Source organism: Rosa chinensis, chromosome 4 (assembly GCF_002994745.2).
Source record: "Rosa chinensis cultivar Old Blush chromosome 4, RchiOBHm-V2, whole genome shotgun sequence".
In the NCBI taxonomy this organism is placed as follows: Eukaryota; Viridiplantae; Streptophyta; class Magnoliopsida; order Rosales; family Rosaceae; genus Rosa; species Rosa chinensis.
The window spans coordinates 3,017,980-3,155,206 of NC_037091.1; the positions used below are offsets into that span (position 1 = coordinate 3,017,980).

The 137,227-nt window shown below is 40.2% G+C and overlaps 10 protein-coding genes, 2 long non-coding RNA genes and 1 pseudogene across 29 annotated transcripts; 4 read left to right on the forward strand and 9 right to left on the reverse strand.

The window, feature by feature from the left end:
- Nucleotides 1-6,485: 6,485 nt before the first annotated feature.
- Nucleotides 6,486-10,339, reverse strand: LOC112200128. The gene is made up of 7 exons (XR_002936162.2): nucleotides 10,244-10,339; nucleotides 9,907-10,011; nucleotides 9,577-9,637; nucleotides 9,291-9,368; nucleotides 7,630-7,749; nucleotides 7,370-7,454; nucleotides 6,486-6,896 (listed from the first exon to the last, which is right to left on the reverse strand). It is a non-coding gene; the product is annotated as an uncharacterized LOC112200128 (long non-coding RNA).
- Nucleotides 10,340-10,808: 469 nt separating this feature from the next.
- On the forward strand, nucleotides 10,809-22,908 carry LOC112198619. Of its 2 annotated transcripts, none has more exons than XM_024339762.2 (3): nucleotides 10,809-11,179; nucleotides 11,283-11,494; nucleotides 21,533-22,908. In XM_024339762.2, the coding sequence occupies exons 1-3, from the start codon at nucleotides 11,110-11,112 to the stop codon at nucleotides 22,814-22,816; spliced, it is 1,566 nt and encodes a 521-aa protein (XP_024195530.1). In that variant the 5' UTR covers nucleotides 10,809-11,109; the 3' UTR covers nucleotides 22,817-22,908. The 2 variants fall into 2 exon arrangements, with proteins under 2 accessions (XP_024195530.1, XP_040375232.1); XM_040519298.1 differs by having other exon boundaries at nucleotides 11,283-11,461.
- Nucleotides 22,909-26,254: 3,346 nt separating this feature from the next.
- LOC112198620 (nifU-like protein 1, chloroplastic) lies at nucleotides 26,255-27,200 on the forward strand. Its single transcript, XM_024339763.2, has 2 exons — nucleotides 26,255-26,803; nucleotides 26,969-27,200. Exons 1-2 carry the CDS (start codon nucleotides 26,464-26,466, stop codon nucleotides 27,157-27,159), a joined length of 531 nt encoding a protein of 176 aa, XP_024195531.2. The 5' UTR covers nucleotides 26,255-26,463; the 3' UTR covers nucleotides 27,160-27,200.
- A 3,609-nt stretch (nucleotides 27,201-30,809) lies between these two features.
- LOC121052912 lies at nucleotides 30,810-32,983 on the reverse strand. The gene is made up of 2 exons (XR_005810228.1): nucleotides 32,720-32,983; nucleotides 30,810-30,998 (listed from the first exon to the last, which is right to left on the reverse strand). It is a non-coding gene; the product is annotated as an uncharacterized LOC121052912 (long non-coding RNA).
- Nucleotides 32,984-37,882: 4,899 nt separating this feature from the next.
- Nucleotides 37,883-40,957, reverse strand: LOC121052584. 11 transcript variants are annotated; one of them, XR_005809536.1, is made up of 6 exons: nucleotides 40,694-40,957; nucleotides 40,509-40,597; nucleotides 39,780-39,880; nucleotides 39,585-39,627; nucleotides 38,490-38,547; nucleotides 37,883-38,394 (listed from the first exon to the last, which is right to left on the reverse strand). XR_005809536.1 is itself a non-coding variant. In XM_040517917.1 (3 exons), the coding sequence occupies exons 1-3, from the start codon at nucleotides 40,695-40,697 to the stop codon at nucleotides 38,070-38,072; spliced, it is 387 nt and encodes a 128-aa protein (XP_040373851.1). In that variant the 5' UTR covers nucleotides 40,698-40,957; the 3' UTR covers nucleotides 37,883-38,069. The 11 variants fall into 11 exon arrangements, 1 of the variants encoding a protein (XP_040373851.1); XR_005809531.1 differs by adding an exon at nucleotides 39,972-40,025 and having other exon boundaries at nucleotides 37,883-38,547; XR_005809529.1 differs by having other exon boundaries at nucleotides 37,883-38,547.
- A 12,412-nt stretch (nucleotides 40,958-53,369) lies between these two features.
- LOC112200480 lies at nucleotides 53,370-74,467 on the reverse strand (annotated as a pseudogene).
- LOC121052550 lies at nucleotides 63,485-68,203 on the reverse strand. Of its 4 annotated transcripts, XM_040517807.1 has the most exons (7): nucleotides 67,858-68,203; nucleotides 67,442-67,753; nucleotides 67,123-67,195; nucleotides 66,702-66,803; nucleotides 65,370-66,579; nucleotides 65,005-65,085; nucleotides 63,485-64,379 (listed from the first exon to the last, which is right to left on the reverse strand). In XM_040517807.1, the coding sequence occupies exons 5-7, from the start codon at nucleotides 65,412-65,414 to the stop codon at nucleotides 63,648-63,650; spliced, it is 858 nt and encodes a 285-aa protein (XP_040373741.1). In that variant the 5' UTR covers nucleotides 65,415-66,579; nucleotides 66,702-66,803; nucleotides 67,123-67,195; nucleotides 67,442-67,753; nucleotides 67,858-68,203; the 3' UTR covers nucleotides 63,485-63,647. The 4 variants fall into 4 exon arrangements, with proteins under 4 accessions (XP_040373741.1, XP_040373740.1, XP_040373742.1 ...); XM_040517806.1 differs by having other exon boundaries at nucleotides 65,370-66,803; XM_040517808.1 differs by having other exon boundaries at nucleotides 65,370-66,803; nucleotides 67,411-67,753.
- A 2,027-nt stretch (nucleotides 74,468-76,494) lies between the features above and the next one.
- LOC112200046 (anaphase-promoting complex subunit 13) lies at nucleotides 76,495-83,120 on the forward strand. The gene is made up of 4 exons (XM_024341046.2): nucleotides 76,495-76,710; nucleotides 81,907-82,043; nucleotides 82,159-82,212; nucleotides 82,682-83,120. Exons 2-4 carry the CDS (start codon nucleotides 81,968-81,970, stop codon nucleotides 82,741-82,743), a joined length of 192 nt encoding a protein of 63 aa, XP_024196814.1. The 5' UTR covers nucleotides 76,495-76,710; nucleotides 81,907-81,967; the 3' UTR covers nucleotides 82,744-83,120.
- Nucleotides 78,478-79,445, reverse strand: LOC112198621 (probable metal-nicotianamine transporter YSL6). Its single transcript, XM_024339764.2, has 3 exons — nucleotides 79,284-79,445; nucleotides 78,851-78,948; nucleotides 78,478-78,667 (listed from the first exon to the last, which is right to left on the reverse strand). The coding sequence occupies exons 1-3, from the start codon at nucleotides 79,428-79,430 to the stop codon at nucleotides 78,493-78,495; spliced, it is 420 nt and encodes a 139-aa protein (XP_024195532.1). The 5' UTR covers nucleotides 79,431-79,445; the 3' UTR covers nucleotides 78,478-78,492.
- Nucleotides 83,121-83,321: 201 nt separating the features above from the next.
- On the reverse strand, nucleotides 83,322-84,671 carry LOC112198622 (F-box protein At5g07610). Its single transcript, XM_024339765.1, has one exon. It carries the CDS (start codon nucleotides 84,669-84,671, stop codon nucleotides 83,322-83,324), a length of 1,350 nt encoding a protein of 449 aa, XP_024195533.1.
- Nucleotides 84,672-105,430: 20,759 nt separating this feature from the next.
- Nucleotides 105,431-112,468, forward strand: LOC112198182 (disease resistance protein RUN1). Its single transcript, XM_040518055.1, has 10 exons — nucleotides 105,431-106,084; nucleotides 106,177-107,272; nucleotides 107,444-107,737; nucleotides 107,863-109,914; nucleotides 110,373-110,490; nucleotides 110,760-110,885; nucleotides 111,039-111,143; nucleotides 111,461-111,681; nucleotides 111,761-111,937; nucleotides 112,034-112,468. Exons 1-2 carry the CDS (start codon nucleotides 105,564-105,566, stop codon nucleotides 107,192-107,194), a joined length of 1,539 nt encoding a protein of 512 aa, XP_040373989.1. The 5' UTR covers nucleotides 105,431-105,563; the 3' UTR covers nucleotides 107,195-107,272; nucleotides 107,444-107,737; nucleotides 107,863-109,914; nucleotides 110,373-110,490; nucleotides 110,760-110,885; nucleotides 111,039-111,143; nucleotides 111,461-111,681; nucleotides 111,761-111,937; nucleotides 112,034-112,468.
- Nucleotides 112,469-112,790: 322 nt separating this feature from the next.
- LOC121052656 lies at nucleotides 112,791-115,128 on the reverse strand. Of its 4 annotated transcripts, XM_040518058.1 has the most exons (3): nucleotides 115,002-115,128; nucleotides 113,711-113,803; nucleotides 112,791-113,234 (listed from the first exon to the last, which is right to left on the reverse strand). In XM_040518058.1, exons 1-3 carry the CDS (start codon nucleotides 115,062-115,064, stop codon nucleotides 113,088-113,090), a joined length of 303 nt encoding a protein of 100 aa, XP_040373992.1. In that variant the 5' UTR covers nucleotides 115,065-115,128; the 3' UTR covers nucleotides 112,791-113,087. The 4 variants fall into 4 exon arrangements, 1 of the variants encoding a protein (XP_040373992.1); XR_005809719.1 differs by lacking the exons at nucleotides 113,711-113,803; nucleotides 115,002-115,128 and adding an exon at nucleotides 113,318-113,423; XR_005809718.1 differs by lacking the exon at nucleotides 112,791-113,234 and having other exon boundaries at nucleotides 113,435-113,824.
- Nucleotides 115,129-117,289: 2,161 nt separating this feature from the next.
- Nucleotides 117,290-118,624, reverse strand: LOC112198623 (F-box protein At5g07610). The gene has a single exon (XM_024339766.1). It carries the CDS (start codon nucleotides 118,622-118,624, stop codon nucleotides 117,290-117,292), a length of 1,335 nt encoding a protein of 444 aa, XP_024195534.1.
- Nucleotides 118,625-137,227: the final 18,603 nt, after the last annotated feature.

Consider the following 137,227-nt stretch of genomic DNA (forward strand, 5'->3'; position numbering starts at 1 on the left):
AAGGGATCGGTCATTCCGCCGTAAGGTGGCATCTTTGGGGTTTTTGCATATGCCGGTCTAACAGCCTGCAGGATCGCGGCGGAAAAGGGGCCGGGTCTGGAAGTGAATAGCGGGTTCCGAGCTGACGCCGGGACGCCTGTTTCCGCCCTGATCAACCTCTGTTCCAGTTGGTGCATCCTATCCAATAGCTGGGCGGTTGCATCACCGGCGGAATCGGACTGACTGGCCTGCCGAGTTGGCCTTCGCCTAGGTATGGGCGGATCATCCTCAGTCCTTGCCCTGGCATTCGAGCGGTTGTCGTGCGGAAGTGATTCCGCCACCTGCTCTAACACTAGTTGGGGTATGGGCGGCGGCCCCATTCCTGACAACCCTGGTGGGCTAAGCGGTACATGCATTTGTAAGACCGGCCCTGGCGCCATCGTGTCGGTGCTGGGTCGACTACGCCTGGTGCTGCGTGACTGCTCGCTTTGTGCCGGGCGGTTGGTGGCAGCCAAAGTGTTTTTTAGTTCCTCGAAACGTGCCATGAGCGCAGCCATCTGTGCCTGGGCCTCAGCCTTCTCTTTGCGCTCCTCCTCACGCTCCCTGTTTGCCCTATGAAGATCCGCCAGTGCTATCTCGTACATGGTGACGAGATCCCTGCCTGACGGGTGGCTGCTGCCTGGATTTGCCTCGCCGCCGGGGTTGGCTGGGGTTGTGAATAGTGCGCGGTTAACGCCGATCGCGGGGTCGGAGGGTTGGGGAACGGCGGGGAACCTTGCCTGCTCCTCAGCGTTTCCCCCGCTATCGCTAGTCATGGTGATTGTAGCGGGATGACCTTTTGTTCAAAGATTCCCACAGACGGCGCCAATGTTAATGTCTAAAAGTCTAGCGGTAGCTGGACCTTAGTTAACGCTGATCCGATGGGCGGATCGATACTTGTGTTGTTATTGTAGTTCCCGTTACCTGTCAAGTAAAATACAATGGGCGTCAGAGGGAGACCGCGTTGGGCGGTCTTCAACTCTCCGATGCCTAAGTTAGTCGATGTATTTATGTTGACAAAGTAACAGTAGGTAAGTATTGAATGCGTCATTAATGAGGAGAGAGGAGAGAACCTTTTATAGGTGAGGAAGAGACTGATCTTGTCTTTGTTTTCGATGTGGGACTGATATGCTTCAGTTCTCAGTTTCAGAAGCTTCTGACGCTATCTTGGCGTGGCGCGTGGCGGCGCGTCGCCGGCGATCTGGGGATGGTCCAACGCTGAGGTTGTAGCCCTCCTGGCGGTGCGTCTACATGTCATTCCTTTAGTTGGAATTAGTACCTTTGGCGGTACAATGAGCGTGGCTCATTATAGCTAATTATGCTTGCAAATGTACATGTATGTACAGAGTAAAAGTGGGTGTTTCATAATTTTTGGGATAAGAAAAATGCATTATGCTTGAAGGATAAGGGGGTTGAGGAGCATACTTCCAGTCTTCAGAACCACGGCGCAATTCTTTTTCTAGCATGGCAACAACATCGTCTTGGGTGACAAAAGAAGGTGCCTTCTGATTGTCTGATGCTTTTGCAGCAGAGTCCTCATGGGAAACTTTCTGTGGTTGCTCTCCATCATTTGGTTGGTCAAGCTGCTTTGTTGCTGAGATTGAGTTGACCAACTGTTTCATGGTGTCAACCATCTCCTTTTGAGTCCTACCAAAAGTGCTGAGAATGTGTGCCAAGTCTGCAAGAGTGACTTCCTCCTCCTCTTGCCTTTCTTCCTGATCTTGTTGCTCTTCCTGCCTGGAAATAGAATCGACGTGTTCTTCCTCCTCTTGGGAAGGCATACTGCTGTTATTCCTCTTTCTTCGCGGTGGAGCCATCTCACAGGTCACAGCCTAGTCCCCAGCGGAGTCGCCAAAAATGTGAGGGTGACTTTGTGACTTTGACTCTTTGCAGCAAGACCCTCTTAGTTGTGCGAGACTAGGCCCAAAATCGTTCAAAGGTTGACCCAAGAACAACTTCGTTGTGACCTGCTAGATGTAACAGCAGCTATTTAGCTTGACGATAACGGCAGCTACTTGGCTTGATGATAACAGCAGCTACTTGACCCGATGATAACAGCAGCTACTTGGCTTGACTTCGTAAGAACAGGACTTATAGGCGGGCATGGTGTGGGAGCTAGATGCATGAGAGTTTAGCAGAGAGGGAGAATTCCAGCAGTAACATGATTTATGGATTTTGGGTTAAGGTTGGTTGGGAAGAATTTAAGGCTAGGGATTCAGAGATAAAGCTTGATCTCTTGCTTGATGTTTCTGGGCTATTGTGGCTTGGTTTCCTACGGTAACGAACTCGCCCTTTATAGACGGGGAGGATTTCTGCCAAGAACCAGAGGCTTTGAAAGGGTATCCTTAGTTTTGATGGGATCAATCTAAAACCTTCAGCTTTTGTTTTCCCCATGAAATCAAAAGAATGAAGGCTTGCTTTGGCCATGTGGGTAAAGACTGGTGGCGCGGGTATGGGACGGCGATGGGGATCCCAGATTTCGTGCTGCCGTGATTTTTAAGAAATCATAATCCCTTGTTTTGTGCTATCGTAAATTGTGATCACAAATACCTAAGGATTATTGGAAATTGAGGCAGGATTTCGGAGGATGAGAGTTGGGAAGTTTTGCATAGACTTTGGGTTCTTACCAGAAAAGGATGGAGTAGTAATCCCAGCAACAACTTGATGGAACAACGTTCCTGATTTGGGGAAGACGACTCCAACGTCTTTTTGGGCTACGGGTTCTAGTGTAGTGGACTTTGGGTAGGGGAATGACTCTAGTGGGCTCTAAGTCTTGTTTGAGCTTGCTTTCATCTCTCTACTAGCCCATGTTAAGATATTGGCCCTCGAAGCATGAATTTTGGTTCCCAAGTCCAAAATTGCCGACGGGCCTCGTCATAACAATGGGCCTCGCACGATCCGTTACCTTCCACACCACATCCCGCCGTATAAGCCCCAAACGTAGCTTGGGCCTACGCGTATCGCGTAGTAAATAAGCGTGTCGGTCCATTTGGAAATCCCTGTCAATTGTTTGAATATTTAGGCATCTCGTATCACTTGTTTAAATAGAGAATTTCCCTTCGCCGCGAAATGGGCTTGCTTGAAGGCCCAATTAGGTTATGAGGTCGATGACTCGTTCCCTTTGCCTGTCACTTAAATTCGAACTTGTGGAAATTTGGGTATCAACATGATTCAATTATTGACTTTTAGTACGTTTTGATTTTGTAAAAATTTCCTTCACGAAAGTTGTAGAGTGTGTTGATACGAGTTTGTGGACATATGGAACGTGAAAATCGGAGTTCGTATGAAGAAGTTACGATCAACTAAAAAAGTTTTGTTTTTAGTATAAAGCCAAAAAAGTCTGAAAATTGCAAACAAAGAACTGGAATTCAACCCCTGTTCTCTCTCTCTCTCTCTCTCTCTCTCTCTCTCTCTCTCTCTCTCTCTCTCTCTCGCTTCCCAAGCCTGGTTTTTCCTCTTCCTCGTTTTAAGGCAATTTCTCCTTCCTCCGGCCACCATAAGACGTCAAACAACTTGGATTCTCTTCGTCTCACCCTCTTTTAGAGGTTTGTAAATGATTGAAGCAAGATTCGAGCTTTGGAAGGAGCTACATCAGCTGGAATAGACCGCGTGGCGCTGCAAATTGCCTTCTTCGGAACTAGAGATTCCGGCCACCATAGCCGGTGATTCTTGAGGGCTTTTGGAGCCCAGAGGACATACATGCTTTTTCCCACAGTGGCTTGCATCGATTCAAAGTGTGGAGGTTGAATTTTGGAATTGAAATTCTAGAGTTTCACTTGATCTCCTAGCTTTTAAGGTAAACTTCAGCCATATGGCTTTGATTCAGACTTTGTGATAGTTGGGAAAGTTGTTATACATGTTGTGAAGAAATTTTTTGGTTTGGAATTGTGGCCAAATTTTAAGTTTGACGGCGGCGGCTACGCCATCTGTGGCGGTGGTGTCAATGTACAATACATAATTTTTAAAAATCGTATGAGCAAGTTATGATTTTTAGGGTTTTAAGGTGTTCGATTCGTTTCGGTTTACTATCCGTGAGGATCCGGCCATCCAATCGACTTGTAGTTTTGTTATATTGATTGTATAGGTAGCCTGGAGACCTCAGATGGTGTTGGATGAAGTTTAGCCTCGTTTGGCATTACTTTCAGGATTTTAGTGCAAACGGGGGCTCAAAACTTAATCTTTTTTTATTCGTGTACTAAGTTGTGACGTACATTCCTTAGATGATTGACGGAGAGTAGTCGATATCATATCTCTGCTGTAAGAGAAGACGTAGCAGGATTTTGAGGTGAGTAAATCTCACATGGTTCATTTACGAACCGAATTACTTTATTTTGCAATTATTTGCTAATTAAGAAAACTGTGTTATTAAAAATAAATATTTGTATTAAATAATATGAACTTGTTCGACTACGGTTAATTGGACTACGGTTCACAGGTGAGAAAATGAGTTTAAGTATAAAAATGAATTTCTCGGTTTTAATACGTACGAACTATAGTTGGTATTAGTGGTCATTCCTAAGTGAATGACTACGTGTGTGTGTGTGTGTGTGTGTGTGTGTGTGTGTGTGTGTGTGTGTGTATATGTACGTGGAATATATATATTGGATGGTGTGACATTGGGTGAAGTAATGATTGAGAGTTGATTGAATTGTTATTTCAAGCAATTCTCTCATACAATTATCATGATGTGTTGATTATTGTATAAAAGTGTGTTTTGCTTGAGGAAAGTATTTGAGTCAAGTGGACTGTCAAATGTTCGGTCTAAGGACCTTTTATCACATTGATGATCGAGGCAATTAAATTGTTTTCTTGAACTTTGGCCGAGGTGATAGGTTACAATTCAGTTAGAGCTATAGTCTGTCTACCAATGTACTACTTGGGGGATAACATAGCGTTATCGTGTTAGTGAGTACATTGTACTGCTTGGGGGATAACTTTGTGTTATCGTGCTCTTGATTACATGTTTGTAAAAAAGTGTTTCGAGTGTTTCATTGGTTGTCCATGAGGGACTTGAATCATTATTGATTTGTGGTGTTGATTTATATGCCTTGATTCATTCATGATTTGGTGAAATTATTAAGCATGTGGGATTCATGTCTTTTTATTTGAGTTTACTAGTACGAGCTTAAAAAGCTTACCGGGTTTGTTGGTTGCAAGCAGGTGCACTATTTCATGGTGTAGCTGTTGTTCCTGCAGGTCAAGACCACCAGGGCTGAATTCGAGGCGTAGTTGCAGCAATTTAGGTCCATAACATATTTTGTTATTACTGCTGTATGTAGTATTCTCCTAGTGAGCGTTTACATTTGTATTTTCTTCATTTGAGTTTTATAAACACTTGATGATGTAATATTCGACTCGAGGACCTTTATTGAGTCTTTGTTGACATTATGCTTTTGGTTTATTGTTATTGCTTAGCTTAAATTGGAAAAGTTTCTATGCAATTTTGGGAAGTTGGTTATGTTATCACGTTTTAGATTTGAATATCTTTATTCGAAATTCGGGGCGTGACAAAGAGATACATGACTTCTGAGATGCCCTTGGCGTCATCTAGATTTCGAGGCGTTTCTACCTTGGTGTGGTTGTCGGTGGCAGGCGTGCTAGTTGCAGGCAGATCAATGATCGGTGGGTCGGGTGGATGATGGTGGCTGCCGGTGGTGGCAATGGCAAGGTTTCTTGATGAGAAGATGGTGCTGGGCTCTTTGCTGCCCTCACTTTGGGCTTGGTGAACTGGGCCTCTTTGTTGGGCTTGAGTAAATTGGGCTGAGTTTTTGTTTTAAGCTTGCATTATGCTAGTAAATTCGGCTATTTTGATGTATTTGAAGTCTAATGAGTGGATCTAGGTCTATGTATAACTGTATGTACTAACACATCTTCTTGTTTGTCTGTAGATGACAGCAGAAGGGTATGTGATGACCATTCTAACTTGAGATATGAATGATATTACCACCCTTTTAGGTTTGATTAAAAAAACAAAGTTGAGGAAGCCAAGTACTTTTTTTTTTCTTTTTTAATAAATTAGTAGAAATGATTTTGCCCGTGAAAATATAGTCACATGTATGACACGTGATATTTTTTTTTTAAATTTTTTAACAGGAACATTAACGGATGACGGACGGAAGTATTACGCTGATGCAAAATTTTAAATTCAAGTATCACATTGATCATTTTTAATAATCAGGTATTAAATTAACTGGGACGAAAAAGGTGAGATACTGATGATGAATTTAACTCACCGTATTGAGATCTAGTGGAGAACTATGATACAAAAAACGCTGTCAACATCTTTTTATTGTAATAAATTATAAGCACTAGCAGAATAGCCCGCGCTCTGCTGCGGGTTTGTTTGCTTGTTGCGGTGTTCTAATCCAACATTATAATATCTTGTCTGAATTTTCTTATACATATTTCTGAATTCAAGTGTATAATGAAATAGGAACCCCAAAAACAAAAAGAAAAGGAAAAAAGATGGTGTAGAAGCCAAGATACATTATTCCGAAAATTTACATGGAAGTACCTATCCCTATTAAGAAACAAAACAATCAAACCAATCTAAAACAAATCAGAAAACAATATCACCTAAAGTCCAGAAGCAATAAAAAATATGAAGTACAAAAAACTCTGATATAAAAATTTGCAGAGAACCAAATCAGGGGGAGAGAACAATAAGTTGTGAAGTTGAACATATTGACGTCATAACTAACACAATCCAACATTCATAGACAGGGAGATAACAATCACCAAAGTTACAGTAATCAATTCTCTAAACCTTTGCATACTTAAGACTCCATGTGCTGAAATTCCTTGGCTAACGTCATCTGCATGTGCTCACAATCTGAAAATCCCCCACTGAACTAATTCTCTAGCTCTCTACACTGTTCCTGCAATAAATAGAAAGAAAGTTACAGTCTTGGCTTCCTCTACATATTCAATTTCTCAATCAGAGCATGTAGTCTTTTTATATCTAGTACTTCTTTCTTTTACTTAATTTCACAACATCAGCATCAATTTTTTAGAGGTAGGAATTAATCACTGTAAGAGCCTTACTTAACTTTTGATTCATTCATTGATGACTTGTATGCAATAGCAAAATATCACAGCTCCCACAAACCAAAACCAAAACCAAACAGGAGCAATTACTTTATGAACCCAGGAAGCAAGCAAGATAAATAAAAAAATTGAGGAATTTGAGCAGTGATATGAAAATCAAAATGAAAAGTAGCAAGATTGAGAACTCAGTTCCATAATTGCATGATTTGTTACTCAAAGATAACAATATAGTTCAATCTAAAGTAACTTGCAATTACTGTGAAACAAAGAAATGCACAGAAAAAACCTAATAACAGGTAGATACCTTGGGTAGTGGCCAGATCAATGAGAGAACCAACTGTAGCCACTTGAAAGGTTGCAGCCGCCATTAGTAGAGAAACCCTCTTTTTCTGTCCAACAAATAATAACCATCAATACAGACATCACAAAACACATAAGACTGCAGGAAGTTAAAGAAAGAAGCAAAAACAAAAGATTCGAATATAAAGGAGAAGAACAAACTACCAAATTTTTTATAAAACCCAAATGAAAAGTATTAAGCAGTTGGGGAGAGCAAAGTCATACCTCTACTTTCAGCTCACCTACTGCATCAGAGAACTCTACAATATTAGATACACACTGATCCTTTGTTTGAAGACAAACCTTTTGAAATACGCTAAAGAAGTCCACCCCCACAAATGTTCTCTGCAAATTAGTTAAGTATCAAGCAAACATCACCACAGAGTGAAACCAAGTATTTACTTTACAAAATCCTAATTCTGATCACCTACAGATTAGTACACACGAAAGTTCTTGTTTTCAATTTCGGTCTCCATTACTAACATCCATATCTTTACACATAACACATTGCACATATTCATCTTTTATATAGCTATTATTTTCTGGATCTTGCTAAAGAAAATTTAATCCAAACTTAGGCCAACTTTCAATAACAATATTCGGAAGAACATCTAAAAAATTGGAACATCGTAATAATCATAAAAAATGAGAGAAGAAAATCAAAGAAAGATAGGAGATTAGAAGAAGACAGACTTGGTCTTCCCATACTTGTACCATCATTTGTTCAAAGATGCAAGGGTCACACTTAGAATCAAAATCTTTATTTCATTGAATCGTAACCGTATTTTCATATGATTTCCATTTCTGAGATGTACATAAAACATGTTGGATGTTGTATTTATTTTGAAAAACAACAAAGCAAACAGATCAAATCTATACAAACTCATTCCAAAGTCCTAAACCCTAAACAGTTTGAAACAGCTAAACATAAAATCTATCAAATCTATTAGTTTCTATAGTATTTGAAACAGCTATACTCTTTGTTTCAATGCAATCAGTTTGTATAGATTTTATGTTTAGCTGTTTCAGATACTATACAAACTGATTCCAAGTCAAAAACTAAACATGGGTCTGTGACTTTCTGCAAGAAATTACAAACCTTTACATCAATATCAATGAAAAAGTGCAAGCCACAGAAACCCAATTTGAGATCAACCCATTTTCAAAGAGAGGATCAGTAAATTTCGGCAAAAGGGAACAAAGAGTCACAGTTTGAATGCATTGAAACAGCAATACATACCCAGAAATTACTCGAATGAAATAAACGAAGATAGTAAAGGGAACAAACTGATAAACCAGAAATACATAGTACAATATTTTAACTGACTTTACTATTGAAAACTATTGAAATTTCAAAAACAAATCCATAAACCAAACATGTAAGAAACCGCTATTAATGCTTGATAAACATATCCACAATCAAAGACCATGAAGAATATTTTAAGAAATTAAGTACAAATTCCACAAAACTATACACAACCGAAAACAAACAAAAGAAAACCCTGTTTCTTAAAATCAGTTAATAGCTGGCTTTGTTTTGGCAAACTTAACAAACTAAATGATCATGTTGCATGCTGCATATGTCGCAAAGCTAAGTTTTGGCCACTGTTTATATTGTCATCTTTTAATTTGTTAACTTGTCATTAAAATTGTAATGTTAATAGGTTCTCCAAGGCTTTGAAAATCCTATGAAATAATAGAACTATATTGGCATCCTCAATATTCGCTCACTTGAACTACAAAATAACTCAACTTTGGCGTAGAACCTTGTATACAAATCAAAAAGAGATGAACATTTTCATGAAAGCTAAAGAATCCTTGCTATTTAGATAAAATGTTCCGAACAAAGAGAGAGCATGAACATTAAAGATGAAACTGGAGCATACTTGTCATTCAGTCTGTCCCTCCGCATTTTCTCTCTACAGGCTTTAGAACCAAACACATTGCACAATCTGGACCTCGCACTGTGATGGAAATAGTACAGATAATTCAAAATTGCATCATGAAGAAACAGGGGAGATGGATGGAAAAACTACATGGGACATGATGAATACAACTTTTACCTCACATCAATTAAAAAAAAAAACTCAAAAACTGTACATGGGTAGTAATACATCACTTTTTGTTTCACAGGTCAGTAAGAAATAAGAATAGGACTGAAAAGATAGGTACCATTTGTTCAACCCAGTTTCCTTCATAATCCCAGAATTTCCAAATCAGCCATCAATGCCCACTAAGATGATAACAACAACAAAAAATGAGTTCTTCCTTGAAACAAAAATAAGTTTATCTTGGAAAATGAATGCGTGCATGTATCAGAATATACAACAAATAATGTAAATCACCAGATAATACAACAAACACAGTGGAAAACTACGAACAAATTGAAGAAAACCCATCAAAACTATCAACCCTAATCAATAATAGACCTATATATATTATCACACTAAATTAATAGTCGGAAGTTAATCCATACCATAGAAAAAAATAAAAAAATCTCACCCAAGGTGGTGTCCTTTGCCAGGCCTCCAATGAATATCTTTCTGGACAAAAAGAATGATGGAACCCACTTGAAGTTTTCTTCTTGATGATTGGTCCGTCCAAACACTAAATCATTAGTTCACAAAGCAAATGGTAGAATACAATCATTCATAAGTAGATTGCAGAGACCCAACATTCAGAATCAAATCTAATGGTTTAGTGCGAAAACAAAGCAAATAACTTCATCAGTGTCCCAATCCTTACTCCAAGGACAAAAATTTAATTCAATCAGCTGAAACCCAAAGTTATATCCAACATAAAAGACTCGAATTGATAACCAAAGCTATAAAAAACCAACCTTCACACTCAGAGTCTTTGTTTAAGGGCGGTGCTAAAGCCGTCTTGAATTCCTCTGATCAGCGAAGTAGCAAGGACACTAATTCTCCATCAGCGCCTAGGAACAGTAACCCAGCCGAAAAATAAAATCACAGGAGGGCAAAACCGTCACTCCACTGTCCTATGAACAGTACCCCCGGTGAACAGTCTACAGAAAATGGAGGGCAGTACCGTGAATATACTGTTAGTGAACAGTACGCGCTTGAACAGTGAACTCATCTTTGGTATATAGTAAATATGCAATCAGTGATAGAACGGCCCAAGACTCTGGAAGTAACTAAAGAAAGACCACAATGATGAACTTGAATAGTTCTATCCATCACCTTCTTTCTTTCTTTTTCGACGTCTTAATCAACTTTCGTTTATAATAGTTTCTTGTCCAGGTAGTGTCTTGTTGTCTTGTACAGAATAGGACGAGGATTGAGCCACGTTGATTCATACCTGAAGACTTTTATATTGGGAAGAAGACGACGACTTACAACAACGTGCAAAATGAAGTGGGGGATGATTCATATCCTGATCGATCTCCTCGGGTCCTCTGGGACATAGTTGATTGCAGACAACTGATCTGCTATGTATCTCCCCCGCCTATAAAACAACGCATCTTCTCCTCCACCCTCACATTCCACCCTTATCTACTCTCCCAAACGCCCCCACGCACATACTCATATTCAAACTCTTGCATGTGGAGTCATGGAAGTAGGCGCAAACACCTTTTCGAATTTAGCTTGTCGTGTCGATTTATATTGAATGGTTCGCCTGCCTTTCAGGGTACCCGACCAGTACTTAAGCCTTCGACCAGAGCTGTATAAAACATTAAAACTATAAATGTGGAAGTCAGTAGCAAATTGGTTCGCAAGCTACCTCTACTTTTCCAAGGCTACTTTATGCATCCGGGGTACAAATTAATTAGTTAACTAATTCATCTCCGCAAGTTAATTAGAGTCGCGCTTAGCAATATATTTTTGAATTTATTTTGAGAGATTAGTGTTTATCTGTAGGTTTGGTCTTCAGCCATAGCTTCGTAAACCATTTGGTAGTATCTGCCTTGATGGCGTACGTGCAGGATAGTATAAAGAAGGATTCATTTGCTGCTGTAGCTACAAATATTATAAATGGGGTATCATCCATCATGGTTTGTTTCCTTGCTTGTATCTCAAACGCGGTCGGTCCTTTTAAGGTGATTGCCATTACAAATGCTGCCTATTTTCTTGTAAGTACTCTTTAACTCTTTTATGTTAATTAGAATTTAACTAGGGAGCCACCTCTCTTCTTTTTCTAAGTTTGGTAGAGTGTTTTGTGACTCGTAACTAGTTTCGTAGTTTTTTTTTTCTTGATTAAATGGGGGCCAAAAGCCCAGCAAAAGAAAACAATCAGAAACTAGACATGCTCCTAAAACAAGGAGTTTCACACAAATCATCCAACAGAATAGTGATAACTTCTGGAGGAGGCTGTATCATAAAGTGCACTCCAATCTCAAATCCAATCCAATCTTGGACAACACATCAACAACCTTGTTTACTTCCCTATAGAAAACGTGTTGAATCTTAATTACTCAATAGGAAACCCATTTTACTTTGTCGAAGACTTTTATTATTATTATTATTATTATTATTATTATTATTATTATTATTATATATCTAAGTTGATCTTAATTTCTACATACAATGATACAGAGGGATGTGAATCCTCTTCTTGGCAAGGAGCTATCCTAGTTTGTCCTTGGCTTTATGTAATGGTCACAAATATGAAACATCAACAAAAAACCATAAAAACTCATTTACTGTCACTTGTCAATGCCAAACGCCATTACGAATCAAATGGTCAAACCATCTCTTTTCTCATTCTTTGGTATCCGCAACCAGCTGACTAATTCCTCTCTCTCTCTCTCTCAGTTTGAAAGTGAAGTGTGCTATTGATATAAAGAAATTCCAAAAGATACTATGTAAAACAGATTTACTCAATCTTCTATTTAGGCTTCATTTGGTTCATGGAAGAGAAATCAATTCTCTTGTCTTTTCCATGGGGAAGGGAAACTAAAGTTCCTGTTAGGATTCCTTTCATTTGTTTGGTAAAGCAGAGAAAGTATTCAGGAAAGACCATTTGATTTCTCTTCCTGTGTTTGGTTGGTGTAGGAAAGGAAAGAAAACATATATCAATGTTTCAATAATACCCTTGTATTTTAAAATAAAAACAACATCATAAAAATTCAAAAGTACGTCAATTTTTTATGCAAGAGATAATATTGTTGTCCAAAACTTTTGTAATAAATGCTGGGACATGCGAAGGGAAAATCAATCCCATGGGGTCTGAGTGGAATGATTTCCCCCCCCCCCCCCCTCTGTCAGGAAAGTATTTCCGGAGTTTGTGGTTACCAAACAAAGGAAAGTAATCCTTTCCTAAGTCCTCAATTTTGCGAACCAAACGAGGCCTTAAGGTGTTGTGGTGTTGTAACACCAAAAGTGTAATGGAAAAAAGTATAAACAAGAAATAAGAATGTTTAGCCGCTGATCCATTACCATCATTGCTATAGGTGAATTTAGGTGATGATTATATATATATAGGCCCGTTTTAGAGATGATGTCCTTATTTTAAGAATTTGAGGATTTTTACTATTTTACACTAGTATATGACCTACTTCAATGATTTCAACCGTTGATCATTTATATATCTAAGCAAGAATTGTGTACATAAAATTAATGAAATCCATAATCATTTAGTCATTGAAAGTTGTATAAACAAATATAGCAACGAACATCGTGCTAATCAAATGGTTAAACATTTTTAGATTTGGCTAAATTTTTGTAGGATTTATATGTGTGTAGATAACTAGAGAATGAGTGGTTTTGATTATTAAAATACATGCTAAAAATAAAAAATAAAAATCCGCGCCTTTCAAGTTTAAAGAGGTCCTCTCTTGATCCTCCCTATATGGCTTCAACTTTTTTTTTTTTTTCGATAAAAAGAGGTCAATCCATTATATATATTCAGCAAGCAGTACAAAAAGGAAACACCCCTATGAGGTCGAAAGAAAGAATCGTTCCTCAGGGAACCCTACACACCTATTCCATAACAAGAAAAAGCCCCACGCCGCCCCGAGTACACCCACCTTTTAAGGAAAATAACGCACCTTTATTTCAAACAAAGATCAAACATCCTCCGAAGCAAATAGTAAAATGAATCCTCAGAGAATGTGATCTTTGCGACCTAACAAAATTTAAGCAATGATGGAAGTAAAGGGTAAGCCCTCACCCTACACCTCCAATTTTAGACTAGCCCAGGCCCTAGAAAATAGAGTCCAGCCCACTATCCAAAGGTAAACCAAGATGGCCCAAAAGCTGAGATCTGCTATGGGCACCCAACAGCCCTCTCGGCAAGATTCCAGGCCACGTGCACCACCGTCACCAGACCGCGCCGCTGTCAATTGACATCTCAGGCCACTGACGGGGAAGCCACCGTGGCCATCCTTGCCCGCCGACTTGCAAAGGCCAGACACCTCCTTCAACCAAAGCACAGTAACCCGACCATCTTCAACGACCCCCAACACTCTTGGCTTTGTGACCACGCAACCCAGACTGAACGGCGCCGTCAATAGCCTCCCTCCAAACCGACCAAGACTACGATCATCACCAGTAAATCGATCCACCCACGACATTATGAAAATACAAGGACATAATATGATTTTCTGGAAAACGGGGATTGCAGTGCACTGATCAATCCTTACTAGGCAGCAGAAACCAAAATAACAAACTAAACACCAGATTTTGGTTACGCAGTGAAAACCTCAAGTATGAGATTAAAAACACTGCGGGGCTCTTACTCTTGAGAACCCAAAATAAAGATCTTCATATTGAAAAGGATATGTTCTTTTACAAACTTTGAATAGCACTAGCTCGGCTATAAGATTCACACAAAATCTAATACAAAGTTTGTCTTCCTTCTAGAACTCCTTCACTTGAACGATCTTCAAATCTTGTTCTTTTTTCTTCACAGTCTCCCTACTGATCTTGAGAGTATTATGCATATGAAACTATGATCACAAACACTTATACATGGACCAAGTGTTTTGACTCTTTGTGAAGACACAAACTCAAACAACCATGCAAGACTGTATCAAAATTCTTGCCTCCAAAGATCCAGCCTCTGCCGTGCATATTTTCTGAATATATATCAAGCACCAACGGCAAAACATCTCCAGCAAAGATTCTACCCTAATTGTCTTTTAATTAGGAAAGTAACTTTCCATATATGAAATCCAATAAATCTTAAAGAAAATCAATTAGGAATAGACAAGTCCTAAAAACCCTAGGGCATCAACACCACGATTTTAACACTCAGAAAAATCTTTTAAAGACATAAATACATAAAACCTAAAACCTACTTTCCAAAATCGGACTCCACATAAAACTGACAGCTGACTCGGGGATTGCAACACACGTTGCAATCCCATGCATATGCAGATGCATTTACCTGTGACTCTCCGAGATCAGTAAAGGGCTTTGTCATAGTTTTGTATGGGAATGCCAATACGATATGTACAAGAATTGTACCTACACATTACTAGCTTCAGCTATAGTTCCATGACTTCCCTGTGCAACCGCGACCAGACCAACTCAGTAGAATACCAATATGGCAGAGGCCAAACTGGATCTAAAGTCCGCCATCCACCATGAGAAATAGCAGGTGAAGCCCACTCTTCCCCAACAGCAAAACGAAGAGTCCCCTACCCCAGCAAACAACACACCGCCTCCATCCCCAAGCGCGGTACTCACAGAGATTAGGACTAAGCCAACAATAGCGAGATTCATAGGTTTTGAAAGTTTTGTCGAGAACGCAACGTTAACGAGAACCCTAGCAGAGCGGCTGGTTCATTGAGAGACTTTTAAAATTCTGTCTCTATTGTTTGATTGTTTCTCTATATGACTTAGACTTGAAAGGTGAGGATTTTTTTTAAAAAAATTTTAAACTCACTAATTCTCTAGTTATCTACACACGTATAAATCCGATCATAACAAGAAAAGACCCTAGAAACCTAAGCGAATTGGAAATATTGAGATGAACAAAACATTGGGGTAAGTTGCCGCCTCGCTGAAGCCAAGAGATTGAAAAGATCGATGTGTCATATTTGTGACCATTCAATATTTGATTGACGGTTCACAATTAAAGCCAAGGACAAACATGATATTTCTTTACCAAGGAGAGGATCTGGATCATGATATAGAGAATTTCCTAACTGAAGGTCCTAAATGGTCACGGGCACTATCGGATTCTCTCATTAGCTGGACTTCATACTTGGTTATCCTTGATTTTATTTATCGTCCGTCGAATTCAAATCGAAGTTTATAAACGTGTCGACTTCTCAGCATCAAACTCTTAAATGCCCAAAAGTAAGGTTTTCAATACTAACGACGTCTCTATTTCCGTTTGTTTCCGTTATCACTTCATCGTTCTCATAACCTCTAAATCATGAATTGTATGTAGCTAATGTAAAAATAACCCTAAAACAACTTATATGGGACTATGAATTTACCGAAAAACATATCCATCTTAGTTTTCTATTTATTAGATTCAATAGTTGGATAGGGGAGATTGTCCAGCTCGTGGGGAGGTAGCAGACTACAGAGCATCGTGTGATGATGCACTCAACTTGATTTATTTTGTGTTTGTATTTGACTATGTTTTCATAACATAGTTGGAGTCAAATAAAATAAGATTGAGAGTGAATTTTCTGATATCTTATTACACCCATTCTGTGGTGTATATATACGGACTACAATTGTACTACAACTATTGTGTACTACTGTACTACACAACCTATACAAGGTAAGTAATTACAACAATATATTCCCTTATAGTCTATTCCTAATAGGGAACAATGACTCACACTAACACTCCCCCTCAAGTTGGCGCATATACATCAACCATGCCCAACTTGCTTAGTGAGTCATAAAATGCCTTCCTAGAAACCCCTTTGGTGAGTACATCTGCAAGTTGCTCTTCGCTACGAACAAAAGGGAAGCTAATAATTTTGGCATCTAACTTCTCCTTTATAAAGTGACGATCAACCTCCACATGCTTAGTACGATCATGCTGTACTGGATTCTGTGATATGTCGATGGCTGCCTTGTTGTCACAATACAACTGCATGGTATTTTTGAGTTTGAAACCCAGATCACGTAACAGATTTCTCAGCCACAACAACTCACACACTCCGTGAGCCATACCTCTATACTCTGCCTCAGCACTAGAACGTGCCACAACTTTCTGTTTCTTACTCTTCCATGTAACCAAATTACCTCCCACAAAAGTAAAGTAACCTGATGTTGACCTCCTATCTGTGATATTTCCAGCCCAATCTGCATCTGTGAAGCCACAAACCTCAAGAATGTTGTTGTGTTTAGAAAACAGTACTCCCCTTCCTGGAGCTGACTTCAAGTACTTCAGAATTCGCATAACAGCATCCATGTGACTCTCACTCGGATTATGCATGAACTGACTCACCACACTCACTGCATATGCAACATCTGGTCTAGTATGAGCCAAATAAATCAAGCGCCCAACTAACCTCTGATAACGAGCTCGATCAGTAGGTACCTGATCTAGATACTCAGCTAAACAATGGTTCTGCTCAATAGGAGTATCAATAGGTCTGCAATCCAACAAACCTGTCTCTGTCAGCAAGTCAAGGACATACTTCCTTTGGCATAGATAGATTCCTTCTCTCCCCCTGGCTACCTCAATTCCTAAGAAGTACTTAAGTTCTCCCAAGTCCTTCATCTCAAACTCAGAGGCTAGTTGTCCGTGCAGTCTATCCATCTCAACAGTATCATTGCCAGTGATTACCATATCATCCACATAAATAATTAGGGCTGTTACCTTCCCTTGTTGATGCTTGAGGAACAATGTATGGTCTGAGTTGCTCTGTCTGTAACCAACCTTCCGCATGAACTGTGAAAATCTTCCAAACCAAGCACGAGGTGACTGTTTGAGACCATACAGAGACTTTCTCAATTTGCATACAAAATCACCTGGAGAAGCAACTACATATCCAGGTGGAAGGCTCATGTACACTTCTTCGACTAACTCTCCATGAAGGAATGCATTCTTAACATCAAACTGTCGGAGTGGCCAATTTAAACTAGCAGCAAATGAGAGCAGAACTCGAATGGTGTTCATCTTGGCAACAGGAGCAAATGTTTCATCGTAGTCTATACCATACGTCTGAGTAAACCCCTTTGCTACAAGGCGTGCTTTGTACCGATTCACTGATCCATCTGCATTATGTTTCACTGTAAACACCCAACGACAACCTACAGCTTTCTTGCCTAGTGGTGGAGGCACAAGTTGCCAAGTATTGTTCTTCTGCAACGCCTCCATCTCTTCCTCCATTGCCTTCCTCCACTTTGGATCCCCCAACGCATCCTACACTTTGTTAGGTACTGACACAGCAGATATTTGATTCACAAATGATTCATATGACTTAGACAACCTCCTAGTGGACATATAATTGACTACTGGGTATTTGGATTTGGCAGTAAGAGTAGGTTCATATCTTTTGGCTGATTGACCTCGAGTTGTTCTATTTGGTAACACATATTGCCCAACAGTAGACTCACTACTACTAGTACTAGTGGGTGGACATACCTCAAATGAGTGATCTTCAGTACCAGGGAACTGTGGGTCAGGGGTAGAAGAGAAGGCAGGAGGGACAATTGTGTCTTCAGCTTCACTTGAAGAGCTTGAAACTGGTGCCTGGATGTCTGGAGCTTCTGCGTCTGGAGGTGTCTGGTTGACGTACTCAATTGGATCCTTCAAAATACCTTCTGCTTGGGGAACTTCTTCTTCCCCGCCTTGTGATTCCTTTTCCTCTCCATGATATTCCTCTTCCTCTCCATGATACAGCTCTTCAAAATATGAATTCTTCCCCTGAAGGGCTGTATCTGAAGAGGAAAAATAGCTCATGTCCTCAAAGAAGGTAACATCCATGGTGACATAGTACTTTCTGGTAGGTGGATGATAGCACTTGTACCCTTTCTGATAACCTCCGTAGCCCACAAACACACACTTAAGCGCCCGAGCATCCAACTTAGATCTCTGGTTTTTAGGAATATGGACAAAAACGACACAACCAAAGACTCGAGCTGGAAGATTATGAAATGAAGGTAAGGAGACATGAGATGCAAGAACTCAAATGGAATTTTGCCTTGAAGGACACTAGATGGAAGACGATTGATAAGATGAGAGGAAGCATGTATGGCATCACCCCAAAGATACTTAGGCATATGGGCACTAAAGAGAAGTGCACGAGCCATATCAAGTAAATGACGATTTTTTCTTTCAGACACACCATTTTGCTCTGGTGTTTGTGGACATGTGGTTTGATGAACAATCCCATGAGTTTGAAAAAACTCTTGGAAAACATGATTAACATATTCGCCTCCATTATCAGAACGAAGGACTTTAATGGTGCTATGGTATTGTGTTTGAACAAGAGTACGAAAAGTTTGGAAAGCTGGAAAGACTTCATCTTTGGTTTTAAGAAGAGCAACCCATGACAATCTCGTACACTCATCAATAAACAACACAAAATATCTCATACCCGATACAGTAGGCTCTCTAGAAGGTCCCCAAACATCAGAATGAATCAACTCAAAAGGAATAAAACTTTTATTAGAAATACTAGGAGAATAAGTAGCACGATGACTCTTGGCCAAAACACATGTTTCACAATGTAAAGCAGACTCATCCACACCAATAAACAGAGTAGGCATGGTTTTTCTCATAAGACTAAAAGATGGATGCCCTAAACGGCGATGCCACAACCAAAGTTCACTTAGCTGATCAGAATTCGAAGTCAAAGCGGTGCGGGACTGTGCTCCTGGTTTCTCCCCTGCGTATGTCTGATCCAAATGGAACAATCTGCCCCTTAGATACCCCCGACCGATGATCTCCCTAGTGAGAAGATCCTGAAAAATCACATACATAGGATAAAAGGTTACGGAGCATTTAGACTCAGTGTTTAACTGTGGAACAGATTTCAAGTGATGAGACAAGTCAGGCACATATAACACATTATGCAGTTCTAAAGTGGGAGTAATACGCACTGATCCTGACCCTAACACAGGAAAAGCCTCACCATTGGCATTAGTTACATAGAACACAGGTGGATAAGACAACTCAGTAAAGTACGATTTGTCATAAGTCATATGATCGGAGGCACCAGAATCAATAATCCATGTATCAGAACCAACAAAGTTAGAAACCTTTAAAGCCATACCAATCTTACCACGACCAGCTATAGAGGCTGTAGGAGTAGCCCCACTTGTGGTATGATGATCCTGTCCGGCCACGCCATAGAAGTCTGGTTCTTGGATCAACTGAACCGCAACTGCCTTTGCCTTAGGACGATAACCTTTCTTTTTGGGGTACCCATTCAGCTTTCAACAAGTCTCTCGAACATGTCCAAGGTCGTTGCAATACGAGCATTGAGGACGAGGGCGGTTGGTGAAGCCTGGAGGAGGACCTTGCTGATGCAGAGGAGCCGAACTCTGTTGCTGAATGAAGGGTGTTGGTGACTTAGCCTGAATGGTTAGGCTAGACACTTCAACCTGTGCATGCTTTACACTTTCTTGTTGAGACTCATCCTTACGGATGTACGTGAAAGCTGTGTTTAGACTAGGAGGGTCTGTCATTCTGAGTAATTCTCCCTTGGCACTGCTATGCTTCTCATCAAGCCCTCTCAAGAATACATGAACTCTTTCAAGCTCCTTCTCCTTCTGGTACCACACAAGATCTTCCTGATTCTTTATCTTGCAGGGACGCTTCTGATCAATTTCAGCCCATACATTCTTCAGTTTGGTGAAATACACAACTACTGGTTGTCCATTCTGTTGCATATTAGCAGCTTTGCACATCAATTCATGAACCTGTATAAAATCAGACTCATTGGTATACAGATCCCCCAATGTCTTCCATATCATTTCAGCAGTCTCACACTCTTCCACCAACTGTAGCACATCATCAGTTATGGTTCTGAATAAGAGAGCCATCACAGATCCATCATCATCCTCCCACTTAGCATAGGCATCTGCATCTTCCGCACTAGGAGCTTTGGTTGTTCCATTCACATGCCCCATCTTGTGAATGCCACGAAGATGGACAGACATAATTTTCTTCCATGTTCGAAAATTGGTGCCATTGAGTTTTGGACCACCAAAAGAGCCACCATCTGAATTTCGGACAGAAACCTCAATCTTTTGGACCTCATTGATCTTGGAACTCTGTCCTTCATTTGCATCACCACCCATTGTAACAATATACTAGTAAAATCACAAACTCACAGAGTATGCAGCGGAAAAAATAACAGGAATTCTGAAATAATACCAGAACGTGCAGCAATTATATATATATATATATATATATATATATATATTTTTGACCTGTTGCACGGGTAGGACTGGACTAAGGCCGACACCGGCCTGGACTGAAGAAGCGAAACGGACGGTCGATCTGTGATGGACGGATTCGACCCAGATGTTGACTGGGCTAAACCAATCCGGTGGACCTGTGAGCAGCGACGAACTGAAGAACCCGGTCAGTATGTGGGTGAGAAGGAGGCGACGATCTCGAACGACTCGTCTGCGACGGTCTCAGACGAATGGTGAAATCGGTCTGGGCAAGAGGAGTGTCGGCGGTCTTTGGCTGAAGACGAAGCCGGAAAGCGATCGGAGCAAGAGGAGAGCACCAGTGACCTTCGACTGAGGACTAAGCCAGACTCGATCTGGGCAAGACAAGGCCGGAATCGATCTCGGCGGTTTGAGCAAGAGACTAGGACGACTGGGTCTGATGCGCTGGATCTGAACAAGAGGAGAAGATGACGCCGAAGTCAAAGAAGAAGATGTTTGGTCGTTCTTTGACGGAGCGATGCAGACAAACGACGACAATAGCAACGTCGTTATGAGACAAACTCCTCAATTCAGAAAACTGAAACAAACAAAGAGACAAAGTCCTTTCGGATCTTTGCTCTGATACCAAGTCAAATAAAATAAGATTGAGAGTGAATTTTCTGATATCTTATTACACCCATTCTGTGGTGTATATATACGGACTACAATTGTACTACAATTATTGTGTACTACTGTACTACACAACCTATACAAGGTAAGTAATTACAACAATATATTCTCTTATAGTCTATTCCTAATAGGGAACAATGACTCACACTAACAGTTGGCATATATATATGTTGCAGGGACTAATTATATTCTGGGTGTTCGACGAACCCATACTAGTATGTGGAGCTGCGTTACTTGTAGCATTAGGCGAGGCTGGACGGCCAGCTTCTTTGGGTAGATTTCTTGAGTATCAATATTCACGTGAAACTGACGACTTCAAATCACCCGAAAAACAAAACAATCCTGAAGCCGAGAAAGATCATACTTTGACCAGAAAAGAAGAAGATGATCCTTTTCGAAAAGAAGAAAAAGAAGATGATAAGCGAAAATGTGCTTTGTGGAACCATCCCTGGTTTTTAGGTGCAGCTGTAACTCTTGGCTTTATAAAGAGATCTGATGGAACTCAATTACTGCTTTCGACCATCGCCATGGGAGTTGGTTACTCACTGTTCTGGTATGGCGTCTTCTCATATTCCAGAAATAGTCCAGCTGCAGAAGCAACACATAGAGATCAGGGCCTTTTCCAAGCCATCAAAACACTCTCTCCACCAAAAAAAGGAGGGTGGAGATTGGGTTTCAGCCAAAGATCCGAATCTAGAAAACATTATTACAAAGAAATGTTAGTTATGTGCTTAGCTTTCATCGCATACGGTCTGGTCGAGGCAACGGGGAGCACCTTCTTTTTCACCCAAATTACACTAGTGCTGGATAACGGGGAAATCCCAGCTGTCACTTATTTCGTTATCCTCCAATCCTTGTCAAGCTCGATAATCTCATTTTTCTGGAGTTTACTAGCTCCAAATCGGTCAAAACGTGCTACATTGTTCAGGATCGGCTGCGGATTGGTTTGTTCTGTGCTATGTATGGTTGTTGCTTGGCGAGTTGCGATTCATATGAGTAAACCTGGAAATATTTACTTGAGCCTTGTTTGGTTCATTCCACAATTCTGCCTGTTAGGGTGCATGAGAGGGCTTGCCATAGATGGATTGATCGTGTTTTTTGCGGATCGAGTTGATGGCAATGATAAAAGACAGGCTAGGTATTATGGAACATACGCCAGTGAATTAGTCCTTGGTAGTGGAACACTACTGATTGCCGCGAGTATTTTCGGGTTTAGAGGAATCTTGGATAAAGTTGATCAGTACTACAAGTACTACAGGGCGCTAGCATTCATAGGTGGTGCTAACCTTTGCTATTACTTTTGTGTGGCCTTTTACTTTTATACCAAGGAGGATAACGTACAAAGCTATACATCGAACGAGGACAAGTATCAACAAAATGTGTCCTCAGGTGGCGCGGGTTCTGAGGAGAACATGGAAGCCGTGAAATTGAGCTGTGAATGTTGTAATAATTGTTTTTAGTTGTAAATATTATATATATGTGTGATTGTCCACATAAATACTTACTAGTATGTTCTGAACTTCTGATGATGTAAACATCATTAACTTCATTACTTAATTCTGCAAACACTGTCTAGCTTAATTAGTTTTTGTGAAAATTTTACAAACGGTACTCCAAATACAAGTCATTCATCATTTTGGTACATTAATTTTAAAAACTATCATATTGGTACCCCAACATTAAAACTCGAACCAATTTTAGTAATTACCGTCTATAACGGCGTCAACTCTATTGCCACGTAAGCTATTTCATCGGTAATTTCGTTTTTCATTTTCTTAATTTTTCTTTTTCTTTTTTTTCTTTGGCAATAACTCTTTTCTTTTTCCTCTTCTTCCCCTCCTGATCGCAAAACTAACTCTCTCCCAGGTCGTTTTTCTGGAAATAACTCAAAGCCTCTCTGAACTCTGAAACCAAAATGCAAATATATAATAAGGGTGCAACCACAGGAACAGTTTTAAAGAGCTTTTTTAAGTTCTCTTTTCTAGATTTCTATAGACTCCAGTTAATTATACTTATATAGAGAACTGTCTCCCTCCCTCCCTCCCTCCACACCCCCCCCCCCCCCCCCCCCCCCCAATAGACTCCAGTTAATTATACTTATATAGAGAACTGTCTCCCTCCCTCCCTCCCTCCACTCCACCCCCCCCCAATTTCCAAATTTCCATGCCACCAAAAACCAAGAAAGCAGAACACCAATTTCAAACCAAATAAATTTGATTTGGATTGCATTGAATTTAATTGATGAACACAATGTTACGATCCCCGGGATCGTAGCCATGGAACGACATTGCAAAGGAAAGGAACTAAAAGAAAGCTAAAGAAAATAAGATGATAAAAGACTGATTTTTCATTCCTCCCTTCATTCTACAGGAAAGCTAGTACATATAGAACTGTCTAGGACACGTGTTGACCAACCAGTGATGACCCCTACCTAACATACTCCCATCACAAGGACCAAACGGTGCGCACCAACTAAACAAAACGCTGCGTTTCAATTGTAAATAAAATGACTCGTAACATTTCCACCCGCTCAAAGAACAGGCTTGACCTCAAGCCTGAAATGTCTTCCGAAATTTGTCCCTGCTTCATTATCCAAGTCACCAAAAGTTATCTTTGGCATATGAGGCTCCAAAACTGCAGATATTGCCAACAGCAGGAACATTTTATCCCAATACCTGTCAAAAGCATTGAGTGAAGTTCCAATAGCATAATCAACAATGTTGACCAGCTGGAGAGCCATCGTATTGTCAAAAGTAGCCCCCAAATTGTTATAAAAGAAGCAACCATAAATGGAGATAGTAGAGACAAACTCAAGGGTGATATCCCATTGGATAAGATGATGAAATGAGCCTTGAACCAGTCGATTCATATGCGGAACCCATGATACCATAACATTGTTTATATTGAAAATAGCATCATCCGCCCCAGCTCTGTACATTGCACCAACAGAACTCGCCAAATCAAGAACAAGTCTAGCAATACCACAAATATCTTGAGAATCATTGCAGTTTTCATTTGACAATTCTGAAGTTATACTTGTATCTCTATCATATCTGCTAGGTTGCAAATAAGCAGAGAAACTATCCAAATTATCAGGAGCCACATGAATGATCTCACTTATCATGTAGAATAGTGTCTTAATTATGTCACCAAGCAAATCCCTATCTGACATCTTTTCTGAGTCTGTTCCAGTGCTAGAATTATCAACAGCATAAAAAACTCCCACAGTAGGCTGCAGTGTTGTATCAATATTTGCCACTTCTTTGAAACCTGACCACGTCTCAATGATCCAATTAAGAAAGATGGCCAGCTTATTATATGGCATGTAATTCCAGGGAAACTCCATTCTTTGCTTCAAGAGACATATATAATATTTGAAGACACAATTATGCATTAATGCACATAAATGAACGCCAACATGAGAAGTAGCAGAGATTCTCAAGGCTTCTCTATTGGAACCCTGCAGTAGATGGCTCAAAGATGAAAACTCTAAATTGATTTGGAGAAAATCAATAACTTCATCAATAGAGAAACTCCTTGGCTGAGAGATGGCTTTAGTTTGGTCATTTATATCCTCAGAAATGACACCCATGATAAGTGTAATGATCATTGTACTGTGGGTTTGTAACTGGTCTATGTCCTTGCACATTTGAGGAGACCAAAAAGCAGTAGGTAGAGCAGCACAGTTTAAATTGTTGTGGGTCATTCCACCAATAATGAAGATGAGCTTTACATTTGGAATAAGCAAATAAATCACCGCAGTGTCAAACCTCAAAGAAACCATTTGTCCCCAAGTTGTTGGCCGACAAGGGTTTGCCTTCAACAAAATAAAGTCACAAAACTGACTACTGAACACAGTTAAGAAACCATTTTTGTCAGCAGGCAATGCGAGGCAATGAAACCATAATGCCCAATGACATGCAGCTCTGGAGTGAACTGTTTCCAATGCTAGTATCAAATGTCCTTGTGTTGAGTCAAGCATATAAACCTTAGAGCACTCCTTCTCACATTGCGTTTCCATCTCCGGGATAAGAGAAGCTCCAAAGTGGGCATACACATCAACAACAAAGCTCGCAATAGATCCCATTATCCCAAATGTGTCATCAAGAAGCAGATTCACAACATTCTTATTGAAAGGATTATGAATCACAACATAAAGCTTATATAAGTCACACAATACACTATGCCAAAAACTGCATCACACTACACTTTTTAGACAACGAAAAAAAAATTTCCGTTATGTGATCACTGAAACTGCTTCACACAACAGGTTTAATGAGATTGGCGTTGTATAAGGAGGTCGTACATCATTTTTTTTTGGTCCAAGATTATTGTACAACAGTTTTAAGGATTTGTCTGTTGTCTGAATGTAAAAAAAATTTCCCCCCCACCTTGCTCAAATTTGGGTCGAAATTTTGACTCACCTTGCACAACAGTATTGTTGTATATGTTGTATGAGAGTAAGTTGCAAAATAACATACAACGCATTTTTTTGTTTCCGTTGTGCAAGTTTGGAAGAAAATCACATGTACCCCAAAATGTGAGTGAGTAGCCCCAAAAAGGCCAATATTTGAGTGAAATGCTGGTACACGATTTAAGCTCCTACAACAGAATGGCTTATTTGTGTTGTCTGAATGAGAAATGTATGTCCCTAACGTCAAAACTGCTACTTTGATTGCACATAGGCGGGAACTTTCCCTCCTTGCTCCCTTAACTCAGACAACTTAACTTCATACATGCGTTGTGTGAAAAAGTTAAAAAAAAAAAAAAAAAAAAAAAAAAACCGCGGAAAAGACAAAGTTAAAAATTTCAATACGGGGGAACAAAATTTTCATTTCCCACACACTTAGGTCAGTTTTCCCACTCTTTCTGGCAGCCCATTTTCATCCTCACTCACTTTATCTCCGAAAGAACTGGCGACCCATCACTCTGGCTCTTCCCCGAAACCCTAGCCCTCTCATCCTTCCTCTCTCGCTCTCTTTTCACAGTCACCACCGCCTCCCTCTCCTCCGCTCACTCCCGCTACTGTCTCTCCGGCGCCATCGCCTCCGCAGGCAAGCGCTCTCTCTCTAAAACCCTCTCCGTTTGATTTTAATTTGGGTTATTCATGGTTCCTTCTGATTTCTCCTGGTTGCCCAAAACCCCAATTCCTTCTTCTCAAATCCCAGCGAAATCCCATCAATCCCCACAACTTATGCTTGTAAAATGGTGCCGTCTAACTCCTCAAAGAAGAATCTTTCTCTGTTCCGCCATTAGAGCTTCGAACGCAAGCGCTGCCGCCGAGTCTTCTTCTTCTTCTCTGAGAGTCTACTCGGCCAAGCAATTTGAGCTCATAGTTCCCAACATTGACTTGGTTCTCGAGGACGTCGGCCCCTATCTCATCAACGATGGTGGAAACGTCGACGTTGTGTCCGTCGAAGACGGCGTCGTTTCTCTGAAGCTCCAAGGTGGGATTTCATTTCCGTTTCTTTTTTCCCAATTCTGAGTTTTGGGTTCTGTTAATTCCAAATCATACATGTAATTTGATCGTGAAACAAAGTTAATGTTTTAGTTTCAGTTTGTGGTAATGAGAATCTGTAATTTAAAGGAATTGACCTGAAATGTTGAAACAGGGGCTTGTGGAAGCTGTCCTAGCTCAACAACCACCATGAAAATGGGGATTGAAGGAGTGCTTAAAGAAAAGTTTGGAGATGCACTCAAGGATATTCAACAAGTCTTTGATGAAGAAAACAGAGAGACCATAGTTGAGGTGAGAGCTTTTGATTTCTCGACATGTTTATACAGTGTCGATGGATTTTCGTGATGAGTGAGTTTATGATTGTAAGTGCAGGCAGTCTCGACACATTGAGGCCGGCGAAGAATTTTGAACTATTGATGCTATATGGTAGCATGTTGCCAATTGCAATACATGCAGTTTTTCTAACTCAAATAGGTACTGGAACCTTTTTGTTCCAAAAGTTCAGTATTTTTACTATTTTGTAAAGTATTGGTGTAATTATTCCATTTTGTAGTTGTATACCCTGATAGTATAATGCCAATTTATACCATTTTTCTATAAACTGGAGTGACATTTGGTCTACGTTTTGTGTATTCTTTTAAATGGTTGCAGATTTCAGAGGCCTACTAGAGCAATTCCTTCTTCAATGCTGGGATTGGAGTCTCTGACAAGAGACTTATTTCAGTCCTAAAAATTACATGAATGGTAAGAACAGTTTTCACGAACCAACTTGTGAACAACAATTAAAGAAAAGCCAATGTTATATTGTTGTTACTTTGATAGTTGATTTTTCTATCTATAAACAATTGTTTTCTTTCATAATTACCAGATATTAGACTCTCCCAAACATTTCTTTGTAGAAGAAAAATCAATTGGAATTGTCTTGTAACTCTTTTGCCTAAGTAGGTAATTAAGCGTTCAAGCTTTTGTCTAACAATCACAATTCCTTGTGTTACATTCTTGATATCAATGAATTCTCCCTTGTAAATCTAAGTTTGCAGAAGTGCTTATGTTAAGTTCGGTATATATATCATTGAATTCTTCCCTTGTAAATACAAGTTAGCATGGAAGTCAATCATTTGTAGTAAGCTCAAATGAGTTAGAAATAGTTGCAAAAGGACTATAGTCTGATGTACTTTCTTCTCCCCATCTCCAACTTTCTCTAAAAGGCCATTCTGACGTACTTTATCAAGCTTTAAAATTTCAAAACTACATATAAGGATATATAACTATAAGACATCATAGATTTGTATAAACTGCTTGTTAAGAGGACGTCATTTCTGTAGCTCTTACTTTTATGTCATCACACAATATACATATTATTAAAATGCAAACTAAGAGAATAGGTAGAAATCTGTCAAGCACATATTGGTTATTGCTATTCTAGTTCCTCTGCATGTCTTATTTGAGATTATTGTTCAGTCTGCAGGCTTATATCAGAAATTGGAAGTATCTTCTCAGAGAAAGCACATAAACTCCACTCAAAGGTATGTTCTGTCCATACTTTTGTTATGCTTACTAATTATTATCTTTGTTTTTGCTATGCGAAGAGGGGAAGGGAGAAGATGGTGAGTATTTAAAATACTTAGCTTATACAATCATTAGTTAACTTATCTATGTTTGTCTTCTTGCAGTAATGGATATAGGGCTTCAAATTCAAGTGGAGATTAGTTGTATGACCTCTTCATTTATACTTGCTGCTTATGAAAAATGCTTGATATTTTACTTGGGTCTGGGCATTGTGTGAATGTCTTCGATTGCAGTTAAACACTCATATTGGATAAAGAAGGCGAATCCAGAGAACCTATTGAAGAAATTACGAAAAGCTTTTTAAGTTTCAAGTCATTACAAGTACTTTTTATTTGTTCTTCTTGTCGTGATTGAAGAAGCATTCCTTAGCTTCTTCTTCTTATTTATTTATTTTTTTGCTTGGTCTGAGCTTCTTTGAATCTGAATATGTCTCTAGTCCTTGTGCTGCTAGATCAAACTTCTATAGGCTTCAATAGGCTAATAGTTATATATATATATATATATATATATATATATCTTATTATGCTAGTTACTTGTTACTGCAATAGTTGAAGGATACCAGTTATAAATTTATTATACTCTTCTTATCTATTAACATGTCTTATGGTTTTTGATGACTATAAACATATATTTTGTACTGGCCATAAAATGTCTTTGCTGAACACTCTAAACCAAGGTTATGGTGCTAGAGAATGATCAATTACCCAAAAATATCATATGTACATGAGTGCCCTAAATAAAGTGTTAGGCTTATACTGCTAGAGAATGATCAATTACCCAAATTATCTTATACTGTTTTATGATAATTAGGCTTTCTTGATTTATGTACTGAATAAAGTGTTATTAATATCAAGTACTACTTTGTAGCCTTCAAAGCTCTAAGGAAGCTGATCCTTGAAGTTGGGTTTATGGTGGCATTTCACAGTGATAGATATGGTAGATAAGGTGTTATAGCTTTTCCTATAGTGGATCAGAACTGTAATGACTTTTAGGTCCCATTCTATAAACCGTTGCCAGCATTTTTCTGCATAGGCAATTTCTGCCTAGACAAGAAAGAGAGGTAAGTACAGTTGTGTTTACATTCCGTGGCTGATTACTTTAGTACTCATAAGGTTTGTTAAGTCTTGATATCAATTACTCTACTGGACTTGAAACAACATAGAATGTAACATTTTATTTTAGGTAACATTTTGTTTTAGGTAATAGAGTTGCATAACTGAATATTGTTGCTTTGTCTGAATTATAGGTTTGGTACTTCATATGGTATTGCTGGTAGAAGTGAGAAGGGGGAGTAGGCTTTGGAAAGATGACGAAGCGTCTCTGTTGGGAGAGCAGTTAAGAGCACCAGATGATTTGGTATTTTCAGATGTGGAATGAGTGGGCTAATTTTGTCGTCAATACATATATCTTGGAGCTATTACAATGATTTTGTGTGTTTTAATGTATGGATGATTGGGAAATACGTTCTTTATAGTACATTTGATTCTTTAATGTATGAACTGGCGTACTTCAATTGATAAATTGGATTCACATTTCTTTCTAATATTGATCAGTACCATTAATTATTTAGGTAATAATGGAGCATTAATTTTGCCCAATTTTGATCACACAATGATTAGTGGTTTGCAATGTTTATATTTGGTATGTAAATGGATCAAATGCACAATTTAATTCAGGAATGGGATATGTTCAAATAATCAGACAACAGAACAGATATAATGATAACTGCCTGTTGTCTGGATGGCCAAAAATGGGGACAAATCACACTGCAATCATTCATATCACACATCAGTTTTTAACAAATCACTGTCTTCTAATCTACACACGCACAACAGAAGTAATTAAACTCTGTTGTCGCAAAGTTAATCAGACAACAGAAGAAATTGAATTATGTTGTCCCAAAGTTGATCATACAACAGATATAGTCCAAGCACTGAAGTTTGAGGATCAATCAGACAACACACAAACTAAAAGTCTGTTGTCTGATATGCTTAACATACAACAGCTTGAAACCAAGCACTGTTGTCTGAAGGCAGAGCTTCAACTGCTGTGTAGCTGCGCATGGCATCTGCCGAGCCATCTGTCGAGCCATCACACAACAGTTATAACACATACCGGTTGCCTGTTTGTTTCTCAGACAACTGTGTTCCACCGTTGTCTGAATTTTCAACAGACAACGGCTCGCTCTACAACGGTGGCACTCCAAATCACACAACAGTTTTTGTCTGTCGTCTGATAAGTTTTTTGGCATAGTGATACCTCATAAAAATCTGCTCGAAAATATTGAGGACCAGAAATAATGGTAGTGAATACCCTCGTGTCACATCCAAAATTTTTTTTTTTTTTTTTTAGATGCGACTTATATTCCAATCATGGAAATAAATTTCCAAAATCGAAATACGAATAATTGGAAAAGAACGATACTAGACAAGTTTTCGAAATTGAAACACAACCTTTATTACAAGAGGGTTTTACAACAACATTTACAACAAAAGGTCAACTAAAATCCAAGTTCTTGTCTAGGACCCAAACATGATTAACAAAAACACACATGTATATTACATTATTAAAAACACCCTTGCAGTAAAATAACTTCAAACTTATTTATTTGTCACCTGCAAAATGATAAAAAGGGGTGAGCATACGTTGCCCAGTAGGAGAATGAAACCTCTGTGAAGATCATAGTTAAAATAGCAATAATGAATGGATGCAACTATTATCTATTCCCGATAATCCACATTGTAAAATAAACTGAACCTACATGTCCCATACCATGTATTTTACCACGAAGGTGACTCAGAGTATTCAACAATGTGAACTAACCCCCACCCAAAATCAAACCCCCCTAACCCTCTTTTGCTAGTCATCTTGTCTATTCCCCTTTCGCCAGTCCCGAATTACCCTTTCAATATCCTATACTAAGTGCACATTCATAAGTGGGCATACCTGGGATCTGGTACCTGCTGAGGTTATAGACTCAACTACGCAAAAGATAAACCACATACTCATTCCAATAGCATATTTACATTACCATCACCACCCTTATACTTCATGTCTTATTGATGCACAAATACTTTGAATATGTAAATGTATTCATTATTCAGCCATACCAACAAACAGAAACACAGAGGACATAAATGCATATAATTCTGAACACAATCATCCAATACAATCATGTAAACAACCATTCATTGCAAACATAGAGGCTCCCCAAGTTTTTCCCCTACCTCGATTGATTTTCACGTTAAGTATCCGGATGAAAACAAGTTCCTATTGCAAGAATAGAATTTATTAGTTCCACACATAAAGAATTAAAGCAAAACTCAGCTAACATACTAAGAAAATCTTAGCAGTGAGTTAATTTGACCAAAACAGGTTTTTACTTGACAAACTGAAATACTGCAGTTTTCTGACCCAGTCACCTTAATGTTAAAAACTGTACAAATCTGTTTAAAATCTGCTTCCAAGGTCTTCTAACGATTTGTAGCTGATATCCTAAAGAAACTTTCGGAATTTGAATCACCTGAAAACAATTTTCCTAGAATTAGTTATGAATTTTTAAAGTTCAGCTACAGTCCCACGTTTTTCTGCAGAAACTGCTACTGTGTGCTAACCTCTTCAGTTTTAATGTACTTTCCACAACTCCAATTTGTGTAAAACTTTCAATACTGAAAATAGACTTTCTAAAGTGTTAAATAAAAGAAATCACACTTTCAACAAGGCTTTAAAGGATGAGTGAAGGCTTTCTAAATTCAACTTTAAAACTGCATATGTTTCCTACTTGGTTCTTGACTCTTCTCAATTCAGATTCTTTTAATCTATGTCTTCCAAAAATTCTAATGACTAAAGGAAACAACAAACCAGATACAAAGTGATTTCAAATTCTAATTTAGATCAATTCAATGACAAAAGATATAAACTATTTTCCAGAAAACTAGTGAAATCAAATAGAAGATGAGAAAATAATTAGTTCTAGTTGTTCCAGTAACAACAACTTTATTCCTAACTGAACTTCATCTCTGTTGTAACTTCTTCTATCATCAAGAATCCCCAAGTCTTATAATAACCTATGAACATAACTCAATTTCCAAATTGCATTAACCATCAGAACCACAAAGAACTCATCAAATCAAAAATTAAAAGAATCACACCTGACTTTTTACTCCTCCACTCCTAAGATACCAAAACCCTCTTTTTCTCTCTCTCCCTTGTTTATCTATGTATCTAGCAACTCAAGGAACTGTATGGAAAGCATAGTTGGTTTAGCCTATTTATAGTGTCTGGAAAGGAGGTGAAAACGTAGAAAGCAAGATAGATATTCTAATTGAAATCTTACCCATATAGGTACTAGACTTGCCACCTCCAGATTTCTAGAGTTCCAGCTCCTGATTCTAGGGTTCCAGCTCTATCTTCATAGCTTTGGGGAATCACCAAATTTGAAACTTGATTTCCAAGGCTGTTGACACCTCCTACTTACCCATAGCGGCGGCTCTGTCCTTTGTACTTTCCTAAGGCGGTGGCTGGTGTATCAGATGGAGGAGAATATGGGGGTGAGGAAGACGATGAAGAGACGGGACAATGCTTTGAGTTTAGGCGTTGTTTGATTTGGTTTTGTCGTGGAGTTTTATTCTATCAGCTGTTAAGCTAGTTGGGTTTGAGTTTTGGGCCAAATCTTTTGGGCTAAACTCTAATTACTTAAACCCAAATAAATAAAATTCAACTCTATACTATATATATATATATATATATATATCTATATATATAAAAACAATATTTAAACAAATAGTTTAGCACAATAAAATTAAACTTATTATTTTTTTCAGAAAATGTTTAAAAATTTTAGGTCGTCACACTCTCCCCTTCTTTAAGAAATTTCGTCCTCGAAATTTAGAACATACCACAATCCGTAAATAACTCTGGATACTTTTTCTGCATTTCTGTTTCCAATTCCCACGTAGCTTCTTCCACATTTGCATGTTGCCAAAGAACTTTGACTATCGGAATATTCTTTGTTCGCAGTACCTTTTCTTTCCGATCTAATATTTGGATTGGTCTATCCTCGAAAGATAATTGGTTGTCCACATCAAGATCTGTCCAATCTAAAATATGTGTCGGGTCTGGTTCATATTTTCGAAGCATTGACACATGAAAAACATCATGGATACCCGAAAGCTGTGGTGGTAGAGCTAACTTGTATGCTACTTCACCTTTCCGTTCTAGGATCTCAAAAGGACCAATAAATCTTGGAGCTAATTTCCCAGTTTTTCCAAACCTTTGAATTCCTTTTCGAGGTGATACTTTCAGAAACACATGATCTCCCACATTAAATTTTAGTGGACGTGTCCTTTGATCGGCATAACTCTTTTGTCGACTTTGTGCTGTTAGCAGTCGTTGCTTGATTATCTTTATTTTCTCAGTAGTCTCCTGTATAAAATCAGGTCCAACTATGGTAGTCTCACCTACTTCTGTCCAGCATAATGGTGATCTGCAAGGTCTACCATATAGAGCCTCATATGGTGCCATTCCGATGCTAGATTGGAAACTATTGTTATATGCAAACTCTGCTAATGACAAATAATCTTCCCAACTTCCATGGAAATCCAAAACACATGCTCTCAACATATCTTCCAAAATTTGAATTGTTCTTTCTGACTGACCATCAGTTTGGGGATGAAAGGCAGTACTAAAATTTAACTTTGTACCGAGAGATTTTTGTAAACTTTCCCAAAATTTAGAAGTGAACTTGGAATCTCTGTCTGATACAATTGAGAGAGGAATTCCATGTAATCTAACCACCTCTTGAACATATAACTTGCCAAGTGTTTCTGCAGAATCTGTAGTTTTCACTGGTAAAAAATGAGCTGATTTAGTTAAACGATCCACAATAACCCATATTGCATCTTTACCTCGAGGTGAACGTGGTAAACCAGTTACAAAATCCATGGTAATATAATCCCATTTCCATTCAGCTATTGGCAACGGTTGAAGTTTTCCTGCTGGCTTTTTATGCTCCGCTTTGACTTGTTGGCAAGTAAGACATCTTGCTACACATAGTGCAATATCTTTCTTCATTCCATCCCACCAAAATTGACGACGCAGATCATAGTACATTTTTGTACTTCCAGGGTGAATGGTGTATGATGAGTAATGTGCTTCACGTAAAATTTCATTTCTAAGCTCTGGAATCTCAGGTACATATAACCTTCCAAAATATCTCAAACCATTCCTTTGATCGAAGATCCAACCCTCAAGTTGATTTCCAGACATCAATCTGTCTTGAATTGATTTGGATAGAGTATCCTCCTGTTGTTTCTCAATAACCTCTTCCATCAAAATTGGTCGCGTGGCTAAGTTACAAATACGAGCCATATTGTTGTGTATATCAACATGTAGATCATATTCACAAAGAGACTCCATCATCTTCCATTTCTGAACATGTAAGCTTGCCACAAACCTTTCTGATTTTCTACTTAAAGCATCTGCAACTGTATTTGCCTTTCCAGGATGGTAATGCAATCCAAAATCATAGTCTTCTAAAAATTCCATCCAACGTCGTTGCCTCATGTTAAGCTCCTTTTGAGTAAATATATATTTCAAACTTTTATGATCAGAATATAGCTCAAATCGCTCACCATATAAGTAATGTCTCCAAGTCTTAAGAGCATGAACAATTGCAGCTAATTCTAAATCATGCGTTGGATAATTTCTTTCATGTGTTTTCAATTGTCGAGAGGCATATGCGACCACTCTATCTGATTGCATTAACACACATCCCAATCCGCGTAAAGAAGCATCTGTGTACACCACGTAACCTTCTCCTCGCTCAGGAATAATCAACACCGGAGCAGTAGTTAAGCGTGTCTTCAATTCTTGGAATGAATTTTCACATTCTCTACTCCAGATAAATTTGACTTCTTTTCGGGTTAACCTGGTCAGGGGTGTGGCTAATCGAGAAAAATCTTTTATAAATCTTCGATAATAACCAGCCAATCCAAGAAAACTTCGAATTTCTGAAATATTCTTTGGCTGACTCCAATTTAATACTGCTTCTACCTTGGAAGAATCAACTGCAATGCCTTCGTTAGAGATCACATGTCCCAAAAATTTTATTTCAGTCAACCAAAATTCACATTTGCTAAACTTAGCAAATAGCTGATGTTCTCTCAAGGTCTGTAACGTAATGGACAAGTGTCTCTCATGATCTTCCTGTGATTTTGAGTAAATGAGGATGTCATCAATGAAGACAATTACAAACTGATCCAAGTAGGGTCGAAAAACACGGTTCATTAAGTCCATAAATGCTGCTGGGGCATTTGTCAAACCAAAAGGCATAACCAAAAATTCATAATGTCCGTATCGAGTCCTAAAAGCTGTTTTCGGCACATCTTCAGGTTTGACTCGGAGTTGATGATAACCGGAACGGAGATCAATTTTCGAAAAGAAACAAGAACCCCTTAACTGATCGAACAAATCGTCAATTCTTGGTATTGGATATTTATTCTTCACAGTTACTCTATTCAATTGACGATAATCGACGCACATCCGAAGAGATCCATCTTTCTTTTTCACAAAAATGGCTGGTGCTCCCCACGGTGAAGTACTAGGACGAATATAACCTTTGCCTTCTAATTCCTGAATTTGTGCCTTGAGTTCTTTCAATTCTGCTGGTGCCATACGGTAAGGGGATATCGAAATAGGTGATGTACCCGGATATACTTCAATTACGAATTCTATCTCACGCACAGGAGGCAATCCGAATAAATCTTCCGGAAACACATCAGTAAATTCCTTTACCACAGGAATCGTTTCTAACTTCATTTTATTCTCCCCTTCGGCCACAATATGGGCAATTAAATTCAAATAATTGCACTTGATGTCAAATGATACTTCTGATTTATAAGTGCTCTTATCCCCGTAAAAACTAAAAGTTTCACCTTCCGGAGTACTGATAGTTATCTTCTTTTTACCACAGTCCATGATAGCATCATAACGACTAAGCCAATCCATACCCAAGATGATATCGTGCTCTGACATTTCCAGCATTATCAAATCAAAGTAGAATTTATGATTTGATATTTCTATCACACATAGCCTACACACTCTATTAACTCTTACACCCTTACTCAAAGGAGACCCAATAATTAATGAAGTCTTCATAATCTCAGGTTTCAATTCAAGTATAGATGCAAAGGATGATGATATAAAAGAATGTGTTGAACCAGGATCAAATAATATTCTAGCTGCCGTATTAGATATTAGAAATGTACCTTCTACCACTTGAGATCCATTTTGTTCCTCCATGTCATTCAGAGCATACAGTCGACCCTGTGTTGGACGTCGTGCGCCAATGGGTGCTCTAGGCCTAATAAGATTTCCTGGTCGTTGTATCTGTTGAGGAACATTTGGCCTCTGCCAATTCTGCTGTGGTTGAAAAGGTGCCCGATACTGTTGTTGTGGTGCATAACCCTGCTGCTGCTGAGGACGAAACTGGAGTTGTGGAGCACGAAACTGAGGTTGCTGATTTGGACGAAATTGTGCATATGGAACTTGGTTTGATTGTATGAGTGGACAATCCCTCTGAAGATGTCCCGGTCCTCTGCAGTAGTAACAGAATTTTGTATATGGAGATGTCCCAAAAGATTTGTATGATCTCTGGAAATTATTTCTGGAAGGTCCAAAATTCTGACGTTTGAACTGTCCACTAGTACTCCCAGAATTCCAAACCCTTTTTGTTTCTTGAATACTACGTTCAGCAATAAGTGCTCGGTCTACCACTTCTGAATATTTCAATAACTTTAGAATTGATACTTTCTCCCTAATCTCAGGATTAAGTCCTTCCTCAAATTTCTTTGCTTTGGTAGCCTCATTGGGAATAATACCTGGAGCAAACCGCATAAGTTCCTCAAATCTACCTTGGTATTCAGCTACTGTCATTTCCCCTTTAGATAGAAACATAAACTCTTTTGCCTTGGCTTGCTTTACTGTGTCTGGGAAATATTTCTCAAGAAAAATAACTTCAAATACATCCCAGGTTGTAATTTCAGTGTCTGGAGTAGCAAGAACTGATTCCCACCAGTGATAAGCTGCACCTTCCAAGTACGTACATGAGATAATTACTTTCAAATCTTCCGGCACTTTTTGATTATTCAGAGTCCTCTTCATTTGTCTCAACCATTCTTCAGCTATCATGGGATCTAAGGTACCCTTGAATATAGGAGGTCGGGCCTTACGAAATTCACCTTGTATTCTCATAACTCGTTCTTCATTACCTTCTTGATGATTACCATTGCGATTTTCCCTTATTGCACTTGCCATATCTTGAATAGCAGCTATGACTTCCATGTTACTACTAACCTCACCCTTATGTTGTTCTTCTGCCATTCTTTTGGTTTAAAACAAAACAATCATATAATTTTCATTATGCGTTTATAAAATTTAATTAATCTAACATGTAGTAAACAAAACTTTCAAGTATGAGACAAAGATTAAACACATAAGAGAGAGAAGGATAAACATAACATATATTACATTAAAACTTTACAAAGTTTTGAAAGTAAAAACACGTATCTACAGACTATATTTTACAAAACTTTAAACAACAGTAGCACACCTTTATACAAAAGCTAATAAACACACCCATGGTTATTTATTCTACACCATAGAACATAATCACTCAGCATAGCATTTTAAACTTCCTCTTCCTCATAAGGTTCTGGGGAGCTAACAACTAGAATAGCCTCAAGATAGTCCCCCATCGAGCTACTCCCATCATCAGTACTATCATTATTATCATTACTACTCTCACTCATATTAGACTCTGATGATGATGGTGGTATTATCATAGGATTTTCAGGTGAACTTCCAAGATGCCATAGAGCTACTACTTGGTCCCTTAACATATTATAGTAATAGTCATTAGCAGTAGCAGCTATCCCAAGGTTGACAGTGCGAAGTTGGCTCCTAAGGTTATACTTGACCATATTCCGCTGCAATTGGTAAGAGTATGTAGATCTGAAAAATATGGTCTTTCTAATCAGTTGTCTCACGAGTCTTTCGGCACGAAAATCCAATTGTAGTTCATAGGTGTCGGGATTTAACGGTCGAACCTCATTTCTGGTGGCTTCAAAGGGTCCAAGGCTATCGGATGAGTAGACTCTATCCATCCTATAACACAACATAAAGGAATCAGTTTACAGTCTCTAAAAGCAAAAGGAATAAAGAGAATACAAATTTCTATCCAATGTCAACAATCCTAAAGGATACTAATTAAACCTATTGCTCTGATACCAATTTGTCACATCCAAAATTTTTTTTTTTTTTTTTTAGATGCGACTTATATTCCAATCATGGAAATAAATTTCCAAAATCGAAATACGAATAATTGGAAAAGAACGATACTAGACAAGTTTTCGAAATTGAAACACAACCTTTATTACAAGAGGGTTTTACAACAACATTTACAACAAAAGGTCAACTAAAATCCAAGTTCTTGTCTAGGACCCAAACATGATTAACAAAAACACACATGTATATTACATTATTAAAAACACCCTTGCAGTAAAATAACTTCAAACTTATTTATTTGTCACCTGCAAAATGATAAAAAGGGGTGAGCATACGTTGCCCAGTAGGAGAATGAAACCTCTGTGAAGATCATAGTTAAAATAGCAATAATGAATGGATGCAACTATTATCTATTCCCGATAATCCACATTGTAAAATAAACTGAACCTACATGTCCCATACCATGTATTTTACCACGAAGGTGACTTAGAGTATTCAACAATGTGAACTAACCCCCACCCAAAATCAAACCCCCCTAACCCTCTTTTGCTAGTCATCTTGTCTATTCCCCTTTCGCCAGTCCCGAATTACCCTTTCAATATCCTATACTAAGTGCACATTCATAAGTGGGCATACCTGGGATCTGGTACCTGCTGAGGTTATAGACTCAACTACGCAAAAGATAAACCACATACTCATTCCAATAGCATATTTACATTACCATCACCACCCTTATACTTCATGTCTTATTGATGCACAAATACTTTGAATATGTAAATGTATTCATTATTCAGCCATACCAACAAACAGAAACACAGAGGACATAAATGCATATAATTCTGAACACAATCATCCAATACAATCATGTAAACAACCATTCATTGCAAACATAGAGGCTCCCCAAGTTTTTCCCCTACCTCGATTGATTTTCACGTTAAGTATCCGGATGAAAACAAGTTCCTATTGCAAGAATAGAATTTATTAGTTCCACACATAAAGAATTAAAGCAAAACTCAGCTAACATACTAAGAAAATCTTAGCAGTGAGTTAATTTGACCAAAACAGGTTTTTACTTGACAAACTGAAATACTGCAGTTTTCTGACCCAGTCACCTTAATGTTAAAAACTGTACAAATCTGTTTAAAATCTGCTTCCAAGGTCTTCTAACGATTTGTAGCTGATATCCTAAAGAAACTTTCGGAATTTGAATCACCTGAAAACAATTTTCCTAGAATTAGTTATGAATTTTTAAAGTTCAGCTACAGTCCCACGTTTTTCTGCAGAAACTGCTACTGTGTGCTAACCTCTTCAGTTTTAATGTACTTTCCACAACTCCAATTTGTGTAAAACTTTCAATACTGAAAATAGACTTTCTAAAGTGTTAAATAAAAGAAATCACACTTTCAACAAGGCTTTAAAGGATGAGTGAAGGCTTTCTAAATTCAACTTTAAAACTGCATATGTTTCCTACTTGGTTCTTGACTCTTCTCAATTCAGATTCTTTTAATCTATGTCTTCCAAAAATTCTAATGACTAAAGGAAACAACAAACCAGATACAAAGTGATTTCAAATTCTAATTTAGATCAATTCAATGACAAAAGATATAAACTATTTTCCAGAAAACTAGTGAAATCAAATAGAAGATGAGAAAATAATTAGTTCTAGTTGTTCCAGTAACAACAACTTTATTCCTAACTGAACTTCATCTCTGTTGTAACTTCTTCTATCATCAAGAATCCCCAAGTCTTATAATAACCTATGAACATAACTCAATTTCCAAATTGCATTAACCATCAGAACCACAAAGAACTCATCAAATCAAAAATTAAAAGAATCACACCTGACTTTTTACTCCTCCACTCCTAAGATACCAAAACCCTCTTTTTCTCTCTCTCCCTTGTTTATCTATGTATCTAGCAACTCAAGGAACTGTATGGAAAGCATAGTTGGTTTAGCCTATTTATAGTGTCTGGAAAGGAGGTGAAAACGTAGAAAGCAAGATAGATATTCTAATTGAAATCTTACCCATATAGGTACTAGACTTGCCACCTCCAGATTTCTAGAGTTCCAGCTCCTGATTCTAGGGTTCCAGCTCTATCTTCATAGCTTTGGGGAATCACCAAATTTGAAACTTGATTTCCAAGGCTGTTGACACCTCCTACTTACCCATAGCGGCGGCTCTGTCCTTTGTACTTTCCTAAGGCGGTGGCTGGTGTATCAGATGGAGGAGAATATGGGGGTGAGGAAGACGATGAAGAGACGGGACAATGCTTTGAGTTTAGGCGTTGTTTGATTTGGTTTTGTCGTGGAGTTTTATTCTATCAGCTGTTAAGCTAGTTGGGTTTGAGTTTTGGGCCAAATCTTTTGGGCTAAACTCTAATTACTTAAACCCAAATAAATAAAATTCAACTCTATACTATATATATATATATATATATATATATATATATATATATATATCTATATATATAAAAACAATATTTAAACAAATAGTTTAGCACAATAAAATTAAACTTATTATTTTTTCAGAAAATGTTTAAAAATTTTAGGTCGTCACACCTCGAGACTAAGGTTTGGATTAGTCTGCAAGAGAGTGGTGGCTCCTTTGTTGTCTCAAAATTACAAAGTTCAAAGCAAAGAGCGAACCACTGCAATAAATGTGATCGAGATTGGTAGTCAGTGTAGCATACTACTGATAGGAGCATTTTAATGCGACGTTTTACTTGCTTTTCCCTACATTTCTTGCGTTATTTCCTTATTAAAACCCTGTTTAGGAAAGTTTTCATTCTTTGATTGGGAAAGTTCATATTTGTAGAAAGTTTATATTTTTGTAGTTTCTATTTATCATTTTTAGTAAGTTTCCATTTTCAGTTTAGGAAAGTTGCCATTTTTCAGTTTAGGAAAGTTTCTATTTTTCTTATTAGTTTCTATTTTCAGGACCTCCGAGCTAAAAAGTGGAAATGAACTCATAAATGGAAAGAGGAGCTTGCGAACACCAAGGGGAGCAAAGATGAAGGTACATTGGAGTAGATGAAAATGGAAATGCACTAAAAGATCAATTTTACACATATTCCTACTCCGGCTAGGAGAAACCAAGCCAAGCAAAGAAGAAGGAGCGGACGCCTGACCAAATGAACTTCAAATGAGCTGAAACCTTCCAGATCCATTCTAGACACCCAAAGGATCATTTCTTATGAAGAGTGCCAGAGCACAATATGAGTGGAAGGCCTTCAAACAATCAGCCCAATTTTCTACAAAAGCAAAACCGGAAAACTGGACCTGTAAGAGGTCCAGCAGCATTTCCGGCCCAACCACATGGATTGAAGCTCTGAAAATTTTTCAGGATGATCTACACTCATAGTGGAACATTTCATATGAAGAAGTCGAAGGCATATAATGAAGTCTTGTTGGAGAAATAATTGAAGGAATAAAGGGGAAGAAACTGACCTGAAAACAGCTCAACACCACATATTCATGTTTCCCACCCACATGAAGAAAGCTAGATGCTTTTCTCTTTTTCCTTGGATATATTTTTTCTACAATCTCTTTAATAGATCATCATCACTTCCATGTTGCTGCACCTTCATGCTTTGCTTTCATTTCATCATTTCTCTTTCTTTTCCATATTCTACAAATCACTTTCATACTCCACTTTCATTATTTTTCTTCCACTCATCATTTCACTCTTCTTTTTCTTCCCTATTTAAACACCTTCTCCTCTCACTCTCAATCATATATTCCTTCATCCATTCCATCTTCTTTGTCTCTCCATTTCCTTTCCATTTTCCTAGACACATTCCTTCATCCATTCCATCTCCTTGTCTCTCCATTTCCTCTCCATATTTCTTTTCCATTCTCTAGTTTTCTTGTTCTTCATTTTCAAGCCAAGAGAAAGAGAAGCCATGCAATACATCAATTTCCCAACCGCCATCCACCCTTGTGTCGTCCCTAGAAGATTGCTTGCTTTCAAGGATCTTCAAGTTCTTCGTCTCAAGGCTTTATCATTCATCTTTCAAGGTGTATTATATCCTTTCTCTTGTTTTCTTTGTTTGATTTTGTAAAACTATGAATTCTAGTTAACAAATAATGTTAAGGGCAAAGTTTAAAGCCCGTTTATATGTTTTGAGATAAAGTTGTGATTTCTATATGTTGATTTTTATGTTGCTTATGTGGGTTTGTTTAATTAAATTTGCATGATAGAAAACTTTTGTATTTTAATCTTATGTGGTTGCAAACACTTAGGGTTTTGATATAATTGGTGCTAGGTTTAAGAACATGAAATCGACTTTTCGTTTTGTGTAAACTTGAATCAAAGTAGTAAATGTTTTGTGCAAAGACCGAATTTAATTAAAGAGGATTGCAATTAGGTGGACTTTTCCATACTAAGTTGTACACTTGAGTTGATAGCCTTTCTCTATGTCTAATGCGTTGAACATATCATGATTGACTAGCTTTCTAGGGCTTGATTGCATGTTTGATAGGATTAATCTAGGTGCTTTCGCTTAGGTTAATTAGCATTGAAAAGTAAAATATGGGAAATCATTTGCTTTCGAATGTTTCACATGATCAACTCCTCTCTCATGACATTTAAAATCAACTATATGAATTGTAATTGGATTTCTTGCATATGGATGTGGTTTTGATCCACCCTTGTATATATGTTTTTACATTTTCTTTATTTTATTTATCTTAATTTTCAATTCTATAATTCTTAAACCCCCCTCCCTTTTTATTTTGTTACTTGTATATATTTCTATTCTTTATTTTATTTTTGTAAATAATACTTTATTATTTTAATTCTTTATTTGTTTATACAATTGTATATATTTATATTCTTTATTTTATTTTTGTAAATAATACTTTTCTTTATTTGTTTCACAATTACAAGTGTACCCTCAATCCCCGGATAGAACGATCCCTATTTGCTTATACTACTAACGATATTTCAGGGTTAAATTATGCGCTTGCTTTAAGCGCATCAACTACCAAAGCCAAAGAAGCAGAATGTTGTGGTGTGAAGTTCTTAAATGCAACAGGTATACTCGGACTAACAGTAATAGAAAGAGACAATAAAGGCAAGGTAAACAACTGCAGGACAACACCATTCTGAAGTACAGTTTCAAGAAGACTTGCAACCTTGCTCACACAACCAGGAAGTAATAGTTCAGCATATCCTACTAAAGAATCAGAAGATGGTTCAATCCCCTGCTCCAAACTATCCATTTTGGATGACTCCCTATAATCTGTCATGACTATATTCCTCTCTTCTCCATCAGCTTCTATGGGGACATGAGTAGAAGAAGACAAAACTGCAGTTGACGTGAGAGAAGCATCAACCCTGTGTCCAATATTTGAGATGGCATTTAAAATCTCAATTAACATATCCACATCAGGACCATGTAATGAGGAAGCATGAAACATTAATTCACCCAGTTTATCATTTGTTAGAGCACGCAAATATTTTCTTGAATTAAATACCTCAACCAAGCACCTCAAAGCATCTTTCACAGCCTGAAAACCATTATTATTTAAACACAGGGCATACAGACATTGTGGGATGCAAGTAATGGCCTCTATTGAGCAAAGGACACCATCCATTATAGCATCCATGAAGTTAGAAGGAAGACTTGCTTCATCTAAAACCTTCCTCATTGTCACTACAGTTTTCTCAAGCTCGTCAATCACTTGCTCCTCGTTTTTCTTGAAATCAAATGGTGCTTCTCCTTCACCATGACCTTTCTTCAAAAATTTCTTACCATCTCGCAGCTTCCCAATCGATTTTACTGTAACAACAGCCCCTTCAGCACTTTGAATCTCATACTCCTTATTTCCTGTACTAGCACCCATGCTATTACTCACAATATTCAATTTTTCAGCCATTCCAACAGCAATATTATCCTCATTACTACTTTCTGAGACCACCACAACAGAAATATCATTATGCAAATCCAACGTTACTTCATGAGGGTTAGTAGTAGATAATGTGGAAATAGCAGATGCCACAAGTTCAGTACCCACTTCACTAGCTAGTGAATCCAAATATAACTTCATGGTGAGATAAATTTAACTCAGTATTAAGAGAAGTTATTATCAGATTACCATTAGAAGACGATACGAGTGACGAAGAAACCTCAATAGTAGCTGGAATAATGTTGTGTGTTGACGATGGCAGAGAGCCAAACTTCCGTGGATTATCAACTTCGCCCGCCGGAGTTAGCTTCGAACCCCATAACCACCGCAGCTCTTCCCTGAATTCAGACATGAAGGTATCCATCGAGCTCTTAAAAGATTCTTGCATCTCACATAGCTTAGCATCTGTGTGATCTTTGTGACCTTGCAATTCAAAATCCTTGTGTGAAAATTCGCCGGAACCTCGTGGTGGTGACGGTGGTTTCTCATCCCCCTTAAGCTTGACCGTATCAATAATTGGGACTTCCCAATTGGAATAACGCACCAGGTCAGGTACCATTGGAATTGGACAAAGCTGAAGGTCAGTTTCCACCTGCTTTAGATTTGAAATAGGACGTGGTTGCTCATGAGTAGAAGGTGGAGGAAGAAACTGGTTTGTGGGGGTGAAATGACCTACCCAATGGTGATAGACCTCACTTGGATGAGGGTGAATTGGGGTTAGAGGTGATTGGGGTTTGGTGGTGAGAAACTCAGTGCAGGAGTAATTGTGTGGTGAATGTGCAACAGTGTTCAACTGAATGTGATTTGCTGAAAGGTGTGGAAATTGGTGAGGAAAAACATGCCCATTGATGATTGTTGGAGAAGGTGGTGGTGGGTAGCTTGGTTGCGATGGAAACTGAGGAGGAGGTGGTGGGTAGCTTGGTTGCAGTAGATATTGAAGTGGTGGTGGTGGGTAGCTGGGGCTCCCATAAGGATGATAAGAATGAGTGCTGTAACATCCGCCGAAGATCCCACCGCTGTACACCGCCGGACTCACCGGAAACAGGCCCAGTTGCGGGCTCTGATAACAGTTGTTACGATCCCTGGGATCGTAGCCATGGAACGACATTGCAAAGGAAAGGAACTAAAAGAAAGCTAAAGAAAATAAGATGATAAAAGACTGATTTTTCATTCCTCCCTTCATTCTACAAGAAAGCTAGTACATATAGAACTGTCTAGGACACGTGTTGACCAACCAGTGATGACCCCTACCTAACATACTCCCATCACAAGGACCAAACGGTGCGCACCAACTAAACAAAACGCTGCGTTTCAATTGTAAATAAAATGACTCGTAACGAATTTGGATTTTTTGGGGTTAAAGTTGATGGAATTATGTAGAAGAGAATTGGGTACTAGGTGGTGGTGCTGCGTCTCAGAAGAATGCCGCGGGCATGGATGGGTCGGAGACAATTAATGACGGAGCAGGAGTCGGCGTTCTCGGCGTTGGTGACTTCGACAATGGCGCTGCCGCGGAGCACCTTGGCATGGTCGACATTGAGGCTGTAGGGATCGATTCTTCTTGACACAGGTGTGGTTGAAGATTAAGAAGAGGATTTTTGGGACTCGGGTGGAGAATTGAGGGGTTTGATTTTTTTTGAGAAAAATGTTAGTTTTTGAGTTGAAGGAAAAAAAATCAAGTAAATATATGGAGAGACGAAAATATCCTTCGAGAAATAGAGATTTGACCAAAGTGATGAATCAGATACAAGTTAGGTACCGTATGTAAAATTTTCTCTTAGTTTTTCTTTGAATTCCATTAAAGGGAAAATGACAATTTACCCAAAATTGAACTATATTAACCTCACTTACCCAAATATCTTATAAGATTTCCCACTTACTCAACAAATTACATATTTTTTGCCCTAATACCCAATTAAGTATTCTTTTATTATTTTTTGTATATTATTGAGACAATTTTGCCCTCCCTTCCATTGTCACTTAGAGAGAAGTCAAAGAAGACTTGACCGGAGTCCCGTCACCGGTCGCCGGAGTCCCGTCACCCATCATTGGAGTCCCCACTTGCAATTTGAAGTAAATAAATGAATCATGAGCTTTGGGTAGTTTATATTTTATTCCAGCATATGTACCCTAAAAACTTGCAAGAAGTCTATACAGAAAAATGAATCTATCTTCAAAGTAGACCTCCATTCTATTGTACTTATCAATGTTGAATAGGTGCTAAATGCTAACTAAAATGCTATAAACACATAAGAACTAATCCCATTATTTTTGCACAACAAATAATTTTTATTTATCTTAACAAAGCACAATAAATTAGGCCTCATCAAAAAAGCCCACGGATCAAGTGGGCCGATGGAGACCCGCCGGCCCTGAGGGCTAAAAGCCCAGCCCGGCCCGATAAAAAGCCCGCAAAAGCTCGCCTCCGTGGGTAGTGGGCCGGCCCGCCAAAGGCCCGCTAGGCCCGGCCCGTAAAAGCCCGTAAAATATTATATTTATATATATATATGTGTGTGTGTGTGTGTGTTTATATATATATATATATATATATATATATATATGTAGATATGTGTGTGTGTTTATAAATATATATATATAATATATATACACATATAGATATATATTTGTGTGTGTGTTTATATATGTGTGTGTGTTATATATACATATATATAACACACACACACACATATATATATATCTATATCTATATTTGTATATAGATATAAATATATACACACACACATATAGATATATATTTGTGTGTGTGTTGTGTTATATATATATATATATATATATATATATATATATATGACTATATGTGTGTGTGTGTGTGGAAATTCTTATACTTCTATATAAAATATGTGCTAATGTGCATATATATATATTCTACATATCGGTTGACCAATCCGATCGGATTCGAAAATATGGTGAAATTGGCTAAATTTTTTACCACACTCATAATTTATTGTAATAAACTCATCTAACGGTCGGTTTTTCCATTTTCTTTGAATTGATAGGGGTTGCTCTTTGGAGTGTATGATATATAAATATAGGTTTATAAGAGTAACTACGTTTGACCTAGTTGATCGAATTCGAAACGAGAACCAAATTGGCTGGATTTTCTACAACCACCATAAAACATTACAATCTCTCCATCGAGCGGTTGGTTTCTCCGAATTCATTTTCCACTTCATGGTTGCTTTAGAATGAACCTAAACAATTTAAATGCAATGTATAAGTCATACAATTTTAGGAATAAAATTGGTATAGACCAATGTGTTTGTAATTAAAATTAATTTTTTTTATCTTATGTCCACACACATCCATTGATGGAATATATACAAACGTGATGTGAAAAAATAAGCATGTTTCGCGGTTGTCACGGCATCGGTCAACCAATAAAACATATAAATGTCTACGGTTGACCAATCCGATCGGATTAGAAAATATGGTGAAATTGGCTAAATTTTTTACCACACTCATAATTTATTGTAATAAACTCATCCAACGGTCAGTTTTTCCATTTTCTTTGAATTGATAGGGGTTACTCTTTGGAGTGTATGATATATAAATATAGGTTTATAAGAGTAACTACGTTTGACCTAGTTGATCAAATTTGAAACGAGAACCAAATTGGTTGGATTTTCTACAATCACTATAAAACATTACAATCTCTCCATCAAGCGGTTGGTTTCTCCGAATTCATTTTCCACTTCATGGTTGCTTTAGAATGAACCTAAACAATTTAAATGCAATGTATAAGTCATATAACTTTAGGAATAAAATTGGTATAGTCCAATGTGTTTGTAATTAAAATTAATTTTTTTTTTATCTTATGTCCACGCACATCCATCGATGGAATATATACAAATGTGATGTGAAAAAATAAGCACGTTTCGCGGTTGCCACGCCATCGGTCAACCAATAAAACATATAAGTGACTACGGTTGACCAATCCGATCGGATTCGAAAATATGGTAAAATTGGCTAAATTTTTTACCACACTAATAATTTATTGTAATAAACTCATCCAACGGTCGATTTCTCATTTTCTTTGAATTGCCTATATGTAGCTCTTTGGAGTGTATGATGTATAAATATAGATTTATAAAAAATTAATGTCTTTAAAAATTTATTTATCAATAAATTAGTATCTATATATAAATATAGATTTTTTTGGGTACAATATAGTTATATAGATATTTTATGTTTGGTTGTATTTGATCATTATCCATTGAATTTCCAAAGCTTGATTAAAAAAAAAAAAACTTGTGTCTTTAAATATTTATTTATAAATAAAGCCCGCAAGGCCTGGCCCAAAAAAGCCCGCAAGGCCAAGCCCGGCCCGGCCCGAAAAAGCCCGCAAGGCCCGCTTTATATGGACGGGCTTGGATCTTTTGATTTTTAATAAAGCCCGGCCCGCAATTATTTAAAAATATAGCAAAGCCCGGCCCGTTGACCCCTACAACAAATACTTTTTATTTATTTTAACAAAGTAAGGGATTACATAACAACTGCAACAGTGTCCTGTACTTTGCATATCATTACAAACTTCATACCAAACCGCTGACGAGATTATTGAATACTGTGACTCTACATGTTATAATTGAAGCAGGATATTAAAACATACCTCCACATCCTCCAAGCCTTGACTGCCCAGTTTAACCTTTGGGATTTCAATATCAGATTTGTGCTCCATTTTCAGCAAAACCAGATGAGTGAAGCTTGAGATTTGTTCTTCAGTGAAAAAAATATCTCGAGTGTTCAGGTAAGCAACCGTGAGCTTTGAGCCTCACATCTCTATTTAATCATCTCTTGCATATAAAAAGATACATTCATTTTTTCTTTTATCATGAAAAGTCATTAGGTAGCCATTTTTATTTTTCTCCTCATATTTTTGAAAAGTCATTAGGTTAACCTTATGCATTATTTGCCGTATGTATTCCACTCTTGTTCAAATTTTACTATTTAAGAAGCCTATCCTTGCTATTCCATGTCAGTCCATAATAAAATAGGGAAATGATCATTTACCCAATTTTGGGGTTAATTAACCCCACTTACCCAAACACTTTAAGAGTTTGTCCACTTACCCAAACACTCTAAGAGATCATTTCTCTAATACCCAATTTAGTTTTTTTTTTTTTATAATTCTTTTTTATTTATTTTTGGGACATTTTTGCCCTCTCCTTCTTTGTTACTTAGAGAGAGAAGTCATCGGAGACATTGCCAGACTTCAGTGACTAGTGGCCGGCCGCGGACTCTGGTGACCAGTGACCGATAACTTGAATCTGCAACCGGTCACCAGAATCCCGAATCCGGCTACCGGACTGGTGACCAAATTCTGGTGTCTGATTTTATTGCCCCCTAATAATACCTTGTAATCATATTATTGCCCCAATACTCATATTATTGCCCTGCAATAGACATGTATAACTACTCAATAATTTTTTTTTTTCATTCTTCTTTCTTCTTTCCTTATAAGCCTTCTGCCAAATTTACCAAAAAAAAAACAAAACGACGGCGTCCAACAGAGTGACGTCGTCCGAGCCCTGCCAGCGAAGCCCAAACCCGAACTTGGAGCGTGGAGCTTCGGAGCTTCCTGGACCTCTGACGAACAAAACCGGCGTTGCCTCTGTCCAGATCGGCTCTGACGAAATGCCCTGTGCATATACTAACCTCCGCCGTTCTATGTCTTCTGCACTGCAATCCAAAACTGAACACAGTAGTCGCAATAGTTGCCTTGATCTTGGAGATGCAAGATTTGTTGGGGGTCTTGGAGGCCACTAGAAATGGAGGAATTGTAGAGAGAGGTTGGGCAATTTAGGGTTTGTAGTTTGGGATATGAGTACGAAGCAGAGAGAGAGAGAGAGAGAGAGAGAGAGAGAGAGAGAGAGAGAGAGAGCATGAGGGCAATACTGCCAAACACAGTTGGATTAGGTAAATGGGGTTAAAAAACTCTTTGTGGAGTAAGTGGACAATTTTGAGGCTAAAATTGGGTAAGTGGTCACGACCCCTTAAAGGGAAAATGATGACAATTTACCCAAAATTGAACTACATTAACCTCACTTACCCAAACATCTTATAAGATTTCCCACTTACCCAACAAATTACATATTTTTTTCCCTAATACCCAATTAAGTATTCTTTTATTATTTTTTGTATATTATTGAGACAATTTTGCCCTCCCTTCCATTGTCACTTAGAGAGAAGTCAAAGAAGACTTGACCGGAGTCCCGTCACCGGTCGCCGGAGTCCCATCACCGATCGCTGGAGTCCCCACTTGCAATTCGAAGTAAATAAATGAATCATGAGCTTTGGGTAGTTTATATTTTATTCCAGCATGTGTACCCTGAAAACTTGCAAGAAGTCTATACAGAAAAATGAATCTATCTTCAAAGTAGACCTCCATTCTATTGTACTTTATCAATTTTTAATAGGTGCTAAATGCTAACTAAAATGCTATAAACACATAAGAACTAATCCCATTATTTTTGCACAACAAATAATTTTTATTTATCTTAACAAAGCACAACAAATACTTTTTATTTATTTTAACAAAGTAAGGGATTACATAACAACTACAACAGTGTCGCTGTACTTTGCATATCATTACAAACTTCATACCAAACTGCTGAAGAGATTATTGAATATTACATACCAACTGTGACTCTACATGTTATAATTGAAGCAGGATATTAAAACATTACAGTATTTTCTTTATTAATTGGCTCAAGTGAAACTATAGCAACCTGATTGATGATAATTTGATGCTCACCAATTAACTCTGATGTAGGAAGAGATTTTAGCCAATTTCAACCAAAAATCTCGAAAAGAAAGAAGCATCTTCACATTAAGAAGAATAATTTGAATATTGGAAATTGGTATTCAAATAGGTTTCTTAATGATGGAATTAATCGTAAATTACTCTTTTGGATATATCCGGATTCTCGAGCAAAATCTTGATTGGGATTCCAAGGGTAATATTCTTTAGTATCTAGGATTCTATTTCCGATTTTTATTTAATCAAGTTTAATTAAGTTTCCTAGTTTTAGTCTACAATAAATTGTTCTTTATGTTTTCTAATTGTATTAGGTTTATGATATGTGCCATATATAAGACACCTCTTAGATTGTAATTTTCTTTCATGTTATCAATAAAAAACCAAATATTAGAGAAGTTTCTCTATCTTTCTTACGGCTGTGCTTGTAATTGCTAGTGGATTCTAGCTCATCTCATATGGCTTTCGACGCTTGACGGAGCCTCATACTATCGTGTTCACGCTTCCTGCATCATTTGGTATCAGAGTGGGTATCGCCCTCTTCTTAGCAGACGACGATCCAAGGAAGAAGTTCACTACCACCAACCTCAATGACGCTGGTCGTAGAGTATCTATCAAAGAAAGTTTTCATTGAAGAGGAGCATGCCAAGGGATTCGCCCTAGGACAACCTCATCAATCCAAAAAAAAAAAAATGGAACGTTGGATATTCACAACGCCGGATTACGACGACTTCCGAACTACATATGTCATCAAAGACAAGGTATGCTCTGTAATAATTGACAATGGTCTACGAGAGAACTTTGTAGCAAACAAAGTTGTGGATTATTTTCAATTACCAACAGTGAAGCTGAGTGATCCATACTGGATTCCATTTGGAGATGATGAATATGCACAAGTAACAGAGGTTTGTAAAGTTCCTGTCCCTATGGGAAAATTTTATAAAGAAGAGATTACTTGTCATGTGATTGACATGGACGACACTGATGTGCTTTTTGGAAGACTATGGCATGAAAGAGTCAAAGGTGGTTATTGCAAAGACAACACATATTTATTTAGGTGGGAGTCGCACAAAATTAAAATCAATCCTAGAAGGAAGAACATCAAGAATGACCACCCTGAGGAGTGTGAAAAGGAACATGAAGAAGCAACTTTGAAGATTGAAGAGAAACTCATTAAGGATAAGGAAACTGATTCATTTATCACATCGATATCGATATCATGCATGCCTAATTGTGTTCAAGATCAACCCAAGGAGAAGTCATTGCCTATTCCTTTTCAAGTGGAGGAGTTCAAGTTTCAAGATGCTTATCCTAAACTTGTCTACGATATTGGATTCATGTTGATACCTTTTAATTTCGAGAATATTGAAGTTGATGGCTTATCATGTTTTATTCCTACTAATGATCGAGCTGCATTCAAGAGGAACTCGAGGTCGAGTTCTTTTCAAGTGGAGGAGACTGATGTAGGAAGAGATTTTAGCCAATTTCAACCAAAAATCTCGAAAAGAAAGAAGCATCTTCACATTAAGAAGAATAATTTGAATATTGGAAATTGGTATTCAAATAAGCTTTTTAATGATGGAATTAATCGTAAATTACTCTTTTGGATATATCCGGATTCTCGAGGAAAATCTTGATTGGGATTCCAAGCGTAATATTCTTTAGTATCTAGAATTCTATTTCCGGTTTTTATTTAATCAGGTTTAATTAAGTTTCCTAGTTTTAGTCTACAGTAAATTGTTCTTTATGTTTTCTAATTGTATTAGGTTTATGCTATGTGCCATATATAAGGCACCTCTTAGATTGTAATTTTCATTCAAGTTATCAATAAAAAACCAAATATTAGAGAAGTTTCTCTATCTTTCTTACGGCTGTGCCTGTAATTGCTAGTGGATTCTAGCTCATCTCATATGGCTTTCGACGCTTGACGAGTTGACGGAGCCTCATACTATCATGTTCACGCTTCCCGCATCAAACTCTGTACACAAAACGAAACAGACAGCACCCTTGCAATTACTTTAACGGGGTATTTGCATTATTCCACTTGAATTTTGACAGAACTTCAACTTCAAGGTCGCCTTCAACTTCAATAACGGGAACAGCATCACAAATCTCAGTCAAGTCCTCTTTCGTAAGCTTCACATGCATTCAATGCTCCAATATTGATACAAAGGCTCTTAACTTTAGTAGTTCCTGCATATGTACGTAGTCTGAGATTACTGTTTGTGCCCAAAAGTAACTTTGGCAAAATCCTTTAGTGGGTTCGAGCCAGCGGGCCGATACCTGGGCCCAAAAATAAAATTACTCGGGTTTGGGTTATAGCTCCGCCCATTCCGTGTTTCATAAGGAGACGAAACCTTATTGAAATCGAGTAGTAGAGATTGAACATGAAACTTTAATTAAGAATCCTTCTAAGGCAAAGAGCAGTCGAAACCCTAGGGTATAAATACAGGGTTAAGCGGCGAAATCAAGGACCTCTCTCTCGAATCAATCAATCCCAGCGATTACAAAGCCTCCCCGGAGCAAAACCTTCAACCTCGTTGAAACCCGGTGACCGCCCGCCAGTCCTAGTCTCCTCGCGAGCCGACTGTCAGCCTCACCAGATCAACCCGACGACTGTACTTCTAGTCCCAGTCTCCCCAGGAGCCGACTGCTAGCACAACCGCCACTGTTACTTCCAGCGAAGCAAGGGTAACGCCCTCGCAACCCAGCGAAGCTAAAGTCACGCTTTAGCAAACCCGTGCTTCTCTCAACTTCCCAGTGATTGCTCTGCTTAGTCTACAACACTAAGTATCGATTCGGTGAACGCAAGAGACCACTACCAAAGCCCTTACCCAGTAAGGCAAAAAGTCCTTTCCCGAAAGACAAGAGAAGAACCCTGTGACGAGGTTGGTGCTCTCCTCGTCCACAGCGCTTGAAGAAGAAGTCAGGTCAAGGGACTACCCCAAAGACTGCACCCCGTGGTGCTGGCACGCCTGCGCAACCATACGCTCAAAAGAGACTGTTTGCACACCAGCTGGTTTTGGAGCCAAACATTTTGGCACGCCCAGTGGGACCATCTAGTGTTTCTTTGTGAACGCAACCATTGGGAAGTCTAGCGATAACCCTTATCAAAAAGGCTACGCTAACTGCTCAAAACATAAGACCTCCAGTTACAGACCGCATTCTCGTGCGGACTGTCGTGGTCTTTCTGAAGAACAAGTGACGCAATGATTCTCTCATCAGCCCCAATCACCCGCTATGTCAACTGCACAAGATGAGAATCGCTCGACCGTTACTGAGGGTCAGAGCGTTAATGTTAATCAGGCCAGCGAGCCTGTCATCCCCGCCACTGTTGACACTGCAGTGGAAAGTGGAGAAGAAGAGGCTTTTGTTCCAAAGGCTATCTCGGAGGGAGCGACCGCTGAGGTCAAGTTTGCGATCATCATGGAGAATGTCGAGAACCATCGCAAGAAGATGGACTCTGATTTTGCCCGAGAAACCGCAAAATCGGAAAAGCTTCTCCGCGAAATTGAGCAGCTGATGACTTTACATATGGAGAGTACCCGGCAGTAGATCGCACAGTCAGAAAGTGCTATGAAGGCACACGCTGCTGGTATCGCTAGAGGGCAGGATCAGCGTCATAAGGCAATTTTGGACTGTATAGCGGATCACACCAAGCAGACCGCGTCGAATATAGTAGATCTTCGCAAGGACGGGGCCAACCTGGCAACTGAGGTGGCTATGCAGAGAGCCGAATTGAACCAGGCGAGGGATGTACTGAACAAAGCCTTAGGGGATCCTAACGCTATCCTTGGCTCTCTTGGCCAGCCATCCGGTTCAGGCAAGTACGTGCGGCCAAATCAGCGCGAGAAGACTAATCAAAATGCTGTTTCTTCCTCAGCTACTGTTGCTACTGCTCCATCGAAGAACAAAGAACAAGCCTTGGTTATTAGTGGCAGCAAAGAAAAGACTGCTTCATCAAGCGGACACGCCACCAAGAAACACTAAGTCTCGAAGGGCGCAGGAACTGCGTCGGAACCTGTGACCTTCGTCCAGTACGACAGCGACGGAGCAGAGATGGTGTATCAAGAATTGCCGGGAAGTTATTATGCGCTCGACCAGACTGGCGCCCCGATCAAGATAACAGCTCTGTCGAAGGAAGAGGTTACGCCTGCGGTAACTCTCCAGCAACAAGCTACTACCCGCATTGTGCATATCGGGGAAGGATCAACAATGGTGAACCAGGCAGCCCCTGGGAAAACTACTCACCGAAATGCGGTGGCACCTCCTCCGCCTCCGGGCCCAGAATATGTGAGACGTGACGAGGTAGAGGAGATGAGCAGATTGGCAAACCCTAGAGCCCAGCCGGATGGGGTTTATGAGGGACCTTTCCCGCCACATATCATGCTCGCACCTTTCCCTCGAGGTTATAAGAATATCATCTTTTCTACTTTTTCAGGAGAGGACACTGAAGATGCGGCGACACACCTGGCCAGGTTTAGGGTACAATGTGGCCAATACCAGAATGATGATGTCCTCAAGTGCAGGATCTTTGGCACTTCGCTGTCGGGCGCTGCCTTCAGATGGTTCTCTAAACTTAGACCAGGGACAGTGGCGGATTGGCCGGCAATGGAACTACCTTTCCGTGAGACATTTGGAAATATTGAACCTGAAGTAGACCTAGCCTCTCTCACTCAGATGGCCCAACAGCCTACAGAATCGGCGGTCGCATATCTTCAGCGCTTTCAAATCTAGAAAGCCAAATTGAATGTCATCCTACCCGAGAAGGAGTTAGTCAAGTTGGCGGTCAAGGGTTTGGAGCCCCGACAGCGAAAGAAGCAACACAGCAGCATGATTCAGTCGATGGGAGAACTCATCACGGAGGTGGGCAGTTTTGAACATCTCCTCAGAGAGACAGACGCAAGGAAGAATGCTTCCAGAGGGACGTACGTGCCAGGAAAACACCGTACTGTAGCAGCCCTGAGCTACCAGCCGGCCACTTACGACCCTTATTACCATCACAACACTGGAGAAGTGGTCCAGGACGACTAAGAGGACGAGGATAACGATGTAGCAGCCTACGAGCTAACCGGGAAGAAGAACCCGTCCTTGAAGCAGTTGAAGATTTCCAAGGAGCCTGTTAAGCTCAAATCGATGGCCTTCACCAAACCGGAGTTCGCGACATATACTTATGATGCCAACAAAGCTCACGAAATCCTCGACGAGATGATTGCTGCGAAGATGGTGAAGACTGATTTTGGGCCTTTTCCAAGGCCAGAGCAGTTGAAGGGAAAGAAATACTGCAAGTTCCATAATCTGTGGAACCACAACACCGCGGACTGTGTAAAGCTCAAAGACCAGATTCAGGTATGGCTTAATAACGGTAGTTTGCAGGTAGAAGCTCCAGTCACAGCGGCTGCACTAGTCGACGTGGACCCCTTCCCTGACACCGGGATCAATATGGTCAATGTGGATTGGAACAAACAGCAGCGACGGAAACCAACTCTGGATTTGGTTCCGAGCAAACAGAGTGATAGGTCCATCGCGGATGAAGCGCCAGCCAATGATAGAATTAGGTCAACCAACCAGGCCTCACCCATGATTCTGTGCTCGCGATGTAAAGAGGAATGCGGTATCCAAATACTGCATGAGGAAGTCGAACAGACATTTCACTTTGGTTCCCTACCACCAATCAAGTGGGCCTCGTCGTTGCGGAACTATCAGCCTTCCAGTCCAAGAGAACGGGAGAAGACGGTATCACCACCATCCCCCAGAGACTCCAACTTATTCATGAAGCTAAAAGCAGCCGCAGGTAGTCCGAAACAAGAACAGACCAAGAGCGACGGCAAAGATATTCTGACTAAGCCCTATATACCGCCTGCTTCAGTTAACCCTATCAAGGAGGGCATATGGTACACCAGGGAAAAGGGCAAGGCAGTGGAGATCAGCCCGTCTCGGAAAAGGAAGTTACAGCGCAGGTTTGGAGAAGCCAAGCGCGCTCTAGAGGCTTTAGATCAGGGCCTGATCAAACCTTCCCAACTGGTCAAGTCGCCCGAACAATACCAGAAAGAGATGGAAGTGCTGGTCGCTAAACCATTGAGACCTCCCCGTGGTTTTAACAAACAAACAGATTCACTAACAGGGGCTTCAAAGCCCAGTGTGTTTTGCTGGATTACTAAGGAGCGCTCACCACATCTTACTCGAATGGAAAACTCGCCAACTCGGCGCCCGCATGTCAGGCGCAGGCTCTCCCATGAAGCATCAATGGTCAAGGCTTCGGTCTTTGATAGGCTGGGGGGCAACGACAGAGTTAGTAACACTTTGCAGTGGCGACCCAAGAAAATCCAAAGTGTGGTCATCTCTGCCTCAGAGGAGCACAGGGAACCGGAGAACCCTAAGCCTGTTGTTGTGGAGCAGGAACTTGAGCCACAAGAGCTTGAACATTGCCAGGTAAAAGGCCTCACGGAAGGGTCGTTGGTAGATTGTTTGGCTAGGCAGTTCCAAACTGATATCCCGGTCGAGGAGCCCAAGCTCGAATTGGACGATGACATGGAGGGGACTGAGACAGCTGACGTTTCTTGCACCATGGTTTATGTACTCCCCGCGAGATATGCATTGCCAGTCGCTGCTCAGGATTGCGTGGAGGCAGAAGAAGAGAGTGTATAACCATTGCAGGTCACTTCAACAGCCGCGACACCTGTAGAAGACAGGGTCTCGCCGGAACCAGAAGAGGTTCCAAACAAGGGGTCACTCATGAACTTCTCCAAGCCAACGCCAGCCATGGTCTAGCACATGCGACCGCTATACATTACGGCAGACATCAGCGGTATCAAAGTCAGCAAAATCATGATTGACACCGGAGAGGCTGTTAATGTTGTCACTACTAGGACCATGCACTTGCTTGGGATCAAGCGGGAGAAAATCCAGTCCACGTCTCTTGCACTCAAAAATTTCGCGGGCACTGTAACAAAAACCTTAGGGTTATTGTTCCTGCGTATTAAGGTCGGACCAGCAGAGGGGGTTTATGCCTTCTTTGCGGATTGCTATGCGGCCTACAGTGCCATTTTGGGCAGAGACTGGATTCACCGGAGTTACTGTGTGCCCTCGACGCTTCATCAAGAGCTAGTTATGTGGAATAAGGAGACAGATACGGCGGAGGTGGTCAAAGCAGATCCTCGTCCATTCCCGGTCTCCGCAAATTATGTAGATGCCAGATACTATCTGGAGCCTATCACTCCATTGCAGGTTAGTGGCATCAATGATAAGGGCTGCCCCACAGGGGTGACGGCCTCTGAACTGGCACAGTGGGGGCTCACGCTCGCAAAAGAAGGCTTGGAAAGGCCTGGCCACGCTGTGCCCAAACCTTTAACCGATTAATGGATTACAACCTCTCGGAGGAGGGGATAGAGGCCTTCCACTCAATACATGAACGGCTGTCATCATACATGGTGGAAAAAGAGGCTTATGATCGCATCGCGACCTTAGAGGTCGTTAATGAAGAACTTTCTGACCCGGAGGAAGAAGATGAAGTCACTATTCAACTTGCCCCGGCCGCGCTGGACGATACACCTCCTAAAGTTAGAGACCCTACTGAGAAGGTTAATCTGGGCACAGTGGACGAGCCTATGGAGGTATCTATCAGCGCTTACCTAGAGCCTAGCGAGAAACAGAGGCTCACTGAATTACTATTAGCGTTTAAAGACTGCTTTGCAGAGAAATATGAAGACATGCCCGGCCTGTCACCAGATTGGTATGTCATCAACTACCAATTCTTCCTGACAAGAGGCCCGTCAAGCAGGAACCTCGACGAATGAATTAGGAGACCCAGATTCTCGTGAAGGAGGAGGTAGAAAAAATGCACAAGTCGGGTATTATAAGGGTTGCCAAGTATAATAAGTGGCTATCTAATATAGTGCCTGTCTGAAAAAAGAATGGCAAGATGAGAGTCTGCGTTGATTATAGAGATTTGAATCTCGCTACACCTAAGGATGTGTACCCCATACCGGTCGCGGATATGTTGGTAGACGCTGTGGCAGGACATGAGTTGTTGTCCTTCATGGACGGTACTGCAGGATATCACCAGATTCCAGTCGCTGAAGAAGACAGACACAAGACCGCTTTCCGCTGCCCTGGCTTCGCGGGAGTTTTTGAATATGTGGTCATACCGTTTGGCCTGAAGAACACTGGTGCGACGTATCAGAGAGCCATGAACTCGATCTTCCACGACATACTGGGAAAGGTTTTAGAGGTGTACATTGATGACGTAGTCGTCAAGTCTCAGAAGAAGGGGGACCACATCGCAGATCTCAGGAAAGTATTTGAGCGCATGCGCAGACATAGACTCAAGATGAACCCGGCCAAGTGTGTGTTTGGGGTCCAGGTAGGAGACTTTCTGGGGTTTATAGTTCATCAGCGAGGAGTTGAGGTCCCCGAAGACAAGGCAAGCGCAGTCATTAACGCATCTCCCCCGCGGACGAAAAAGGAATTACAGCGTCTGTTGGGTAAGATTAATTTTCTAAGGCGTTTCATCTCTAACTCTGCAGGAAAAATCCAACCGTTCTCACCCTTGCTAAGGTTACAAGGGCAGAATGAGTTTGTGTGGGAACCCAAACATCAAGAGGCTTTCGACAGTATCAAGGCCTATTTGGCAAGCCCACCAGTCCTGGTTCCACCCAGAGCCGGGATCCCATTGAAACTATACATTTCAGCAGCTGAGGCTTCCATTGGCAGCCTGCTCGCTCAGGACGATGAGGGAGGTGTCAAGCATGCTATATTTTATCTCAGCCGCACATTGACAGATTGCGAGACAAGGTACAACCCTATGGAGAAGCTGTGCCTAACTCTGTACTTTTCAGCGTGCAAGTTACGACACTACATGCTATCCTTTACTACTTTCATCATCGCGCAGACCAACCTGGTCAAATACATGTTATCACGGCCTATCTTGAGAGGCCGCATTGGCAAATGGGTATTAGCTCTCTCAGAGTTTTCGCTCCAATATGTGCCTCAGAAAGCTGTCAAGGGGCAGGCCATCGCAGACTTTCTCGCACATCATCCTACGTTAGAGATACCCACACTGAAGGAGTTAGAGATAGCCTCCACCACTACAACTCAACCAGATTTGGCGTGCATCCCTGAGTACGCGGTTTGGTACCAAGCTACGGTCTCTCTGCAGCCTTGGGTATTATTCTTTGATGGCTCAAGAACTGACACACTGGCTGGGGCAGGGATTGTTTTGGAAAACCCAGCCGGTGACCGCTTCTCTTATTCATTCCAGCTAGAATTCCAGTGTACTAATAATCAGGCTGAATATGAAGCTCTTATCATTGGACTCGAAATCTTACTGGAAATGGGAGTACGGGACGTTCAGATTCGCGGCGATTCTCAGCTCGTTATAAACCAGCTCCAGGAAAAATATCGCTGTGCGAGTTGGTTGCTCGTACCATACCTGAATCGCGCCATTAAGCTTCTGGACCAATTTACCGATGTCGATCTGGAACATATACCACGCGAGCGTAACTTTGCAGCTAATGAGCTCGCTCAGTTGGCCACTGGCATTACATTGAAGTATGGAGTGCGCGAGAGCATTTTGAAAGTTGAGCGTCGCACATTACCCTCATGGCTTGCACGACCTGATCCACCAGACGATCCCGTAGTCGTGGCGCTAGACCCTATTGAAGTGGATTGGCGAATCCCGTTGATTGAGTACCTCAAACAACCAGACCCCAGAGCTGACAGGAGGATTCATTTCGTCGCGCTAAATTACTTCCTTAGAGGTGACGAGTTGCGACGACGTGGGGAGGATGGTATAGACTTTCATTGTGTCTATGGCCGTGAGCTAAACGTTTGATGCGCGAAGTTGACATGGGAATATGTGGGGCCCATCAGGCGGGACCTAAGATGCGCTGGCTTCTGCGACGTCACGGTTATTATTGGCCCAGCATTTTAAAGGATTGTATCGCATTTGCCAAAGGTTGTGAGGACTGTCAAGCGCATGGTCCAGTCCAGCATGTTCCTAACATTCCTATGCAGCCTATCATTAAACCTTGGCCTGCGCGAGGCTGGGCACTAGACTTGATTGGGATGATCCATCCTCATTCTTCCCTTCAACACAAGTTTATCATCATCGCCACTGACTACTTCACTAAATGGGTCGAGGCAGAGCCTTTGAAAGAAGCTTCAGATGCCACCATTCGCCAGTTTATTTTCCGTAACATTCTCTGCAGGTTTGGTATCCCTGAGGTGCTGGTTTCGGACAGGGGGGCAGCATTCATGGGAGGCCCGGTCGAGGAACTGGTCAATGATTTTGGTATTCAATTCATCCATAGCACTCCGTATTATGCTCAATCTAATGGTCAAGCAGAAGCTAGTAACAAGACCATCATCACCTTGCTAAAGAAGATGTTGGTGGAGAACCCTCGACAATGGCATGACACTTTATATGAGACACTTTGGGCCTATCGCACTTCTAAACGGAATCCCACCGCAACAACGCCGTACGCCCTGATGTTTGGTCATGACGCTGTCTTACCGTTAGAAATTAACGTCCATTCCCTTCGCGTGCAAGAACAACATCATTTGCTCGGTGAAGATTACGTTCAAGCTATGTGGCAGGAACACGAAGATTTAAGCGAGCAGCGCTTGGCGGCGTTGGACAATTTGGTGATGGAAAAACAGCGTATCGCACGAGCCTATGATAAGAGGACGCGTGATCGTAGTTACAAAGAAAGCGACCTCGTTTGGAAGGCCATCTTACCCCTGGGTGAAAAATTAACCGGTCGTGGTAAGTGGACGCCGCGATGGGAGGGACCCTTTGTTATCCACCGGATCTTGGAGTGCGGGGCTTTTCACCTCAGAGATATCGATGGCGACATCCATCGCAACCCCATTAACGGCCGTTTCCTGAAGAAATATTACCCAAGTGTCTGGGAGTTCGAAGATCCACCTGATCCTGTTCTTGCCCAGGCTGGGGGGCAACCTTAATCTTCATCGGCTCGCATCATTTCTCTATGATTATTCGGCCTTTTCTCTATGGCCTATAGTTTTTGTCTCTGCTTCCCCGATGAACATTGGGGGGCAACCCCATATCTAGTTAGGCCTTCTTGAGGCTCTATTATATAACAGCCTATACAATAGGCTTTGTTTGTACTCATAATCCAAATTTCTGTTTAAAGCAAGAATTTTATTCATAAAGTGGCTTTGCGGCCAAAAGCATACAACAGAATAGAGCAATACAATTTCACATGCAATTACAAAGGCGGCTTTGACAGGAGCGTAAAAGTTTAAAAGTGACTGGTTATGGTTGCGGGGAAAGGATCTGGGCGCTACCACCTCAGAGCATTCTTCCTCTCTTCACTCAGATCCTCCTCCGATCTGAGTCGCCATTACTGTCATCGGTACCGGAGGAAGAGGGAAAGGAATAACCCTTCATACCCCTTCCTTGGGCCTTTCCTCCCCTCAGGAGTTGGGGTCCGGAGTGAGCGCGACTCACAACCACATCTACCTCCTAGGGAAAAACAGAAACCTCGTACCCAGGCCCCAGAGGTAGACCGCGGAGGCAGAACAGTAGACCTCAGAGTGGCCTTCCGCCCTTCCTCCACTCGCTCCTCGCGGGCAGTCTGAAAAGTTGGACTCCTCAGAATGTTGTTCTGCCGCGTTAGGAGCACGGCATGTTCTTCGGTTTAACTGAGACTGGCAAGTTCATCCAGGTTTTCAGAAACCAAAGACATGTCGCCGGACCTGAGATTAGGCCATGAGGCCTACCCAGTCTTGAGATTAAGCCATGAAGCCTAAGAATTTGTGGCTAAGGGTGAAATCATGGTGGGAAGATTTTAGAAACTGAAGAAAGAGCAACAGGTCTTGCGAGGTTATCTTTGGGAAAGACATGGTGGTTTGGTTATCGCTTTTCCCTGGATACCGGTATTTATAGGACCAATTGTGTACCGCGCGATAAGCAGTTAAGGCATTTGCAACGCCATCAATAAGAGAATCAATGCAGTTAAATGTTATGATCTCGAAAATGGAAGATATTGAAAACGCGTGGGAAGCAGGACAGTCTCCAAGGAAGTAACCGCCCAAATTGGGATTATCTTTTCAACGGTTTTGTTTTTCATTAATTGTCAGAGTCTAAAATGATATTTGGGCCGAACAAAGTGGGCTAAATATTAAATATTAATGTTGTTCATACAAAGCAAAGTGGGCCTGAAGTAAGAGGCCTAAAGTTTACGACCCGCATGGGTCAAGCGAAGTAAGTGTTCATCTAGACGAAAGCTAGCGTCAGCAGCAGCTCGCTCTGCTTGTCGGACTGCTTCACGTGCCTGAGCCAAGTTCTGAGACATAGCCTCGAAGGCTGCTAAGGGGCTGCTCTATCTGAAGTTCCTCTTGCTCAAGTTGGGCCGTCACCACCACCAACTGGGCCTTTGCTTCGATTAGTTGGGCTTGGAGGTCCTGAATATGGGTCCGAAGGTGGTTCTGCGAGATTCGCAGGTCCCTGACGCGAATAGCTAGATCGCCTAAGGAGTCACGAGATGGCTCCGCTTGTTGTGCAAGGCCGCGATAGACATGCCTAGCATGCGCGGTCGCGGTTGTTCTCTCACCAATCCGTGCAGGGAGGTTTTGCAAAAGCTCATATATCTCGACAAATTCAGCTTCAGTGATAGTGCGTTCGCGGCGAAGCACCATCAAATATTCTTGAGCTCTGGCAGGCGCACCCGGCAGTAAAATGTCAGGACCAAGGAGTCGTTGCAGACCGTCCCTCGCTTCGTCTATAACTCCTGGAGGAGCCACTTCGAGTACGCGAACCAGCCTTTCCAGCCTATTAGGAGGCTCGGGAGGAGGAACGTTAGCAATAGCATTAGCGTCAGCAGCAGCCGCAGCAGGAACTTCCTGAGGCTCGACGATGGGGGCTGCGACCGGTTTCGGTGCTGCATTCATATCAGCTCCTACTTCTAGAACCTGGGGGGCAGGTTCTTGAGCCACCACGCCCTCACCAGCGGGCTTAACAGGATCAACGACAGCAACCTCTTCAGCAAGGACATCATTCTGCAGTTGAGGAAAGTTTATCAGGATATACAGAAACAATCAGGAGATGAGGCATGGATTTTGGAATGGGGATTACACTACCAGAAAAAAGGTCTTTTACGGCCCACAATGTGCGCCGTAAATGACATTTTACAGCCCATAAATGTAGGCCGTAAATGGACATGCCGTAAAAGACAATTATTATTTAGGGCACACATGATATGCGCTGTAAATGAATCACAATGTGCGTCGTAAATGAGTCAAAAGTGTGCCGTAAAAGATGAGTACATTTACAGCACACATATCGTGCACGCCGTAAATGAGTCAAATGTGTGCCGTAAAAGATGTTACATTTACAGCACACATACCATGCACGCCGTAAATGAGGGTTGAAAAAATTTAAAAAAAAAAACAAAAACAAAAAACAAAAATCCACAATTATATATTATTTCATATTTCTATATTTTTGTTAGTAAATAAATTTCATTTATATAATTATTTTACATCATATAAAATTTGCTTACAAGCAAAGAAAAATAACCTTCACTACTACTTTACATCCATTTTCTACACTACTTTACATTCATTCGCTCATCCACTCTGCAAGATAAGTATATACTATTCCAGCTGAAGTTATTTGAATTACCCTCTTCCCACCGAATAACTTGTGTCTTGCAGTCAACAATACCAATGGGAGCTGGCAAAAGATGCTCCAAGTCCAGCATTCCTTAAGACCCAAAAAAAAAACATATTTGATCCCCGTTAATTATCAACTTCATTGATAGAGCTCAACATATTTGTGGAATATCACATAACAGTACTCCTCCTATCATTCTGTATAACAGCTACAAAAAATCCTATTAAAGACTTATGAATTGCATATCCAATATCAATTTTCAAAATAGAATGCAAACCAACTTCTAAGCTTCAAAAAAACTAATTCAAAGGCTATAAAGAATAGTGATAAGAAAGCAAGCAAATTGAATTTGTAATACAGGGAAGTAGACTAACTTGTAACCTAAGCTGTGATTGGGCTATAATTGGCACAATTGCCATTGCAGGTTCAACACTCTGTGAGAATTTGCTTTCTATTCGGGTCTAATGTGCAGAACCACCATTCTAAGATGCTTCACTTGCATTGGGATACAAAATTCTTGGTAAAAATATCTGAATCCAAAGTCACAGCTACTATGCTTATTGACATTGGTTGAGCCAACAGCCCTTGCATTACTGTCAGTTTGGAGAACTTCCTAGACGTCATTCATGTTTTTCACATGTGCCTCAACAAGTCCTGGAACATGATGTCTCCCTTCTCCAGCTTGTCTAATTTCAAGCCTACAAGACACTGCAGTATTGTTAAATACCATTATCTTGGAATTCACCTCACTTGTATCCTTCATAGCATTGAAAGACATGGCTCGTCAAGAGTACCCAACATATTGGTGAATTGTTAGAAATGAAAATATAGCAACAAGTACGGAGAAAACATGGATATCACATATAACTCTATCTTCACATTTTAAAAGGAGAGTTATATCAAAGTAACAGAAAAGATTTCAACTTTGAGATACAGAAATGAGAGGCCATGGTGCTATTCTAACTGCCAGCTAAACAAGTGGGAATTCATGAATTGATTATGCAATGTCTGAATAGGTAAATGACTTTCCATCTAAACAAGGAGATAAGAGAACCCATATATCAAGAAACATACAAGATTATAACCATATAGTAAGATACAAGCAAGATCATATAGAACTTTCAACATATTCATGAAGGGGAAAAAATATGACAAATGTTTAAGGATCTCTTGGACTTTTTGGCAGCTGCTCCCGGCTGATTTCCTGGAACAAGTAGATCCTGTATTTGCTCGTTGTACACTTCTACAACACTAACAGACACATCATATCTATGCAACTTTTCTCGCTATTTTATTATACGAAACAGTTGCTCAAGAGTCCTAAAATTGACTCCCCGACCTTCTTCCGTTCCCTCCATTGTAAAGGTTTTTCCACTTTTAGTCTGCCCGTAAGCAAATATGCAGACATTGTTCACCAATTCCTATAACAACAAGCAATCCCCTATAGACATTGAAGATAAGTTTATTAGCATTGCTAAAAAAAAAAGAATCAACTTTAAGTGAGAAACTGAAAAGAGTGGAAAACAGAGGCATTTGGGAGTAGTTGCAGTTGCTCATCAAAATGGTGGTAGCTCAAATCAACTCCTGAATCAGGTGGAGGCAAGCTTGTAATAACTTGTCAATAGTGAATATAGAGGTGTAATTGATTCCATCATAACATAATGAGTAAAGGACTACATCTATATGAAGATAAACATGAAACAAACCTTAGCCCTCAAAATATGACCAAGACGTTGTGCTTCTTGACATCTTGAATCACATTTGAATAATCACACAGCCGCAGGAATGTCAATAGAATTATCTCCCACCTAAAATTAACATAGCATGAATCATACATCATTATGAGATTAGGTCTTCACCTTCACATAATATTTCAAAATGTAAGAGCATAAAGTTTCCACTTGTCAATGATATCACAATATATGATTAATTCTAGTTATCAAAAGTAAACTGTAAATCATTTCGAAGGCTGCAAATAAGCAACAATTTAAAGTCTTGAGCACTTCCAGATAAGTAATAAAAAAAGTGTTTGCATCCAGTAAAAACTTCAAAATAAAAAGGAATCCATTTCACTTCTCAAAATTATCAAAGATAAAAACGACAAGGATGACCACATCAACTAAGTACCTTTGACAAGAATGCAGTATTTACGTCCTGACTTGTTTTGAAGGCTTCTAAGATCTTTGTCCTCTCAACATGGCTGAAATTACAAAACCAAAGGGTATTAGATTAACACGGAAGAAGCAAAAGTACTTAATAGATACAAACCCTGCCCATGAACAACCTGGAAGCTCCATTAATCATTGCTTTCCAAACGATAACTTAACATCAAATCCCAATCTTTCGATACAAAACAATAACTTTGGGCAATCAAAAGATCTAGTTATATAAAAGAAATAGAGTAAACCCATCTACCCAAGTAGAGTGCCAAATAATCTACAAACACCTTCCGGGCTTTTTTCTGAGGCATTTTTACAAACACCTTTCGTGCATTCTTCAAGTTTCTCCACCAGCTTCTACCTCTTCCCAGAGATCCAGCTTGTACTCAAGATTCAAATCCAACTGCGAAACTGGCTTCTTGGGGAACAAATCCGGTGCAAGTGCCTACACCCTCTTCTTTGCCGACAACAAATAGGTAGTGATGGCGAAGGTGGCGGGAGTTGGGTTAGGGAGAATGGGCTGGTCCCTAGTTTCCTTTCTCTTCTTCGCCAGAAGAATTGGCAAAACGACGTCATCGTCGTGGTGGCGGTGCTGGTTGCTGCATGATTTTGAATCTCTTAAGAGGAGGTAGGCCATGGAATTGGGCATCCCTAAACTAAAAACCCTTAAAATTTTAATTGAAATTAAATTAGGGACGTTTACCTTTCGGGAGAGAATTAGCTTTGGAGCTGGACTGCTGCGATGGGTTCTTCGTCATCCGTGTTAGGCACCAACTAAATCCTCTTCACCCATTCATGGGTCAAAGGAGCTCGAGCTTCAGGTTCTTCTGCTCTTATGTAGAGAGGCCGCCATGGATTATGTGAGAGAGAGAGAGAGAGAGGACTCGAAGAATTGGAGAAGAGAGGGTTTTCAATCTAGGGCTCTCTCTGGCCTGTTCTAATTTTTGTGATACTGGCTCTTTGTCACTTGAGCTCCCTTCTGATTTAGTCTTCAAAGAGTTCTGGCGTGGGAAAAGAAAAAAAAAGTGGGAAGTTCAATTTTAGGATGAAATTTGGGCGCCTTATGAAACGTCATTTACGGCGCACTACGAGATAGGCCATAAAAGATTCCAGACAAGTCAATCACAGCGTGCAAAATATGCGCGCCTTAAATGTATAGCAACATTTACGGCGTATACCAAATGTTGGCCGTGAATGACCGAAATCATATATTTTTTAATGCGCATATCAAAGTGCGCCGTTAATGATTGTCAATTACAGCGCGCATCTAATGCACGCCGTAAATTGTGCGACGTGAAAGAGTAATTTTCTGGTAGTGTTACCTGTGCAACTGGAGAATCGTCTGCAGTTGGTATTGTTGCAGGTTCTTCAACTGTCTCACCAGGATTGGGATTAGGCGATACATGCGGTGAAGGTTGTACAGCAATTGGCTCCTCAGGTGGTGCATCCGGAAGGGGTGCATTTTCTTCCGGCTCAGGTGAACTGTCCTCTATGATCTGCACAGGAATGGAGGCTGAATCGCCAACGGTGCTGATAGGAGGTGGAAGGTTTTCAGGGTCCACGGGCGCTGGCGCTTATGAAGCAGTTGTTCCTTGGCTAGCGACTGAAGAGCCTTCCCCAGCATGTTCAGATGGCCTGCGACGAACCTGCGAAGGAAAAGGTTATGAAGTTTGGACAGAGGTGTGGATAATTCCCAATATGAGCTCCTTGCTTCTTACCAATCGGTCAGCCAGTGGTTCATCTCCCTCCTAGGGGTCAGCGCGATCATCCGAGCGGCTGCACTTGCGAGCTATAGCAGCTGCGACCTGTCAGAATCAAGAGGTTAGAATTTAACCCACAAAGTATGATCCTGAGGATAGAGGATTCTTACGGTTTGTGGATCGTCGTCATCAGAAGAAGAAGAATCTTCGGCTGCAGATTCAGCGAGTACTGCCTTCTGTTTCCCAGATTGTCCAGCGGCCGGGGAAGCACTGGTTGTGCGGTGGCCAGGGCGCGGCGCACTCCCCTAGTACAAATAAGTATGAGTAAAAGGGGTAAACAATGAAGGAATTGCAGAGGTTAAAGTTATGGTACTTACTTCTGGAGGAGGTTCATGAATTACGATGCCAGCCTGGGCTGGGCGAGGAGCTCGAGCCGGTTGGACCACTTGAAGAGGCCGGGGGCTAGTAGGGTCTTCAGAAAAGTGAGCAAGCATGTCAATATCGGCAGGATAAGGATTCCTCAGCTCGCCAAAGAGAGTTGCGAATAGTTCGTCGTCTGGTTGGGTCCAGCAATTGACGGAAACTTCTTTCCACCAAATCTCATATCCCTCTTCAGTTCCGTCTACAGCGTCAAGGGTCTGGGCCCAATCAGGGAGATCAACTAGCGCGAGCATGCTCTGTGCCTGCGGGGGTCCGGAGGGGGGCTCGAATCTACTCCAGGAAGTGTTGTAGTTCCAGGTGTCGTACAGAGGGACTGGTACCAATTGGACAAGGCCGAATTGGCGGGCAAAGTGATTGGGAGCATAGAACTCATAGCTGAGTTCTTGGGCGGCGATTCTGATGTTTGAACAGGAGATCGCGTGGCGAAAAGCCAGGCGAGCGTGGTTGGGGTAGCGAGGATCGCCAGGAAGAAAACCATATTCGAACACAGATGGGAATCTTCTGCCCAGAATTATGTCACAGTACGGCATCTCATCTAGCAAGTACAAATAAGAAAAACATTCAGAATAAGGGGGAGACGAGTACTTGTCCTCGCGGCAGAACCATCGACCTAAGAGTTGATCGGCCGGTGGAAGTAGCGGGATATCTTCGCGGCGGAAGAATTGAAAGTAAGTCTGGATCCAAAAGTCCAAAATCCAGAAAGGGCCGGATATGTTGGTCTCAAATGGATGCATCGTCGCTTGGTACAGCATGCGATAGAGGGCCCCCAGTATCGGTTGTCTGAGCCCGATGTGGCGGTCGTTGTAGAGGGCCGTTGCTAAGTAGGTCCAGGTGCTGGTGGGCTTGCAGGAAAAGGTGCAGAATATGAATTTACACATCCAGTACTCAAGGAAAGCAATTCCACCAGTCGCATTATGTTCCCGGCTATAATATGCCAACCATCTCGGGTATGAACCACTATGGGCGCTGCGACTTTGCTGGGCCATGGTCAAAGTAAAGTTGATAGAGTCAAATTGGCCATGCACATAAGGTTCGCCATCGATGGGCAGGCCAGTGATGGCGAGGATATCCAACAGAGTGACACTCATTTGACCAAATCTAAAGTCAAATGTGTTGGTGGCGGTATTCCAGAAACAGAGGAAAGCAGCGAGCGGCGAGCGATTGCCACCGCGAGGAAGATTGAAACACAGGTCAATGGTATGAGTGATGCCTGCAACGTTCCAGCGACCTAGATCTCGTGCCCGCGTCTCGCGATACCAGGAGATATCCGAAACACTGATGGAGGATGGCCAATTCCCTATTTTGGCTCGGTGGTTTTGGGCACCCCAACCGTTAAAGTCTCCAGGAGTCCTTCGGAGGACTGGAATGGGCCGGCGAATAGGAAGACCGTATATGGTGATGGCGTCGTCTGGGATAACGCCTTGTGGTGCTGGGCCCAACTCGGTATGATGGTCGGAGAAACGAAGGAGCAGGGGTCGGTGAATAGAGGTCTCTAGATGAATGCGAGCACCGATGCTGGTGCCCCAAGTCCGAGCAGCCGTTTCGTTTAATTCTTCTTCCTGATCGATGATGATTTTCTTAGGGGGAGCCATTTCTGGATTGTTTACAGAGAAGAGGTTGGCAGAAATGGGTTTTTCTAGGTTTAAGAGACTGGAGGGGTTTCTGATGTGACAAGGTTGCGGCTGTGAGTTTAAATAAAGGATTTTGTGAGGGAAACGATGCGACATAAAGCGTTTCGCAAACGAAGGGACGCAACCTTCATTAATGGCATCATTTCAAGCGATCGGCACGTCTTTCCAAGTCCCCTTCAATCAGTTACGTCCCAGCGGGCCTGATTTTGCGGCCTGGGGGGAAATGTTTGAGCCCAAAAGTAACATTGGCAAAATCCTTTAGTGGGTTCGAGCCAGCGGGCCGATACCTGCGGCCCAAAAATAAAATTACTCAGGTTTGGGTTATAGCTTCGCCCATTCCATGTTTCATAAGGAGACGAAACCTTATTGAAATCGAGTAGTAGAGATTGAACAGGAAACTTCAATTAAGAATCCTTCTAAGGCAAGGAGCAGTCGAAACCCTAGGGTATAAATACAGGGTTAAGCGGCGAAATCAAGGACCTCTCTCTCGAATCAATCAATCCCAGCGATTACAAAGCCTCCCCGGAGCAAAACCTTCAACCTCGTTGAAACCTGGTGACCGCTCGCCAGTCCTAGTCTCCTCGCGAGCCGACTGTCACCCTCACCAGATCAACCCGGCGACCGTACTTCTAGTCCCAATCTCCCCAGGAGCCGACTGCTAGCACAACCGCCACTGTTACTTCCAGCGAAGCAAGGGTAACGCCCTCGCAACCCAGCGAAGCTAAAGTCACGCTTTAGCAAACCCGTGCTTCTCTCAACTTCCCAGTGATTGCTCTGCTTAGTCTACAACACTAAGTATCGATTCGGTGAACGCAAGAGACCACTACCAAAGCCCTTACCCAGTAAGGCAAAAAGGCCTTTCCCGAAAGGCAAGAAAAGAACCCTGTGACGAGGTTGGTGCTCTCCTCGTCCACAGCGCTTGAAGAAGAAGTCAGGTCAAGGGACTACCCCAACGACTGCACCCCGCGGTGCTGGCACGCCTGCGCAACCACACGCTCAAAAGAGACTGTTTGCACACCAGCTGATTTTAGAGCCAAACAATTACAAATATATGTACCATTTGACTGTTCAAAACCTTGGTCATTAACCAAGATTCAAGAATGTAAACAACAGAACACAGGTTATGAGAGCATTATTTGGTAGATTTGGAAAGAGTCGAATGTACCTGGGGAAGTATGTCATTTATTCCCCTGATAAGAAGCCACGCCAGAGCTAACTAAGAGGCAGTGCATGAATGTTTTGCGGCAAGGTTGGCAAGTTTGTTATAGAAAAGTTTGATCTTTTCCAAATTCTCACCATTGAACCTTGGATGAATAGACTGGGGAAAAAACAAGAATATTAAATGCAAGTTTATTAGTGTGATTGCACTAACCAAATAATGAACAAGACAATTATGTTTCTATTCATACCAACAAACTTTCTGCAGGCAAGCTCTCTAAAATTGCCTTCCCACCGAAGAAGCGATGACCGAGTGGACTATATGACACTATCCCAATTCCAAGTTTCCTGTAAATGTGGATGCATGGTTACGTATCCAAGTCTTAGAATTAATAAAGTAGGAGGAATTTGATATTGTAGAATTCAGAGGTGAAAATTTTACAAGCCGGCAAAGTGAAATTATCTCATTTTCGATTTCACGAGTCCAAAGAGAATAGTCCATTTGCACAGAAGTAATGGGATGAACAGCATGAGCTCTAGTTATTGTGTCTATACTAGCTTCTGAAAGGCCAATGTATCTTATCTTTCCTTCATTCACTAGCTCCCCAATCTTCCTCACCAAACAGAACAAACATTTAGACATATGATAGTACTTAAAAGTACAATTGAAATAGTGAATGAAAGAATGATGCATAAATGGTGAAAATCTCTCAACTCTTACCGTATCCTCAATTGGCACTGAAACATTGACACGGTGCTGCTAGTATAAATCAATGTAGTCGACATCCAGCCTCTTCAGACTAGTTTCACAGCATGCTCGATCTTACGTACTCCGGGGTCCCATTTACACTGAATTCAAAGCTCTCTGACTGGAAAATGCCAAATTTTGTAGCCAATTGAACATTTTCTCGAGGAAGTTGTTTCAAAGCCTGAAAATACAAGAAAGCTATGAAAACGTTCTACCAAAAGTCTTCTGGGTAAAGCTATGGTATGTTAACATTTCTCATACATCAACTATTTTTACCACTTTAAGGACTCATGTTACCACTTTGAGGACTAATATTACTATTTTGAGGACTTATATGGTAAACTAAGAAAATTTACCACTTTAATGACTCATGTTACCACTTTGAGGACTAATATTACTATTTTGATGACTCATGTGGTAACTAAGAAAATTTACCATTTTAAGGACTCATGTTACCACTTTGAGAACTAATATTATATTTTGAGGACTCATTTTACTACTTTTAAGGCAATTGTATGCATGTCATATGTTAACACATTGTAGAATTTTCCAAGTCTTCTATAGATAGATTGTCTAATAAAAGTGTCTGGTCCCATTAAGTGTTCATTATTTACCTTGCCGACCAAGATTTCACTATCGTGATCCTGACCATAAGCATCTGCAGTATCATAGAAGGTGATGCCCCTATTGAATGCTTCCTTTATCACTGAACATCCAGCTTCGTGAGAGAGAGGAGCATTGTATATCCCAGATAATCCCCCACATATCCAAAACCCAATCTAGACACCTACAGACCAGAAAAGTAAAAGCCAAAGTACCAACCAAACAAAATTAACCAATTAAGTTATGTGTACATCATTACTTACAACTATAAAACTCAAATTTCCAGAAACGACAGGAAACCAAGGAAACTTTTTTCTTTTTTGATCTCGAAGATAAGTTGTTAAATGACAAAAACATCATTTAGGTCACTCTGTGATAGCTAGATTAGTGTTATAGTCCCTCAAGGAAACCGAAAACCGAAAACCAAACTTAGTACAAACATCATAGTTGATTTGCAAATTTTGATGATTGAAAACATCAACCTTATACCATATATATAGATTTGCTATTCAATCAAAAACTATTACAGTGAACTGACAAGATAATGACTAAACAGTGTTTTAGAAACGAAAAATTCTACAATGTGTTAACTTATGACATGCATACAATTGCCTTAAAAGTACGTGGTAAAATGAGTCCTCAAAATAATAATATTAGTCCTCAGAGTGGTAACATAAATCCTTAAAGTGGTAAATTTTCTTAGTTACTACATAAGTCCTTAAGTGGTAAACTGAGTCCTTAAAGTAGTAAAATGACTCCTCAAAGTGGTAAAAATAGTTGATATATGAGAAATGTTAACATATTATACCCTTACCCTTTAGAAACTGAAATCTCGGCTTTATGGAATGATATTGATAAACTGTAACAGATTCTGCTCTTAATTTGTTTTACATTGTTCTAATTAATTGATTAGCATAGTTCCAGTTGACTTCCACAGATATACAGACCAAAGTGTGAGAAAAGTAAACTTACCTCCAAGCCTTGACTGCCCAGTTTAACCTTTGGGATTTCAATATCAGATTTGTGCTCCATATTCAGCAAAACCAGATGAGTGAAGCTTGAGATTTGTTCTTCAGTGAAAAAAATATCTCAAGTGTTCAGGTAGGCAACTTTGAGCTTTGAGCCTCACATCTCTATTTAATCATCTCTTGCATATAAAAAGACACATTCATTTTTTCTTTTATCATGAAAAGTCATTAGGTAGCCATTTTTTATTTTTCTCCTCATATTTTTGAAAAGTCATTAGGTTAACCTTATGCATTATTTGCCGTATGTATTCCACTCTTTGTTCAAATTTTACTATTTAAGAAGCCTATCCTTGCTATTCCATGTCAGTCCATAATAAAATAGGGAAATGATCATTTACCCAATTTTGGGGTTAATTAACCCCACTTACCCAAACACTCTAAGAGTCTGTCCACTTACCCAAACACTCTAAGAGATCATTTCTCTAATACCTAATTTAGTTTTTTTTTTTAATTCTTTTTTATTTATTTTTGGGACATTTTTGCCCTCTCATTCTTTGTTACTTAGAGAGAGAAGTCATCGGAGACATTGCCGGACTTCAGTGACTAGTGGCCGGCCGCGGACTCTGGTGACCAGTGACCGATAACCGATATCTGCAACCGGTCACCAGAATCCCGAATCCGGCTACCGGACTGGTGACCGAATTCTGGTGTCTGATTTTATTGCCCCCCAATAATACCCTGTAATCATATTATTGCCCCAATACTCATATTATTATTGCCCCAATACTCATATTATTGCCCCAATACTCATATTATTGCCCTGCAATAGACATGTATAACTACTCAATAATTTTTTTTTTTCATTCTTCTTTCCTTATAAGCCTTCTGCCAAATTTACCAAAAAAAAAAAAAAAACGACGGCGTCCAACAAAATGACGTCGTCCGAGCCCTGCCAGCGAAACCCAAACCCGAACTTGGAGCGTGGAGCTTCGGAGCTTCCCGGACCTCTGACGAACAAAACCGGCGTTGCTTCTGTCCAGATCGGCTCTGAAGAAATGCCTTGTGCATATACTAACCTCCGCCGTTCTATGTCTTCTGCACTGCGATCCAAAACCGAACACAGTAGTTGCCTTGATCTTGGAGATGCAAGATTTGTTGGGGGTCTTGGAGGCCACTAGAAATGGAGGAATTGTAGAGAGAGGTTGGGCAATTTAGGGTTTGTAGTTTGGGATATGAGTACGAAGCAGTGAGAGAGAGAGAGAGAGAGAGAGAGAGAGAGAGAGAGAGAGAGAGAGAGAGAGAGAGAGAGAGAGAGAGAGAGAGAGAGAGAGAGAGAGCATGAGGGCAATACTGTTAAACACCGTTAGATTAGGTAAATGGGGTTAAAAAAACTCTTTGTGGAGTATGTGGACAATTTTGAGGCTAAAATTGGGTAAGTGGTCACGACCCCTAAAGTCTTGCAATTTCTATCATATATTGCTATTTCAAGTCTGTTTCCCTTAAAAAAAGTAGGGGATCCAGATTACTTAGCAACTATGAGTCTATGACTCTACCCTGCATACCATGATTTTTTTTACCAAACTCCTACTATAATTATTGAAATAGGATATTAAAGCATTTATAATATTTTCCTGCTTCTAGCTAGTTCATAGAAATTAAGGCACTAAACAAGTAATACATATCACATATATACCGGTACTCACAGTTTGCACTAAACAAAGCTGGAAACTGAATTTACAGACACATGCCTTGCACTTCACTTAGCAACACATAAGAATGACCTCACAAATATCCCAAAAATAATGAAAACATACTAAAATTAGGAAGGAACTCAGAAACGAGACAAGCAGCGGAGGATGCAAGGCCCCTTTTCTGTCTTGAAACAGTCGTGACTTAGCAAAGAATCATGAAGATGGGATTTGCAGATTTGAAATAAACTGTCAAATTATAGCCAAATTCAAGGGACATATATTGACAAATAATATAGGTTTAAATCCACCTCAAAGGATTAGTCTACTTTTTGCTCTTCTAATTTTGTTTTTGGTCTGAGATTTAAAGCCCAAACAAAGGCAAGAAAAGAGAGGCCCAAATACCAGAGGAAGCTGATTCTTTGCCGTCATCTCCCTTTAACCCTTTTCATTATTTCAAGTTTTGAACTCTGAAATACAAAAGACGTCTTCTTTTGAGCTTCAGATGGTCAGAACTCAGAACTGTCCTCTTCCCTTGTCTGTTTAATTTCACAAGAAGCAGCGGGACTAATTCAGATACGAGGGTGGGTCAAGGTTACTTGAGCCTTCTTAATCTCAGGTTTTGCTCTTTCTCCACATTTACAATTTTATGAGATTCTTACTTTATTGTGTAATCTCAACCTGTTTTACTAATAAAGCATGAATCTTGGTCCTTTTCTCTCTGAAAATGAACTGATATACCTCTATGGAGTGCAAGGCCATTAAGAGCATCTCCAATGGGTTTGTTATTTGGCTTTGGTCAAATTTGAATTTGACATATGAGGTGGCAAATTTGACATAGCAACATGAAGACTTGTTTTAACTCCAATAGAGATGTCAAATTTGAATATTATTTAACATATAAAATTCTATTTTAAGAGTTGTTTTCCTTTCTTTCTTTTTGTATCTTGTAAATCAAAGACCATACAAGGCAAATGGTTCCAGTGCTAGTTTCTGCTGCTCTTCTTCTTCATCATAAATATCACCCAATTATCCCAAAAATACAAGCAATACAAATATACGATGGCAAGCCACCATCAAACACCAAAGCGAAGGAAGCATCACAAACTTGGCAGCACAGAAGATAGGAAAAGACGAGCAAAAAGACTCAAACAACAGTAGAGCTTCAGAAAGTAGGAAACTATTTCATATGATTCGTTCTTCATATTAGTAGCATCAAATTCATCAAAGACAAAATATCCCAGACAAATTCAAATACCCAGCAAGCAATCATCAAACATGGTCACAAATGAATCCATACTGCATATCAAGCTGAAAGTCACACCAAGGCTATATATATTTTGGGCTCAAGGAGCCTGTTCATACATCTAAAAAATGATGATACATCAAAAATATATTTTGCACTGTAAATTACAAATCAAGGATTTGGAATCCATGACTTGTGTTTCCTTTTACTGTCAAATTCTTACACAAATAGTTGGGCAAATCTACCCAACAAAATCTTCATATACAACACAATTGAAAGAATCAGAAAGAAATACCCAAACAACAATCTCCCAAATATCACACTCTATCCAAAATGTGCTAGAGAACTAAAAAGCAGTCTCAACTACAAGACTCAAGGAGTCTGTTCATACAAACTAAAAAATCATATAGCAACCAGCAGCATCTACTAATGACATCAAACTTGTACTGAAAGTAAATAGCCACAGAGAAAGCAACACAATCTGCAGTTTCAGAACACAACCTGCAGTTTCAGAACACACATGTATTCTTTTATTACCATCAAGTTAATAAACTGCATTTCATCAACTTTCTGTTCCATTTTGCATACAGCTTAAGCAATATAAACCTATTTAATGCACAACAACTATTGAATCCATTTTGCACACAGAGAAAGTAAAAGAAACATGCTTTAAATCACATTGGACTGTCGTTTCCATTTTGCTAACAGACAAAGCAATAGAAACTGATTTAATGCACAACCAAACAGCTTTATTTTCCATTTTGCTAACAGAGAAAGCTGAAACCTATTTAATGCACAACAACAAACTGTTCCATTTTATGAACAGAGAAAGCACTCAAAAGGCTTCCATATCTCTTAAGTACATTTCATTTACATTTGGTAGCTAACTCTATTAACTCTTTTGCATTTATTAACACAAGTAGCATTTATCAGTCTGCACAACAGAAAATAACACAAAATCTTAAAAATCAAAACAAAAAAATGCATTTAACTCATATGCATAATTCCTGCCGTAATATATGGGAAGGAAAGCCAGAACACAAATCTCATTTCACATTCTAACAACTCAATTTCTCACAACCAAACAGCTGGAAGTGGAAGCAATTTGAGTAATTTCTCACCTAATCGGACTGTTAACAACAACCAAACAGCTGCTCACAACAAAATGAAGGAACCAAACTTCACCATAAAAGTGTTCTTAAAAAGTGTCAATTCAAGGCTAGGAAATTTGTCAAACCCACATGAATCTCCAATACCACTGAAGAACCACTTAAAGCAACTCCAAATTAAACTCATGCTTAGATACTTTCCAAGACATTGCACTTGCTTCCTGCAATAAAAAGAGTACATATATATTCAGTGCAAAAAAAGTGATTAAAAAAAAAGATTCATTTTGAACTCAGGCCTCTATTTGAATGAAAGGGCTTAGGATATTAAATCTTTTTTTTTTTAAACGGGAAAGAATGACCAGTTTCAGTGGTGGCATTTCATGAAGTTGAGACATAGAGTTTACCCGGCAAGCTCTGCACCACTTTTAGTGTGAAAGCTATTGATCAACATTGCTGTGGCAGTCCCACTGGGGTATGTAAGTTTGTAATCCATAACCATAACCTGATTTCAGAAGCATATACAAGTGAGGATGCTTTCAACTACAACGAATGCCAATCATGGTGGCCAACAGGCATGTCAAACTTTAAGAGTCTTAAAAATGGCGCGGCCAATGCCTTACAAAATAAGAGACAACAGTTCCTCTGAAAGGTTAACATAATTACTTAGGTATATAAATTGAACAGCCACATCTATCGCAAACTAAAAAAAGACATTGCAAAAAGTAGAACCATGGAAGCTAACAAGCAACTAATAGGAACACAACAACTACAACATAGAAGAACAAAACACCCAAAACATTGTTGGAAGATTGAACAAACCACAGTGGAAGTAGTTACCTTGCGAAGCGGAACAAGACTAAAAAGTCCAAGGAAGCTGACAATAACCAGGAAACCAGTCATCCAGCACAAGCTCGGATTAATAACATCTTCTGCCCTGTTACCAGGGTAATCCTCCCCGATGAGTTTATATGTTCTCTCATCCATTGCAACCAAATACGAACCGAATCCCCATGTCATCAAAATTTCCCAAGTTTAATTTTTTCCGGTATTAAAAAAGATGCAACCAAATTTAATTACACACAGATTAAAAGAGCTAATGATTTGAGGGTTATACAGCTAAAGGCGAGGCTATAGCAAGAAGCGACGCAAGTTTGGATGACAGTGTTCTCTTGCCTGGTGAAGGGCTTCACCTGAAACCCAAATTGGGCCAAGAACCCGATCCAGGACTTGACGAAGAAGAACCCGAGCAGACCGGCTGCCACATTCAAGGACGGGATGATCCCCACCGTCAGATTCAGCTTGTGACCAGGAATTGAGCCCCAGCGTCTTCTTCTCCTCTTCTCTTGTAGAGCTTCAATCTGTAGATTCATCAAGTCTTCGTCTGATGATGAATTGGCAAGATCACAAAATTCCTCATCTGCACCATCTGAAGATGAAGCTGAATTATTTTGATCCATGATCCTAAGAAGAGAAAAGAATCTTGAGAAGAGGAAGATTGAAGCTTGAAGTTCTGGGTGATCTTTTAGTGGAAGCTTGAAGTTCTGGGTGAGAGGAGAGGAAGAAAGCCGTGAAAGGGAAAGAGAGTGAGAGAAAGAAACAATAAAAAATTAAAAGACAACTTCAATGGTTTCTGTCATTTTTGACAGAGGAGAGGCGGATGTCAAATCCACGTGTAAAAAACACATCTGTTGGAGAATGGTTTGGTCGGTCAAAAATACCCGTTGGGTGTCCAGATGGCAAAAGACCCATCTGTTGGAGATGGTCTAAGGGCTGTTGTGGAATCAAAAGCTCATTGCACATAGCAGCCCTTGTGTGTTTAAGCTATGAACTCTTCAGCTCTGTAAAAAATCTCTAATTGAGTGTTTTGAGTAGCAAATAGCAGTCATTTATGGGCATTGGGTGCTTGAGTTCCATTTCATTGAAGTAGGACATACCATGATACTTTTATGTTCTGTTCAGGCCAGGGGCGGATCCAGGATTGAAACTTTGGACGGGCTGGGATTTGTTAAACAAAATATATATATATATATATATATTATAGAGAATCTCGACGGTGCGAGAGAATTTTATTAATTTAAGAAAAATATACACCTAGTCAAGGGGGGACGTAGTGAGCCTTATCCCTCAAATGCATATCTATACAAAACTAAAAAACAAAATCAATAACAAAATAAACGTGCAATGCAATACAAGAACCTAAACTAACTAAATCTAACTCTACGAGTTCCACAAGCTTCAAACTCTTTGATCACCGATTCATTGTCAATAGATTCAGCATATTCCTTCTCAATATGAAGGACCATACAATCACCAAGAAACTCATCTTGCATCTTGTTTCTAAGTCTATTCTTAATGATGTTCATAGCTGAAAATGCTCTTTCAGTGGTCGCCGTAGAAACAGGAATAGTCAGAACTAGACAAATCAATCTATAAAACAAGACAACAAGTGCAGCTAAAAAAAGCAGCAAATAGGTTGGTTCAATGAAACCGCTTGACAGTTAATCAACTTAATCAAACATTCAAACCTACTTAATCAATTAATCTCCAGTCGGATCATCCACTTAATCTCCAGTCGGATCATCCACTAAATCAATTAATCAAACATTCAAACCCACTTAATCAATTAATCAAACATTCAAACCCACTTACCCACATCACATTTAACCCACAGTTCACAACAATTAAACACTAAAATGATAAATTGCAGATTTGAGATTTGCATACCAGATTTTCAGAATTCCAGAAGATGAGACGAATATGAGTTCAATCCATGAAATCTTCACCAGAATACAACCTAGGAACATGAATTTCACATCAATCCTTAAACCCTATAAATTGGCCCAAATTGGATTGATTCAATTAATTAAACAAAATCTTACATTGAATCATTGCCCCAAATTGATATTGATGTCTTGGAGAAGCCGAGAATGCCAGAGGCCAAAGGCCAGAGCTACAGATTTGCAGAAGTTTTGAAGAGGAGGAGGACTGGAGGAGTCGACAGCCGAGGCCCGAGGGTCGGATTAGACGAAGTGACGAACTGGGGTTGGAGCGCAGTCGAAGAATCGAACTCCCAAAGGCCAGAGTTGCAAATTTGCAGAAGTTTAGAGGAGGAGGACCGAGGACTGGAGGAGTGAGGACTGAGGACTGACGAAGTGATGAACTGGGGTCGGAGGCTGGGAGCGTAATCGAAGTCTCGAAGAATCGAAGTCGAGTTAGTCGACTAGTAGAGTGAACGGGCTTGGGCTGGAGTTATAGGCAATACCCAACTAAAAAATATATATATACATCTATATTTTTTTTTTTACCCAAAATCTTCGGAGGGGCTTGAGCCCGCCCCACTTACATACTGGATCCGCCCCTGGTTCAGGCCCGCTTTGTTAATACCATAGTCTATAGCATAAACCATTATAGCCAAGTCCCAAATCAAAAAAAAACTTGAACACGATGTGTTGCTTTCCAGATACAAACTGTAAACTTCAAATTGAGGAGAATTCTTGATTGGATTTTGGCTTAAAGCGACTATGGCCGAATTAAACCTGGGTATACTTATAGATGTTGTGGATGAAGAATGGATGAAAGACACTCTTCCAGATGATGGTATCATTTTTACTTCTCCTTTTGATATGTACCCCAGTACCTGCAAATGTGTTAAATCGAAAAAAGTTTTCATCATGTTTTAGTTCAATAGTTGAAAGTATTGTGTGCGTTGCAGATCTTCCCCTGCCGCCAATGCTGGTTATAAGGACTGATGACACCGAGGATTCGAGTATGTCTTCTAATCACAATGCTTTCTGTCTAAAACGATACCATTACCATCTGAAGAAACATGACTTCACATTGCATATATTTTAACATGCTGGCCCAGTGTCCTTGTATCCTTTGGAAGCTTGATTAGCTAAAGTATCTCTTTTTAACTATATCCAATACTATATGATGTGAGGATATTCTAGTGTTCAGGAACTATTAGGGGAATCACTTTTGGTTTGCTGATTTGAAATGTTTGGGAGGAAAATGAATTATAAGAATAGTTTGATTATCATTCTTTCTATTGCCTTGCCCAGTGCAACAATGTTGGTTTATCTCCCACTACAAGAAAACAAACGCTGGGCCAAAACTAAATGATTGAGAGGGATTTAGGACTTTGAGCACTATGGTTTAATATGTTATTGGCACTTTGGAAAAGATTCAGCCTTTTTACTTATTTCTGTTTCCATTTTTTTTTCTCAAATGTTCAGATCAGGAGACCCGAAAAGTTGAGGGAGATAGTTGGCATGATCTTGCATTAGGTTCTCAATAAATTCTCTGGTAAAAGAAAGTGTTTATGGTGGTGGTTCGTTCAAAGTAATTGAACAGTTGCTGTATGGATATGTATGTTTTTTAATCGGGTCATGAATGTTGACTTGAGGTTTTGGAGGCTATGTACGTTCCTTACCAGAAGTTGATTGTGTAACACTAATTCTCTAAATTTATGAGCTGGTGGTAACTGGTTTTGTATGTTTATCATTTTTACTTCAAAACTGGACTTTAGTGCCCCTAATTTGGAATCTATAGTGCCAGAAAATATTCAGTGTTACTCCGGTTGATAATTCTTAACAATACCAAAGCTTATTATGAACAAATCTGGTAGATGGTGTAATCCTAGTAGAAAACGCTGGTAACCTGTTTTGCATAACATCTTTTCAGTTTTTGGGGTTTCGATTCATATTGCTCTTGGGATTTCAATGGAATTTCACAATTTTTGAAGTGAATTATTTGTTCTGCTATTTTAAGTTTTGCTAACAGTTGGCTTTTAATGGTCACAATGCATTAGATCGATAGACATTGCATTTAAGGGGATGCACTCTTCTATTAGTTCTATCAATTGTATGCATCTTTTCAGTGTGCTATTATAAAATTTAGTGAAGATTGGCTAAACTTTGATGGATTTTCACCGGCAATAGTCAAGTAACTGCTAATTTCATATGTAAATCTGTGACCGCAAATAAGAACATACTGATTACACAATACCACTATAATTGTATCAGCATAATCTAAGGTCTTATTCCTTAGATTATAAGACATGACTTTGCCAGGCATATGCAACCAAAGGTTACATGAAGAATCCTCCTCCTCCGCATCCTTTTCCTCCTCTGGAGAGAGGCACAAGACAACAAAAGAACTTGTGTTAGGAAGAGCTGCGAATACCAGATTCAGATCAACGTGATGCTTGATAAACCAGCAAGAGTAGTCCCTCTCCATCTCCATGATGTCAAATTGGGGGTCATAATGCTTGTAAAACTCAATCAAATACAAATGGCCGCCAGACTCGCCAAAATATCTATCAGCTCTTACAGCCACAGGAACAGGAGTAGCAGCAGCGACGAGTCGCAAACTTTGTTCATCTATGTCAAAGTAGTGTAACACGTCACCTTCATCTCTTATGAATCTACCATCGCGGAACTGCCACCATGAGTCATAGCCAAATCTGTCGGTTAGGCGTCTTATCCAATGAATCTTGCCATTACAGTATACTGCCCCTTCCGTGCTCCTGTGGTTAAAGTGCATGGGATAGCTGGGGAAGAAAGGAACCCTGAGAAGCTCCTTCCACTCTTGAGTCTCAGAGGAATAGATGTCTATGTGGTGGGACTGCTCCCGAAACGAGTAGTTAGTCACGCAGACCACCTTGTAAAAAGGTGATATGGAAGGGTCAAAAGCCAGAGCATAACGTACTAAAAAACTAGAACGTTTTTTATTTTTCTTAACGCTTGGAGAATAAAGAGCCAAGAATTTGTTGGTTGTGGGATTCACAACATATGCGGGATGATCTTTGACACCATATGATTGACGCAAAAGAGAAATATCCCTAGAGTAGCGAAGGCAAAGGAAGAGGCCGTTGCAGGATTGAATAATCTTCAACCTGGAGCCATCACCGAAGGAATCATTTATAGTTTTGAAGGGATTCCCAGATGGGATTTCGCGGTCACTAAAAGCAATGGACTTGAAGGACTCGTCTTCGGTTTGGCTAGAAAAGAAGCCGGAGATCTTCGACTTTTGATGTAAGTGGCGGCGAAAAAATCCGGGGTCGGAGATGAGAGTGAGCCAGTGCCTGGAGACGCACTTGAAACGGATCAGAGATAAGGCTGGAGCCAATACAAGTATCTGAGACAGAAGCTCTTCGATATTGGCCACCGTTTCTGCTGCTGATGAGGAATCGCAGCGAATTCTCCTTTCGTTTCTTTGCGCCATTGGGTTAGGGTTTTCAATATCAAGCTTTTCAACTCAAAGTAAAGTACACCGTGTGATATAGTTACTCTCCTTCTTCTCGTAGGAAAGGTTAGTTGGTGATTACGAATTTGGAGTTTTTCTTTTATTTTGTTAAGTTTTCGCCTTCATTGGGTCTCTGCCTTAATCGTATTTTTCATTATTACATAACATGCTTATTCTCAATTCCTAAAATGGTGCGGATATTGGCACCCTACAATTTTCTTTGTTCACCCTACTTGCTTATCACACCCTACATTTTAATTTTAATTATTAAATTTACTTATTTAACCCATGTCTCTTTTCAAGAATATCCTTATATGACATATTCAATTAGAAAATAAATATTTTTAATGAAAATCTCTAATTTAATTTATACTCATAAAAAAATTAAAATTTATTAAAGTTTCCTAATAAAATCATAATTGTTGTAGAGAAACTGAATTTGAGAGGAATTTGCTGTGTATTCTCATTGATAATAGGGGCCTCTTTATATAGAGGATTACAATGCATAGAATCTCAATCATACAAGGAAAGTAATTCTACATTGATTAGGATTCTAGATCCTTCTAATTAAATCCTATTACCACTAGGTCAAGTAACCTAGAGTTTGGGCTAAACACAAATTAGGTTTTCCTTCAACACTCCCCCTTGTGTTGCCCAAACGCGGTGCTTCTCTTGTTGCCTCATTAAAAACCTTGCCGAGTAACAAAAACCCAGTGGGACAAAAATAACCTCGGTCGAAGGGGAAAAATAGCACAACACACCCTTCACGATTCGAGACGAACATGTAGACATCTCCCCCTGATGTCTGCACCTCCCCCTGATGACTACGATCATGGGAGTTCAGATAATTTCCGCAAGTCAATTCTTGCCACATGTTTCTCGAACGTGGTATTGGGCAATGACTTAGTAAACAAGTCTGCCTCACTATCCTCAGATCGAACCTAGTTCACTTTGATCTCAAGGAGTGTCTGTTGTTGCTGATTATGCTTGGTGTTGTCGCTGTTGATGTAGTCTTGCCTCATTTGTTCAAAACAAGTAGCATTATCCTAAATGCTCGTAGGCTCATCTGTGGTAGACTTCAAACCACAATTGTCCGAACATGCGTAATTATGGATCCAATCCATATACATTCACGAACCACTTCGTGAAGAGCAATGATCTCTGCATTGTTCGAAGATATAGCGACTAGGGTCTAATATGTAGATCTCCAAGATGTCACGGTCTTTTCCCATGGTGAACACTTAACCGGATTGGGAATGACCATTGTGTGGGTCAGACAGATACCCAACATCAGCAAAACCTTCCAAAACACATGTCGTTTTGGAATGGGGATAGAGAACGCAGGCCAGCGTTGGCGGCATTTCTGGTGTGTGATGGGTCCGAATCCATCATCTCATCGTAGGGATAGAACAAGCCCATATCAATCGTACATCTCAAGTATCGAAAGATTTTTTTTTTTTACACCAATCCAATGGCGTCGCGTTGGCGCAGAGCTATATCTAGCTAACAAGTTCACAACATATGAGATGTCCGGTCTTGTGCATTGAGATAAGTACAATAATGCGCCTATTGTACTAAGTAAGACACTTTTGCCTCTAGCACATCTTCGTCATCATCCTTTGACGAAGAGGATCCTTTTCAGGATCAAGACTACGGACAATCATGGGGGTGCTTGAAGGCTTGACCTTGTCAAAATGCCTAAGCATCTATCGACACGATGCTCAAGTTCCAAACCGAGACATAATCGTGTTCTCCCAAAATCCTTCATCTCAAAACTCGGATTTCAAGTGTTCAAAGGTTTCCCTTAACTCTTTAAGGGCTTCTAATGAAGATCATGTCCAACATGAACTGCGATAGAATCCGAAACTTGTCATAGAAACGCGTGGGCATATCCCTTCCCAATCAAGTAGTCACTTTAGTGAGCGTTTCAACCTCTTTGTAAACGCGCTCCATGGTCTAGAGCCACTTGACTTGGGTAAATGAAGTTCGCCATGAACCTTCATGTATATTCCGTATCTAGATCCCTATAGAGATACGTAGTGACCATATTTGTAGGCTGCATGTTCAGTTATTCGGAAACTACCAAACTGACAGGGTAGTGGAATGCAATGACATCCATTACGAGAGAATATGTCTCATCGTAGTCGATTCCAGGGCGTTTTGTGAGAAGCCTTGCGCCATAAGGCGAGATTACCATCTCTTTTTCTCATCACGCTTTCTGACGAAGACCCATTAGTCAACAGGTTTTATGTTAGGAGGTGTTGGCATCTCTAGCTCGAAAACCTTCCTCTTCGTTAGAGAATCCATCTTAACCTGGATCGCATCTTTCCATTTAGGCCAAAAACTCTCTACGTTGGCATTCATTCATTCATCAACGGAGCGTGGTTCGATATCATCGGACTCAGCAAACTCATGCGTAACAAAATGCGTAACTACATCATCAATTATGATGGAGTTTCTATCCCACGTCTCATGTACACTAGTGTAAGTTTCATAGAGCTCTATATTCTCAGGACTAGGGTTTGACGTTGAGGCGTCCCCCAACGATAACCATAACCCGAAAGATACTCATGAGACGGATTTTGAGTCTTGATGATTAAAGGATTGGAATGTGCCAAAGTATCCTTCGAACCCACGGGCCTCCCACGCATCCTAGCTGGGGCTATCGCCTGTAACGCCAGAGTGCCACTTTCTTTGGCATTGGCGCCATGCCTACCTCCGTGTAGGGTGGCGCTTACGTCCTCTCGTAGAGACGTCCTTCCTTGCAGGCATGTTTGCATCATAATTGTGTGATCTCGTCACTTTAATAGGGATCAAGATGAGACATAGTGGGGACAGACTACGACAATTCCTGTCGTTCCTGTTGAACATTCGTGTTCTTATCTCCCCCTAACGACGGGAAGACTGTCTCATCAAAGTGACATCCGCAAATCTAGCGGTAAGGAGATCGCCTAGCAAGGGCATTTAAGTGGCGGACGATTGTTGGAAGCTCAAATCCAACGTAGTTGCCCATTCGTCTTGTAAGGACCTATCATAGAGCGTTGTGGCTGCGCAATTGGCACATAAATGGCTCACTCAAATGTGCGTAAGTACAAAAGACGTGTACCCAGTCACTAGCTGTAACGCAGAGGTACATTGAGTGGCGATAGGTCGTAGACGAATTAGTATAGCTGCATGCGATATTGCATCACCCCAAGCGGATGTAAGAAGATTGGTGCGCATTACCAATGTTCGGACTACCATCGTAGTCATTTCCGCGAGACCAATTGGGTGTGTACATGGGAATGTGTGTCCAACATCAAACCCATTGCAATATCCATCGAAAGTCTTTCGATGTAAACTCTCTAGCATAGTCAAATCCAATTGACTGAATAGGATGATTCAGGGAGTGAGCCCGTTGGTACATGATATGTGCTAGGAGTGTAGCATAAGTAGCATTTATAGGTGGACAATGGCACAACACGTGACCGACGTGTTTGCGTGTCAACCAACATCATGAAATATTTAAGCGTCCGCAAGTTAGTTGAATCAATCCACAAAATCCCTACGGATTCTTTGTAAGAACAGAATGAGTATTGTCATATCCTTTGCATAGGACGGTCTCAGTCCTAATTTCCCTAAGGAACGGGCTTAGTAAAACGAGCGAGAGGCCTTAGAAGTAACCAATGTGGATTTGGTTAGGCCTAAGCGTCTGTAGCGCTATTAGAAGCAAAATGTGTGACTACATCTCCCAACATGGCGTGGGAGCCATGGAAATTAGCATGTATGGCGTCATGGCCACAAGGAGGAACAACCATGGCGTTATGCCCATGGTTGGCGCCTTTGATGGCGGCATCTTGCTTCATGTTGCTCAAAAGAAATGATGTCCATGTGAAGTCTTTTGTAGACGGATCATCATATCATGACTAGGATGATCTATCCTGTCGTGACAAAGCCAATATGTGTCTAAATCCAAGAGATCTTCTCTCATAAGTTTATTGGATTTAAGAGCTCGAATAGTGACATAAAGTCCACTAGAGAGACACATAAACGTCTCTAAGATGCGTCTTTGTTCGCAATCATTAGAGGTAATGCAAAGGAACTCATTTCCGTTCTCTACATGCATTTTCGCATGGAATTCGTTGGCTATTCATAGGGTACTATTTTCCCTAAGAGCGTAGAGAGTTTCTGTGACAACTGTAATCAAGGTGCCATTTGGCAAGTGGAACTTGGGCTATTCCATGTCCTTGAATTAATACCGATGGTATAGCCATCGTAGTCACAAAGTCATATGCTCAGAATCAAAATTGAGTCATAATGAAAAGAACTCGAAATTTTATTCATAAGCCAACGAAATACATCATTGTTTCTATGATCAAAGAAAATCTAATCCAATAAAAAGGAATATGGCAATCGCCTACATCTCTTGGAAATAAAAAGACTTAATCAAAATCGCCAATTTCTGGGTCTTGATCCTTGTAGTCTTCCACCCTTAGATCTAGATCACCATCTTGATCATCTTGTGCCATGTAATTTGCTTCCCTTGCTTCACGATACGTCTTGTATGCGTTTGCAACATTCTGGGGTGCGGTACATGTTTTGGCCCAATGTTCAGTTGATCCACATCGAAAACAAACATCATTATGGTCAGGCTCCCTTGATCGAGGCGCCATTGGGGCGCGGTTTGGACGACCTATCCTCTTGGTGGCGTTACCACCATGGTCGGAGGCTCCGCCTCTCTCTCTCTTCACACGTTGACCTCTACGGTTCCGTGCACGCCTCTCTTGGCGATTTCCTTCCTCTTTAGGGCGAATATATGGACCAGAACGTCCAGAATTGTCCCTATCCTTAGGGTTTCGCTCCTTGTGTCCTCCAATGGGGGCGCGACTATAGTTAGACTCCGGAATAGGCTTAGTTCCCACGGGTCTAGCATTATAGTTCTTCACAAGGATATTATCGTGCTTTTCAGCTACGTTCATGGCGCCAATGAGCTCATGAAACCTTGTGATACGTCCTGCATTTACATCAATCCGATAATTCTTTGAAATCATCAATGTAGAGACGGGGAAGGTAGAGAGAGTCTTCTCGATCAACATCGTATCAGTTATGGCTTGGCCACAATACTCCATCAGAGACTTGATACGAAGAGCTTCCGAGTTATAATCAAACACAGACTTGAAATCACAAAAGCGGAGGCTATGCCATCGCACTTCTAAATCAGGAAGCAGGGAGTCACGAACGTTGCCAAATCGCTGCTCTAGTTCTACCCATAGCTTTCTTGGGTCTTCCTCATTGAGGTATTCATTTTGGAGCGCGTCATTCATGTGCCTTGTCATGAGAATTATGGCTTTAGCTTGTTTTGCTTCAAAAGCAGTAGCTTGCTCGATTGAGAGCACGTTCTGACCAGGCTCTTGGATGGTTTCCAGAATTCCATCAGCCTTAAGATGTTGGCGCACATCTCGGACCCACCTATGGTATCCTGCGCCACTTGTCTCGAGTGGGACAAAACTCAACTTGTTCAGGTAACTCATCCTGAAAAACAACACAAGATTAGGGTTAGTTTCGGAGCGAAAGGCTACCACGAAAAACTATTAAATTTCTGAGCGTAGTCGCTTCCAAGAAATTAGGAATTTTCTGAGCGTAGTCGCTTCCAAGAAAATCCGATTCCAAGAGGGGTTTTGGATTAGATCGAAATAACGATGTATGTGGTCGATCGTTTTCTTCTCAACAAACTCTAAGTTTGGAGGACTCTACAAGCTCCAAGCTTGGAGTGAGCGCGAACCCCCACAGTTCGGCTTTTGGTCTCCCCTATGTAGAGAAAGGGGGGTAGAAGAAGGGATTTTGGAAGTCCCCGAGAAAAGAAGAAGAAATTGAAAGAAAAACTTCAAAAACTGGAACTTTTAGAAAAGTTTACCTTAAAAAATAGCCGGGGAAAAATGTCACCGAAAAGTACTGTAGCAAGTCACTGTAGCACGTAAAGCAAGTCATTGTAGCAACAGGAAGTTACTGTAGCTGACCGAAAAGTTGTCCAGAAAGTTGCCGGAAGTGGCCGGAAAAATCGCCGGAAAATGGCCGGATAAATGTTGACAGGAGAGTTGACCGGTCGTTGACCGGGTGCTGACGTGGCACGTTGCTGATGTGGCAGATGAGTTTGGCGGCTTGGCGGCTAGGCGGCTTGGCTTGGCGGCTTGGGGCCTACTGCAAGTGGGCTCAATTTTTTTTTTCTTCTTGTCACGTTCAGCTCCTTCCTCTCCTTCTCTTCTATTTTCTCCTTCTTTCTTCTCTTCTTTCTTTGACTGGAGTGTGGGCCACGGGCCCCTCTTCTTTTTTTTCTTTTTCTTTCTTCTAGGCCGCTCCTTCTCTTTGTTTTTGGGTGGCTCCTTCCCCCTTTTTTTTTCTTCTCTTGCTGGTAGAGATGCGGCTGCTGCAAGGTAGGGAGAAGGCCGGGCTGTTGCACGGACGAATTTTTTTTTTTTTTTCAAAGCTAGGGCTAGAGACTCGTGCTGATAACGTGTTGTAGAGAAACTGAATTTGAGAGGAATTTGCTGTGTATTCTCATTGATAATAGGGGCCTCTTTATATAGATGATTACAATGCATAGAATCTCAATCATACAAGGAAAGTAATTCTACATTGATTAGGATTCTAGATCCTTCTAATTAAATCCTATTACCACTAGGTCAAGTAACCTAGAGTTTGGGCTAAACACAAATTAGGTTTTCCTTCAACAATAATCTCATTTACTCCCATTTTTTAATTTTTTTCTTTCAATTTCAAATTTTTTTTTTTTGGGTTTTTGTCCATTTACACCATTTTTAGAGATTGTTTTCCCACTTACCCCATTAAGTTTTTTTAATTCTCTCTTACCTAGAACACTCTAAAGGAGGTCTTCCCTAATACCTAATTAAGATTTAATTTTTGTTTTTTAATTTTTTTAATACCATTTTACCCTCACCCATTTGTTACTTAGAGAGAGAGAGAGAGAGAGAGAGAGAGAGAAACCGTGAGAGACTTCGCCGGAGCCCGGTCACAGGCCGCAGGATTCCGGTCAACTTTCGCCGAATTTCTGTCACCCGCTAGTCCGCTACCGCCCACCAGAATTTGCTGAAAATCTCACCGGAAAGTTTTTTTGCCCCCCAATAGACGACTATCAGCCATGTATTGCCCCCCAATAGATGACAATCAGCCATGCATTGCCCCCTAATAGAAGGGTCTATTGCCCCCAATAGAATTTTCGATAGTCGGAATGGGAACTAACCTCTCTAAATTTAGACAAATAAACTTTGATTACAGAAAAAAAAAAAAAAAAAAACGAGGTGATTACAACAATTCAAAACATATATTGCCCCCAATAGACGTCTATTGCCCCTCAATAGACATTTCAACTGCCGGAATAGTTACTAATCCTCCTAAAATTAGACAAATAGAACTTTGAATAAGGAAAAAAAAAAAGATTACACCAATTCAAGACGTATATTGCCCTGTCTATTGCCTCCCAATAGACGTCTATTATCCTCGATGAAACTTTTTTTCTTTGCTTCTTCACCTTTTGCCCCCTATTTTACCAAAAAGTAAAAAAAAAAAAAAAAAGATGAGGCCGGATTGTAGCTCAATCATACAATAGATAATTGAAGAAAAAGAAAAAGCAAAGGAGACAAAAAAAAAAGAAAAAAGAAGCAAGCCATTAGAAATCAAATTTCAAAACACAGTTTGCCAAAAAAAAAAAAATCAACTCCACTTCCGATTGCGGCCGGAGAGTGCGGCGAGTGAGGCCAGCAACCGTCTTTGCCGTTTGCGTCATCGAACAACAGGGGCACGGCTTCTCTGACGGCGTCGTTGTTCACATCCCCATCGTCGACAACTGGGCTCCATTCTGAAGCTCGAAGAGTCGAAGGCCCTCGGCCGGTCTTTACTGCGGCATTGACACCGGCGGGGACAAGGACGGGAGAGAGAGGGGACGAAGACGACACCACATGAAACCGGAAATGAAGCCGGTATATTCCTCCGATCTCCGAGTTACTGCGTCATCGCCGGAGCTAGAGGAGAGAGGGAGATGGCATGGGTCGAACGTTGGAGCTGGAGGGGAGAGAGAGAGAGGGCTGGGTCGATCGCAGGAGCCGGAGGAGAGAGAGGGCTGGGTCGATCGCCGGAGCCGGAGGAGAGAGAGCTGGAGGTCAGTTGGGAGAGCTGGGGGAGAGAGGAGAGAGGAGAGAGAGAGTCAGAGAGATTGATATTGAGTGGCGACGCTGTAATTTCTTAATTGTGTTTAGGGCAAAATAGTCATTTGTTGTTAAATTGTGTAGGTGGGAAGAAAAAACTATTATTGGGGTAAGTGAGATAATTTTTTGTTATTTTGGTGCTTTTGGTCAAGGACCTTTTTTTTTATCAGGAATTTCATTGTTCTCTATTTCAATCTATGTAAAAAGATTAGTAAATTTCCCTTCAAAAAAAAAAAAGATTAGTAAATTTACAACTATGATCAATGAAGAAGAGATTGATTTTTTTTCTTCGTGTTTTAAATTTTTACTTTCGGTGTTCACAAAGAATATTGCAAAGATTTTGATGAAGTTAAAGGTAATGGTTTTGTGAATTGAATAATGAATTAACGATAAGAAGACATAAAAAAGACAAAGAAATAGTAATAAATTCAAATTTGGGTTGAGAAGATAAAGATTAATGTTGTCCAATGAGAAATTAAGTAGTTTTATATTTAATTAATTACTTATATATTTATTTTTCTTACATATTTGGATTTTAGAAAATTAGTGTACTTATTAGTCATTTTGCATTTGGGTAATATAGTCTTTCAATAATTCAAATGTTTGTAGGGTGAACTAAGAAAATAGTAGGGTGGCAATAGCCGCTTAGGAAACATCTTCTTAGCATCATAGGTAGTATTTAACAAATATTTTTTTGTGTTTTTTTGGTGGTGGTGGGGGATCAATGGTGTGGATTAATTATGCTCTGCCGTATGGGATACCTTAGGCAAAAATAGAAACATTAGCAATCAAAATAGTGACGTGGGATGATCTCTACTATCTGATTCAATCTAACAGTGTGTATTTTTAAAGGGTTAATGCTCATACACCCTGTTTTTGATAAAATACTTCCCAAAAACCCCACTAAACTACTTTTGTTCCTCTCCACCCAGACTTCTGTCCCTTTCATTCCTTCTCACCCAACTCTTCCTTTTTCTCTTCCTTTAGTACCCTTTTGTTTATGCATAACATATTATGTTCTTTTAAAATTTTTGATGAAACGTGGTGGGCCCATTTTCTTATTTGTTTAATTAGAAAGCATGATAAGTATTCATCCTCTATCTCGAAGGTAAACGGTATACCTTATTATTCATAATTTCGATCGTTGACAGACTCGAATTAGTTGCCATCTGTAAAAATACAAGCAAAGAACTGCAAAAAGAAAGAGAAAAATTGAGAAAGCTGAAAGCCTATAGAGATAATCTTGATAGAGAGTCACTTAACTATTGGGATATCATTTATAGACTACAGACTAGAATCTATAAAATAGAACAAGAGGTTGATAATCTCTTATATATTCTTGAAGAGGAACAAACACCTCTGAATTATTTGAGCATTGGTTAGATCCGCAATTCACTGGTATCAGAGCTTGTAAAATAGCTCAAAGGAGAACCCCTCCTTAATGGGGACAATGTCAGAATTGTTATTAGAAAAAATAAATTCTCTACTGAAGACTTCTGATGAGAAATATCAGAAGCTGTTACTAGAATTATCTAGATGTCAAAATCATCTAAAAAAACTACCTGCTATAATCCACCAATTGGAAAGATTGGAAAACAAACTGGATTATATCAAGGAACTTCCAAAAACGGAAGAAGAAAAACTAACAAGTGTTAGTAGAAAAATCAAAGAACAGCAAAAAACGCTGGATTCTATACTGAAGGACAAGAAATTGCCTACAGTAAAAAAGAAGACTAATGGATTCAAACCATTAGAGAAACCAGACACAAATCGTGTTCCAAACATGATTTTTCTGGAATCATCTACTAGTCAGACTAGTATCCGGTATGAAAACCCAGAGAAAAGAGAAATGAAGATGTTAAGCATCTTTGGAAAAAGGAAAGGAGTTCAACTCCTAAATGCTGAAGAATTTGAGTTCAATGAGATTGAACAAGAAGTAAAAAATTCCTCAATCCCAAAGTTAGATTTCAAGCAGATCTACAAAAGAGGAAAGTTTGATTTAATGGACAGCCATTATTTTAAACTACTGGAGATTACAACCCCAGCAACAGCAGGTGGAGAGACTGATCTTCTACTGATCACTCCAGCAGAAGTTGCCAGAGCTCAAGCAAAAAAATACCAATTTATGCATATTGGAGCAGTCCAAGTAGGCATAAATCTGCTTGCTCGTGAAGGTATAAACTGTTCAGTCCTATGTGTTATACAGGACAACAGGTTAACGGACTTCCAAGCTAGTCTGTTGGGAACACTAGAAGCATCCCTATGCGATCAAGTGGCTTATTTCAACTGATTCCCCAACTTCACCACCAGCTTGAAAGATGCAGCTCACTGCCTCAGACTGAGAGTCAAGACAGATGGCATATTCATGAAAGAAGATATGCAAGAACTCGCAATAGTATACATGATATACTATAAATTGATGAGTACTACAGTAGCCCCCAAGACAAGGATAACAAATATCCCAGGTCTTACTACTGGATTCCTCACCAATTAGAAGAACCATTCACAGCAGATCCATAAAGTTACTTGGAATGAAGTAACATTTCCTATTGAATGGAAATTATCTGGTCCAAAAAAGCAACCGAAAAGAGCAAAAGCGAAGATCTACGAGAGTAGAAAAACTGGAGAAATCAGCCTCAACTTCGACAATCACAGGAGAAGTGATGTCTGTCCTGAGAACCTCAGGATAAACAGCAGTCTTCTGAGAAGAAGCTACAGCACTAGAGAAGCTAGTGTCAGTGGTACAAAACCCACTATTGAGGAGCCAATAATAGAAGAAGATCTGGAAGCTGATCTGAACAGACCAGTTCATATGCTCAGAGCTGAGAGGCTCTATCATCTTTATAAAGAAGCTGAGAATTGTGAAAATCCTGAACGATTAGAAAAACTAATCGAAGAAATGAAAGAATTCAAATTCAGAGAGACAAGAAAAGTCTTTCCTTATCAAGATATTGAAATGGAAGATGGAGAAAGCTCCAGAACTTTCATAAAGAAAGAAACAAGGGAAACAAAACTCCCAGTCCAGAAAGCCCCTACGGGTAAAAAAAGAGAAAGAAATTCCCAAAGATTTGTCCCAGAGGACAATCTGCCAAGAGTTCCTATCACGAACTACGGCATCTGGCTGAACCTAGACAAGAGTCTAGACAAAAGAAAAACCATTGACCAATGGGTAGATAGCCTGATGATGGCTTCTGCACTTACCCTTGGAAAATTTGAAGCACCAGATTTGCAGGTGTACTATGAAACTACTCTTACTGGAGTGGCAAAAAAGTACTACCTATCCTTCAAAGAAACTGCCAGAGGAAGAGACTAGCTAGAAGAAATCAAAAATTCAAAGTCTCCGTATGATTTTGCAGTACCCCTGTACGATCAATTCTGTGGAGATCTCTCAAATTTGAGTGAGAAAGCCAAAGAAACGGCAAAGTCGAATATCTATGCTCTCAAAATCTGTGACATGAGATATTTCGAAGAATACCTGAATGAGTTTCAGGAATATTACTGTACAATTGGTGAACTAGAGAATACTGATCTAGTTAATCTGTTGCACAGAAAGCTCCCTGAACCATGGAGAACAGCTGTGAGAGAAAGCATAGCTGAGAAACCAATTGAAAGATTTTCAGTTGCAGGAATTGCCGACAGAATACGGCAATTACTGAAGGAGCAATGCAAAGCCAATCTTAGAGCTAAGATGGCCAAGAAGCAACTCAAAGGAGTTGAAAATTTCTGTTACGGAATACTGGATATGCCCACAAACTTGGGATGTCATGAATCCAAATTCCACAGAAAGAAGAAAAAAGAAAAATATTACTCTAAAAAATTCAAAAAGAGTAACCAGAAGAAGAATTGGAAATTCAAGAGAAGTTCTAATTACAAGAAGCAACAGGAAGAAGATCCAAAAAAGAAATTCTTCAAGAAAAAGAAGAATACTTCTCAGCATAAACAACCTAGCAAGAAAGCTTGCAGATGTTGGTTGTGCAAAGCTGAAGGACACTATGTAAATGAATGCCCAGAAAAGGGTAAAAGATCTACTAAAGCTCTCTTTGAAGAATATGAGCAAATAGTAGAAGTAGCAAACATGAAAGGCTACGAAATAGCCTATTCTGATGATGAAGATGACAACAGGTCAGTTTACTCTGCCTGGTCTGAAGAAACGTCATCAGAAGAGTCTGAGATTGATTCTGAAGTAGAGTACTTCGAATCTAGACAAATGAATGTTTTAAAAATCAAAAACTGGGAAGAAAGCAAGACAGAATCCTTCATGTCTTCTTATCAGGTGAACCCTGGTACATTCGTTTGTGACTACTGCTTTTGTCATGAAAAGAATGGTCTCCCAATGTTTTGTGAAGAGTCTAAAAAGACATATCATAAAGAATGCTTCATAGCTGAAGCAAGAAGAAAAACCAAGAATAGTCTTGTCAACCAATTGGTAGAACAAGAATATGAAGAGTATTTCGCTGAGAAAAAAGCGAAAGAAGAAGAAATTATGTTCCAGGAAACCATGGAACAACCATCTTCCTCAGGAATAAAGGAAGAAATCATCGGTGAAGAGACAATCGATGAAGATATTGAACTGGTTGAAATACCAGAAAATGTAGAACTGGTGAAACCACCAGAAACTGTTCATCTCCTCGAACGACAGGAAGTTACTGACACATGGGATCTACTTGGCCAACCATCTGGCAAGTTTGATTATAAAGTCAGATATGACCTTCCGTCGCAGTTCAATAATCCAGAGATCAACGAGATAATTCCTACAGACTGGGATGATACAAAATCAGCTAATTTTGCTGAAACGCCCACTCAGAAAAATGTTCCAAAAGAATGTAAACCGTTTGAAGAATGTAAACCGTTCATTCCAAAGGAACAACCTCAAGAAAATGAGCTTCTTTAATCGAAAGTCGTCTCTACAAGTAGGTACAACAACTACATAGAGATTGGACTCAAGTTCCTTGATCACAGGAAATATCATCTACATGCTTTTGTAGATAATGGATCAGGTTTCACTGTTGCAAAGAAATTTGCAATTCCAGAAGAACTCTGGAAAGAAGATAAGAAAAAGTCAGTTACTGGTGTTACATTTGATGGAAGCCATCTCACCATGAAGAAAGTAGCAAAAAATGTTCATATCACCATTGGTGGAGGAACATTTATCATCCAGAATGTTTGGCAATCTGAAGGCCAAGGATCTTATTTCTTGTTGGGAAATGATTTTATTCTCCAACAACGATTCATTCATGATGAAGAAGCGATAGGCTTCAGGAAAGGAGAACGGGTGTTCTGGGCAGACCGAATCACACAAGCAAAAAGTGTGGTAGGCACCGGTTTTACTACTCAGTATCAGAGATCGCAACAGAATAGTGGTGATCTTACCCCCTACAAACCCAAATTTGAACCCATACTCCAAATCAAACAACAACAAGAACTGCTTGTTGAAGAATCTGAATCTTCAGAAGAAGAAGAAGGAGGAACTAGTGAAGATGAAGAGGCTAGTTTCATCCATGAGCACAACCTCAAGCACTTTCAGAACAAGCTTGAGTCTCAGCAAATTCCCACTCTTGAAAAAATCAAGAAACTACTAGAGCATAATGTGGATACCAATCCTCAGAAGTTTTGGGAGAAAGACCCAGTGGTCTGTGAATTGAGATTACATGACGTGAATGCCATCTGTCATGTCAAAGCCATTCCTCAATACAAAGAGGAAGATCAAAAAGAATTCAGAAGTGATATTGAAGATCTCCTGAAAAAGAGATTAATCCAACCTTCCACTAGCCCTCATCATGCTCCAGCATTCTATGTAAGAAATCATGCAGAGAATCTACGAGGCAAAGCTAGAATGGTGATTGACTATAGAGATGTCAACAAGAAAACTGTCAAAGACGGTTATCAGATTGCTCAAGTAAGAGTACTGATCAACCAGCTCAGAGGAGCCAAAGTCTTTTCGAAATTCGATGCAAAGTCGGGTTTCTGGCAGGTCAAGATGCATCCAGAGAGCGTACCTCTTACTGCATTTGGAACACCACAAGGTCATTACGAGTGGCTGGTAATTCCTTTTGGTCTAAAGCAAGCTCCCTCAATCTTCCAAAGAAAGATGGACAACATCTTCAAGCATGTAGCAGAGTTCTGCGTCGTCTACATAGATGACATCCTAGTCTTCTCCAAAAATAGAGAAGAACACATGAAACACCTCCATGAGGTAGTAAAGCTGATAATTCAGCATGGAATTATCCTAGGTGAGAAGAAAATCTTCTTTATCCTTGATGAAGTTGATTTCCTAGGAATAAATATCAAGAATGGAGTCATAAAGCTTCAATCCCATATTCTTGAAAAGATTTGGAAGTTCCCAGACAGAATTCCTGATGCTAAGAGTCTAGAGAGATTCCTTGGTGTCATAAATTATGGGAGAGATTTCATCCCTAAAATCTCAGGGTTAACAGCAATGTTATCTCCCAAGACAAGTTCCAAAAGAAAATGGAACTTCACAGAAGATGATGAAAAGATTGTGAAGGAGATAAAAAATCTCTGCAAAAACCTCCCTCCACTTCAACAACCAGAAGAGAATGATGAAATTATCCTCCAGACAGATGCGAGTGATAATTACTAGTCCGGTGTTGTTCTGGCGAAAGTGCCTGGAACCAACATTGAAAAGATCTGCAAATTTTGTAGTGGCAAATTCAGCCCTGCAGAACTAAATTATCCCACAGGGGAAAAAGAAATTTTAGCTGTCAAGAAAACGATTTTAAATTCTCCAGCTTTTCTCGGAAAACCCTTTACTGTCCGCACCGATTGTGCTAGAGTAAAGAATTTTAAAAATTTTAAACTTGACAAAGCTGCTGATAGAGGAAAATTAGCAAATTGGCAATTGTTTCTTAACCAATATGATTATACTGTTGAATTAATTGCAGGAAACAAGAACTATCTTCCAGACGCATTGACCAGAGAAATGGCAATGTTCAGCCAAAGGAAAGACGAAGAAGGTCGTAATCCCAGAAGCAGGAGGACTGGGAAAGAACAGGAACCTGAAGAGGATCCTAAAGAAACCAAAGAAAAAATTCTTAAAAGGTTTCTGCTAAGTCCAAAAGGCTTGGCTTCAACTGATCAATCCCAGGGTAAAGGATTGGCTAGCCCGTCTCAAACGGCAGACGGTAAAGGCACCTCAAGACCGTTGATGGCTGCTGCTTTGCCAAAAAGCAGACCAACTCCAAGTGGAGTTATAAATGTTTTTAATTATGATTAAGAACTTTTGATACTCCTGTGTTCAGAACTGGCAGGAGACTAGCTTATCACCAGAAGGCAATCCTGGATAATCTCTTATTTGCCTTTCAAGAAAAAAGCAGTGGTTTGATGTTCCCAGCTCTTTTTGCATTAGCTGAAGAACTCTACGAAAATGGTAGACCACAAGGTGAAGAACTTCATACACAGCAGAGTGCTGTAAGAAAAGAAAAAATTTCCTTCATTGAAAGTCCAGAAAGTGCTAGGGTCCCTATCATGGCACTAAATGAATCAGACTGGCATGAATTCCATAGTCTGATAGGAAGGCATAATCCCAAAAACCTAGTTCCTCCAACTCTTTTCATTGTTGCAGGACCTTATGTTGGAAGATACCTGGTAAATGTTCAGAGTGAACATCCCCAAGAACACAAGCTTTGGCTTGTTGAAAATGGTTTTGTCCATAATCTGTGGACCAAAACAAATGATGATCTAAAGGGTTTGCCACCCATTATTGTCAACACAGTCAAAAACATTAGAAAAAATGACTGTATACTTCGTCTGAAGTTCAGATCCACTCCTCCAGAATGGAGTCAGAAGGCAAACAGTGAAGTTGAATATATTCCCCCATATCATTATGTTAGAATCATTCAAAGGAAATATCTTCAACCAGCCTGTGTAGCATACAATGGTCAACCAAATTCAAGCATTCCTTGGATGAAGGCTATGGCTCTGGAATACATAAAGAAGATCATCTCTGAAGACATCAGCAATACTTTCCTGGCAGCAGGAGAAAAAATAATTATCACTGCATACGATCATCCTGACGTAGTCAACAGTGATCTATTCCTATCTCTCACCAGAAAAGAGATAGATTCAACTATGGCATGCATGCGCTGGGTGGAAAAGCTTGAAACTGACAACCACTATAAAATGTATGTCGATACTGATGTTGAAGATAATGCTACCACTGTTAGAATGGCCCAGGCAGACAACAGCTCCTTTGTCTTTGGCTATCGATCAGAAACAGACGAGAATATGTAGCATCACGGGTGAAGCTACAGGTGATTTTTCCAACCAAATAACTGTAGCATTTTTGACTTTTTAAAGTTAAAGGCTACTTTTTCTTTCAAAAAAGAAGTGATGGAAACATATCACCTACCAGAAGAAACATTTCACCTATGCTTTTGTTTTTCTCCATCCGACCTCCACCAGCAGGAGCACTCAGAAAAGCAAAAGTTCACGGAGCTATCCTGTACATTTTATGTTTTGAATTCTAGTTTGAATTCCGCTCTCTATATAAAGAGCTTTAGGTTCCATTTGTAAGGCATCAGAAAATTGAGTAGAAGAGTCTTCTCTCAAGAAGTAAGAAAGCTATAGTAAGCAGTGTGCTTTTCCTACCTATTCAGTGTGCAGTAGTGTGCTTTCATTACAAGTAAGTTTTCGTTCTCATTCTCATGGGTAACTAAACAGCCTTTTGCTGTTTACCCGAGGATGAGGCTCTGGATTCCTAGCATGTATTTCTGTTGAATAAATAAAGGAATACCCACCCATGTTTGTCATTAATTTTATCTATCACTATCCAGTTTACATTATAGTTTGCATTATATCTATCAACCCTGTCTTCCATCCATCACCATCCACTTCCTACATGCATCTGAAGTTTGAAAAGCTTTGTTCACCAGAAAAAATCAGTTTTAAAACCAAGATTAAGACAAGCAGCAGTGATTCCACCTGTTAAAGTATCTGCTAGGCAGGAAGCCGTTAAGAGAAAAACTTGGGTATGTTGAAGGCTAGTCTTGTTTTCAAACTTGCTTTAAAATAAAGTTTCTAAGGTAGACAAGAGCTCTAAAAACATAAGAGAACACATAGGAACAACCCTTTTTAGTCTTTTCCTGAGCAAATAGTAAGATACGAAAAGTTTGGTGCATTTGGGAACAATACATAGGATTTTTGGGCAAAAGGGAATTATCCCATTTTTAAATCAAAGTACAAAAAAAAAAAAAAAACACTGAAAGAAACGTCAACGGCTAAATGGTGAAGTACGAGATCTTTGCTCGTGATCAAATGGAGTGATGGTGTAGCTTCCCTCTTAAGAGGCTGCTGCAGGGCGGCTACGTACAGTATCATGCTTAACCAAGTACCAAAACCGATTGGTATGCATCTATTTGTAATCATCTTAGAATAAAGGGAGAATTCTACAAATGGTCACTCAACTATGACTCATTCGACACTTTAGTCACTCAAGTTTCAAATATATCACTTTGGTCACTCAAGTATTACACTGTCATTCACAAAAGTCACCCAAGGGGCATTTTTTCTCACAACAAAGTGACTTTTGTGAATGACAGTGTAATACTTGAGTGACCAAAGTGATATATTTGAAACTTGAGTGACCAAAGTGTCGAATGAATCATAATTGAGTGACCAAAGTGACTATTCTCCCTAGAATAAATTACCTGTATTGTTCTCTTTTCATTGTTTTTGTAACTTAAGGAATAGGAAATCTATTAACATGATGTTGGTGTTATTGTATGCTGAACTTTCAGAATAACAGCGCTTATTTTTTTAATTTTATTTTTTTGAAGTGGGGTTGGTGCGGCTGCCCTCAAGTCCTGAGTAATGAAATTGTATAATACATGGAGGGGGGAACGTAGAGCCTGAACCCCAAATAATAATAAGCATAAAGAGAACATCTTGAAATAATACTGTGAAATCTATGTATTTTAACAAGCACCAATTAGCAAAGAGTGCACAAATGGCTACTTCATTTGCTTTGACATAGAGGTGACATACTTGAGAGATAATTGTATAATGAAGAAGCATCATTATAAATAGCGTAGTTTTCCCACTATGTTGCCGCATGGAAATAAATCCGGTGGCACTCAATTTCATTCTGCCACTAGGACGTTGCGACCATTTGATTAACCAAACAGCTCACCGCCTCTGTTTGAGCCCAAAAGTAATTTTGGCAAAACCCTTTAGTGGGTTCGAGCCAGCGGGCCGATACCTGCGGCCCAAAAATAAAACTACTCGGGTTTGGGTTATAGCTTCGCCCATTCCGTGGTTCATAAGGAGACGAAACCTTATTGAAATCGAGTATTAGAGATTAAACAGGAAACTTCAATTAAGAATCCTTCTAAGGCAAGGAGCAGTCGAAACCCTAGGGTATAAATACAGGGTTAAGCGGCGAAATCAAGGATCTCTCTCAAATCAATCAATTCCAGCGATTACAAAGCCTCCCTGGAGCAAACCTTCAACCTCGTTGAAACCCGGTGACAGCCCGTCAGTCCTAGTCTCCTCGCGAGCCGACTGTCAGCCTCACCAGATCAACTCGGCGACCTTACTTCCAGTCCCAGTCTCCTCACGAGCCGACTGGCAGTACTACTGCCACCGATACACCCAGTGAAGCAAGGGTAACGCTCTCGCACCTAGCGAAGCTAAAGTCACGCTTTAGCAAAACTCGTGCTTTCTCACAACTTCCCAGTGATTGCTCTGCTTAGTCTACAACACTAAGTATCGATACGGTGAACGCGAAGAGATCACAACCGAAGTCCTTATTCGTAAGGCAAAAGTCCTTTCCCGAAAGGCAAGAGAAGAACCCTGTGACGAGGTTGGTGCTCTCTTCGTCCACAGCGCTTGAAGAAGAAGTCAGGTCAAGGGACTACCCCAACGACTGCACCCCACGGTGCTGGCACGCCTGCGCAACCACACGCTCAAAAGAGACTGTTTGCACACCAGCTGGTTTTGGAGCCAAACAGCCTCGATAAGCCAAACAATGCACACAGAGTGTGCACACAAGGACCAACCCCACATCTCCCTACCATAAAGTGATAAGGGCTTATTTCTGGCATATATAAAGCCACATTTTATTAAAATTAAAAAAACAATAACACATAAAGGAAAGATAGTTTGAGTCCAGAGCCCAAGCCCTTGTACAGGCCCAGGACCAATAAACACCAAACCCAAGCCAAGAGTGCAGTCTACTGTGATCATCGCGCCACCATCTCGCAAGCCAAACCCTTGCCGTCCCACCACCGGCGGTGTACCCGCCGCTCGGAGCAAGTGCTAGCCATCCCACCATCCATCCATCATCCCCATCACGTCGATGAGCACCACCACCCTTTCCAATCACCCAAATTGGGGCACACCCAAACCAGATCGGAGATCTCATATCAGATCCGAGCACACCCAAATAAGAACCCATCCTCGCCGCCACTAACAAGTCACCTTCAGGCTACCTCCCCTCCCTCACGCCGTCCGGCCTCCGATCCTGGTGAGATGGACACCAGACCCACCGGCTAGCCACCTAATCAGCGCTGCACATCCCCGATGAAGGCCCCTCGCGATCTGGACAACAAAACCACCATCACACATCCTTTACTCCAACTGGGTTGAATCATGCATCCTCCACCGCTGGTCACATCCACTTTGGCCCGTCCGACGACGCTGCCACGGAGGGGTGCCGTCAAACAGGGCATGAGCCACGACTGGAACCAACGCCTTTTAGGTCAGAGACGGAGTTTTCCTTCAAAAATAAAAAAGATACGACAAAATAGAACTTATAAATACAACATTATCCAGCGCTTGTTAAGGTTCATTATATTATTCAATCCAAAACCCGTTTAATATAGAAAAGAAATTTAAAAGAATAGCCTTGCTCATTTTATAGGGTCCGAAGAACTGTTTCTTCCTCTGAAAATTTAAAATTAGCTGGAAGGATTGAACACCCTCAACTTAATTAAATACCAATAAATTAATATCTAGAATCTCAATTAATCTTTCTACATGTTGAAGTCCTGGTTCGTGTCTGCTACTCTGTTTCAATCAAATCTCAACCGTTTTTTCACTGTAATGCTTGTCTGAGATGTCCGCATAAGAATTTCATACCATGGATATTATGTACAGTAAGACTACTTGAAAAATTATCAACCAAGCTAACATACTGATACTTCATAATTAAACAAATCAATTGGCGATGAGTATAAGACACAATTGAGAGTTACATTGCCGTATGCTATTAGCTAGTTGGTAAGTAACATTTCTTTTGGTCAAGGAATTTGAAGAAAAATTAACCTTTTCTTTTTCTTTTCAGATTGGGTAAAATACCGACATGAAAATCAACAAAGTGACCCCTTAAGATTGCCGTACGATTTTAAATGCAATCTCCTCCATAGAAAATACATTGAACCCAAACATCAACTGATCAAAGTACGATTTTCCAAGTCCTCTAAGTCATTACCACTGAAAAGAGAAAAAGAAAAAGAAAAAAAAAAAGTGAAAGCTGGAAACAAATCAACAATCATGCAGGTGAGTGAAAGCTGCTTGGCAATTAGTGCGCCTGCTTGGCAATTTAGTCATTTTCAACCTCACATTCACATTGCAGCAGGCACTGAGAATCTACTTGAGAGTTGAGATCTCGGAAGGCAACTTTCAACAGACCGAGCAAAGCAAAGCAAAGCAAAATATGGCTTCTCTGACCGCTGAAGCAGCAGCCAGTTCTTCATCTTCTTCTCTCCCACATTATTCTACTGACCAAAATCATTACACATACGAGGTGTTCCTGAGTTTTCGAGGCGAGGATACGCGCTTTAATTTTACAGATCATTTGCACACTGCTTTGTGTCAGAGGGGAATTGAGACCTTCAGAGATGATGGGCTCAGAAGAGGAGAAGAAATATCATCGGCTCTTATCAAAGCAATTAGGGAGTCCAGAGTTTCAATTATTGTCTTCTCTCACAATTATGCTTCCTCAAGGTGGTGCTTAGATGAACTGGTCGAGATACTTGAATGCAGAAAATCCAAAGGACAGGAGGTTAGAGCAGTGTTCTACAAGGTGGATCCCTCAGATGTACGACACCAAAGAGGTGCCTTCGGTGACGCATTTGCTACACTTGACCAATGCAAATACAAGGATAGCATGGACAAATGGAAGGCAGCTCTCAAGGAAGCAGCAGACTTGTCTGGATGGCCTTTCAAGGATGGCAAGTATGTCTTTAGCCCCTCCACTAAGTACTAACTATAAAATCAAACATATTTTTTAAAAATTTGATTCCGTATATATGCTTTTAAATTCGTAGGTACGAGTCTAAATTTATCAACGACATTGTTGGTGAGTTATCTGCCCAAGTGGTAAACCCTTCATGTGACTTGCAAGTAGCTACACATCCTATTGGAATAGAGTCTTGTAGACAAGATGTCATCAGACTTCTACATGCCGAGGAAAATATTGTTTGCACGGTAGGCATATGGGGTCCTGGTGGAATAGGAAAGACCACAATTGCGAAAGATGTGTTTAATTCAATTCGCTGTAAGTTTGCATATAGTTGTTTCTTGGCGGATGTTAGATCAAATGCCCTAGTCCAAATGCAAGAGACACTTTTATTTGATATTTTAAGAGACTCAACTTTGAAGGTGAACAATGTTGATAAAGGAGTGGGTTTGATAAAGACAAGGATGCAAAATAAAAAAGTTCTCTTAATCCTTGATGATGTGAGTCATTCTAGCCAATTACAGAACTTAGTTCCATCCCCTGATTGTTTTGGGCCTAGCAGTAGAATTCTCATAACAACAAGAGATAAACGTTGGCTAATTGCTTATCAAGTTGATGAGGTATATGAGGTCAAGTTGTTAGATTATGATCAAGCTTTGGAGTTGTTTAGCTTAAATGCATTCAAAAGAAATGGACCTCCAGACAATTATTTGGAACTTGCACAACGTGCTGTACTCTATGCCCAGGGTCTTCCATTAGGTTTAATAGTTTTAGGATCTCATCTATTTCGTAGAAGTAGAGAGGAGTGGGAAGCTACATTAGATAGTTGTAGGGGAGAAGATCCTCACAGAGAGATAAGAGATGTGCTCAAAATAAGTTATGATGCATTGGGAGTAGATTTAAAAGGATATTTTCTTGATATCGCTTGTTTCTTTAAAGGTGAGTATGTAGACCGTGTGAAACCAATACTAGAAGCTTGCTATGACCTCAAATCAGTGACTGGTATTGCACAACTCCAAGAAAAAGCCTTGATAAGAATTGATGACGGGGATAAGATTTGGATGCATGACTTGATAGAAGAAATGGGTAAAGACATAGTGTATTAAGAGTCACCTGGTGAGCCCGGGGAACGGAGCAGACTGTGGAGCAAAGAAGATGTCGACCACGTTCTAACAAATAATACAGTAAGTATATTAATTGTGCTTTGTCCTTTTCAGAAAATCTTGAAGAAGATTGTATTGAAACAATGTGCTTACAATATAAATTGCTATGTTTTTTTTGTTTTGTTTTGGTCTGAATAGAAATTGCAACTATAAATGTTACTAAGTTAGTATGATTGCTTTCTTTTAATGTAGGGAACAGATAAAGTTACAGGCATCCAGATCCCGGTCTCTTGGCAAACTTTTAATATATTTTTGAATGCTGAAAGCTTCTCAGGGATGAAGAATCTTAGATATATTTCTATGGACGGAAGATTGGAATATGAATGCTTTTCTGGAGAAATTGATTATCTCTCCAACCAGTTGAGGTGGCTTAATTGGCCTGAATGTCCGTTGCAATCTTTTCCATCTAATTTTCATGCAAACAAACTTGTAAAGCTCAATATTCCTGATAGCCACGGAATCACACGACTATGGGAGGGACGTAAGGTACTTTTATCTAATAATCCGTTTTATTTCAATACTTTTTTAATTAAAAAATAAATAATAAATTACTATGCTGTAAATTATTGGCTCCACTTGGTTGATCTTCTCCTTTTTGTTTTGCCATACAGAATTTTTCAAGACTAACATATATGAATTTAAGTAGTTGTACATCCCTAAAGGAACTCCCAAACTTGAGTGCAGTCCCCAACTTGAAAGAGTTGGATCTATATGAATGTCGCAGTTTAGTTGAGGTTCCTGATTCCGTTGGATTCCTTCGAAACCTTTTTACCTTGAATGTTGACGGCTGCTCTAACCTTACTATGTATCCAAGAAAAATCACCTGGAAATATGTAGAAGCTATTTCTATCCACTCTTGCAAGCTTGAGGAATTTTCAGAAGTTGGGAAAGAGATGGGTTCCTTGAGAATTTTGGATTTATCAGACACTTGCATTAAAGAATTGGGTCCGTCCATTACAAATCTCACTGGGCTCGAAGAGTTGATCCTAAGGAACTGTCAAAATCTTACAACTCTGCCGCGTAGCATTTATGAGCTGCGCAATCTACGAGTTCTTGATGCGAGGCAGTGCCCAAAACTTGCTGCATTTCCAGAAATTCCAATAAAGATGGATTTCTTGAGAGAAGTTTATTTAGGAGGCGGTGCCATCAGAGAATTGGATGAGTCAATTGGAAATCTCATTGGGCTTCAAACGTTGGATCTTACGAATTGCAAAAATCTTACAACTCTACCGTGCAGCATTTATGGGTTGCAAAATCTGAAGCAGCTTGAGCTTGGTAACTGCTCGAAACTTGTCAGATTTCCAACAAATACCAACATGTTGAATGTCGGTCCATCACTTCCCAAGCTACGGAGGTTGGATATCCGAGGATGCACTGGTTTATCAGATTGTGATTTCCTCATGACTCTTGATTGCTGGGAAACATTACAGTACCTTTTTCTGTCAGAAAACAATTTTGTTAGTCTTCCTGCTTGCATCACCAGATATGTCAACTTATGGCGGCTTGACTTGTACGGTTGCAAGAGACTCCGAGAAATTCCGGAGATCCCACCAGAGGTTTACCTACACATAAGTGGTTGTGAAGCACTGGAGAGATTCCCAAGAACTATAAATGTGATAGGGGCGGAGTCGCTTTTGTGTTCCGAAACTCCAGCGGAAGAGTTTTCTACGGTTAACTGGCCTCCCAGCGCTCAACTAAGACCCAGACCCAGACCCAGACCCAGACCCAGGTTCACATGTCTTCTTCTTAGTATCCTTTTCTTTTCCAACTTTTCTAACTTCTGAATGTTGCTGCTGTTGTACTGTATGCGACGTTGTTTAAGAATAACAGTGTGTGCTAAAAGTTCATATTTCAGAACACCGTTTAGTAAAATCAATACAACAATGAAAAATAGCTCACTCTAATAGGGTCCTCTCGAAAACCGATTCTTCCTCTAAAGTTTTAGAAAGAGGTTGGAAGGACAGGATACCCTCATTTTGAATACCTGTGCATTGATGTCTCTGAGTATCTCAACTCTGCGACTCCAGCATTGTCTTGATTACATTGAGAATAATCTCTGTTGCATCCAATTGCATGAAGAAATTTTCTGATCCATGTCTGCTGCCAATTGAATCGCAACCATTGTTTTACCCTGCATAATGCCTAGGCTGCTTTTAGAGCAGACGGGCAGATCTATCTAGTTTGTTACTGCATTAGAATTTGATAATCTTTTACCATGTATATTATGTACAATTAACTCTGGCCTATTTTGAGGTGCATTAAGGTCAAGTTTCACATTTTCAGCCTAGCAACTGTTACAGAAACAATGAACGAATCTTTGTGAATCCTTAAGAATGCAGCGATACTAGCAAATGGTATGAGCAAATGCAGATGCATATGATCATGAATATTCATTCGAGCTAACTATGGCTGTTACTAACTAACCTTACCTGTGCACTGTCTACAAATTTCTGTGACAAAAACATTTCCATAATATAATAGTTAGCAAAACCTAAAGGCCTTTCATCAATTGCTTTGTATTTATTGTGGACAGGTGGAATCAATGAAGGATGATGGGGAATGGTATCAAAACTGTTTGTACTTGTCCTCATTGTTGATCCTCAATTGATTCCAGTTGTAGCAGAATATCGGTGGTATCAGCTAGCTAGGAAATGCAAATTAAGGTAGTCCATACAAATTGGTTGATATGATCCCATTATTAATATTTGGTTTCCGGTTCATTCTCTTTGCTTTCACTTTCGTACTATGTTGCTTGTTGATTGATATCATGCATTTTGATTGCTTTTCCATTTGCAGTGGGTAAATGCTATGTTCCCATAGTTGTATTGCACTCTTGCCTATACTCTTTTCCTAGTACTTTTATGCTCTAGTGCCTGTATGTTACTGTTTACAATTTTATTGAAATATATTATGTTTAAAGAGCATGATGTTGCATATGTTATCCATATGGTCCATGGATTAAGCACATGGAATATGAAATTTATTACTTTAAGCAAAATCTTCCTAGCACATCCACAACCATATGTAATTTCATTCTACAGATTACAACTTGGAAATTCATAAATAAGTATGGCCAAAGATTTGTCAAACTCATATACATCAATTTTTTTTCTTTTGGAAGTTGTAGCCTGGATTTGGCTAAATATCTTGCTTCAAGGTGATGCGGCAGGCATGTGCTGACCTTCTTGAGGAAGAAGGAATTGGTTTTCATTGTTTCTAAGGATGGAGTTGATCTTACGGTTAGTTACCCCTTCTTGGAGTTTGCCTCTGTTGTACATTCATGCCAGTAAACATTAATTACTTGCTTCAATTAAGCAGCATATATTCAGTAGCTAACATAATCTGGATTACAATTAAATAGGTCTAGTGGCACTTTAAGAAAGAGGAGAAACTACTTCTACTTAATACTTACATTATGAAAGAACTGATCTTAATATCCATTAATTGATGGCAATTTTGACTTCTAATGCGTTCTTGAAAAAGTCTGATTGCCTGTATTGCATTGCAGTGATCCTATGTGGTGGTTGATGAGAGTTTTCTAATTCATTAGAAACTGGCATGAATCTCTTTAGAGGTTGCTGCAGGATCAGGCTTTCTCCGGAAAGCATTCCTATTCGTCAAAACTTATCAATAAGTAGGTGTATATATGTAATCCTCTTAGAATAAATAGTTAAATAGGCACAGCAGTTAAGGTAGTGCAAACAACTGATCTAGTATTAATTTTTGGTTTATACTTCATTTCTGGGTGATTAATGTTATACATAGTGATTGTTGCTTCCATATGCAGTGGGAACTACAAACTTTCACTTGGAATGGTAGCAGATTTGGGCAAAGTGGGGTACATACTGATCTAACTGAATTTGAGACGACTGCAAATAAATTAGAAGTAAAGGTACGTATGTGCTATTTCCCTTGGTCATACTTGTTCCCATATACTTTTCCTAGTACTTCTATGCTCAAGTGCCTTTATCTCATTGTTTGCAATTTGTTGAAACACATAATCACGTTTAAGTGACACGCTGTTGCATTGTCCACATGGTCATTGTGTTAGGCAAATGGAATGTGAAACTATGACTTCAAGTAAATCTTCCTGCCACATATACATGCCAGAGGCAGTTTAAGTTGTCATACATAGATTACAACCTCTAAATTTATAAACAATTTGGGCAATGATTTGATTGGATCATATATATCATTTTTTGGTATCAGCTAAAAGTTCTAGTCTGGCATTAGGCGATGTGGCAGGCAAGTGCTGACCTTCTTGAGGACGTAAAAGTTGGTATTCTTTTTTTCCAAGGACGCAATTGATGCTATGAGTATTGCTTCTTCGAGTTTGCATACGTTGTAGATTCATGCAAGCAAGTTGGTGCTGCAATATCCAATGAACCCCACCGAGATTTATCCACTGATGGATTTTACCTATTTCAAAGGTATGTCTCTGGTCAAGTAGTTTAAACTAAACATGATTGGCTCTTAACCTTTTAGTATAATGTTCCTTTGCCTGTGTAGTTGGAAGGTTACCACTTACCAGCAAACATACGGTGGTATACCTTGAGAGTGGTGGGACTCTTATGATGGTCAGAGCAAGCAATGAGCGTGATTCCCCTACTATACACCAATTTATATTCTGTTCATTTTTCCTCCAACAACCTTTGTACCAAAATAAGATATGGTTCATATGATATGGTGAGTACTTCTGGCACATTAGAAAAGAGGATGATAGCAATTTTTGTTTCTCATCTGTTCTTGAAAAACTCTGACATTATGTCTTTTTCATTGTAGTCGTCTAATGGGATGGTTGCTCAAGAGTTCGCAGCAGATGTAGCCATAGGCAAGTGGCATGATACTAGTGTCTCCCTGATTCGAGGCTCCAAATATTATCAGGCCGATATCTAAGGCTTAATTGAGTTCCAAAGACCAATATATATGCAAGTATTTGCAATCATCTAAGAATATAAGCCTGTATCTTGCTTTGTATTTCCTTGCTTTTGTGACGCAGACTCTCACAGGAAGTAGTAAAACTATAACTAGTTCATCAGAGCTGGTGTTATATGCTGAGGTTGTTTCATAAATAGAAGTCGCTATGAAGATTAGCTTAGTAAAATCAATAGATATACAAACGTTAGATTATTTTGTAGGGTCCTTATACTGATTCTTCCTCCAAAGAGTTTATTGAAATACCTCAGTTTGAATAACAATACATTAATATCTTGATTATCACAGTTCTGCATGTAGAAATACTGATTTATGTCTGCATCAATTGAGAAAGATCAATCTACAAAATCCCCAGTATAGAATGTGATGATACCCCTGTGCCGGCATTCATGTCAATCATGTGCAGATATCTAAGTAGACCACCCAGAAGACTGGTATTCATGCTTCTGTCACCATGCATTCAGATTGTTCGAGATAAAAACAGATTCCATTTCTTTAATCAGGGTTTTTGTTATTTGTAATAGAATTATTAATGCTGGGCCAATATGCAAAATCCAATCTTTTCCATTGCGGTAGTTATTTACATTTGGTTCTGGCACAATGGTATAGCTTGCATCAATTAATCAGCGCAGATGGATAGCATCAATCTGGGGTTACCATCCATAAAGGGTACAGGCATCTTAGGAAAGGGGAGCAAGTACTTCAAGGTATAATAGGAAACAAATTTGATTTTAGGACTGATGGAAATTTTGATTTGTAATGTCTTCTTTAATTCCATTGCCGCGATCGGGGGGTGCGGTTGATGTTATCTGCTCTCTACAGATAAGTGGTATGATACGATAAGGCTATACAATAAGGTGGAAAATAAAACAATTCAAACTTAAAAATAATATTTTCCAACTCATACACAACGAACGACAATCTTGATGAAATGCCAAAATGTCTTCACATGCATCAAAGCTTCCTTTATCACTGGACATCCAGCTGCATGAGAGGGAGGAGCGCTGTACATTCTCTCTATTCCCACATCCAAACTCAATCTTGAAACCTGCAAACCAGAAAAGTATAAGCCAAAATTCAATGAAGTATGCGCCAAACAAAATTAACAGAAGTATTGTGTCGATTATTTACCTACATATATGAGACTTAAATTCTCAAAAACCACCAACATTTAACTTATATCTCTTTTGAACTTGAAGACGTCCAGCGAATAAACATCATATACATCAGATCAGTGTCGTAGCCATAAGGAACCGAAAATCAACTTTTGTACATATATTAGTTAATTTGCAATTCTGATTTGATACACAAACTATCATACCTATGCTGGATTTGCTATTTATGTACCAAACTATTACAGCGAACTAATCAGATAGTAACTTCATAGTGTTTTACAGACTGAAATTTCAGCTTGATAGGAATGAAGCTAGATACACTGTAACACATTCTGCTCTTCCTTTATTTTAGATTGTTCTAAATTGATCAACTTAGTTTAGTTGACATTTCAAACAAGTGTAAACTTACCTCCAAGCCCTGACTTGGCTGTACAGCATTTGGGATTTGAATCTGAGATTCATCCTCCATCGTCAGCAAAATCAGAGGGTAGCTTAGATTGTTCTACCGTGAACAATAATATAACTGCCGTTAGCAAAACACAAAAGGTCATGTTTAATATGTCATTGCACATTTGCACCTAGTGATCTGAAACCTGTAAGATTTAATCATAATTTTGTCCTAATAATCTGACATTCTTTGTTACCTATAACATACGAAATGTCAGTGAGTGTCAATAATGCTCTGCAACTACAAAAATTTGATTTTCAACAAGCACCTACATAAGAAGGCATGAATTAACTAAGCACATAGGATGAGAATCACCAGGTGCTGAATCGATTGATCACTTCCTGCAGGAATCTTTACAAAAACAAAGACCTGATCAAATCAGTACTCTTTTCCTTTATACGAAATATAAATGACCATAAATCCATGACTCCAATCAACCGAAAATTAAACCAAAAGAAGTACTGTTAGCTGCATTTCTATCTCTGTTTATTACATGTGTGGCCCGTGTCCGTATTGTATTGAGTTGGGGGACGGGCGGTGGGTTCCCAGAGTGGGGCAGACCCTTCACCTTCGGGTTTGAGTGTGGGACAAGTGCCCTGCATTGTCTGTCTCCGAGGAACTAATATCGCCTAATCCCTTTCTCCTTAAAAAAAAAAAAAAGTATTGTATATTAATTACTAGCACAATTTCTGGATTCCTGTAACTAGGTGCATACTGAACAAACAATTTGAAGATGACAAAAAGCAACTGAACAGCAACGCACTTTTCGAAACTATTCTGGACTAAAGGGTCGACATTTTATTATTTCTAGATACTCACGCAACGAGTGTAGAGGACTACAATTGATTTTCATGGAGTGCTGACAGCATTTCTTAAAATCAAATGTTTGGTGTATATGAAAGCAAGTGTTCATGTCATGTTAATGATCCAGAATCATTAGTGTTAAAGATTAATCTCCTTTTCCTAGACACGTACGTTTTGCATTATGAGTTAATGACTACGAATTTGGGAGTACATATGCCTGAAAGCACACCCTTAATCATAAAACGCAGCCTCTGTTTGAGGGAGGTCTAGATGAATGCCATATGGCCTAGCATCTGTTTGGGTTGATACCCAATGTAGGGTTACTTCTATCTTCTGAATTATCCATGAAATCAAACAATTAGATATAGAGATATTTCAAATTGTACATTTACATGATGATTTGAACGAAGGATATATAAATGGTAGGGGAGAAGCTCTGAAATCTTACAGTATCCTCAAGTGGCACTGAAGCAGACACAGTGCTGATAGTAAAGATGAATGTAGTAGACATCCAGCCGCTTTACACTAGCTTCGCAGCATAGTCTTACATATCCTGGAGTCCCATTTATATCAAACTAAAGGAGTAAGAATTTCGTACCAAAACTTTCCCACTAATAAATAAATGTATAATCAAAGGGTTTATTCCCCATTCTTCGTACAACTAACTGCTCATGCAATCTGAGAGCTTGGATGCAACGTTGAGCGAAAAAAAAAAAACAAGAAACAAAGCTTTTACCAGAGTTGCAAATCTTTCTGATCGAAGCTACAAACATTATAAAGTATACATTCTGATTTTGCCTTATTCAATCAAACAAGTACACTGAACTAATCAGATAGTAACTTAACAGTTTTTTTGAAACTGAAATTTCAGCTTGATAGGAACGAATGTAGATAAATTGTAAGAGATTGTTCTAAATTGAACAATTGATCAGCTAGTGTAGTTGGCTTTCACAGATATACAGCCCGAAGTGTGAGAAAAATGAACTTACCTCCAAGTCCCAACTTCCCACTTTAACCTTTGCAATTTTCATCTGAGATTCGCCTTCATCAAAACCAGTGTAGAAAAATTAGCTTATATGTTCCGGTAGGCAACATGTCTAGTTCTCACCATCTTCGTTGTTGTGCAGATACTGACTTCAAGTTTTGTTTTCTCATTCTATTGGAACCAACTTGCAGTCCAAAATGGAGAAATCAATCATGACAGCATACTCGCAAGAAGAAACATGCGAATTTGTCTACTGAGATTCATTTTTTATCATCCAAGTAGTAATTTTGACAATTTATTATGTTTAATCCATGGTGCCTGGAACTTACTTGGAACCCATACTACAAGCTATTTAGTACCAGAAATAATATAATTTTTTTTTGTCCGCCCTATAAGAATTCATTAAATGTAGAAAAACAAAGTAGGCGTACGACTTCCCATGCCTAATGTGGTCAGTTAACAAAGTAGGCCTTGAAGTAGTTCTGCTTCCTGTATTCTTTCTGTTTTCAGTCTTGATGACTCTGTTGCCACAATGCCTACTACCAAATTGCATCTTACTTTTGGAAGCAGGACATGATTACATCATTATCAACACTAATCACTAGAGCCTAAAACCTTCTGGCATACAGCACCAAATACAAAAGCACTTCAAGTTTAGATACAAAATTGAGGTCATGCCATTTCTGACATACATTGCTACCAGTCTGTTTCACTTGACAAAGTAAAGGATTACAGAGCATTTAAGACACTAAAAGGCATATCATTACAAACTTTACACCAAACTACTTTCATCAAAACAGGATATTTGAACATTCTAGTATTTTGTTGCTTTAGTATCTTAAAAAGGCCTTGCACTAGCATTCCTCTTGCATCTGCTATGCCACCTTCAGTTGTCTGATATGTGCATCCAAGAATAACAACATATAAGGGTGCACACATGTATATGAACCAATGAAAATAAAAGGAAGGTGGAGACGTGTGATATGGAAACTGTGTTCTTCTGATATGCTCAAGTAGTTGGATCTAACTCAAGTAATTTTATGGTCTAGGAAGTGAAACTGTTTTGGAACATGACCAGAAAGAAGTGGCCAAAAAGACTTTTAGTGCAATATTCAAGAAAAAGTACCGGGGTTAAGTTCCTACACTCTGAAGTTGTATTAAGAAAATACAGTATTGCATCTGCCAATCCATCATTCTATTTGAATTTCAGTTACAGCTTTTCCATTTAAGGACAATGGCAAACAAAAATGCATTTGATTGTGATGTTTCCCGACAAGCTAGCAAAGGAAAGTGTCCCAAATGTTCTTGAGGCATCAAACTTGTCAAAAACTGCCCACTGATAAAAGCTGGGGACTGCTAATGCACCATAAGTGGCAGAATAGAGTTTCTGACAGTCAAAAATGGGAATTCAAGAACATTTAAATTTTCATATGCTATTTCAAATACAGTAAAGAATGGCTAAATTTTACTGGATTTCTACCAGCACCTTCATATGAAGGTCTGGAAAAACAAGTTCCACACATCAAGAATCAGAATCTACACAATCTAGCTTGTTGATGCTAACTTCATCTAAATCATTTCTTTTATCTTCTTGAGCTGTATTTGATTATGACAAACCACAAGTAACTAGTAATCCAACAGGTTGAAAGAAATAACACCATTGTAATAGGTAACTAGATATGTCTCATACAAAGCATAACTTACATGGCAACAACAACATAGCATGTATGGGATACATATAGATTCCGTTCTTACACACAAGCTAAAGTCTCCATGTAAGGATAGTTATCACCCTCATATTCATCATCATCTAATGCTAGAAAAAGTTCCCTATTGGCTAACTCAACAGATGTCTTGAAGCTCTTAGTCCTGAGATTATAAGACACGACCTTACCAGGCATATGCAACCAAAGATCAGTTGAAGAATCCTCACCATCTGTTTCCACATCTCGTGAAAGGAACAAGACAACAAAAGCATTAGGGTCCTGTCCAGGACGAGGTGCGACCACCGGACTAAGATCAACATGGTACTTAACAAACCAGCCAGAGTAGTCCCTCTCCATCTCCATCACCTCAAATTGAGTCCTACAATGCTCAAAAACCTCAATCAAATACAAACAGCCACCACCTGACTCGCCAAAGTATCTATCAATCAAATGGGGAAACTCAGTAGGAAAGTTTTGTTCTTTCTCCAACGGAATGTTTTTCACAACCAAAGGAACTGGAGGAGTAGCAGCAGCGAGCCGCAGACTTTCTTCACCTATGTCATAGTAGTGCAACACATCCAATTTACTTCTTTCGAATCCAACTGTTTCGACCACACCATCTGTCTCCGAGCAGAATGGCAGGCTCGCTTCCCATCTGTTTCTTATCCAATGAATTGCGCCGTTGCAATACACTGCCCCTTCCCTGCTCCTCTCATCAAAATGCATAGGCATTCTGCGAGTATCAATGTGCCTGCCCTCGTCGGAAGGGCTAGGGAAGAAAAGAGCCTTGAAACGCTTCACCCAAGTTCCGGTCTCCGACGAATATATCTCTATGCTGTGGCGCTTGCCACGGAGAATGTCGTGACTGACACACACCACAGTGTAATGAGGCGATTTCGAAGGGTCGAAAGCCAAACCATACCTCACAAACATATACACTTCCTCCTTCTTCGCAAGGCTTGGAGCAGAGAGAGCGCGGAATTTGTTGGTGGTGGGATTGACGACATATACAGGAGGATAGTTTCTTTCTTCTTCTTCTCCGGGGAATTCGACATAGCAGAGGAAGAGGCCATTGCAGGACTGAAGAATCCTCAACGCGGAGGCGGAATTGGCGAGAGTTTTGAAGGGATTACCGGCTGGGCTGCCGAGAGTGATGGAGTTGATGGTGGTGTCTTCATTGGTTTGGGAAGAGAAGAAAGCTGAGATTTTGGGGTTAGGGTTTCGGAGAGTGTGGCGGCGACAGAAGTCGGGGTCGGAAATGAGAGAGAGCCAGTGCTTGGAGACGCACTTGAAGCGGATCAGAGATGGAGCTGGAACCGATATGAGGATCTGCTTAAGGAGCCCTTCGATGTTCGCTACCGTTTCTGCTGAAGATGACATTCTGAGCTCTCAATTCTCCCTCCAGGGTGTAGCGTTTTGCTTTCAATTCCCAAACTTGCTGTGCTCTCAGCTCAGCACAGTGTTTGCAGAGAGACGAACAGTGATCGAGTCTGTTATATAAAGGAAAACGAACCAAAAAAACAGGCCCAAAAGCACCAAAAGATATTCTTTAGCCCAAAGCCCATAATGACATTATGTGGTAAAAGTTGGTCGAGCAGCGTAACATGGAGTTCATATGTCTGTTTGAGTCATAAAGCCCATCACCCTTAGATTTAGCATGATTTGTTAATTTCCTAAGATTTTTAAAATTAGCTAATTTACTACCTTGTGTCAAATTAACTCATTTTCATCCATTCTTTGCGTACCGTAGACACAACGAACAACAATCTTGGTTAAAGAATTTTTAGCCTTTTTTGCTTCAGAGGTTGCGCATGTGTTAATGGTTGGACAGAGAAATTGACAAAAAGATCAACATGCCTTCACATCCTAGCTGCTTGAGGTACATTGAGCTAGTACACATTTGAACACCATATCCATTCATGAAATATATACATCACTACACATTGATAATGAATTCAGCCTTTGAGAATATTTCTTCTTCATCCTGGCCAAAAAAATAATTCAACTCCATGTACGTCCATGTATTTATAAGCAACACCAACATAATCCAAGAAAACTTTTGGAATCTGCACTTTTTTTTAGCTTCACTAATCGGCTCGGCAATAATTATTACCTTTCTGTTGTCAATCTGTTTGAATAACGTGATACATTCCAATTCCAATTCCTACCCCAGGCATTCAAAGTTCATGCTAAACTCAGATAGCTCGATCAGGGGCAACAGGAACCAAAATAGTTAAACCATTAACTGCAATCATCAAAAGAAACATATAGCAGACAGAAAACACAAAGGTCGTGTTTAAAATTTAGTCATATATATTTGCAGGTACCTAATGATCTGATATGCCCTTGATACCTATTAGATTAATCATATATTCATACCTAATGATTTGGAATCCCCTCAAGGCCTCAAATAAGTGGGATCGAGAGTCAATAATACTTTAACTGCAACCAAAATATTTAATTAACAACAGCAACCAATGTAAGTTTTTCATCCTTAAAGCACTAAATAGTACTTATCTGGATTCTGGACACAGGACATCCAGCAGTAGAATAAATTCCATTACTATCAAGATCCTGGCAAAGTATTACGGACCTGAATCATAGTGGTTGCTGTCAATACCAACCCCCTTGGGCTTACAATCTTCTTACATACGAACTCCGATAGCAAAAGCACTTCAAGTTGAGATGATATACATTGTGCCTTCAGTGATCTATTTCACTTAACAAAGTGGAGGATTACAGAGCAACTATGACTCTACTTTGCATTTCATTAAAACTATATACCAAATGATGTAGAACAGATGGCGGTCCAATTTCAAGAACAATTGGATCGTGCTAAAGGTGGAAACCGAAAAGTGACTAGTAGACGTGAACTGGGCCTCCGGAGTCCGATTGGGACGCACTTTAGCTTTTCGGAAAGGGAATCGCGCCAGAAACCAAACTCGTTGCTATGCCACGACGTGTGACCTTTTTCGGGCTTTCGGGGTCGTTTAGAGCCTCAAAACTGCATTTTTCTATTTTACCCGTTTTTGGTTTTCTTAGTTAATTTTGGATTGTTTTCGTTTTTATCCATGGGCCTTAGGGTTTCGTTGTTAGTCGCCCTAGGGTACTTTTCTCTTATTTATGCAGCCGCAAGCGGCTGCAGAACGTATCTTTCATCTTTTATCAATTAAATTGAGATTATTCTCTTTTATCTCTGGTGGACTCCAGAATCTTTTGCTTAGGTTTATTGCTGGTAAACCTAGTTATCAATCCGACTGCGTCAGGTGGTATCAAAGCAGGTCTTCCCTGTCTCTTTTATTTACCTTCGTAGCAATGGGTGAAGTCACGAAATCAGATATTGAAGCCCTTACAGCAGCGTTTACCGCTGCCATCAATTCCATGAATAATCAGATCGGAGAAATTCGTGGATTGTTGGGTGAGAGGAACAACAACAACCACAACAACAATAATCAGCGTAGAGATGGGGAAGGAGGCCAGCGAGTTAGGGCTCCACGTGGTGAAGTTGTTGATAATACATCAGAATCTGAACCTGAAGAAGAAATTTTACAACATGAACAACATGGACAAGCTGACCAGGATTACAAAGTCAAGGCCGAAATTCCTTTCTTTTCGGGCAATTTGGGTGTAGAAGATTATTTAGATTGGCAGCTTCAGGTGGACAGGTTCTTTGAGATTATGGAAGTGCCTGAACACAAGCAAGTTAAGCATGTAGCCTGGAGATTGAAGAGTACTGCAGCAGTATGGTGGGATAAGTTGCAGAACACTCGAAGGAAGCAGAGGAAGCAGGGTGTTAGAACATGGCGAAGAATGAAGCAGTTGATGATGGAAAGGTTCTTGCCAGATGATTATGAGCAGATTCTATATAGGCTGTATATTGAATGTGTCCAGGGAACTAGGACGGTGGCTGATTATACGGCTGAGTTCTTACGCTATTCAGAGCGTAACGAGTTAGGAGAAACTGAAGGCCAGAAGGTGGCTCGCTATATCAGTGGGTTGAAGCCTTCCATTCAGGAGAGAATTGGGTTACAAACTGTTCATACTATGGCCGAAGTTACAAACCTAGCATTGAAAGCAGAGTTGTTGGAGAAACCTTCACGAGCTTCTTCTTTCCAAAGGTATAACTACCAAAGGAGTGCAGATTTGGTTAATGCCTCAACTGCCAAGGGTACAACTACGCTGCAGAGAGCAGAAAACGCCTTTAAAGCTTCTAATCCCCCTTTTAAAGGCGCGGGCAGTTCTAACAATTCTAGTGGTGCTCAAAATAGAGCCCCGAATCAGAGGTTTAATAATCCTTATGCTAGACCTACAGGAGATGTCTGTTATAGATGCAACAAGCCTGGGCATAGATCTAATGTGTGTCCTGAGAGGAGACAAACTGCCCTTATAGATGATTATGATGAGGATGAAGAAGAAGTTGGAAGAGATGGCGATTATGATGGGGCTGAGTTTGCGGAGGAGGAATCTCCTGAGAAGATTAATATTGTGTTGCAGCGGGTTCTACTATGTCCTAAAGATGAAGGGCAGCGGCGCAATATTTTCAGGTCACTTTGTTCCATTAATAACAAAGTGTGCAATTTAATTGTGGATAATGGAAGCTGCGAAAATTTTGTGGCCAAGAAACTGGTGGATTATTTGCAGTTACCTACGCAACCTCATGAGACACCTTATTCCCTCGGGTGGGTCAAGAAAGGTCCACAAGTTCGAGTTGTTGAATCCTGCAAAGTACCGGTAACCATTGGTAAGCATTATAAAGATGAAGTTTTATGCGACATTATTGATATGGATGCTTGTCATATTTTGTTTGGACGACCTTGGCAATTTGATGTGGATGTGACTTATAAAGGCAGGGACAATGTGATGTTGTTTATGTGGAATAACCATAAAATTGCTATGGCTCCTGTGTGTCAATTTGAGAAGTCTGGTGTGAAGAAAGTGGAGAGTTTCCTGACCTTGTCTAGCAGTGAACTTGAGATGGAGAGGGCCTTTAAAGAATCTGAGGTTTTCTGTCCAGTGGTGATAAAAGGATTGTTGTCTGCAGAAAAGGAAGAAGTGGTGATTCCCAAGGAAGTGCAGAACATATTGGGGGCATTTAAAGAGCTGATCTCGGATGAGTTACCCAATGAGCTGCCACCTATGAGAGACATTCAACATCAGATTGATTTGGTGCCTGGAGCTAGCTTGCCCAATCTGCCACATTACCGAATGAGTCCCAAGGAGAATGAGATTTTGAGAGAGCAGATTGAAGATTTGTTGAAAAAGGGGTTCATTCGAGAAAGTATGAGTCCTTGTGCAGTTCCAGTCCTCCTTGTTCCTAAGAAGGGCAATCAATGGCGGATGTGTGTTGATAGCAGGGCCATTAATAAGATAACTGTGAAGTACAGGTTCCCTATTCCTCGTTTGGAAGACATGCTTGATGAGCTAGAGGGTTCCAAAGTGTTTACCAAGATAGACCTTCGAAGTGGATATCACCAGATTCGAATCAAGCCAGGAGATGAATGGAAGACAGCTTTTAAGAGCAAGGATGGCTTGTACGAGTGGATGGTTATGCCATTCGGATTGTCTAATGCACCCAGCACTTTTATGAGGCTTATGAACCAGGTTCTTCGCCCTTTTATAGGTTCCTTTGTAGTAGTGTATTTTGATGATATACTGATATATAGCAGGACCAAAGAAGAACATTTGGTGCACTTGAAGCAGGTGTTGGTAGCTTTACAGGAGAATAAACTGTACATCAACCTAAAAAAATGTACATTCTGCACCAGCAAGTTATTATTTCTGGGATTTGTGGTTGGAGAAGAAGGCATTCAGGTTGATGAAGAGAAGGTACGGGCTATAAGAGAATGGCCAGCTCCAAAGACAGCTTCTGAGGTGCGGAGCTTTCATGGTTTAGCTACCTTCTACAGGAGGTTTGTGAAGAATTTCAGTACCATTACTGCCCCTATTACTGAATGTTTGAAGAAAGGCAAATTCCAGTGGGGAGAGGAACAAGAGAAGAGTTTTGCCTTGATCAAAGAAAAGCTTTGTACTGCACCCGTTCTCGCTCTTCCTAATTTTGATAAGGTTTTTGAGGTTGAATGTGATGCTAGTGGCGTGGGAGTAGGTGCTGTGTTGTCACAAGAGAAGAAACCAGTAGCATTCTTTAGTGAAAAGCTGAGTGACGCTCGCCAGAAGTGGAGTACTTATGATCAAGAATTTTATGCAGTGTTCCGAGCATTGAGACAATGGGAGCACTACCTGATTCAGAGAGAATTTGTACTGTTCACGGATCATCAAGCCTTGAAGTACCTTAATAGTCAGAAAACTGTGAATAAGATGCATGCCAGGTGGGTGAGTTTTCTGCAGAAATTTCCTTTTGTGATTCAACATAAATCTGGTACTCTTAATAGGGTGGCAGATGCTTTGAGTAGGAGGGCTTCCTTGCTGGTCACCTTAGCTCAGGAGATTGTGGGGTTTGAGCTCTTGAAGGAGTTGTATGGGGAAGATACTGATTTTAAGGAGATCTGGACCAAATGCAGTAGCAATAATGCAGTTGCAGATTTTTATGTGAATGAAGGGTATTTATTCAAAGGCAATCGGTTATGTATCCCTAGTTCTTCATTGCGAGAAAAACTGATTCGAGATCTGCATGGAGGGGGTTTGAGTGGGCACTTGGGCCGAGACAAAACTATTGCTAGCCTTGAGGAGAGGTATTTCTGGCCACAGTTGAAGAAGGACGCAGGAACTATCGTAAGGAAGTGCTACACCTGCCAGGTTTCTAAGGGTCAGTCTCAAAACACAGGTCTTTATCTACCTTTACCTGTTCCTGATGATATTTGGCAGGACCTTGCTATGGATTTTGTGTTGGGACTACCCCGTACCCAAAGGGGAGTGGATTCAGTGTTTGTGGTAGTTGACAGGTTCTCTAAGATGGTGCATTTCATCGCATGTAAGAAGACTGCTGATGCCTCTAATATAGCTAAACTGTTCTTCAGAGAAGTGGTTCGTTTGCATGGAGTACCCAAGTCCATTACATCTGACCGAGACACCAAGTTCCTTAGCCATTTCTGGATTACCTTGTGGAGGATGTTTGGAACAACTTTGAACCGTAGCAGTACAGCTCATCCTCAAACTGATGGACAGACAGAGGTTACTAATAGAACCTTGGGTAACATGGTTCGGAGCGTTTGTGGAGATAGGCCCAAACAATGGGATTATGCTTTACCACAGGTGGAGTTTGCTTATAACAGTGCTGTACATAGTGCAACAGGGAAGTCCCCATTCTCCTTAGTTTATACGGCTGTTCCTCAACATGTGGTGGATTTGGTAAAGCTTCCTAAAGTTCCTGGTGTTAGTGTTGCTGCTGAAAGCCTGGCCAAGGATGTGCAGTTTGTTCGAGAATCAACTAAGGCCAAATTGGAACAAACTAATGCCAAATATAAAGCTGCAGCTGACAAGCATCGGCGAGTTAAAGTGTTCCAGGAAGGTGATGACGTGATGGTGTTCCTGAGGAAGGAGAGATTCCCTGTTGGTACCTATAACAAGTTGAAGCCCAGAAAGTATGGTCCTTTTAAGGTGGTGAAGAAGATCAATGATAATGCATATGTTGTTGCACTTCCAGATTCAATGGGCATCTCTAACACTTTCAATGTTGCTGATCTGCATGAGTTTCGTGAAGATGAGGCTCTTTATCCTGAAGAGAACTCGGGGTCGAGTTCTTCGGAGGTGGAGGAGACTGATGTAGAACAGATGGCGGTCCAATTTCAAGAACAATTGGATCGTGCTAAAGGTGGAAACCGAAAAGTGACTAGTAGACGTGAACTGGGCCTCCGGAGTCCGATTGGGACGCACTTTAGCTTTTCGGAAAGGGAATCGCGCCAGAAACCAAACTCGTTGCTATGCCACGACGTGTGACCTTTTTCGGGCTTTCGGGGTCGTTTAGAGCCTCAAAACTGCATTTTTCTATTTTACCCGTTTTTGGTTTTCTTAGTTAATTTTGGATTGTTTTCGTTTTTATCCATGGGCCTTAGGGTTTCGTTGTTAGTCGCCCTAGGGTACTTTTCTCTTATTTATGCAGCCGCAAGCGGCTGCAGAACGTATCTTTCATCTTTTATCAATTAAATTGAGATTATTCTCTTTTATCTCTGGTGGACTCCAGAATCTTTTGCTTAGGTTTATTGCTGGTAAACCTAGTTATCAATCCGACTGCGTCACCAAATTGCTTACAATGAAGAGAAAATTAAGACTAAACAGCACTGTTTTCCGGCCTTTAGTATCATAATTAAAATGGCCTAGCACCAACTTTGTTTTGTATCTGCAATGTCACATACTATCTTAAATGTACATTTGTATCATGATTAATGACGAACAAAATATATAGATGCACCCTAACCCAAAAAATTGCCAAAAGCTCACAAATGTGCTGAACTACAGGGGCCAATAAAGAAAATAAGAAAGATGGAGATGTAGTAGAACATAAAATCTGTGTTCTTCTGATTTGTTACCTATGTTCTAGGATCAATGGATCGAGGAGAAAATTTTAGTGTAAAAGATAAATTTCGCAGTTCGAGTACTGCAGCTAATCTCAAATAAATGGAAATGCATTAGCCAAAAAGGCTTCTAGTGGAATATTATTCAATAAAATGTAACATGTTTAACTTCCTTTATATTAAATCCATAACAATATTGTATCAGCATTTTTTCTTTTTTCTTTTTTTGGTTGAGGGGCATTGTATCTGTTAATCAATATTATATTCGAGTTTCAATACTAATTTTGATGTTTAAGACAACGAGGGAATTAAAAATGCTTATTTGTGAAGTTTAATTACAAGATGAGTAAATTGAAGATCTAAAGTGTGCCAAATGTTCTTGTCAAAAATCGGCCACAGATAACCAACGGGGAATGCTAATGAACTATTACGGGCAAAATCAAGTTTCCGTTAAGTCATAAATAGGTAGACCATTCCCTATAGTTAGTTTTACTAATTTACATTTTTCATATGCTGTTTTGACATACAGTAAAGATTGGCTAAATTTTGCTAGATTTCCAGTAGCAATGAACACCTGGGAGAACAAGTTCTACGGACCAAGACCTTAGGAATGTACACAATCCCAAATGCTAAGTTTATCTAGCTAAATCTTTTGTAAATTCCTTGTGCTAATTTGATTATGACAAACCACAATAACTAATAATTTAGAAAGAACCACTGCAATTAGTATATAGAACTTTCTAATACAAAGCATAATTTGATTACGACAAACCATGGATAACTAATAATCTCGAAAGAACCATTGTAATAAATAGATAGGTATTTCTAATAGAAAGCATTACTTTAGATGGAAATAGCAGCATAATATGCATGGGATACATATAGATTCCATCCTCACAAACAAGCTGAAGTCTCCATGTAAGGAAAAATAACATCCTCTCGAATACGATGATTATCACGTAAAGCTAGCAAAAGTTCCTTATTGGCCAACTCGATCAACAGATGTCTTGAAGCTCTTATTCCTAATATTATAAGATATGACCTTACCAGGCATGTGCAATAAAAGATCAGTTGAAGAATCCTTTTGAGAAAGGCACAAGACAACAAGCGCATTCCACTGCCGTCCGGGAAGAGCTGTGGCTAGCTTATTAAGATCAACATGATACTTGAGAAGCCAGTCAGAGTAGTCCCTCTCCATCTCCATGACGTCAAATTTAGTGTTGCAATACCTATAAGTCTCAATCAAGCACAAACAGCCACCACACTCCCCAAAATATCTCTTAGCCAATAACGGCCACTTAGTAGGAAACTTGCTGCCAAAATCATTAACTTCAGCGCAATGTTCTTGACAACCAAGGGGACAGGAGGGGTAGCTGAAGCGACCAGCAAACGCTCTTGGCCTATGTCGAAGTAGTGCAGCACATCAGTTTCCTCTCTTTTGAATTCAAACCTACCATCTGGGAATGAGCAGAATGGCAAGTTTGCTTCCCCTCTCTCCCTCTTATCCAATGAACTGCGCCGTTGCAGTATATGGCGCCTTCCCTGCTCCTGTAGTCAAAGTGCCTGCCCTCGTCGGAGGGGCTGGGGAAGAAATCGAGACGCTTCCACTCTCCGGTCTCAGACGAATATATGTCTATTTTGTGCTGCCCCCCATCATAAATTATGGGGGTTGTTAGTCACGCAAACCACCTTGTAATGAGGCGACTTGGAAGGATCAAAAGCCAAAGCATAGCGCACAAATAAAGAATCACTACTATGTCTGACAACTGGAAAAGAAAGAGCCCGGAATTCGTTGGTTGTGGGATTGACAACATATACGGGATGATTTTTTGTTTCAAGTCCAGATCTAGGAATATGGCAGAGAAAGAGGCCATTGCAGGACTGAAGAATCCTCAACTCGGATACATCAGGGACGGAATCGGAATTCTTAAGGGTTTTGAAGGGATTCCACCCAGGTGGGATTTCATGGTTACCAAGAAGGATGGACTTGAAGGAAGCTGAGATTTTGGAGTTAGGGTTTCGGAGGGTGTGGCGGCGACGGAACTCGGGGTCGGAGATGAGAGAGAGCCATTGCTTGGAGACACACATGAAACGGATCAGAGATAGAGCTGGAAACCATATAACTATATAAGGATCTGCTTAATCAGCTCTTCAATATTCGCGACGGCTTCTGCTGAAGATGACATATTTCATTCGTCAATTTCCCACCAAAGGGTTTAGGGTTTTTACCTTCGATTCCCAAACTTGATTCCGAAGTCTCAACTCAGTACAGCAACGGATATGAGGAGGGATCCAATTATATATATAGGCAGTGAAATGTAAACCCAAATGGCCAAATGGATAACAGTCTCTTCTGAGATGGCCCAAAACACCTAAAGATATTGCCAAAGGCCTAGCCCACACATACAGGCTCAAAAGTTAATGGTTCTACGGTTCTACCCAAGGTTCTAAAAATTATTAGGCGGTAGTCGGGCGGTGAGCAAAGGAGTAGCGCCCTCCCTCCTAGGCGGCGCCTAGGTGGTTTTCTAATTTTTAATTTTTATAACATATATAATTATATAAATAAGTGCTTAAGGATATCTCTATTTGTGTTTGATCCAAACTCTAGGTTACTTGACCTAGTGGTAATAGGGTTCAATTAGAAGAATCTAAAGATTATCTTTCCTTGTATGATTCAGATTAGGGGTCATCATTTGGCCCGTGGGCCTAAAATCCCATGGGCGCCCGCCCGGCCCCGCCCGCAGCAAAGCCCATCTTGGCCCTGCCCATTGGGCACGAGGCAGGGCCAGGGCGGAGGGTTCAAAGCCCAGGCCCGGCCCGCAGCCCGGCCCGTTATATGCCCATTAAAGCCCGCCCGAAAGCCGATTCAATTTTTGTATTAATATATTTTTATGTACTTATATTGAACTAATTATTGCATTAGGCCATATGTTTTTTTAATTTTGTATTTTATTTTGTTCAATCATTAACATATCATCATTTTTTCATAGCTTTTTGTATTTTTTTAACAAAATAATACGACATATAAATATAATGGGCTCGGCCCTGCCCACCCAAAAAAGCCCGGCGACGCGGGGCCCTAAAAAGCCCGTAAGGCCCTGGGCCCATGGGCGGCCCTGGGCCTTGATTTTTAAGAAAAGCCCGGCCCTGCCCGGCCCGAAAAATAAATAAAAAATGTTTTGGCCCTGCCCGGTCCGGCCCGAGCCCATTGACGACCCCTAATTCAGACTCTATGCATTATAATCCTCTATATAAAGAGGTCCCTATTATCAATGAGAATACACAGCAAATTTCTCTCAATTTCTGATTCCCTAAAACACGTTATCAGCACGAAGCACTAACCCTGAAACCTAATATTCGTAGCCTTCAAACCACAGAAACCTCCGCCGCCCACCTTGACGCTCTCACCTCCAGAAGCCCAGAACCGGCGGCGCTGTCCCCAGAACCGGCCGGCAAATACCCGAACCGGCCCCAGGAAATACCGATATCCTCTCTGCCAGGTTCTAAGCTTTCCTCCCTGCCTACTGCTACCAAACTCCACCAGCAGCTGCAGCCGGACCCCAGATCATAGGAGCTGAAAAATCACCACCGGAACCGGCCTAGAACCACACGAACCGGCCGCCTGAAGCAACTGAACCACCGAACCGCCGCCTGCATCATCTGCCTCTGCTTCAGTCAACCAAGCCCATATCTGGTCAACCCTAGGCCCAGAACTCAGCCCAAGGCCCAGAAGCAGAAGCAGATCCGCCAAGCCCAGAAGCAGATCCACCAAGCCCAGAAGCAGGCCCATTGACGTCAGCGTCCAGTCAGCCCTCTGACGTCAGCATCTAGACTGTCACATCAGCGTCCACGCAGGTGTCCAGTCAACCTGCCACGTCAACATCCAGACTGCCACGTCAACAACCGATGCCACGTCAGCATCTTCGGTCAACCTTTTTCCGGCCACTTTCCGGTGACTTTTTCCTGCCTTTTTCGGGCGACTTTTCCGGCCATCTACAGTAACTTTTCGTGTCAAGAATTTTCGACCACTTTTTAAGGTAAATCTTTTCTAAAAATTCCTGTTTTTGAAGTTTTTTTTTCAATTTCTTCTTCTTTTCTCGGGGACTTCCAACATCTCTTCTTCTACCCCTATTTCTTCTTCATAGGGGAGACCAAAGCCGAACTGTGGGAGTTCGTGCTCGCTCCAAGCTTGGAGCTTGTAGAGTCCTCCAAACTTAGAGTTTGTTGAGAAGAAAACGATCGACCACATACATCGTTGTTTCGATCTAATCCAAAACCCCTCTTGGAATCGGATTTTTCTTGGAAGCGACTACGCTTAGAAAATTCCTAATTCCTTAGAAGCAACTACGCTCAGGAATTTAATAGTTTTCGTGGTAGCCTTTTTCGCTCTGAAACTAACCCTAATCTTGTGTTGTTTTTCAGGATGAGTTACCTAAACAAGTTGAACTTTGTTCCACTAGAGACAACTGGCGCGGGATACCATAGGTGGGTCCGAGATGTGCGCCAACATCTTAAGGCTGATGGACTTCTGGAAGCCATCCAAGAGCCTAGTCAGAACGTGCTCTCCATTGAGCAAGCTACTGCTTTTGAAGTAAATCAAGCTCAAGCCATCATTCTCATGACAAAGCACATGAATGATGCGCTCCAAAGTGAATACCTCAATGAGGAAGACCCAAGCAAGCTATGGGTTGAACTTGAGCAGCGATTTGGCAACGTTCGTGACTCCCTGCTTCCTAATTTAGAAGTGAGATGGCATAGCCTCCGCTTCTGTGATTTCAAGTCTGTGCTTGATTATAACTCGGAAGCTCTTCGTATCAAGTCTTTGATGGAGTTTTGTGGCTAAACCATAACTGATACGATGTTGATCGAGAAGACTCTCTCTACCTTCCCCGTCTCTGCCCTGATGATTTCAAAGAATTATCGGATTGATGTGAAAGCAGGACATATCACGAGGTATCATGAGCTTATTGGCGCCATGAACGTAGCTGAAAAGCACGACAACATACTTGTGAAGAACTATAATGCTAGACCCATGGGAACTAAGTCTATTCAGGAGTCTAACTATAGTCGTGCCCCCAAGGGAGGACGCAAGGAGCGAAACCCTAAGAGTAGGGACAATTTTGGACGTTCTGGTCCATATTCTCGCCCTAAAGAGGAAGGAAATCGCCATGAGAGGCGTGCACGGAACCGTGGAGGTTAACGTGTGAAGAGAGAGAGAGGCGGAGCCTCCGGCTATGGTGGTGACGCCACCAAGAGTAATAGTCATCCAAATCATGCTCCAAAAGCATCTCGATCAAGAGTGCCTGACCATAAAGATGTTTGTCTTCGATGTGGATCAAGTGGACATTGGGCAAAGAAGTGTACTGCATCCCAGAATGTTGCAAACGCATACAAGATGTATCGTGAAGCAAGGGAGACAAATTACATGGAACAAGAAGATCAAGATGGCGATCTCGATCTAAGGGTGGAAGACTACAAGGATCAAGACCCAGAAACTGGCGATTTTGATTAAATCTTTTTATTTTCCAAGAGATGTAGGCAATTGCCATATTACTTTTGTAGTAGATGCCAATGATATTAGTCTTTCTTCAAAGTAGGCGTACTCAATGTAAGTGTGATGTCTAGAACAGTTTTGAGATAAGTGGTACTTAAGCGAGCTTTGCTCCACCGACATCTCTCTACTCGCCTGGTCACATTTACATTGGAATTACCGAAAGAAGTGAGACGACTACCATTGTTTTGCATCAACTAGTTTACTGGATTAGACTTTCTTTGGTTAAAGAAACGATGATGTAATTCCGTTTGGCTTATTAATAAAAGTTGAGCTCTTTTCTTTATGATTCCTTTTTAATTATGAGCTTTTCTTTTAGGAATGGATAAACTTCAATGTCTTGCGGATAGTGCTACTACGCACACCATTCTACGACATAGGCAATTATTCTTGGAGATGTTGCCTACATATTCATTTGTGACTACGATGGCTGGGCCATCAGGTTTAGTTTAAGGACATGGAATGGCCCAATTCCTATTGCTAAATGGCACCTTGATTAAAGTCACTGAAGCTCTCTACGCTCCTAAGGCAAATAGAACCTTATTGAGCTTTAAAGATATAAGAGCCAACGGATTCCATGCGGAAACGCATAGTGAGAACGGAATAGAATTCCTTTGCATTTCATCTAATGATTGCGGATGAAAGCGCATCTTAGAGAAGCTTATGTGTCAATCTATTTACTTTATGTCACTACAATTCGACCCATTGAATCCAATAATGTCATAAGAGAAGATCTCTTGGATTCAGACACATATTGGCTCTGGCATGATCGACTAGGACATCCTGATCGTGATATGATGCTCCGTATACTTAAGACTTCACACGGGCATCCTTTCTTTAGAATAAGAAGAAGCAAGAATCAAAAATTGATTCCAGGACTTAGCAAGACCGCAAAAATTGCAGCTTCTGGCGCTGCTGCTGTCTTGGGCCGCCCCTGTCCCTAGTGATGACGCCATAAATGGCGCCAACCATGAGCATGATGCCATGGTTGCTCCTCCTAGTGGCCATGACGCCACACAAACCAATTTTCATGGCTCTCATGCCATAATGGGAGATGTAGTCACACACTTTGCTTCTAATAGCGCTACAGACGCTCAGGCCCAACCAAAATCCTCATTGGTTGCTTTTAAGGCCCCTCGCTCATTTTGCAAAGCCTGCTCCTTTGGGAAATTAGGACCGAGACCGTCCTACGCAAAGGATCCAAAAATACTCATTCCGTTCTTACAAAGAATCCAAGGGGATATCTGTGGACTAATTCAACCATCATGCAGACCTTTTAAATACTTTATGGTATTGGTTGATGCGTCGACACGCTAGTCACATGTCATGGTATTGTCCACTCGAAATGCTGCTTATGTTAAACTCCTCGCCCAGATTATCCGTCTACGAGCTCACTACCCTGACCATCCTATTAAGTCGATTCGACTTGATAATGCTGGGGAGTTTACAACGAAAACGTTCGATGACTATTGCATGTCACTGGGGATTGATGTAGAGCATCCAGTTCCCCATGTTCATACCCAAAATGGTCTCGCAGAAGCCGCTATCAAACGACTACAGATGATAGCACGGACATTGGTTATACGCACCAATCTCCCTGTTTCTGCTTGGGGATATGCAATATTGCATGCAGCGACGCTAATTCGTCTACGACCCACTGCCACCCAATCTTATTCTGCGTTACAGCTAGTGATTGGGTACGAGCCTAATATCTCATACTTACGCATTTTTGGGTGTGCCATTTATGTGCCTATTACGCCGCCACAACGTACTAAGATGGGTCCACAATGACGCATGGGCCTTTATGTTGGATATGAATCTCCAACCATCGTCCGCTATCTTGAACCCTTGACAGGCGATCTCTTTACCGCTAGATTTGCGGATTGTCACTTTGATGAGACAGTCTTCCCATCGTTAGGGGGAGATAAGAACACAGATGTTCAACAGGAACGACAAGAATTGTCGTGGTCTGTCCCCACTATGTCTCATCTCGATCCCCGTACCGCACAGTCCGAACTTGAAGTGCGAAGAATAATCGAGCTCCAGAACGTAGCAGACACTCTGCCTGATGCGTTTTCTGATGTTGCCAAAGTGACGAGATCACACATACCTGCTGCAAACGTGCCTGCAAGGATCGATGTCCCAAATACTAGACATCACGCCACTCCTGTGAGATCAGGAAATGGCGCCATTGCCCAGCATGGCAATGATGTGGCATCTATGGCCGCAGGTCCCGCAAGGAAGCGCGGTAGACCAATTGGTTTGAAGGATACTCGCCCTAGAAAGAAAACGAATGACGCACAAACAAATCATTTGATCATCGATACTCAAAATCCGTCTCATGAGAATGTTCCGGATTATGGTTATGTCCAAGAGACATCATTGGGGGACGCCTCAATGTCAGAACCTATCCATGAGAACGTAGAGATCTCTGTAAATTACACTAGTGTACATGGGACGTGGGAAAGAAACTCCATCATCATTGATGATGTATTCGCGTATTCAGTGGCGCGTGAGATTATTGAGACCGATGACATTGAACCACGCTCCGTTGATGAATGCCAACGTAGAGCTGATTGGCCAAAATGGAAAGATGCGATCCAGGCAGAACTTGATTCTCTAGCGAAAAGAAAGGTATTTGGCAAAGTTGTACCAATACCGCCCAACACGAAACCAGTTGGTCACAAATGGGTATTCGTTAGAAAGCGTAATGAGAAAAACGAGATTGTAAGATACAAAGCTCGCCTTGTGGGGCAAGGCTTCTCACAACGCCCTGGAATCGACTACGAGGAGACCTATTCTCCTGTAATGGACGTCATTACGTTCCGCTATCTTGTCAGTTTGGTAGTTTCTGAAAAACTGAACATGCAGCTTATGGATGTGGTTACTGCGTATCTATATGGGGATCTAGATACGGAAATATACATGAAGATTCCATATGGAATTCAGTTACCCAAATCAAGTGACTCTAAACCTCGGAGCGCGTTTGCGATTAGATTGAAACGCTCACTATATGGATTGAAACAATCCGGACGAATGTGGTATAACCGTCTAAGTGACTACTTGATTGGAAAGGAATATGTCAATGATGAACTATGCCCATGTGTGTTCATAAAAAGGACAAGTTCCGGATTTGCAATAGTAGTGTTTATGTTTTTGACATGAACATAATTGGCACCCTTAAAGAGTTAAGGGAAACCGCTGAACACTTGAAATCCGAGTTTGAGATGAAAAATCTTGGGAAAACACGGTTTTGCCTCGGTTTAGAACTTGAGTACCGTAGAGATGGTATCCTGATTCATCAATCAGTTTATACCCAAAAGATGCTTAGGCGTTTCAACACTAATAAGATTAAGCCTTCAAGCACCCCAATGGTCATCCGTAGTCTTGATCCAAAGAAGGATCCATTCCGTCCAAAAGATGACGACGAAGAAGTGCTAGAGGCAGAAGTGCCCTAACTAAGTGCAATAGGCGCATTATTGTACTTAGCACAATGCACAAGACCGGATATCTCATTCACTGTGAACTTGCTAGCTAGATATAGCTCTGCACCAAACGACGCCATTGGACTGGTGTTAAAGATATCTTTCGATACCTAAGTGGTACGATCGATATGGGCTTGTTCTATCCCTACAGAGAGAAGATGGATTCAGACCCATCAAGTGCCAGGGACGCCACACATGGTGGATTGGGTTCCCTCTCCCCAACCCAAAACGATATAAGTGTTTTGGAAGGTTTTGCTGATGCTGGGCATCTTTCTGACCCGCACAAAGGTCACTCCCAAACTGGTTATGTCTTCACCATGGGAAAGACTGCGATATCTTGGAGGTCTACAAAGCAGACCTTGGTCGCTACCTCTTCGAATCATGCAGAGATTATTGCTCTTTACGAAACAGTTCGTGAATGTATATGGCTTCAATCCATAGTTACGCATGTTCGAAGCAATTGTGGTTTGAGGTCTACCACAGATGAGCCAACACTATGCCAAAAAGGCTATCAGACGACACACATCAGACGACAGAAGACTGATTTTCTGTCGTCTGAGTTTTTCAGACGACAGATAAATTTAATGTGTTGTCTGAATACATGGAGAAACCATACTTTGAACTTTTTGAAAATATGGTCAAATTCAGACAACAGTTATATGTTGTCTTAACAGATGGAGATTTTCTATATTGAATCCTAGCAAAAATTTTAGAATTCCCTCCAAGAAGTTCAAATCTTTCCCTCTCAAGTGCCCAAAGCCTACAAGAGACCGGTCAATGGAGTGATATTCAGACAACACAATTGTGTTGTGTGAATAAGGTGATTTTTTTTTTTTTTTCCCTTTCAAGAAGCTGAATAAGGTGAGTTTGACTTTAATTGTTTCAAGTCTCTATGGACTACTCAAACTCCTCAAAAAAATTGTCTACAACTCTATCCTCTCTCAGCAACCAAAGAATCACCGAATCCCATCTCAATCTCAGCCATCTTAATGTCCCAAACTTGAGAATACTTACCCAAACCCAGTCTCTCCTTCAACCCCGAAAATCCTTTACATTGGATTCAGTCTTCCCATTTTAGGGTTTCGATTGGATTCAACTTCGATTAATCGAACTCTTGTAGTGAATCCAATCGATTGAATCAAAGACTAAATCCAATCGATTGAATCCAAATGACTGAATCCATTTTAGGGTTTTGATTGGATTCAATCTCCTCCCTCGGCACCGAACTCTACATCGCCTCCGCCTCTTCCTCTTCTCGCTTAACCCTCCTCGTCGATACCTTGAATTCCGTTTAGATCCAATACCCGGAAGGCTTTTCTCCCACCGCTCCGGCCTCTGCCTCCTCCATAAACCCCGACTTTCTCTTCGGATATGACAAGGGATACGCCTGATTCCATTTCAAAATTGCTTGATTCTGTCCCTCATTCGACGGTTCTTGATTCTCTTTTGAAGGCATTCTCTGTGAAGACGTCATTATAGTTTAGCAAGGCAAGAATCCCGGCGACCTGATTGTTGTCATGGTCAATTGCCCTGACGAGGCACGGCCTCGGCTGCGACCTCTGCAAAATTGTGCTCCAGTTCAGCCTTTGCATTACTAAAGGAGGTAATCCGAATCTATCAAAAGTGTAGGGTTTTGATATACACAAATCTATCTCTATATTATAATTATATATAATTGATTGTTTGGCTGCTGAGAAAGTTTAAAGGAGTGAATTTGTATTCTAATTACCACTGGAAATTTATATGAATTTATTGATTTTATTTTTATTGCATATGGTGTAAGAATTCATAGTTGTATTCAATTAGCAGTGTGGACTTGTTGTATATGACAATTGAGGTATTGCAAATTTTATGCTCATTGAATATGAAAATGAATTAGTTATGGGAACTTGGAGATATGTCATAATTTTTGAAGAAAGCTTGAGATAAATAATCAGTTTTTGCTTCCCTTGGTTAGGTTTCATTGTTCTTATTTTGTGTAATGTAATTCGTGTTATATCTGTGTTTTTTTTTCTAATGGTAGGGAACTAGGGATGTAATAGGTGAAGGGGAATCAAATGGAGGAAATCCTGATATTAAGAGCATGTAAGTTCTTTGCTTCTGTTTATGGTTCTATATAAATCTTGTGCTCTGAAAAACATTAGGGAACTTGAAACATTTTTGCGTTGGGACAGAGATGTCATTTTTTGTTTGTGTTTGCTTTACTTTGCTGCAGTGATTATTACTTTGTTATATGATGGCTATTGTTAAGTACTTAGAAAATAGTTTAAGATTTATTCAAAAGAACATAGACTTTCTCACCAAGCATTGTTACATTCAGTGACATAGTTGTAGGGAGCTTGGCCAGTGGTGGAATCAACCTCGAAAAGCATGGCATTTCGTGCACTCTCAATATGGCTATGTCAGTATAACAATTGTTTATGAAAGATTTTACACTCATTCTTTGTGCAAAAGATTTTACGCTCAGCATTTGTGTAGA

Bases quoted from the DNA above. Each gene is read 5' to 3' on its own strand.
- LOC112198619 (XM_024339762.2), top strand. From the start codon at position 11,110: ATGTGGAAGTCAGTAGCAAATTGGTTCGCAAGCTACCTCTACTTTTCC. The intron at 11,180-11,282 runs GTACAAATTAAT...GTTTATCTGTAG, and splicing joins GGCTACTTTATGCATCCGGG to GTTTGGTCTTCAGCCATAGC. The intron at 11,495-21,532 runs GTAAGTACTCTT...TATATGTTGCAG, and splicing joins CAAATGCTGCCTATTTTCTT to GGACTAATTATATTCTGGGT.
- LOC112198620 (XM_024339763.2), top strand. From the start codon at position 26,464: ATGGTTCCTTCTGATTTCTCCTGGTTGCCCAAAACCCCAATTCCTTCT. The intron at 26,804-26,968 runs GTGGGATTTCAT...ATGTTGAAACAG, and splicing joins CGTTTCTCTGAAGCTCCAAG to GGGCTTGTGGAAGCTGTCCT.
- LOC121052584 (XM_040517917.1), bottom strand. The intron at 38,395-38,489 runs GTTCGACCGTTA...CATATTTTTCAG, and splicing joins TTGAAGCCACCAGAAATGAG to ATCTACATACTCTTACCAAT.
- LOC121052550 (XM_040517809.1), bottom strand. From the start codon at position 65,414: ATGGCAATTGTGCCAATTATAGCCCAATCACAGCTTAGGTTACAA. The intron at 65,086-65,369 runs GTTAGTCTACTT...TTGGGTCTTAAG, and splicing joins AATCACAGCTTAGGTTACAA to GAATGCTGGACTTGGAGCAT. The intron at 64,380-65,004 runs GTAATTCAAATA...CCTCAACTGCAG, and splicing joins AGTTATTCGGTGGGAAGAGG to AATGATGTCCTTGCTGAAGA.
- LOC112198621 (XM_024339764.2), bottom strand. From the start codon at position 79,430: ATGGATGAGAGAACATATAAACTCATCGGGGAGGATTACCCTGGTAAC. The intron at 78,949-79,283 runs GTAACTACTTCC...TTCTGAAATCAG, and splicing joins GTCTTGTTCCGCTTCGCAAG to GTTATGGTTATGGATTACAA. The intron at 78,668-78,850 runs GTAAACTCTATG...TTTTTATTGCAG, and splicing joins AGTGGTGCAGAGCTTGCCGG to GAAGCAAGTGCAATGTCTTG.
- LOC112200046 (XM_024341046.2), top strand. From the start codon at position 81,968: ATGGCCGAATTAAACCTGGGTATACTTATAGATGTTGTGGATGAAGAA. The intron at 82,044-82,158 runs GTATCATTTTTA...TGTGCGTTGCAG, and splicing joins AGACACTCTTCCAGATGATG to ATCTTCCCCTGCCGCCAATG. The intron at 82,213-82,681 runs GTATGTCTTCTA...TCAAATGTTCAG, and splicing joins TGATGACACCGAGGATTCGA to ATCAGGAGACCCGAAAAGTT.
- LOC112198622 (XM_024339765.1), bottom strand. From the start codon at position 84,671: ATGGCGCAAAGAAACGAAAGGAGAATTCGCTGCGATTCCTCATCAGCA.
- LOC112198182 (XM_040518055.1), top strand. From the start codon at position 105,564: ATGGCTTCTCTGACCGCTGAAGCAGCAGCCAGTTCTTCATCTTCTTCT. The intron at 106,085-106,176 runs GTATGTCTTTAG...TTAAATTCGTAG, and splicing joins TGGCCTTTCAAGGATGGCAA to GTACGAGTCTAAATTTATCA.
- LOC121052656 (XM_040518058.1), bottom strand. From the start codon at position 115,064: ATGTCTACTACATTCATCTTTACTATCAGCACTGTGTCTGCTTCAGTG. The intron at 113,804-115,001 runs GTAAGATTTCAG...TGTTCACGGTAG, and splicing joins CAGTGCCACTTGAGGATACT to AACAATCTAAGCTACCCTCT. The intron at 113,235-113,710 runs GTAAGTTTACAC...TCTGGTTTGCAG, and splicing joins AGCCAAGTCAGGGCTTGGAG to GTTTCAAGATTGAGTTTGGA.
- LOC112198623 (XM_024339766.1), bottom strand. From the start codon at position 118,624: ATGTCATCTTCAGCAGAAACGGTAGCGAACATCGAAGGGCTCCTTAAG.